General features: G+C 38.6%; 3 protein-coding genes across 5 annotated transcripts; 1 reads left to right on the top strand and 2 right to left on the bottom strand.

Annotated features, from left to right (window-relative positions):
• Positions 1-10532: 10532 nt before the first annotated feature.
• Positions 10533-17908, top strand: MTRES1 (mitochondrial transcription rescue factor 1). 3 transcript variants are annotated; one of them, XM_070932822.1, is made up of 4 exons: positions 10533-10611; positions 13351-13795; positions 15021-15093; positions 17492-17908. In XM_070932822.1, exons 2-4 carry the CDS (start codon positions 13359-13361, stop codon positions 17666-17668), a joined length of 687 nt encoding a protein of 228 aa, XP_070788923.1. In that variant the 5' UTR covers positions 10533-10611; positions 13351-13358; the 3' UTR covers positions 17669-17908. The 3 variants fall into 3 exon arrangements, with proteins under 3 accessions (XP_070788923.1, XP_070788922.1, XP_070788924.1); XM_070932821.1 differs by having other exon boundaries at positions 10546-10615; XM_070932823.1 differs by lacking the exon at positions 10533-10611 and adding an exon at positions 10648-10860.
• Positions 17909-22830: 4922 nt separating this feature from the next.
• BEND3 (BEN domain containing 3) lies at positions 22831-33298 on the bottom strand. The gene is made up of 3 exons (XM_070953624.1): positions 33254-33298; positions 30853-31064; positions 22831-25951 (listed from the first exon to the last, which is right to left on the bottom strand). The coding sequence occupies exons 1-3, from the start codon at positions 33294-33296 to the stop codon at positions 23741-23743; spliced, it is 2466 nt and encodes an 821-aa protein (XP_070809725.1). The 5' UTR covers positions 33297-33298; the 3' UTR covers positions 22831-23740.
• Positions 33299-61690: 28392 nt separating this feature from the next.
• Positions 61691-143847, bottom strand: PDSS2 (decaprenyl diphosphate synthase subunit 2). Its single transcript, XM_070953613.1, is given in 9 exon segments — positions 61691-62559; positions 72148-72183; positions 81069-81200; positions 81862-82035; positions 92514-92588; positions 114406-114604; positions 131044-131178; positions 143199-143546; positions 143548-143847. Coding segments are annotated over 9 exon segments (1311 nt in total). The 5' UTR covers positions 143601-143847; the 3' UTR covers positions 61691-62400.
• Positions 143848-144179: the final 332 nt, after the last annotated feature.

Here is a 144179-nt window from a genome sequence, read left to right as displayed (position 1 = left end):
TCTCTCTCTTTCTCTCTCTCTCTCTCTCCCTCCCTCCCTCCCTCCCAACTTCTTGGTGCCTCAGCTGCAGGAAATACTGGGGCCAGCACATGGGAGTTCTCTCTCAGCATCCTGAAGTCACCAGATGTGAGGTCCCTGCAGATAGGCTTGACAATTGGGGAGTGGGAATGACAATGCACTCTTATGCATAAGTGTTCTCAGCTTCAGTGCTTAAAATATACTTGATCAGATACACAGAACTGAGTTCACATATTGCTCTGCACAATGGCTTATTCCTTCCCCGATTGGTTTGAAAAGCCAACATGCCTTTTTGTGTGTAATGTCAGACCATAAACCATTGTGACTTATAAATCACAATGAGTGGGCTAAACCAAGTGTATCATTTTTAGATACGTCATCTTCAGTTACCACATTGTTTCTTTAATGGTGCAAAAGAAAGGAGAGATCACCTGGTGCTCTACTTTCCATCTTATTCTGCCATTGCCATGTACAGTATATAACAGTAAAAACTGGGATAACCAAAGGCCATCCTCTTTGGGACCGTCCATGCTGATTACAGTCAAGATTGAATTGCAGTGGCCCTGAAAAGGTCTCTGCCTTTTACTATATATCAGCACAGATATATAAATAATGTAAATTCTCTCTAAACATCTATCATAACAACACTCCAGACATAATGACTGTTAAAAAGAAAGCCGAAAAAGTTTGAGTAGTTGACTTAGCGGAGTGGAGACAGCAGAATAGAAGAAAAGAACTAGAGAAAATCACAAAGTATAAAGAGCTGAAAAGAGAAACATTATTAACTGTGGCAAAAGAAAACAAAGATAGCACCAATAGCGACAGGCTTCTTATGTGTATTCACAAAACAACTTGAATACCATCAGCATTAACAAAATCATCATCAGTCAGTTGCAAAAGGCAATTTTATGTGGAACATAAATCTTATGTTAACACTTCAAACATCAACATCTGCCTATCCCAGGTTCTTGGAAAGGACTCGATATGTGGATAAATGCTAAATAATTTGGTGCTTTCAAGTAACTGTTGACTCCTGGTGACTGCTTGGACAAGTCTCTCCAGTTTTCTTGGCAAGATATCAGAAGTGGTTTGCCATTGCTTTCTTCTTAGAGCTGATTAAGATTGGCTGGCCTATGGTCACTCAGATGGCTTTGTGCTAAACGGGGGGGGGGGGGGGGGGGGAAAGGACTCATGATTTCATATTTGCAGTCTGGTGTCTTAATCACTACATTAAATTGGGTCTCAAACTGGAAATTACCTACAGAAATTTTCCAACACCGTCCTCCTGTGGTGTCAATTGACTCTTCTTTCCTATTAATCATCTACTTGGTCCAGAGCTGTACTTGATGCATTCTGTACTGTGGTAAATAAATGTTGTTTTTAAATTGAAAACATGAGTGCTGCTGTTAAAATGTGTCCTAAAATTAGCATACACACACCCCTTTTTCTCAGGGACAACTCTTTCTGCATTCATATGGATATGTTGCCTGCAATCTTGGTTTTATTCTTAGAAAGCCCAGGTAAAGAAAACCTCACCCTGAAAACTTAGAAAAAAGGCTACAGAAAGAAGTACTGCTAATTAGAGGAAAGAACATCCTCTTCCAAGTCATAATGCAATTAATCAGAGGCAAAATGGGAATACAAACGTAAGCAAATTCAAACTAATTAGCATTTGCTGATGGAACGTGTAGCTGTCACGGCGACTAAGGATATTAAACATAACTAGCATTTAATTTGATTGCTGTTTCTTTTTTTCATTGCCTTCACCACCTGCTCAGTGTGAGTTGGATAAGCCCCCAGAGTAACAGCCAAAGACAAGGCATCAAATGGGACAGACTTTCTGCAACACTTACAAAACACTCACATTTACACACACCACCTCCCTCTGTTCACATACCCTTAATGCAGTACTTTAAAGACCAATAGGAAAAAGAGCACAGAGAAAAATGAGAACGTGCCAGCTGTTCTTGTAAGAATACAGTTTCTGGAAAAGATCTGAGAAAGACATGTTGCTATGCCAAGCTGAAACAGTCACCATATCCAGTCTAAGAGCTTAAGTGGTTAGGACGTTAAAAGGAGCTCAACCCACTTATAACAGAACTAACAGATCCCAAATATGACCAGGGTGATTCGGAGAACCCCTGTTGTCTCTTGTGACTTGGTTCTGGCATCAGGGCAACTGGCCAAACTGAGCTTCCAACCAGGATATTTGGTGTCAAAAATCCCAGGAGATGCTAGCTAGTGCCCAGCGTTGGACAAGGCAGATGTGACTGGCATGGTCCAGAATGTGGAGATGTGAGCCCAGCAAGGCAAAGTCACAAGAGATCCCCTGAGGCTGTGCTAAGGCCAAGATCTTGCAAGGAATTCCCAGCATTGTAGTTCAAAATATTTGAAGGCTACTATGTTAGAGAAAATTATTTTAGTAGAATGGAAGAAGAAGAAAAATTATTGTCTTTTAGGAAAGTTTTTAAATAGCTATTCATAGCTTTAAAAATACTGTTTTTTCTTTGCTTTTTCTTACTTACTGTTTAGTATTTTAATTTTGTTAAACTTGTTTTGCCCATCGACTTTTTGCTTTTAACAGGGTGTCTATATGTATGTATATACACACACATATATAACCAAGTAGCAATACAATGGAGATTTCAATATCAAATAATTTATCTTAAGACCAAAATCTGTATTATGAAAGAAAGCTCTTGATGTATGTCTCATCTTCTTTCATCTCTTCCTTTCTAATGCTATTTTTACCTTTGATTGGAAAAAACAAATAATTACAATAGTCATAACACTGATATCCTAAACCGTAATTAATATTGACTGAATATAAACTTTCTTCTTTATTTCTAATGCTTTAAGGGAGTGTTCTCAACAGAGGTGGGTTTCAGCAGGTTCTGACCAGTTCTGGAGAACCGGTAGCAGAAATTTTGAGTAGTTCAGAGAACCGGTAGTAAAAATTCTGACTGGCCCTGCCCCCATCTATTCTCTGCCTCCCAAGTCCCAGCTGATCGGGAGGAAATGGTGATTTTGCAGTATCCTTCCCCTGGATTGGGGAGGGAATGGAGATTTTACAGTATCCTTCCCCTGGAGTGGGATGGGAATGGAGATTTTAGAGTATTCTTCCCCTGCCACGCCCACCAAGCCATGCCATGCCATGCCCAGCAAGCCACACCCACAGAACTGGTAATAAAAAAATATGAAACCCACCACTGGTTCTCAACCTTAGCAATTCGAAGTCCTTCAATTCCCAGAATTCCCCAGCCAGCATGCTGTCAGCAGGATTTGCTTTCTTGCAACTTAATTTAATTAACCCATGTTCTACATTCTGAGGTGTAGGACTATGATTGGTTCTCTGAGTGACAAGACAGTCATGTTAGAAACTACTATAGGTAGTCTTTGACTTATAACAGATCACTTAGCAACCGTTTGAAATTACAATGGACCACTAAAAAGATACTTACAACCAGGTTCTGAAGTTCCAATGGCCGGGCCTTCCTCCCATGGTCACCAGAACATATTTTGGGTGCTTGGCAACTGGCCCACATTTACGGCTATTAGCAATGACCCACGGTCACATAAACTGCAATTTATTATCTTTTTGCTTTTTACTTCTGGTTTTTGGCAAATCAGCCTCGCAGCAAACAATTTGCTTAATGACTGTGGCATTCACTTTATGACTCAGTTGGTTGCTTTACAACCATTTGTTGTTGTTAGTTGCGAAGTTGTGTCCGGCCCATCGCGACTCCATGGACAACATTTCTCCAGGCCTTCCTGTCCTCTACCATCCATTTAAGCTCACACCTACTGCTTCAGTGACTCCATCCAGCCACCTCATTCTCTGTTGTCCCCTTCTTCTTTGGCCCTCAATCTTTCCCAACATTAGGTTCTTCTCCAGTGAGTCCTTCCTTCTCATTAGGTGGCCAAAGTATTTGAGTTTCATCTTCAGGATCTGGCCTTCTAAAGAGCAGTCAGAGTTGATCTCCTCTAGGACTGACCATTTTGATTGCCTTGCAGTCCAAAGGACTCTCAGGAGTCTTCTCCAGCAACATAGTTCAAAGGTCTCAATTCTTTGGCGCTCAACCTTTCTTATGATCCAACTTTCACAGCCATACATTGCAACTGGGAAAACCATAGCCTTGACTATACACACTTTTGTTGGCAGGGTGATGTCTCTGCTTTTTAGAATGCTGTCTAGATTTGCCATATCTTTCCTCCCCAGGAGCAAGCATCTTTTAATTTTTTGGCTGCAGTCCCCATCTGTAGTGATCTTGGAGCCCAGGAAAATAAAATCTGTCACTACCTCCATTTCTTCCCCATATATTTGCCAGGAATTGAGAGGGCCGGATGCCATGATCTTAGTTTTCTTTAATGTTGAGTTTCAAGCCAGCTTTTGCACTCTCCTTCTTCACCAGCATCAAGAGACTCTTCAGTTCCTCTTCGCTTTCTGCCATTAGAGTGGTATCATCTGCATATCTGAGGTTGTTGATATTTCTCCTGGCAATCTTAATTCCAACTTTTGATTCATCTAGCTCTGCCTTTCTCATTATGTGCTCTGCATATAAATTAAATAGGCAGGGTGACAGTATAGTCTTGCCGGACTCCTTTCCCAATTTTGAACCAATCAGTTGTTCCATGTCCAATTCTCACTGTTGCTTCTTGACCCACATATAGGTTTCTCAAGAGACAAATAAGATGGTCTGGTACTCCCATCTGTTTAAGAACTTGCCACAATTTGTTGTGATCTACACAAGCAAAGGCTTTAGCATAGTCAATGAAACAGAAGTAGATGTTTTTCTGGAACTCCCTAGCTTTCTCCATAATCCAGCATAAGTTGGCAATTTGATCTCTAGTTCCTCTGCCTCTTCGAAATCCTGCCTATACTTCTGGTAGTTCTTGATCCACATACTGCTGGAGCCTAGCTTGTAAGATTTTAAGCATAACTTTACTAGCATGTGAAATGAGTGCAATGGTGCAATAGTTTGAACATTCTTTGGCATTGCCTTTCTTTGGAATTGGAATGTAACCTGACCTTTTCCAATCCTGTGGCCACTGTTGTTTTCTCTAAATTTGCTGGCAAATTAAATATAGCACTTTTACTGCATCATCTTTTAAGATTTTTAATAGCTCAGCTGATGAATACTGTCACCTCCACTACTTTGTTGTTGTTCAGATTTCCTAAGGTCCATTTGACTTCACATTCTAGGTAGGATGTCTGGCTCGAGGTCAGTGACCATCCATCATGGTTATCAGCAGGGGTGAAATCTAAAATTTGTTACTACCGGTTCTGTGGGCATGGCTTGGTGGTGGGGTTAATGTGACTGGGTGGGCATGGCCAATTTTTTTTTTTTTTTTTTTTTTACTTTTAAAAGCATTTTTTCTACAACCTCTTCGGCTGAAGAGGTTGCAGAAAAAATGCTTTTAAAAGCCTCTTACGATCAGGCAATTCAGCTGGGATCGTCAGAGGCTTTTAAAGGCATTTTTTTTCCTACAGTCTCTTCGGCCAAAGAGATTGTAGAAAAAATGCTTTTAAAAGCCTCTGATGATCCCAGCTGAGCCACGCGATCATCAGAGGCTTTTTTTAAATTTTAAAAGCATTTTTTCGGTTGAAGAGGTTGTATAAAAAAATGCTTTTAAAAGTAAAAAAAACAGCCTCTGATGATCGTGCGGCTCAGCTGGGCATGGGGGTGGGTGCAGGGATTTTTGCTACCAGTTTCTCCGATCCACCCGCCGCCATCGCTACCGGATCGGGCGAGCCAGTCCGAACCGGGAGCATTTTACCCCTGGTTATCAGGGACATTAAGCTCATTCTTGTGTAGTTTTTCTGTGTAATTTTGCCACCTCTTCTTAATCTCTTCTGCCTCTGTTAGGTCCCTGCCATTTTGGTCCTTTATCATGCCCATCTTTGCATGACACATTCCCTTCATATCTCCAATTTTCTTGAAGACATCTCTGGTCCTCCCTATTCTATTGTTTTCTTCTATTTCTTTGCACTGTTCATTTAAGAAGGCATTCTTATCTCTTCTAGCTATTCTCTGGAATTCTGCATTCAACTGCGTGTATCTTTCTCTCTTGTCTTTCGCTTCCCTTCTTTCCTCAGCTATTTGCAAAGCTTCCTCAGACAGACATTTTACTTTCTTTCGTTTCTTTTTCTTTGGGATGGTTTTAGTTGCTACCTCTAGTACAATGTTGCAAACCTCCATCCATAGTTCTTCAGGCATTCTGTCTATCAGATCTAATTCCTTAAATCTATTTGTCACCTCTACTGTATCTTCATCAGGGATATGATTTAGTTCATACCTGAGTGTCCTAGTGCTTTTCCCTACTTTCTTCAATTTAAGCCTAAATTTTGCAACGAGAAGCTCATGATCTGAGCCACAGTCAGCTCCTGGTCTTGTTTTTACTGACTGTATAGAGCAATGATGGCTAACCTTTTTGCTGTCACATGCCAAAAGCATGGGGAGCATGGGGGGTTGTGCGTGTGCGTGCCCACAACTGTAATTCAATATGCCCTGCCCCCATGCACACGACCCGCCCACGGTCCCCCCGCTTTTGGCACGCGATGGCCCGGTGGTGCTTTCTTGGAGCCTCGGGAGGGCGAAAACTGCCTTCCCCACCCCCATGGAGGCCCTCCGGAGGCCGGAAACAGCCCGTTTCCTGACTTCCGGTGGGCTCAGAAGGCCCGAAAATCAGTTGGCCAGCGCATGCATGCGCGCTGGAGCTGAGCTAGGGCAACGCTCTCATGCCCACTAATATGGCTCCATGTGCCACCTGTGGCACGCATGCCATAGGTTCGCCACCACAGGTATAGAGCCTCAGCTTCCCCATCTTTGGCTACAGAGCACATAGTCAATCTGATTTCTGTGTTGACAGTCTGGTGATGTCCATGTGTAGAGTCGTCTTTTGGGTTGTTGGAAAAGAGTGTTTGCTATGACCATCGTATTCTCTTGACAGAATTCTATCAGCTTCATTGATAGAACCTTATTTCATTGTGTACTCCAAGGCCAAACTTGCCTGTTATTCTGTTTATCTTTTGGCTTCCTATTTTAGCATTCCAAGTCCCCATGATGATAAGGACATCATTTTTTGGTGTTACTTCTATAAGGTGCTGTAGGGCTTCATAGAACCGGTCAATTTCATCCTCTTCAGCACCAGTGGTTGGGGCATAGACTTGGATTACTGTGATATTGAATGGTTTGCCTTAGATTCAAACTGAGATTATTCTGTCATTTTGGCGATTGTATCCCAGTATTGCTTTTCCTACTCTTTTATTGATTATGAAGGCTACTCCATTTCTTCTGAGGGATTCTTGCCCGCAGTAGTATACCTGATAGCCATCTGAATTAAATTCACCCATTCCTGTCCATTTTAGTTCGCTGATTCCTAAAATGTCTATGTTCAATCTTGTCATCTCTTGTTTGGACACGTCCAGCTTGCCTTGATTCATGGATCTTACATTCCAGGTTCCTATGGAGAGAAAATCTTTATAGCATCGGACTTTCCTTTCACCACCAGATGCATCCACAGCTGAGCGTCCTTTTGGCTTTGGCCCAGTCGCTTCACTCTTTCTGGCGCTACTAGTACTAGCCCTCTGCTCTTCCCCAGTAGCATATTGGACACCTTCCGACCTGAGGGGCTCATCTTCCGGCATCATATCTTTTTGCCTTTTGGTACTGTCCATGGGGTTTTCATGGCAAAGATACTGGAGTGGGTTGCCATTTCCTTCTCCAGTGGATCATGTTTTGTCAGAGCTCTCTGCTATGACCTGTCCACCTTGGGTGGCCCTGCATGGCATAGCTCATTGCTTCATTGAGCTACGCAAGCCCCTTCGCCATGACAAGGCAGTAATCCATGAAGGGGTTTACAACCATGACATTCACTTAATGACCACCACAAAAACTGGTAATAAAATCGAGTCCAGTGGCACGATGACCTGTTTTATGATGATCAATGAGCAGGCTCTGTTATGATCATTAGTTGAAGATTACCAGTATTAAATATTCCCCTCAATCTTGAGGGTTACAATAACTTTATAATGCCCTTGATTTCCTTACCTGCCAGGTAACAGCACCATTTCCTTATAAAGAAGGTTCTGTAGTCTCTTTTTCCACCCTTAACTATTATAGCATAAAGGACAAATATATATTTTAATTACCACAATGCCTGTTTGTTTTAGATTTTTAAAGGTTCTTCCCCCCTCCAAATTTAATAACAAACATCCAAAAATAATCTTCACAGGTGAGTTCAAAGGAAGGGGCCATTATTCCAAAGTCAAACAAACAAATGATGGAACCAAAATTCACTCTGAAAACTATATCACCATGACAAGTATTTAAAAAATCTACTAAATCTTCAGTGCCAGATAAATGTACTAGACCATAAAAAACATTTATGAGTCACAGTGGTGGAATTACTGCTCCCTCTTTAATTTAATGTGAGCAGTTTTAATAAGTGGAACACTCAGTTAATGCAAACTGATTTTTGTCTTTGCTCTGTATTTGAGGGTAGGGGGGTTGTTAGATGGCGGTTTGAAAGCTAATATCACACACTTTAACTTGTATAATTAAATAGCAATCAAACAAGCAAACCTCTGACAGTCAGTAATAATTATGAACCTCAATGAGAACAAAAAGAGTTTCTGCTTGACAACACAGAGGATTTTTTTTTCCTTTCTTTCAGGACTTAACAGGGAGCATGTGCTGAGCAGTACGATTTTATGCCCTTGGCAAAGCAGGACATAGGCTGTAATGCTGAGGCTGACTCAACATTTCTGCATGAAGCAAGGGACAGTAAAGGTTTCCCTCTCCCACTCAGTACTTAAAAGATAGTAAGGTAGGGAGCTAGATTGTTCTTCAGCATGGTAGGCTCCTTAAAACAGCAGATTGGCCGTCAGCACTTCAAGGTAGGCTAGGTCAGGAAACAGACACCATAAGAATGACTGCAACTTATTTTACTTTTAAGAGGGCATAATAAGATAATTTTGAAATCCTGACAGTCTCTCTCCCTTCTTCTTAGGTTATAGACACTAATAGTGGGGCAATCTTGAGTTTCTTTCTCACCTGCGCAAACTGATGTTTGTCTGTTGTTGCATTCCTTCTTCAAGGTTATCTCCATACTCCTCTACGCTAGCACAGAGGTGCAGAGTAGCTCTCTCTTTCTCTTCCAGTACTTAACTACTGCATCTTAACACTTGCTACTAACAAATGGTGGGGAAACCATACAGCAGGGGTGTCAAAGTCACGTCGTCAGGTTGTTGTCACGTGACGTATTGCAACTTTCCCCCCTTCGCTAAACTGGGGGTGGGCGTGGCCAGCACATGATACATCTGGCCCGCGGGCTGTGAGTTTGACACCCCTGCCATACAGCAACAACAATAAACCAAATGAAAAATGTGTACCTGACAAATTGAAGAAGAGATATTTAGAAATTCCTAGTGGAACTGTAAGGAATTCTGTTTCCTGGGGATATTCCAATTCAGATAATGCAGATATACACTTGGAGACACGAGGCCTATGGCAAAGGAACATGGAAAAACTCTTTCCTAGAAACAATACAATGTAAGGGAAGCTGACACTCAAATGATGTATTTGGTTGCTTTCAGAATAAGAAAGGCATCTTCAAATTAAGATAGAGTGGCTGATAATTTTTGGAAGAGGACTTAAGGGATATCTCTCTTATACATTTTTCATGTGTCCAGCTGACTAGATTAAAAGTCTGTTGGCCTAGACAAGAAATTTTGGCTGTTCTCAGAGGCACCTGGTTTTTTTTATTATTATTATTAGTTGCAAAAAAGAAAATGGAAATGGCCTGCAAGGACCGATCCAGTTTTGCAGTTAAAATATTGGGACTATGATGGTGTGGTGCAGGTTCAGATCCCTGCTTTACCTACCTCACAAGATTATGGTGAGGCTAAAACGGTAATGAAAAAAACATTTATGCTAGATTGTGTCCCTGAGATTATGGATGGGATTAATTTGCAATAGTCATCTATAATTAATATAATTTTTTCTATGGTGAAAACATTTTTATCCAGCAGGGGCAGGGCCATACTGAGGGAAATGCCATCTGTCTTCTCTTAGGGATTTATTAACTGCAGTTGTTGCTTTGAGTGATTTTGCGTTGGAAATGTCTCACATCACAATTTCAAATCAGCATCTTTCTAAAGTTCCCAAACCGAGAACGGACAGTCGGTCAAAGCCCTGTACACTGGGCGTTCAATTTACGACACTGCAAAAGAGGCGCAACTGCGGTATCTTTCCGAGGTCGTTCCGACTTTCTGAAGCCCATCCGGTTGTAAAGTGAGACCAAGCTCTCCTTAGATCGGATCGCCCAGAGCCGCAGGGATGTACCCCGCACATCTGGCTTGGCTTTTTTGAGCCTCGGGAAGAACCTCCCCAGCGGAGAGAGTTGGAAGACTTCGGCCTACAGCCGCCAGGTCCTCCGAGGCCCTTCCTTCCAGCAGGGGTCGCTGTCGCCTCCGACAAAAACTGGGCTCCGCCTCCGCTGCTGCCCTTTGATCCCTGCGGGAAAGGGGAGAAGGACGGGCAACGGAACAGGGACGCGCGGCAGGGTTTGGGCTGGAAGCGCCGGCCGGAGGCAGGTAGTGTGGCTTGCTGGGTCATAGAGCGGGCAGGCAGGCAGGTAGGCGTTGCTCGGCCCCGGGCGAAGAAGCAGCGCTTTCCGCTTTCGTTCTGTCGTTTCGGCGAAGGGAGGCCGGAATCGGACGCGGGTCCGCTAGGCAACCGGGCAAGAGGGCGGGGGTTACACACGCGGCGCAAGATCTGATCTGCTGCTGCGGGAAGTTGTACAGTCGGGATTGCAGCGCGGTTTTTAACCGTATTTACGGTAGGGTTCCCTTGAATTCGACCTTGACGCTTGTCATTGCCTTCTGCGAAGTTTATTCACACACAACACACACACACACACACACACACACGCCTCTTATCCAAAACCAGGAGCTTTGACGTCCGTCGCATTTGTGCTTGGATCCTTTTGGGGATCGGGATGATCCCCAAAAGGATCAGGGGATGAGAAAAATGAGGAGTTGGGCTGTGACCTATTAAATCCGTCTGCCATCCAAGTAATAGCAACGATGCTTGGAGATGGTCTGGTCTCTTGTACATGGTTCCTTGTTGTTCATGGGTGTTCTGCAGGTCATATTGTGTGAGACTGTTAGCAGGTAAATTCAGGCGGTATAGTATTGTATTAATTTATATAATTTATACTTATATAATTTATATAATACAATATTGCACTGCCCTGAGGCATAAAAGTATGAATACTTTTATACTGCTTTTAGAGTTCTGTGTTAAGCGCTGGTGTTTAGATCCAAATAGAAACTTTCTTGCAGTCCACAGCATAAAGTTACAAGCTGAAAACTTAAATGGACTTGCTTCTAGCTAAGAGGCCTACTGGGGTACTCCTTTGATCTTTGACCATCTTGGCTTATTTGCAGTAACAAAAAGGGATTGATTAGGTAGAGTGTGGAACTTTCCGTTCCTCTGATGAATTGATACCCCTAATTTTAAAGGTGGTCCTTCTCTGTCCGTTTCTGAAGAAGCGCTCTCTGGATCCAGGGGATTACTATTACTATTAATACTATCACTACAATCATAATATTTTTGGGGCAAAGTGCTGGAGAAGATATTTGTACAGTTCAGATTTTCTTCGAAAACACTAATTTTGTTGCTTTCTGATGATTTAGGACAGAATGAGTTTTGCTCTTGGAAAATAGCATGTGTCAGTGTGCCTATACATTCTGTGGGTGCCATAGAGCAGGCGGTCTCCAACCTTGGCAACTTTAAGACTTGTAGACTTCAATTCCTCAAAGCTGGCTGAGGAATTCTGGGAGTTGAAGTCCACAAATCTTAAAGTTGGCAAGGTTGGAGACCCTAGTTCTATTGGGTATTTAACATATATATGATGATCATCAGGTGTTTGGACTTGAAATGTCATCAGATGTTAAAGACATGCAGATTACTTCTTAATAACACCTACAGTAAATTAAAAGAAAACAGGCAAATTTAGAATGAGTATCTAGATTCTGTATGGGATGGATGGGATCCAATAAACTGAAATGGAATTCTCTCATGACAGCTCATGGTTGATAGATTTCCAGGTGGGGGAATTAGTGAATCTGCCATGGAGTGTAATTTTATTCCGTTGCTTCAAAGTTTTATTGTTTTGGCCAGGGTGTGGACTCAAGAGCTTGAATAGTTTCAGATGTTCCTGGAATAATAAGTGATGCTGGAGGACCAAGTGACATTTCAAGGAACACCTACCCAAATCTCTTGTTGCGTTGACTGTAGTCTTTCCTGCATATGGAAACCTAGCTGCTATTGTTCATACTCTGGTAGCCTCATTTTTTGATAAGTGGGGGATCTGGCTATGCATACATTGCATCTTTATTGAAGCAACTGACTGGCTACCAATTAACTACCAAACCAAGTTCATGATCTTGTGTTTGACAAAGAGTGCCCTTGAAAATCCGGGAACAGGATACCTAACAGTCTGCTTTTGCCTTTATAGGGTAGGTTGGTTACTAAGGTGATCAGAGGAGATCTTGTTGTGCATCCAGTACTACAATTGACCTATTGTTATTTTGCTATTATTCATAGTTGGACATTCTTTGTGGTGAAAGCCTTGAGTTTTTTTTTCCATTGATGTCTCATCTTTTGCACTGCTTTAGTTTATTAAAATTTACCATTAAAATTATAACTGCTTTAGATTGCCTGCCCAAGAAGAAATAAAGAAATATTAAATAAATAATGTGTAGGTTTGGCTTTCTTTCCTAAGAAAATTTGAATTGTCAAAGCAGGCCTATGCTTCATTTCTAAATCTAACCCTCTTGAGAAAATAATGAAGATTTCATTGAGGTTTTCATTCCCAACCCATTTTTCAGAATATGGTTCATCACAGTAGACTCAAATCAATTTTTGTTAGTCATAGACCAGCAAAACAGTAGACTCATGGATAAATTAATAAATTTCTCCCGCTATTCTTCAGTGGCTTATTTATAAATAGTGTTTGTGTGTGTTAGTATCAGAGCATGAAAGGGGTAATTATTTGCTGGTAAGTTAATATAAACCATTGAGTTATTTTGAATGCGTAATACAGAACTTTGGTGGATGATTTTGTAAATCTGTAAATCTACATCACAGAGCCACACATTTGAATTCAGAAATAAATTGAATTAATTCAGTGCCACATATTCTTCAATGGGTTTGGAATTTTGTGAATCCCATACCTTCCTGCATCTCTTGTTGCTTTAGAATATGTAAGAAGTTGCATCGTTTATCTTGGAAAATTTCTAACGCGCAATGTCCTTTGTTCCAGGGTATGCTATGACAGGGTATAAATTGCTTCTTGGTGCTTTTAAAAATCTAAATGTCTGGCTTGGACTCCTGGTCAAATCTCCTCACAAACTCAGCTCTCCCTGGAGGACCTTTCTTTGTGCTACAAGCCAGTATCCCAGAACAGCAATTCTCCCCAAACATTTCTGTGTTTCTTCCATTCAGCATCATGCATTTTTAATACCATGGTCAAAAAGTGTGACAGGGATTTCGGTCCGACACAAAAGTAACAAAAGCTCACATAAAAATGTGAAACGAACTGTGGAAGAAGACTTGGAGGAGGAAGACACTGATGAAGAGATAACTGATTCAGAAGATGAGTTTGAAGATGATCCCAGCATAGTGAAGAATTACAAAGACCTTGAGAAAGCAGTACAGTCTTTTCGATTTGATGTAATCTTGAAATCTGGTTTAGATATTGCAAGAAAGTAAGTTTAAAATAACTTGTAAGTAAAGGGATTACAAAATATAGCTAATGATATTTTGTTTAACATTGCTAAGAGAAAGCTAGTTAATGGTTTCCCACTGTTTTTATACTTTTTTCCCACCATTTTTATACTTTTTTTATTTGCCAATACTAGTATGTTGAGATAGTATTCTTCATCAACCTTTCCCAATCCAGTGCTACTTGTAACAGCATCTGGAAAGCATTAAGTTGGGGAAGGTCGTTTAAAATGACTTTTGTAGCTTGTGATTAAAATCCCTATGAAAACAGACTGGTCAGTTAAATACTGTAAATTTGGCTATAAAGAAATAATGAGAACTATTAGCATCCGCTGATGGTTATTAAAACAAACAAAATAGCTCTTAATGAGACTATTTTTCCAACTTAATTTGTAGTCTCTTGGCTATTCCTCTAATTAAAGCTTCCAGACACCATAATACACATGCACGTTTCTTGCTTAGATTTTATCATTTGTTTCAGGATTTGGTGTATTTAATATATATAGTAAAAAGCTTTAAATGAAGAGCATGTGTTATCAGCCTTTGTTATTTTACTTGCAGAAGGTAACAAAACAGATTTAAGTAGAAATTGTTCCTGATTTCTGATTACAGACCAACAGTCTCTGAACTGTTCAGTTGATCACATAATGAGAAGATTGGCATTTTGACCTGAAAGCTGTTTAGTTTAACTTATTTGAAGTTACATTTTATAACTGGGTTCTCTGAAATGTTCCTTTCAAGAAAACCTGAATGACCTTAATAGGATTTGCTTCATCAAAAGTATGCATAGGGTTGCAGCCTTATTTAGCTATAAAAAATGCAACATTGATTTTCCTTCTGTAAAAGCTTACTGTGTCTGGAAGTCCATACAAAGTGAATCAATTGCACTAGAGCGGGAAATGCTGAAGTGAAACATTGTTATCATTTATGTTAATTGATATGATCTAACTCAGAGTTTTTCAACTTTGGAAACTTCTTAAGATGTATGCAGTTCAACTACCAGAATTCCCGAGCCAGCATTGCTATAGGGGGAATTTTGGGAGTTGAAGTCCACACTTCTTAAAGTCTCCAAGGTTGAAAAACACTGATGTAGCTATCTATATACATACGATGCAGTGGTAGAAAAGGTGGTTCTTAGTATTTATTTTTGTAAAAAAAAATATATCAAGAATATTAAATATAAAAAATAGGGTTCTTTTTGTTTTAAAGCAAAGTGGAAGATGCATTCTACAATGGTGAGCTTAGACTGAATGGAGAAAAATTGTGGAAGAAAAGCAGATCGGTAAGACTTTTTGAAATTCACGGTATAACCTAAATTAACACGAGAAGTCATGGACAGAATTTAATTCTCATAAATATTACATAGTGAAACAGGATCACCGCACTATATAAAAAACATTTGTCTTTACAGCATTGAGACCTAAGTTTATTTATTATTATTATTTTTTTGCCATCTGCTTATTTTTATTTCTAGAACTGTTTACATTTCAATAACCAGATTATTAAACAGTTGCATGTTGTATTATACAACTAATACTGCATTTCAAAAATGAGCTAGTTCAATGTATCTCTTAGACATAGTCAGATGAACAATTGGAGTAAGTTCATCTAAAATTGTGGGCATGCATTCTTCATATTTTATTTCACTTTTGAAGAATTCTGGCTTCTTAATTTGATCATTGTGTTCAACTAGAACTCTGTTTTAATTGTAAATTAGGAGGAAGGCTAATGGTTACTGCTTTGTTGGATTTTTTGAGGTGGCACCATCTCAGTGCAAATTCTGTGGAACAGCCTGCCCCTAGTACTGAGGCTGGTTCTCTCACTGGTGGCCTCCCAGAAGTTGCTTTGGAGAGTTTGTTCACCATTGGCACTTTTGGCTTCTTCTGTATATGATAATTGTTATTTTGGGAGGAGGACGATTGAAGCATATTGTTTTGTCCTTTTTATTAGGGGCTGTAGCTAATTTTTACTATAAACTTTTTATTATGCTATATGTGGCTATAAATTGTCATAGATCTGGTAGATTCAGCACATAGAAACTAAGTTAGTAATAGCAACAACCATTTAATCATAGAATAATTTGCTTCTTATGCAGAAATTATTAAGTTTAGCACATTACAGTAGAGGTATGATGTTTGATTCTTAGAGTAAGAGTTCTATATTATTTTGAAAATCGGTTAAGGAATTCAGGCAATAGGGGAAGAGAAACTATTCAGTGCCACATCCTACCAATCTTACACTGCCATCTATTCTTCCCATGATCTGGAACTGTGTTATGGAAATAGGCTGATTTGACCCATCACCATTTTACAGGCAAGGTAACAAGACACACATCATGTTGCTGTTCAGTACATAATAAGGAGTTTTGCTTGGTTCTAGGAACCCGGTTGTTGTGGCTTGTAAACTATAGAATGGAATGGAATGGGAATAGTAAAATTGAATCATAGGAGTGGAAGGGACTTCAGAGGTCTTCAAGTCCAACCCACCTCTCAAGGCAGAAGACTTTAAGATACCAAGATTGTCTTTTTCTTTAAAACCTCCAGCGATGGAGCACCCATAACTCTGGGAGGCATTTCGTTGATTAATTGTTCTTACTGTCAGGAAATTTCTCCTTCGTTCTTAGTTGGATCTCTCTTTGACAAGCTTCCAGCCATTGCTTCTTGTCCTGCCCTCAGGTGCTTTGGAGACTAAGTCAATCCCCTCTTCTCTGTGACAGCCCCTCCAATACTGGAAGACAGCTATCATGTCATCCCTAAACCTTTTCTTTGTTAGGCTAAATACACCTAGTTTCCTTAACTGTTCATTGTAGAATTTAGTCTCCACATCCCTTTTTGTTTCTCTTCTCTGTGCTCTTTCTAGACTTGCATCTTTGTTGAGGGTAACTACTTCCCTCAGCATAGTATGCAACGGACCGGACAGCAAAGAGATACATTGCTGGTTAAACTCACAGATACTCACAGACTCCGAACAGTGAAAAAAAAACAATCTTTACTCTTAGTGAGAAAACAAACTTGGTTTCTCAAAACAATGATAACACGTCTTCGAATAATCACTCTCCAACACAAAACATAGTTTGCTTACAGTTCTCTTCAGTCACACACAGTCCCTCATCAGGAGATCAACCATCAAATAGCAGGAGCAGGAGCTCCCGGGCTTCCTGTCTACTTTTATGGCTGCCTGATCATAGCACAGCCAATCATTCTTCTTATATCATTTAAAGTCACAAACATAGTTTTCTATATATTACCTACCCAACCGTAGGATAAATATCCAACAATCTTTTTTGTATCTTAGTGATCAAAATTGGATATAGCATTCCAAGTGTGGACTCACGGGTGCAGTATATGGTTTATGGTGTTGTGTCATATTACTGCTGTAGCTTCTTTATTGTGGCTCTTATGTTTCCTGGACTAGAAATGTCTGATAATGGGTTTACAGTAACTTTCCTATACATGCGTACATTCTTAAGGCACAACATCCTCGAATCATGGAATTTATGCCACAAAAAAGCACATGTATTAAACAGTCATATTGGTAACTTTCCTCCAAGCTTCAAAATGGTGGGAATGAAAGCATTCAAATCAATATCAGGCAAGTTATTCATACAGTCGCTCAAGGAAAAAAATGGACTATTTTTCTCTCTCCCCCCCCTCCCTTTTCCCCCCCTTCTTATTCTTCAGGTAAAGGTTGGTGATACGTTGGATCTCATTCTTGGAGAAGACAAAGAAACAGAAACAGCTGTAGTTATGCGAGTTGTTTTAAGGAAAGCATCTGAGAAGAATGAGAATGATAAATACAAAGTGGTGTTGAGGCGCTGGAAAAACCTAAAGGTGCCCAAGCAGGATGTATTGAAGTGAAAAAATGAATTGCATGTTGTGATTGATTTGTTGTGAGCAATCACATTTATTGTATAATATATAATTTTTTGTTAAACAAAGTTTTTTTTTAAAGGTTATTTTATGGCATGCCATTTTCCTTACTATAAACATTACTACTTCTGTTCCATGACTTTCATTTGCTGTATGCTGTTTTCATTTCAGAGGGTAGGAAAAATAAAATATTGTTTTTAATGAGAAATAAATAAAAGGAAAGCCTGATCTTAAATTGTCTTGGCTGTTGCTTAACCACATGACCCAGAAACTCAAATGCTAATCTTAAGGGGAAACATTACATTTAGAATATTTTTGTCACTTGTTTACATCAAAAAGGAAAATATCAGATAGATTAGTAGTATGTTTCCATTTCTAGGAATGAAAACTGAAATAAGTAATTTCTATTTGCTTTCCTCTTTATCCAGAGGTGGCAGTGTGGAATGTAGCTAAATCTGCTGGCCACTGTATTTTCACTTGTATAAAACAGAGTTCCTTCATGCGTAAAATGGTTATAAAAATAGAGGGGGTACTGTTACAGTTGAATCATGTATATCAGGAAAACAAGAGTGCTACTAGACTGAGTTTGCCATGTATTTTCTCACTTGAAAACCCAGTGAGAGTGTAAAGCTCTGAAACAGAAATAGATGGGAGTTACTATTTACGTCAGTGTGCAGTGCAGCTCTGCATATTCAGTCTTCTATGGACATGTGATCTATGGCAACTCAGGTGCTCATTAGAATAGACATGTGGCCCTGTACCAAAGTTCATGTCTGATTTTAATTTGGCTCACTGCTGCAAAGTACATTACTTCTGTTTAGCGAAGGCACCTTTAAAACCACCCTGCTTTTATTCAGCTGACAGAAGACTTTGGCTGGATTTCATCCTTATTATGGCCCATCTATTACAGAGATGCTGACATATTTTACATACATAAATTATGAGGGCATACCAGCTAGCTAAGGAAATGTGAGAAAATGTAAAAAGTAATGTGTGTATGTATGTATGTATGTATATATATTATATATATATGTATGTGTGTGTATGTATGTATGTATGTATGCATGCTTACATATACTCTTACATATACTCTTTCAGGGAAATTTTATATATATACATACATACATACACCAGGTAAATATATATATAGAGAGAAACAGAGTTGTTTTATAATGGTATATTTGTGAATTAAAAACCTGTTACCATATTAAAATAAAATTGTTAATTGTAGCTCAATAAATTTCATGTAAGAAATTGTATGAATGCATTTTGTGCTCTCTTCAAGGATATGCTGATCACTGGAAGCTAAAATGTTTCCAAAATGATTCTGTACGCACTAATAATTTTGTGTTGCAGTTTCACTGGTACCTATTTTAGCAATAAGATAACAAAAGCACATTTATTTTTATTTTATTGCAGTAATATGTGGAAGGGAAGGAATTACAGGATGATTGGAAGCAACCCCAGCAGGAAAATAAAATTAAGTATGGAAGTACACAATATAGAAGTGATGCTTTGTTTGAAATTCAGAAAACAATATGCATCCTGAAGGTTCTGCCACAGCTTTTCGGCACTTTCATAGTTCAGTAGAACCGAAAACCTGATACGTGATTTTGTCATGTTCGGATGAGCAACAAATGTTATTTCTAAATTGAGGGATATAACATTAATGCCTCTATATAAATGTATACGTTTTAGTTCAGATTAACATTTATTGACTTATTATAAATCAGAAAATATTTTCTTCTTTACTCTCTAAGAGTGGTACATTCAGCTAACAAATATAGCATGTTAAGAAAGCTATTTGAGAGAAAAAGCTGAAATCACCCCTGGCCCTGAGACCAGGAAAAAGTAGTGCGGTACTGCCACATCAAACTGAGCTAGGATTCTCAGGGTCCAGTACAGTACAGAAGAAACCTTCATAAGGCAGCTGAGAAACAGATGTAGATGATGCAGATTGGCATCATGATATTTGTGAAGATTATCACCTGTTTTACTTGAAGCCAGTGTGAATTTTAAAGCCAACACGTAAGACTTAAAAGCGGAGAGAAATTTGGTAGAAAATTAGGAAAGCAAATGTTCTAATCAATCCATTTCTTTCCTCACAATTCCATTTACCTCTTTATTTTTAATTCAGTAAAAATCCATTATTTTCAGAACAGAAAAAACAAAAACATTTTTCTAAAGTGACGTGGTACATATTAAGATCCAAGTAACATATGTTATAAAAATGGATAAATAGAAATGTGTCACAAACAGTAATTTTTATCAACACCTCACTGCCACAACAAACTGGGTTGTGCAGCAGTTTCAATTAGAAGGCAAAACGGTGCTTCAGAGTGTGCAGCTTCAGGTAGCTCTGCCTGCAAATGCTTCAAACAATGATGCCTTTTACTGGAATGGCACACAGCTGTCCTATCCTGTTGAATGATCCTAGGAAAAAATAATTGTGGTTTAGGGAGTTGCAGGCATGTGCTCTGGCTTGTGTTCCTGTGTGCTCTAAAGCATCTTTCTGTTTTCAGACTGAAATCCCAAAGATGCTTTTTCAAGAGGCAACTGGACTTTGTTTTTCTTTGAAGACGTTTCGTTTCTCATCCAAAAAGCTTCTTCAGCTCTGACTGGATGGTGGGAAATGGAAGGATTTATATTCCTTGCAGAAAGCTGCTTTGTTTGAAATTCAGAAAACAATACAGGTCCTGAAGGTTCTGCCACATTCTGCATTCTTTTAGAGTAGTTGAGGCCACTTGGAGCTTTATCTGTGTCCTCAGGGTCACTTGAGTAGCGCAAATGGGTGTGGAGCAGGGGTGTCAAATTGGCAGCCCACAGGCTGATGCGTCATACACAGGCCATGCCCACCTCAGCTGTGCGAATGGGAAAAACTATTACACCTGTGATGTGGAACCTTCTTGGAACTGCTGAAAGAACTGTGTTGTAGACTGATGATGCCATATCCCTCTCCCTCTGTTGAGAGGGCTCTTAAAGAGGGGTCAAAGAGGCCATCCATGTCAAAACTGAACAGCCCTCTCAACAGAGGGGCAGTCCTTTCAGCAGTTCCAAGACCACACTCATTTGCACTACTCAGGTGACCCTGAGGACACAGACAAAGCTCCAAGAGGCCTATATATATGTTTGCATATATGTTATCTACTGTATTTTTCGGAGTATAAGACGCACCAGGGTATAAGACACACCTAACCTTTTTTGGTGAAGAAAAGAAGAAAAAAAAATCTCCCTCTGCCTCAGCAATTTGCCTCGTTGCAGCAAACAGCCTGCTTTACTTTCATTTTTGTTTTCAGCATAGCTTGATTGGCACAAGGAAAAAAAAATCTGCAGCAATTTACCTCTTTGCAGCAAGCAGCAGAGCCCTCAGCAAAACAGCTGAGAGCAAATCAGCTGAGAGGCCAATCCAATCAACTTGTGGAGCTGTTTTTTCTTGCTGTTTGCTTGCAAGGAAGTAACTGCTGTGAGGCAGAGGCCAAAGGGTGGGGGTCAGTGGGTGGGCGGGGCTACATTCGGTGTATATCTGTGCCATCGCTGACTATTGGGGGTGAATCCTTGCCCCCCACAGAGAGGGCTCGCAATCTGGGTGTCCTCCTGGACGCACGGCTGTCTTTAGAAGAGCACATGACGGCCGTGGCCAGGGGGGCCTTTTATCAGGTTCGCCTGATTCGCCAGTTGCAGCCCTTTCTGGATCGGGACGCCTTGCGCACGGTCACTCACGCCCTTGTCACCTCCCGGTTGGACTATTGTAATGCTCTCTACATGGGGCTCCCCTTGAAGAGCACTCGGAGGCTCCAACTGGTCCAGAATGCGGCCGCGCAGGTGGTTATGGGTGCAACCCGTTGCGCCCACGTGACACCCCTCCTGCGCGAGCTGCACTGGCTCCCAGTGGTCTTCCGGGTGCGATTCAAGGTGTTGGTTACCACCTTTAAAGCGCTCCATGGCATAGGACCCGGGTACCTTCGAGACCGACTTCTGCCACCAATAGCCTCCCACCGACCAGTCCGCTCCCACAGAGAGGGTCTCCTCCGGGTGCCATCAGCCAAGTTATGTCGGCTGGCGACACCCAGGGGGAGGGCCTTCTCTGTGGGAGCCCCAGCCCTGTGGAATGAACTGCCCCCCGAAATACGAAAGATTTCCGACCTCCGGGTGTTTCGCTGCGCTCTGAAGACCCTGTTGTTCCGCCAGGCAGGGCTATTAACATAACGTTTTAAATTGGGGTATTTTAAATTTCTGGGATTTTAATTGGAGCCTAATTATTTAATGATTTTAAATTTTAAATTGTTGTTGTGTTTTTGTGTTTTTAAATAGGCTGTACACCGCCCTGAGTCCTTCGGGAGAAGGGCGGTATAGAAATAAAATTATTTATTTATTTATTTATTTATAAGACACACCTAAATTTTTACCTTTGGGGGGGGGGAAGGTGCGTCTTATACTCCGAAAATACGGTACATAATTTGCAAGTGGAACAAGTCTGTCATACTAGAAATATGTAATACTAGAAATAAATGACATCATCCTTAGCATTGAACAAGCATTCTACTAGAGCATTCAAGTGTACACACTGATCGTCATATATGCAATTTACAGGATTCAGGGGAACAGCAAATCCACAAGCAAGGATCAGTTTCTTTTTCTAAACCAATTTATGGGTATTTGAGGGGAAAAAATCAGTGGATTGAATCTGGAAGTCTTGTAAAAATCCATGGAACAAGTTACTGGAACTTGCTAGTCATGACTGATTTCAGTGGGACTGAAGTACTGTTACCTTTGCTTGGATCTAATCCAACCCAGCACATACAAGGAAATGTCAATCTGGGAATATGATTTTATTCTGTTATGTTAATTTCATGACTTGCAGTAAAAGAAAAAACACAATGTAACACATTGTGACACAATGTAATACTCTTCAGGAAAAAAAACAAAAATATTTTAATGTTTACTGAACATGTATTTAGTGGAACTATATAATCAATGTTTTTGATCAACTAAACAATGATTAAAGAAAAAATTATAATCATTGTTATAATGAAATTATTTGGGTGTCACTGTATTTGAAGATACTAATCAACATACGATAGAGCTTAGTATATAATTCAAATAAAAATATAGTATATTTAATATTTTCAACAGTTTAAAAGCTGCAGTAATTTAACTGATAAAAATAATATGGACTTAAGTGTTTTGCACATTCCTCAATTCAAGTATTTTTTTGAAGTAGTGAGTATAATAGGTAATAGCACCACTTTTACTGATACAGAGTAAGATTCTATATTTCACAATCTCCACGCATACCAGTAGTTCTGTTATCAAGATTATACAGAAAACAATAATTTATATGAATAAAAAATGAAATCAATACTACAATCTTAACATAAACACTCATTAAATAACCCCATGATTATAATTTTAATTTTTACACCAAATCAACTACAAAATGAAAAATTATTTTTAAAAAGTAATAACTTGATTTTGAAATTTTTCCTTTCCTAATATTCAGACTTGATATAAGGAGTATCCATAAACATAGAAATTGTTGTGATTTTCCATTCTTTGTAAAGAGGTATAACATTTTAAAATTGGAGATTTGAAATATTTAAAAATTGATTTATTTTCAAATGATAAAGGTCCCTATTGAGAACTGTCTTAAAGAAGTTAATTACTATTTAAAATTAATTAAAAAATAACATCTAATTATTTCCACTGATGAATATTATATTTAGATGATATATTATTAGAGTAACTCTTAATAATTTGTGGTTCCTTGTGATCCAGTTTAGTTAGGTGGTAACTGAAAAAAAACAGCAAGAAATCTAAGCTACATAAAGGCATACTAAAATGGAGTTATAAAATATATTTTTCCGCCATATGCATTTGTTTCAGTAGGGCTTTTAAAAGAGACTCTCACTGGATTATAACTTCCAACTTCTTACCCATTCCTGCATGTGTAAACACATATGAAAGAAAAAATGTATTGATCAGTTGTCCTAGTGCTAAACCAATTGACCTCTCAAGCTACTTCAAAATAACTGAAGTCACCATCTTTGGAAACTTAAAATATCACTTTTTTGCTTTCTTGGCTTTTTTCAATATGTCACATTTTTTTCTATTTGGACGTCTGCATCTTTCATCAATGCTTGGTATACATTCATAATGCCAAACTTCATCCATCTTTTCAACAGGATAAACAGCTTCAACATAATGGCGGATGAGTCTCAGTCTGACAGGATCAAGCTGCTTCTTGTTACAAGCCCCTGAATGGTTGTATTGCAGTCTGAGGTTATCTGAAGTAAAAAGCTCTGGAAAAAGTCTTACTAAGAGTCTGGCAGCAAAGTTACCAACTGAAAGACTTTGTTGTACTATCTCTCTTACCTCTTTATCAGACAGCAAATATAGAGAAGGCACAGAAAAGTCTGGTGGAGGAACAATAAGTTCCTCAAGTGGTATCTTGCAAAAGTCTTTGTTGCTTCTTTCGGGAGGCAATGGTGGCCCTTCAAATTCCTCTTTAAATCGTTCTGGATTTATTGCATAGGTCAGGAATTCTCTCCTGTCAGGTCCCGGTACATGGACTTTTCGCTGCAATTGGTATGTGCGCCTCTGTTCAGTATCTCTCCGACGACATCTTTCATCCAGTTTCCCAACAAATTCCAGTGTCCATACTCTATCATTCTTAGCTCTTGGATACAGCATTTGCACGTAGTGTCGAATCAATTTAATTCTAATAGGATCAAGTTGTTTTTTGCCTAGTGAGCCACTACAATTGTATTGTTTCCTTAAATTTTCAGGAGTAAACAATTCAGGAAATAAGTGAACTAGCAATCGAGAAGCAAAATTACCTATAGACAAGCTACTTTCATATATATTCTTAAGCTGCTCTTTACTTAACAGATAATCTGAGACAGGAACATCAAAATCAGGGGAAGGAATATCAAGTTTATCAAAGTCTATGGGAACAAGCCAAATCTTTTTTGATCTTCTACCCGGTCTTTCATATTCAAAATTATCTTCTACTTTTATAACTGACACATCATCAGGCAAACTTGAAGAATCGTAGCAATCATCTCTTATCTGTTCATTCTCACTGTCATCCATATACATGCTTTCAAGTTCATCATTTATTCGCTGAACACAATGCTGTAACCAAGCCTTTCTCTCCTGCATAGCAGGAAAGTATATCTCTGTATATCTGCGGATTACTTGAAGTCGCTGTGGATCAAGTTCTTGTTTTCCACACTCTCCATAACAGCTGTATCTTTCAGCCAATTTTCTATGATCAAAGAGTTCTGGAAACAATCTGTGTAGCAAAAACACACAAAATTCTCCAGGAGATGATGCTTCATCTAAAAATTCATTTATATCCTGAGCATCAAATACCCATTCTGAGGCAACAGAAGTATTTCTATCAATAGGTAGAATTTCATCATCATCATTATCATTAATATGATCAGACTCATAAAAACTGGAGGACTGTACATCTGGTTGACTATTTTCCATATCTCTCTGAGCCCAAAAACTATTGAAAAAGTCATTGACCTGAGGCAAACATTCTGCTTGCCAAACAGCAGGGTTTTTCACAGATGGATAACAGACTTCCACATAATTTCGGATAAGCTGCAGATGAAGTGATTCAAGTTTCTTTTTGTTAAGATAACCACATGTGGTGCAGGCCTTACTTAATTCATCCTCACTAAAGAGTTCTGGAAAAAGTTGTACAAGTAATCGGCAAGCCAGATCACCACCTGATGTACTTTGATCCATAATCTGTTTGAGTTCTGAGGCAGTCAGTTGATACTCAGGAGGGGGCTTGAATTCTGCAACAGCATCTATTGGGCTGACATGTTTCTTAATTCTACTGACTTCTAGTGACAGCAGATCTACTTTGCTATGCAGTTGAGTCATGTTAGAATTTAATGTATTCAGTGTATAAAACATTTTTTGTATTAAAGAATAGATATTTGAATCAGATTCGGCAGTAATATTGCTTGTTTCTCTTTTCCGCTGCTCACTCAAAGTCCTAAGATTGGAGGGACTGCTAGGATTAATCTTTTCAAATAACTCAAAGGTGGTAAACTGTTCTGTTCCTGGCAAGGTCTTCTTCTCTGTAATTTTGTGAGAGATCCCATAAAGAGGTTTCTTATATGAAGGCATAACTGTGTTATTCAAAGTTTCTTCACAAATCCATGTTAAACTGGAATTTTTGCTCTTGCTTGGCTGTTCAGCATCTTCCTGAGTATGCAATCCATCTCTGCATTTCAAGTTTGAGGTCTGATCCTTTCAATAAACAAACAGGTCATTAGTTTAAAATACTTTTGAATAAATTCTTAACATCCTTAACGAACAAGTAATACATTATCTGAATTTAAACAATGCATTGATTTAATTTAATTTGTCATAAGATCAGTTGTAGATTAGGTTAGTTGAACTTAGTTCTAAGTCAATAACATTCCATTAAATCATAAATTATTATATCTATTGACTAAGTGCAACTAAATTAATCTTAATTTAACTAGCATTAACCAGAATATTATTTTAGTAGGCATTTGTTACTGCTTACTATTTAGATCAGAAGACAATCCTGAATGTGTTGATATTCAAACAATAAAACAAAATTAATTATTTAACAGAATAACAGAAGAAACATATATTAAAATTCCATGTAATATTGCTTCTCTATCTTGTCAACTTAAGATTGCCGGCTAAAACAGATTCCCAAGAAATTTTCCTCCTATAAATGTATCTAGGTAACACTTGCATATCTGTCCATAAATGCATGCTTGTTTATGCTCAATGATCTGAGGTACTATTCCAAAAACTAGAAGGGGCAAGAAAAAAAATGATATTAGTACCACTAGTACTTATGGAATTCAAATGAAATGTCCATAAAATATTAGATTTGGCAATGAAGATATTCAAGTGGTAGATAACTTCTGCCTTTTAGAATCAAACATTTTCAACGCCACTGATAAGATCATCTAGATCACAACCCACTTGATCTCTGAAGGAAGAGCAGTGTCTCCTGGTTAGACTGCATATGGCAGGCAGAGTCTCCCTGGAGAAGATGCTAAAAGTAACAGAAGACCCAAATTGTAAAGGACTTCTTAGCAACCCTGAATTGGGCTCAAAGGTGTATTATTAACCACTGCAACTACTGCAAAGTAGGAATTAATTTGTTGGACGGGCTAGCAAACAGTTGCATTTTGTGGCACCTGAATTGTCTTCAAGGACAGCGCTACATAAAGTAAATTGCAATAATCTATTCTGGAGAGGACAAGATTATGAGTTATGGTCTTGAATGCTTCTAGGTCCAAGGTGTTCAACTGAGAAATAATCACAACTGCCCAAAGGCTTTTCTGTCCACAGCCTCTATCTGCTACTCTAGCAGTAGCTATGAAAGAACAGAACAGAATGATAAAGACCTATATTTGCTATCCATATAACAACAGAATAACAGAGTTGGAAGAGATCTTGGAGATCTTCTAGTCCAGCCCCCTGCTTAGGCAGGAAATCCTACACCCCTTCAGACAAATGGTTACCCAATCTCCTCTTAAAAACTTCCAGTGTTGGAGTATTCACAACTTCTGGACGCAAGTTGTTCCACTGATTAATTGTTCTAACTGTCAGGAAATTTCTCCTTATTTCTAAGTTGCTTCTTTCCTTGATTAATTTCCACCCATTGCTTCTTGTCCTACCCTCAGGTGCTTTCAGGGGTGGGTTCCACTTACGTTCGCTACCAGTTCTCAATGGGATTGTGTGCGTTCACTTGCTTCACTTGTGTATGCACACTTCTGCGCATGCGCAGAAGCTTCTGCACATGCGCAGATCACTTGTGATGACATCCAGGCGGGTGGGCGGAGCCTCCTGCCGCTGTTACTACCGGTTCACAAGAATCGGACTGAACCGGTAGCAACCCACCACTGGGTGCTTTGGAGAATAGTTTGACTCTGTCTTCTTTGTGACAGCGCCTGAGATATTGGAACACTGCTATCATGTCACCCCCCGTCCTTCTTTTCACCAAACTAGATATAATCCAATGGACTCTCACATTGCACACTGTTTGCTTCAGAGGAAATCCAACCCTGTTCAGAGCAAAGGATATTATCAGAATATTCATGAAACTACAACATACAATAGCAACTCCATCCTGCTGGAATTCAAGCAGAATCTGAACAAGTTGGAGAACTGAAAACAGAAAGGTTCTTAAACAGATAGAAATATAAGATTCTACAATTTCATTTCTACAATAAAAAATATAGGGCACAAATATAAAATATGTGATTTGCAGCTTGAAGCACTACATCAGAAAATGAGTGAGGTATTCACAATAAACTGAACATGAGCCAGCAGTATGAACCAGCTACTCAAACTGCAAATTAGTTACTCCCAATTTTGGGATGCATCAAAAGCACTGAATCTTATTCATCAATGTTGAGAGGGGATGGGGGAGCCCTTACCTGACCCTAAGTTATCTTCTCTTAAATTTGTCTAAATATACTGCAAGTTGCAAAACAGGATATGGTGGCTTAGTGCAGGTGCTCCAAGTTAATAATCACAGTCCATCTGCTTTTCCCTTCCAGTCTGATCCTTATAATTTTCTCCTTTCCTCTCAATCCTTCCCCATTTCTTATTAATCATAAATCCCTCTGCAGGGTAATGGTATGAATTTTGTGTCTTCTAGGCTTATCATGACCCAAGTATGAAAACCACTGTCAGATTAGTGCCAAGGTGACACATGTTTAAAGCTACCTAGGAACTCATTGAGTAATTCTGAGCTATTTGTTTTTTCTAAGCCTAACCTTCTCCACAGCATTAGAGTTCAAGGGAAAAGTGTTCTGTTAAATTTAAATGATCCTGCTAGATTTGACCTTAAATATTTTTAGAACTTTTATATTTTTAACAATAATGTTTAAGGTTATTTTAATGTTCAAAATTCTAATATTATCTTAATTGTGATTTTATTATTGGAAGCTACCCTGAGCATTGTGAGATAATATGGAAAAGTATACATCTAAATAAATTATGGTTGTATAAAACATATCACATCATAAAACATATAGACAGAAGCAAAACATTTCTTCTCGGAAGCATTAAAACAGCTTAGTCCTCTGAAAGACTTGCCACAGTTGATTCAAGCTTTTCCCCAGTACCTGTGGAAGTGTTGCTTGAATACACCTATCATTATCATCTTCATCATCCTTTTATTCTGAAGAAAAGGGATTTATATAATGCTCCCCCCTACAATTTTCCATACAACAACTACCATGTAAGGTGGTTGGGCTGAGATGGTTGGGCTGAGGCAGGGGTGTCGAACTGGTGGCACGCAGGCTGGATGCATCACATGCAGGCTACGCCCGCCCCAGCTCCGCGAATGGAAAAAATGTCACAAAACTTCACGTGATGACTACGGAGTTTGACATCGGTGGGATAAGGTGACTCAAAATCATTCAGTTGGCTTTCACATCTAAGAGAGAACTAGAACTCACAGTCTCCTGGTTTCTAGTCCAGTACCTTAACTACTACACGAAACAGTGTATTTTACATGCACAATCAATTGGCAAATCCATCGAAGCAGCGACATCAAGCTTTCTGGAGAGAACAACAAGCCACGATGGTGCAGTGGTTAGAGTGAAGTACTACAGGCTACTTCTGCTGCCTGCCAGTTGCCTGCTATTTGGCAGCTCAAATCTCACCAGGCTCAAGGTTGACTCAGCTTTCCATCTTTCCAAGGTGGGTAAAATGAGGACCCAAATTGTTAGGGGCAATATGCTGACTCTGTAAACGGTTTAGAGAGGGCTGAAAAGCACTGTAAAGTGGTATATAAGTCTAAGTGCTATTGCTATTACTATTAACTGTTAAAGGAGAAATGTTTTGTTCATGCTAACACGCTTCGTAAAGTGCTCCTTTCAAACAATCTGCATTTCAGATATTTCACATATCAGACTGATTTGCTTGGATCCTAATTAATATCACCAGCAGGAAAAAAATGTGACTTATTTTTACTCTGCTCTTTCAGAGTACCTTTGTTTCACCTATCTGTAAGGTTAGATTTCCCACTGGAACAGTGAATATATATGTAAGAATCTAGAAAATTATTTCCTTTATTTATTTCCTTTAATTATTGGCATCCCCCATTCAATATAATGATTTTCATGAACAGAAGTCCTTCAATGAACCTTTAAATCTAAGCTATCATGTATAACAACTGAATTAATATGATGTCCAAATTGGTATCCCTTTGTAAATAACTATCTTCTGGTAAAGGAAATACAGGAAATGTCAAAGAAGCTGCAGATGGCAATATTGAGTTAATGAAGACATCAAAATAATGCAAAATGCTTATATAAATTTGTATCTGATATACATTATTTTTTGAATTTCTTCATCTAGGAGGTCATAATTCATACTAATATTTTGCATTGTTTGTGTGTCTTCAGTAATTCAGTATACAACAGATTTCTATATTTTGCAAACACATTTTGTCTCACATCAATATCAAATTGTAAAATGGAAAACATAAAAACATATGTGAATATTCACACTTTAAAATCTGATGGTATTTTTTTTTACTAGCCTAATGCTTATTCAATATTGCAAAGGCAAACATGCACTGAACATTCACTCTTAAAAACACAAGGAAATAAGTTTTATTGTCCCAGAAAAAATAGCTGAAATATTCCCATTTATTTTCACTAACCCAAGATTGTATATATATCAAGGCTCAACATATAAGAGCAATGATTAATCTTTGAGGAGCAGTTGCACAAAACAATGTCAGATACTTACTTAAACTTTGTATATTGATAAAACCTGTTTATTCTAATTTCAGCCATAATTACAATAAATAATGATAAAAATATGAAGAAACAGACATATTATATAAATTACTAGTTTGAATATATAAAATCTGCTTTAATGTAGTGCACTTCATGTATTAAATAAATGTTATCTAATAAGTTTTAAAACTCTGTTTTGAATCTTGTCTTTTGAACTTTTGAATATACTATTTATACAGTAGTTTCTTCCATAATGCGACAACTGAACTTCACAGCAAAAATTATTTCAGTCTGAAGAAATACACTTCACTGTTGATATAAATGTATATCATAAATGTATATTTATCAATAATCCCAGAAGGATAAAACAATACATTTAAAATGCTACATGCAAGAAGTTACCTCTTGTGTAATGCTTCTTTTTTTCACACTTGACAGGATTTCTTTGTGGTTTCCTGAACCATCCAAAACAAATGAGGTTCGTTTTCGTTTGTTGATGTCTTGTAGGCAAGTTATTAAACCATCCAGTGAATTTTTTTCAGGTCTTGAAATCACAGAGCAGTCTAGCACCTCATCTTCTTTATCAGTTTCTCCTTTCATATTATTTTTAATACCTAATTTAAAGAAAAATAGTAACACAGACATTACAGGAAATTCATAAACTACTAATTCCAGGCACGTGTTTTGATATGATATACACTGGATATAAAAAATATAATGAATGGTGGAGGGGTAAGATCAGCTTACTTAGATTTCCACTTCTTTGCTTTTCTGCATTTCTTTTCTTTTTTGGGGGGTGGGGGTGGAGAAGGGCTTTTCTGCACTTTGTATTATGTTGCCTTACCTGAAGAGAATAGAACGAGGGTATTGTATACACTCATACATATACTGGATATAAAAAGTCTATACACCCCTGTTAAAATGCCAGATTTTTCAGATGTAATATAATCAGGCTAAGATAAATCACTTCAGAATTTTTTCCACCCTTACCGTAATATATAAGCTGTATAATTCAACTGAAAAACAAACTGAAATCTTTTTTTCTGGGGAAATAACAATAAAAATGTACAATAATATGTATAACATCCTCTTATAAGTAGGAATGTAGTTGTGTTCAGAATTAACCAATCACATTCAAACTGATGGTAAATAATAGTCAGTACACAGGGACCATCAATTCAAGTTATTCTGATCAAGCCCATATAAAGTTCAGCTGTTTTAGTAGGATTTTTCTGACATTTATTCAGTTGCCTCTTACAGCAAAAGGCCTGGTCTGCAAAGAGCTTACAAAGCATCAAATGGATCTCATTGTTGGAACGTATCAGTCAAGAGAAGGATACAAAACAATTTCCAAGTTTATGGTTTGATGAGACCAAGGTTGAACCTTTTAGCCATAATTCCCAAAAGCGTATTTGGTGCAAAAACAACACTGTGCATCACCAAAAGTTCACCATGCCCACAGTGAAACATGGTGGTGGACAGCACTCTGCTTTAGGGCTGCTTTTATTCAGCTGGAACTGGGGCTTTAGTGAAGGTGGAAGAAATTATGAACAGTTCAATAATCAGTCAATTTTGACACAAAATCTTCAGGCTGCCGCTAAAATGCTGATGATGAATTTCGCCTTTCAACACAATAATCATCCAAAGCATACCTCCAAATCAACAAACAAATGGCTTTACCAACAGATCAAAGTTTTGGAATAATGAAGCCAAAGCTTGGACCTGAACCCAGTTGAAAATTTGTGGGGTGATTTGTAGGAGGGCTGTGCACAGGAGATGTCTTCAAAATCTGGCAGATTTGGAGCGCTTTTGCAAGGAAGAGTGGGCAAAGATTCAAAAGGCAAGATGTGCCATGCTGATAGGCTTCTACTCCGAAACACTGAATGCTGTCATAAAATCAAAAGGTGCTTCAAAATATTAGTTGAAGGGTGTGCACATCTGTGCAACCACATGGTTGACTTCAACTTGTCTGAAAAACATCTAGGAGACCCATTCCTTCTTTTCAAACCCTACCCTTTCCCCTCCATAGGAAAAAACTGATTAAAAAAAATAAAGAAACCCTGAAAGGATAAAAGGGAGAATTTTACAATCTCTGCAAGGTTTTACATCAAATTCAGTTACTGGCAATATGTTATGCTAATAATAATGGAAAAGACAGGGGGCATTGAAGGAAAGAAAAAAAAAAATCTAACCTTTCAACTTCAAAAACTGCAACCTTCCTCTAAAAACCACTCCCATACCAGCTTCAATCAGGCTTTAAATCACTCTCCTATGACAACGATTACAATGAATATGCAAATACTAATCTATGAATTCAATGTCTCGCTTATGAATGTATGCTAGAGATTATATGTCTATAGTAAGATGGTGTTGCCATCTGAAATATGGTCCTATCTCTTTGGGGCTATGACCCTCCTCAAATCTTATCTGGACTCACTTTGACCTTCAGATTGAAAATATTTTTTACATTTGACTTCAGGCATATTTCATATTGCTGTTATAGTACAGTAGAATGATCAAGAACCAGTGAACCTTCCAATCATAATTTTGCTAAGACTTTCTCATAATAAAAGTGTTTGGTTATCATCTATTTTTATTTAGAACTGAACATGTATAAAATCTCCATTTTCTCACAATGTACATGTTAGAATAATTTTAAAAAAATTAATAGGAGAGTGAAAAAAATAACATTTATACATTAAACTGCCCAATTCATTGTTACAATACTTACATCATAATAAATATTGGCTTTAATTACATAAATATTATAATTTGATAAGGAAATATATTTAAAGAACAGTACCATCAGTATTATCTTCATCATCAAATAATTCAGCTGAATCCATATTCTGTTCCTCTGTATTAATAGAACAAGAAAAAAATAGAAGATAAAATGTAAGCACAATGTAAATCCATGACAAAAATGTAGCATTTCTGGTGCATAAGTAAGATGTACATCAAGTTGTAGGCCATACTTAAGTTTTAGGCAACAATGAATATACTGTAATTCTATGCAAGGACAACGTTTGCTTGTGCAGTTTGGCAGGCTAGTATAAAATATAAAATATGTTGCTTGGGTCATGAATTAATATTACTATTAAGAATGTAAAATTACAATAGTGTCAGATTTCATCAAAGCTGTTGTTGGTGTGTTGGTTCTTTCAGAGACTAGCAACACAGATACTCCTAATCTAAGCAGAAGACATTAATAGTATTCATGATAGACTTGGATCCAACTGAGTCTTCTGAGAGTGAGACTTCTTCCATTAAAGTCATTTCAGTTAAATTGATTTTCCACAATGAAAGTTAGTGGGGGATGGAGGGAAGATATTTTTTTTTCTTTTTATCCTATTTCTAATTTTATTACAGGAATATCAAGCTTTTTAGAGTAGCTTTTAAGTAAAGACAAAGGAGATTTGGAGCAATTATTTCCATAAAAAGAACTCTGCATTCAAGAAACTAACATTGGATTGGAAATCTTAGCATTTGATCTATTAAATTTCTTTGGAACAATTAGTTCTTTGTAAGAAAAAGGATCATCTTATATTCATTCTAATTACTTAGGCTGCCATGGGTCCTAGCTGTTGAGATCAATTCTTTCCAATATCTGAAACAAACAAAAGTATTCAATAGAAATAGTCGGTGGCTGTGCATCTTCCAATCCTCTGCAACTGCTTTAAGTGCATTCTTTTTCATTTATTACAACTTAAAATAACATCCCTTTATGTGTGTTTTAAATAAACAGGGAAGGAAACAATTGCAAATATCCCCTCCTTTTTTTCTAGTAAGGAAAATCATGTCTGATATCAAATCATCAGTGGGAAGCCTTTACTTGCTCAATGACTATGAGGTTATTGCATATGAAGGTATACACATTTGTCATTGCTTTGACACTAAATAAGCACTTTCTAATTTTATTTAAATAGAGTAGAACAGTTGGTTGAAATGTCACCAGAATTTGACATAACTGTTGATGGAAATAGGCTAATATGTTCTTAGACTATGGGACATAATATAGACCAGTAGTTTGTTTATCTAAATGCACGTCCATTTGGCTATTTAAAAAATAAAACTAGATTCATTCATTGATGTTTCCTTGTTTTTCTCAAGCTTTATTTAAGCGATCAGACTTCCATTCATGAGAAACAAAAGTGTATAGTGTGCACAAAAAAATCTATGCTTTCCCTCCTGGTCTACACATACACTATTTCAGTCCATTTTATTCTTCAATTTCACCTATTCTTGAAGGGAGATTTTAGGTACATTAGTTATAGCACCAATATACCAAAACAGCAAAAGGGTAATTAAAATTTTGATTTTAGAAAGTTACAAATGAACTAAGGAAGCAGATAAATTTGAAATAAGATTTGGAATTAATAAAATTATTAATACAAAATCCTTCCTACGGAAAAATTCTTTTCTTTTGAATTAAAAAATAAAACAAAATAGTAACCCTCACTTTAATGGCCATATTATGACCATTTGAAGTTATGGCAGCCATGGAATGGGTGCAAACCCCTTATAATTTCTGTCATAAATGATCATGCTGCCCTCCCTGAGATCAAATGACATGTCAGCCAACCAACTTTATGACCAGTCACAGTATTCCAATCATTCATGATATATTTTTGCAGGGCTCTGGCAAAAAATGCCCATTCAAATGAATGGGCATGCTTAACAAAAGTTGTGTTTGCTTAACATCTGCAGCATTCACTTAACAACCACAGTGTTTACTTAACGACAGCTGCAAAAAATGATGGAAAATTACTTCCAGTCATTAGAGTGTCTTGATTTATTACTGTTATTACTTATGACAGTAATTCCTGCTCAATTATGGTCATAAGTCAAGGACTACCTGTAATAAAGTAAGTCTTTAAAAATTGAAACACTAGAGGGAACTAGAAGGAACTAGAGATTACAATTAAAGGAGAGGAACAGTTAAATTCAACTTACAGGTACAGAGTAAAGCAAAATATCTTAAGATTGGATGTATTGAAGGATATTTTTAAACAATTGACCCAAAAGTTAATTTTAATAGTGTCTGCAGCTACAAATAGACTGTGTCTAAAAGATGTTATGGAAGAGGAACAAGTTCTAGTTGACAAAATCAAGACTAAGTTTAAAGTGGATTTTAATATAATAGGCTATCAGAGTGACATGGAAAAAGATATTACATTAGATACACAAAAGAAACCGGCTGATGTCTTAATAAAAAAAAAAAATACAAACAACAAAGACTGGCCTGTATAATTTTCCGATACTGGATTTACAAAAGAGGCTCGTTAAAAGTTTTGAAGAATTTTATGAGAAGGGACAAAAAAAAAAAAATGAAATCAAATTTGAATGGACTAAAGATTATGATTACTAGAAGAAATATAAAGCTGTTTTATTTGATCAAGGCTAATACAGGTAGTCCTTAATTTATGATAATTGAGCCCAAAATTTCTGTTGCTAAGTAAGACAGTTATGTGAGTTTTGTCTCATTTTGTGACCTTTGTTGCCACCGTTGTTAAGTGAATAACTGAAATTGCAAAGTAACATGGTTGTAAAGTGAATTTGGCTTCCCCATTGACTTTGTTTATCAGAAGGTTGCAAGTGGTGATAATATGACCCAGGGGCACAGCAACCATAGAGCTAGTTAGCATATTTAACTAGCTAAATATGAGCTAGTTCCCAAGCATCCAAATTTTGATGATGTGACCATGGGGATGCTGGAGCGGTCATGTGAAAAACAACCATAAATCACTTTTTCTTTTCCTTTGTAACTTCGGTCACTAAAGAAATGGTTGTAAGCTGGATTTATTTATAAAGATATTAGATATGGGAATAAGAAATCATTTGCTATATTTTAAGAGATGATAAGTTCCTAAAATTATTTATACTTGCGATGAATATGGGAAGTCATTTCGTTATTATATATTTTTTCTTTTCTTTTTCTTTGCTATATTCTTTTTTTTTTTTCCTTTTCTGGTTCTCAATTTTTCATTTTCTTCTTTCTTTTCTACACTTTTTTTATTCTTTTAGTTTTTTTAGTTTGTTTCAGGTTGTTTGCTATTGTAATTATAATTCTTAATAAAATTACCACTAAAAAGGAAAGTAAAATGATGCCAACTGTGGGGTTTACAAAGAATTTTAAAGGGCATTAACAGTAAACCATTTCTTTTTGAGAATAATGTCTTATGACTAAGTATTATAATGCAATTCCTTAGATTATGGACTTGTGCACATGTGATAGTGAAAGGATCCATCCATGGTTCCATATTATCCAATATAATATTATGAATTGCTACAAAACACTTTCATAAATGTGTGCAGCAAGCAATTATGACTGTAATCCTATTCATGCTTACATTATTATAAATGCTGTGAAGGTATTAACATCTGTAATATGTAAAGAGGCCTATCATTAGCCAGTTTCCATTATCCAAAATCTCTTCTATATTCTTATGGTGTCACTGCTGCTACAATATACTATCATAAATTTACAGAATAATAAAGATAAGTATAAATAATAAAGTATAAGAGGACAAGGGGGGAAAAGCCAGCTGTCTGAGGCATTACTTCCCTTGCCATTCCAGTTTACCCTACCACTGGCATTTACCTGAATAAGGGATGCTTATGAACATTAGCTGTCACAACAAAGTAATTCCCAAGTAGCTTTAGTCTCTTAGGTGTGTACCCCACAAATTAAAAACAACAACATTGTTCTCTCCAGTAGTGATGATGATAGCTACTGGGTGACTATCTGATCACCAAACGAAATGACAGTTGCAAGAAGTAGCCACATTCACTTGCTTAGTCGAAATAACAGCTATCTCTACGCACCAAAAACAAGCAAGTGAAGATGCTTTTTTGCCACATGAAATTTTCATGGCTTCCTAAGGAATTAAATTGTGTCCTACTCTTTGGAAAAGCTAATGCAGATCCCTATTGGGGAGCCTCAAGCAACAACTCTTATGACGTCCTCTTTTCTTCACCTTCTCATGAAAATCTAATCTCAGCCACAGCTAAAAAGCTTGCACCTGTTGAGCTAATAGTAAAAAGAATTCAGGACAGAAAGACCGATCAGGGGCAATGAACTAAAGGGGCAAATTGTTTGCCTATGTGTCATATGAAGTGTGGCATCTGAAAGCAGGTTCAGGACACTAAACCTTCACTGCTCTGTTCTGCCCTCTCAAGACAACGCACAGATGGTTCAACAACCGGGGGCAGTGGAGCACCAACTATGCTTGTTCATCCCCTCTCCTATTCTCTGGAGTCAGCAACATCTCAAATTTACCCCACTGCTTCCAATCCTCCCTACCAAGTCCCTATTTCTGCCAGCACCATCTTGCAGTATTCTTTCAGCAGGTTCTCTCTTACGTCAGGTTCCATCTATGGATAGAACAGGCTCATTTGTCATAAAAGTTGGCCTCGAAGTCATGCCTCTGTGCTTGCTCCTCTGAGCTTCCTATCTACCTTGCTCTGCTCTTAAGAATGCTATTTCTTAAGTCTCTGGCCAATTCGACCATGAGGACTAAAAAGCCCAGCGCTTATCCCGAAAGAACTATTTAGACAGTGGCGGGATTCAGCCACTTCGCACCACTTCGGGCGAACCGGTTGTTAACCTTCTGAGCAGTTTGGTGAACTGGTTGTTGGAAGAAATCATTAGGGCAGAGAACCGGCTGTTAAATTATTTGAATCCCACCACTGTATTTAGGTCAGGAAAACTGGTCCAGGAAAGGAAAGTAACCTAAAAGTCTGTAGATTCTCAGTCATCCAGGTCAGGGGTCTCCAACCTTGGCAACTTTAAGCCTGGAGGACTTCAACTCCCAGAATTCTGGGAGTTGAAGTCCTCCAGGCTTAAAGTTGCCAAGGTTGGAGACCCCAGATCCAGGTCAGGGTTGTCGCAAAACCTTTGTCTAAAGTAAACTGGGGTGCGAAGATATTCAGCACCCCCCTCCCCCTTTACACGGCTTGCGAGACAGCGCTTCGGGTCACGTGGCTATTCTTTTTTTTTTTTCTTCCCCCACACACCTCCCCCACCAAATGGCCGACGCGAGGGACACCATTCCTCGCAAACTTGTCTGGCAAGGGGAGAAACTTTAAAGAACTTAATCGGCAACAGTGGCGCGGTCGGCAGGCGCAGCAACGTTGCCAGCCTCCCCAGTAGTCGCAAAAGAGGATCCCGTTGCCATCCGGGGAGCAGTTTCTAGGCAACGGGAACGGCGGAGGTGGGACTTGGAAGAAGCAAACTGGAGAGAAGGCGGACTGGGGCCACGGCCGGGCTCGCTGGCTACCCGCTGAAGCGCGTTTTCCAACCGGCCCTTCCTAGCAGCGCGTCTCCCTTCCCCTTTGCTTGCGGCAGCTGCCACAAGGCTTTCCTTTCCTGGCCCCCGCCCCCACAATCCCGCGGTAGCCCCCCTCAGTGGGGAAGCTGGAAGCCCGGCAGGAGGAGGGGAAATAGCCTTTCCTTTCCTTCCTTCCTTCCTCCCGCTGACCGAAGGCGGTAGGGGGGGTGGCGGCGGCCGGGCTGCTCGGCCGCCAAAGCACAGCCATGGCTCCCACAGTCGCTCTGCGCCAGCAGGGGAGACCGCCCGACGCGCCCGCGGAGCGAGTCAGTCATCCCGGCACAGCGCACACCGCAATGAGATAACGCGCAGGGGGGCCGGCCTGGGGGCCCCCAAGCTGAGAAAGTTGGGGAGAGGGAAGGGGGCTTACCTGGCTCCGTCTTAGGCACTGTGGAAAAAAGGAGGGTGGGGACTCTTGGTCTCGGGTGGGTTTGTGGGTGTTTTTTTTAAAAAAATAAATAAATATATATATATATTAAAAAAAAAAAAAAAGAACGGCCGTGTCTGGCTTCCCCCAGCTTTCCCACCCCCTTGGCGCTTTGTGTGTGTGTGTGTGCGCGAGTGTGCGCGCGTGTATCTGTGTGCGAGAGGGTCCGCGCGCTCCGCTCTCGCGTGACGTGACGGGACCGTGTGTCATTTCCGCACAAGGACACTGGGCCCCGAGGAACTGCTGCGGCCACCCGGGACATAGAATGTGCAGGGGAGGGGAGGAGGAGGAGGAGAAGGGGGGGGCGCCAGGCGGGCTGACGAAGTCCAGCCATTGCCGCCGCGCGCGCCCGCCCGCCCGCGCGCTCGAGAAAAAAAAAAAGAGAGACTCCAGTGCCCTCTTCGGTTCCACACGCATGCACGGAACGCACCCCCCCCCCACCAGTCCTCCTCCTCCCGCGTGCACTTCTGAGCCCCGCCCACGTCCCCGTGGTTATGGGCTGGTGGATAAAGCCGTTAGGGGACACTTTGCCACTCTCGTGCTCTTTCTCTCCGCTTCCGCCCCACGTTTCTCCCACCTTCCCCCCCCCCCTTTTCTTCCCACGGTGGACGCCGCCAAATCGTCGGCTTGCCGCCTCTCCCTTCCCTTTCGGGATCGGAGGCCGCGTGGTAGAGGCAGGGACGGGGTTTTCCCCGGGTGGAAAAAAAAAAGAAAGGGTTGTGGCGCCCGCAAGTGCTACTTCTTTGGGCGGGCTGAACCTCTTACAGGGCACGCAGGTCGGGAGAATCCGCCATGGGCTAACTGTAAGCGTAGAGCTTACTTAGAAAAGCTTTCCCCGATCACTTTTGTAACCCACTCGGTGTGGGGCGGAAGGCAAGAGGTTGTTCTTGGTGGGTTTTTTTGGGGGGGGGAGTCCTGCTGTTGTTGCCTTTCGTGCTTGCGATGCGCCGATTTGTGAGCGGAAAATTGGAAGAATTCGCCCTCGAGTTGCTTAAGGCGCATCTTGGGAAAGCAGAAACACGTGAAAGACGCCTCTGGCTCGGTAGCCCTTGCAAGGCCATAAACAGGGTGCCTTGCATGGAGGCAATTTCCTGACACTTGCCACATAATGGATGTTAGGAAATATTAGGAAAATATCCTAATGATGACGGTTGAAAAGTATTTCTATGGACCTTACCACTTTTGTAATAACTATATGCTATCACAGTTGTGTGGTAAGGTTTCTTCAGTACTATGGTTTTCTGCAGGTTTTCTTCTTTTTTTATCCCACCTTTATAATTTTTATCAACAACTCAAGGAAACAAACATACCTAACTCTCCTTCCTTTTCCTCTTTTCCCCACAACAGCAGCCCTGTGAGGTGGGTTGGGCTGAGAGAGTGACTGGCTCGAAGTCACCCAACTGGCTTTCAGGACTAAAGGGGGACTAGAGCTTACAGTCTTCGGTTTGTAGCCTGATGATTTAACCACTAGACCAAATTGGCTCTTGTCTACAATATTATTTTAATAATTTTTTAATTAAATAATAAAATACGATCAACAATATTTATTGGAGTTATATACCTTCAAATCCTTATGGATTAAATTTGTAGCACTGCAGTATGTCATGGTGTAGGAAAAAAGTTACAGTGCAAAATAGTCAATAAAAGTTCAGTTATATACAATAAATCACTATATAGCAAACTGTAACGCTAAATTAATGAAATGTTCCTTGACAAGTCATCCAAATGCTGTTGTTTCATACCTGTAGCTGAACGTGTGATAATTTTGTGCGTGCCATCATTTGCTTCCCCCCAATAAACTTCACAATAGACCTTTACAAACTTAGAAATATATAAATACATATGACTGTGTTACTGTTATAACATGTATCTGTAAATTGTAAAATAGCTTCATGGAAGGTGAATCCTGTTGGAAGAAATATCCTTCTGGGTTCAGTTCCAAGTGGGGAAAAAGACTGGATTCATGGAAGTTTGGAAGTTGCTTGGAAAGGTGGTTTATTGATGAACAGGATCACATGGCTTGAGTTCCTGAGCAGAAAAAGGGAGAGATGCTGAAAGTGCCTTGGTTTTATGCCCTCTGTTGGGCTTTTGACTTTGAGCTTGTATTCTGGTTGGTTGTCAAACTCCCATGGGGCCATGCAGGGGCAACTCTGTAGGCTGTGTTTTGAGTTCCAGGCTTGGTTCAGCCTTGCTGTAGGTGATGTAATCTTCCCAGGTGCCATGTGGTGAGTTCTGTTGCTAGATGAGTAGAGGGCTAATCCTACCTTTGTTATGTAGAATGGACTGGCTCAGGTCTTAATGGTCCATTTAAAAAGGTGGGGAGCTGAGCTTCTGCCTCCCTTTTAAGGAAAAATATTCTGCCCATTTAATATTTCCTAAAATATTTCATTTTTCTAGGAGAGGGGTGGGTGGTAACTTCCTACACTCCCTTTGAATTGGATCTTAAAATACCAGTTTTTCATGGGGTATTTGTTTTAACTTCTTAGGCCCCATTAAGTATTTAAATTAAAACCAAACAACTGTGCTATATACACCTAGCTGCCATAATCCCATTGAGTGCATGGGGCCTTAACTAATATTTATATATTTGCCCTGAATGGCATATAATTAAACAATTTTACACAATACTAATATCCTTGCCACATTGCTTTCTATAAAAGTTTTGATTGCAACTTGCTGAGGGACTCCAAATTTATGGAGCTCTTATTGCTCTCTGAGTTGGCTCCTTGTCTGCAGACGTTTCATTACCCAACTAGGTGTTAACCCACAATTGAATATACATTCCTTTTATATTAGCGTAAGAAGAAATATCCTCCTGGGTTCAGCTCCAAGTGGGGAAAAGGCACTGGAAACATGGAGACTGCTTGGAAAGATGGTTTAATGGTGGACAGGATCACATGGCTTGAGTTCCTGAACAGAAAAGGGCAGAGATGCTGAGCGTGCCTTGGTTTTATGCACTCTCTGTGCTTTGAACTTCCTGGGGCCCAGAAAGGGTATCCTGATTGGTTGTCAGACTCCCAGAGGGTGGGGGTTTTACCTAGCCTTGCTGGCTGATGTAATCTTCCCAGGTGCCATGTGGTGAGTTTCTGTTGCTAGATGGGTTCTATTGTGTTGCAGATGATGGTCCTTTGACAAAGGATTAGGTTTCTGCCTCTGGCCCATTAACAAAAAGGGGGGAGGCAGGAAGGTGGGAGCTGCTTTGTCTTTAAAAGATGTTTTTCCATTTCTCATACAGGGAAACATAATATTCTGCCTTTTTAATATTTCCTAAAATAGTTCATTCTTCTAGGGAAGGGGTGGGTGCTGACTTCCTACATTAGTTATACTACTCTTAAGCATAAAATACAATAGTTATTTCATTTAAATTGCCAAGAAAAGTGGGCATTGCTCTTGGATGCTCTTTGTATTCTAGTTGTTATAATTATGCTGATTACATTTCTCTGCAATATTCGGAGTGAATCAAATGTGAAGTATCCTTTTTAAATATTCCACAGTCCCATTATTTTTCAGAAAGTAGACATTTTTAAGATTTATGACTTTGTTTACATTGTCACATCAATATTATTTATATAAAGTTTCATGTAGATGCTGTTTATTTAATCTATTATTGTTATATGTATTCAATGCATACAAAATGTAGAAATACGTACAATCTACTATAATATATATATATATATATATATATTATAAACTCCAAATATTATTATGAATTTATTTTAGCATGTTATAAACCAAATCAGGATAATTTTGCTTGAAAATATCGACAACTTAATATACTGAAATCCAGTCTCCTAGGCAATGGATTTTAGTTATGATTAGTTTTCTTTACCCCATGTGATAAACTGAACTTGTTAGGATATATTTTTCACCTTCACATGTGAATAGAAACCATCAATAGTTTTTAAAATTTGAAGTGTAACTAGTGTAAAATAAATTTTGCTTAGTTCTGTAGTTTTTGTTAACCTGAAAATGTTTTACGTCATGATTTTTAGCAAACCATGGACACATAAAATAGAAAAAAAAGCAGATTTCTGTAAACCCACTATATTTCTGAAATAAAAAAAAAATCTAATTTGCACTACATCTAATTTCTACAATGTAGTATTGGCCTCAGGCATCACTGCTATTAGGGGACTTAGGCCCAGAAGGGACCCTACAGGATCTTAGTTATCCATCCAGAATGTTATTTAATTTTTTTCTCTTAAGATTGAAAAGAAATAATATGCAAGCCTACTTCAGGTATACTGCCCAGTATTTGTAAGCTTGTTTTCCACATATTTTCATATCTATAAAATAAATATTTAGATATTTGTAACCAAAGCATTTATTCAGAAGTGCTTTCTTCTTCCTTTTCAATGTCCTTAAATTACTCTTAGAGGCTAACGGAAAAAACCTTGTAACTGATCTGTAATTGAAATATATTTTTTAAAGGAATCATGGTTAAATAAAAATTAGTACTAATGTTGGAAGAAATATCCTTCTGGGTTCTGCTCCAAGTGGGGAAAAAGACACTGGAAACTGCTTGGAAAGATGGTTTAATGGTGGACAGAATCACATGGCTTGAGTTCCTGAACAGAAAAAGGGACGAATAAAGCAAGTCCACGGGTTTTTATGCTCTCACTGGCTTTGAACTTCCTGGGGCCCAGAAAGAGTATCCTGATTGGTTGTCAGACTCCCAGGGGGTGGGGGTCTTAGCTAGCCTGATGTAATCTTCTCAGGTGCCACGTGGTGAGTTTCTGCTGCTAGATGGACACTATTGTGTTAGTTTCTGTGCTAGATGGGCCCTATTGTGTTGCAGATGAATTTCAAAGATTGAAAGATTGAGTTTCTGCCTCTTGCCCATTGACAAGAGTGTGGGGGGGAGGAGGCAAGAAGCTGCTTTGTCTTTAAAACATGTTTCTCCATTTCTCATCCAGGGAAATATAATATTCTGCCTTTTTAATATTTCCTAAAATATTTCATTCTTCCAGGAGAGGGGTGGGTGCTAACTTCCTACACTAAAATAATCACGTTCTAAAATTTTCATAGTAAAGGTCTGTAGCATTTCTGCCTTGTAATTAATTTATTTGGAAGTGTAGGGGCAACTTCGCTTTCTGAGAAACTCCGCAGAGAAAGATTTTGGGTGCCTAAAAAATAAAGTTGCACACTTTTTGGTTACAGCCAGCTATTGAAAATTGATTTATAACATTATTTATTCATTGACTGCCTTATTTTTATTTACTTTCTACTTTGAAGAGATCTGAGAATTCCATTTGGAGGTACTGAACTGTTACATATTTCCAGAGGAAGATCTATTTCCATTTTTGCCATTTTTTCCCATAGAATTTAAATCTCTTTTACATTGTACAAGATAACAATTTTAAATTTGCTGATCTAATCTATGTTCTAATCTATGGAAAATTGCTGTTCTAATCTATGCTACAAATCTCAAACTACTTATTAAGAATAACCATTTTAAACTCTGCTTCATAAGAAAGTGGATAGTTTTATGCTCTAATCTCACATCTAAGTAGCTTGGAGTAAACGCCATTCAGTTCAGTGGCTTGGAGTACATGTGAATATATATATTCCAAAAGACTGCAAGATTGGTTTAAGTTAAGTAATTTGCATAACTAGAGCTTGAAAAGTTACCATTGAATGGGGTTGTAAAGTACAAAGAAACCTGCAATTATACTATAAATCTGTTCTCTATTCCTAATTTAGTATGGACACAAGTAATAATGCCTGCTGAAAGAACATTAAAAGTGGACAATATACAGTATCTTCAACTGTTGTTCTGTGATCTTGCCACATTTTTCTTCTAACCTGATTTCTATTTTATGTATCTGCTACAGTGCTTGCCTTCAAATATTAATGTTCTAGGGCAATGCAGATCTTTGGATTTGAAGGTAATATATTTCAGAGTGAGGGAGGTGACACCTTCCTGCAATTCCTTAAATCAAGGAAGGCAGTTGCACACTTGTAGAAAAGATACATATTTTTTTTACCTTTAAATCTTGTTTATAGTTATGTCAGTGAATTCCACATCGGAAGAAGGGAAGCCTAATATTATATTCCAGATGTGCTCTATATGGTCTCTGTGGAAGTACTAGTTTATTTTGATTGAACATTTGAAGCTATTTACAAAATAAAATTTAAAAAGGCAATCTTATTTAAGTAAACCAGCTAAAACTACCAATGTGTAGCTTTGTATTTATAATAAACATTTAAATATGAAATGAAACCTTATGGTGCATTTTTAATACTACCGTTGTCAAAATTGTGGTTTTATGCTTTGCTATATACCCCACATCCATTATTTTGACCAAATGATGTTTTGAGTATTCAAATCATACATATTCTCAACTGGCTTTGGACTTGTCAATTGCAAAGATAAAATCATTACAACTTTTGAACTATATGAACTTCTGAGATGTCCTCTTTGCTCTTTACTGTTGTTCTTGCCGTCTTCTTAACACTGTAGATTAATTATAGGTGAGAGCTACCTCTCCCCTCCCCATCTTCCTCCAATATTCTGTCTTCTTCCAGATACCTGATTTCCTCATCTGGTTTTTCATCTCAGCTACTTATATTGCTGCTAAGCATGCTCTGTGCTCTGTTTTTTAATCTTTGAAAGACACGGCCCTCCTTGTTTTTGTATTTTACCTAACACAAAGTGTTAGGATAATGGCAAGCTTGGTTACATAAATATCCATATTGAAACAGCCAAGTTCACTATTACTATAAATAATTGTGTTACTTTTTATTCATTTATTTGTGCTTTATGTGAAATCCAGACTCAATAAATTATACATAATTGTGATACATTCATTGCTGTTCATCTATTACTGCAAAGTGATGTGCTGCAGTTTAATAAAAATAAGGACTAGGAGAGACATGATAGCAGTGTTCCGATATCTCAGGGGTTGCCACAAAGAAGAGGGAGTCAAGCTATTCTCCAAAGCACCTGAGGGCAGGACAAGAAGCAATGGATGGAAACTAATCAAGGAGAGAAGCAACCTAGAACTAAGGAGAATTTTCCTCACAGAACAATTAACCAATGGAACAACTTGTCTCCAGAAGTTGTAAATTCTCCAACGCTGGAAATTTTTAAGAAGAGATTGTACAGCCATTTGTCTAAAATGGTATAGAGCAGTGATGGCAAACTTTTTCAGCACCGACTGCCTAAACTGGAATGTGCGTGTGTGCGCCAGAGTGCCAGAAATCCGAAAGCCAGTTGGCCGGTGCACATGGATATAGGCGTGCATGTGCACCTGCCAGCTGGTTTTCAGGTTTTCGGCGCACAAAGATATGCGCCCTGGAAACCAGAATTGCAGCTGGCGATGGTGCGCGTGCCCTCAGAGGGCTTCGCATGCCATGCATGCCATAGGTTCACCATCACAGGTATAGAGTTTCCTGCCTGAGCAGGGGATTGGACTAGACCTCCAAGGTCCCTTCCAATTCTATTCTATTCTATTCTATTCTATTCTATTCTATTCTATTCTATTCTATTCTATTCTAAATACAAGTTAATGTAATAGTTAAAACTGTATTCTTAGATACATTTATTAATATGAACACAGCCAATATATTTCCATCTTATTTGTTATCAATGACTATACTACAATATTAACTATAGTAAAATGTGAAGAGGAGGACAGTCTTTTTCAGAAAAAAGCACATTTTGGCAACATTCTTTGCGGCATCCACTTTGTTCTGCTTCTGTTAACATAATGATGGAAGCAAGTTGTAATTGTGTAAAATTATTGCCACTGATTTGCATATGAAATGCATACCTTTTTACTGTTGCATGTTGTCATTGTTTAGAAGGTTATAAATACTAGAACAGAGAAGAGTCTGTATGGATATGAATAGAAAATAGGCTGAGATAAGAACCACGTGAAACAGAATGAAATTGGACAGGTTTTTCTGAAATCTCAATCATTTATTTTATAAAAAGGGAAGATGAAAGGTCTCATATATGTATTTTCCTTTCTCATTGAAACAACTTTTGTAGACTGTTTTGTATTATAAACAGGAGAATTAATGTATTTCCCCGATCTTCAAATAGTGAGAGGACATAGCCCAATCATCCAAATACAGGTTAAATTAAGAATAGCTATATTATATTGAGCCAAAGCCCATCATAGGCCACCATTTTATTTCACACACTGGCTAACCAAGTCTTTCAAGGTTCTCAAAATACCAAGAGAGAGAAACACTTGTTCCCTATCATAGTTCCCTTGCAGCTTTTAAATGCATCAATTCTGTGGACGGATACATTAAGTGTATCTCACTTAGGAAGATGTTAAGGAAAACAGTCTGGCTTTCCTGGCCTAAGCAGTGCACATTAAGGAGGACAGAAACCTTAACAGTCGACTTCCGGTTGGTGAGCTGCGGCGATATGGTGCTGAGTGAGTGATCGCTACTCCTCAACACCGCCTGTCACCACGTTTTGGGGATCCCTTCGGGGGCGCGGGACCTGGAGAGCCCCGCGGACAATAGAGGGAGTCCGGCGAGCGAGAAAGTGAAGCGCAAGCACTTCTCGCAAATCTGGGCGGCTCTGTCAAACCAGCGTGAGTGTGTCAGCCTTTTAATGGCTGACTTGAAGCTGTGGGGAGCTGACAACTAGAAGGAAGCAAAGAAGATCGGAGGTGGCAGTGGCGTGATTGAAACCTACTTTCCCTGCCTATGTGGATTTAAACATCAAAAAGGGGTCGGCGTAGACGAGATCGAGGGGCTCAGAGTGGAACCGAGCGGCGCTGGAGATCAAAGAGCAGTTTGCCAAGGCACAGAGCTCGTCTAGCCGGCGCAGAAAAGGAAAGTCTGAGGGCGCTGAAACTGTCTGCGTCAAAAGAGGTTTGGTGGAGCAAGGAACACATAAGAACTCAGAAAATTTTGTTCCTCATTTGCTGGCCATAGCGGGAAGGTGAATTAAGCTGAAGATCGGATTTTACTTGCCTGTATCGGAGAACAGGAAGTGCAGCCATTAAAGAAGTCTGACAGAGCAAAAGCTGAAAAGGACAGGCATAGAGACAATCTAGCTGCGAGATTTACCATAGAGCTTCGGCTGTGGCTAAGGAAGAATTGGAGGAGATTGGAGGAGATTGCTGACTGAGTGAAAAAAAAAAATCAAAATCAAAAAACTTCCTCTTTGTGGAAAATACCATTTGTCCCTTATTGTATCTTTTATTTATTTATTTATTTATTAAATTTTTGATAGCTTTCTTCTTTATTCTTTTTACTCTTATAACGCTGTCCTTAACCCCCTGACCCTCTACATAGTAATAGTGTTATTAATAAGAACTGTTAATTTTTAGGCTGTTTAAGTCTTGTTTTTATTTGCCTATAAGAAATACTATTATACAGTGTTATTTGATCTGCACGCATTTAATTAATTATTTAAGGATACTCACTTCTATCTATAGTAATTCTGCATATTCTATATATCAACTCATTAATATTTAGTAATATAAGAATTACAGTATTTTCTTGGTTTAGATATACATAATATACTCTCAAGCTATGATATTTTAAATCTTCTATATATATTCCGCTGCTTAGCATTTATAGTATTTATTTATTTATATAGTATTTATTAGTATTTTTATAATATTTAAAACTGTAATTGTATTTAAAATCAAGTATTCAAAAATTCCCATTTACAGCATTTATAGTACTTTAAGCATTTAAAAGTACAATATTTAGCCAAATTAATTGCTATAGTGATATATTGATTGTGACTTGTTGATTAATTGATATATTGATTGTATAGTATTGAATTGTCTAATCCATATCTATATATATAGATATATATTTAAAAAAAAAAAAGATAATAGAGGCACCAACTGGCGAATGAGAATTTGGAGTAACATTGATAGGATAATTAGAGAGCAAAAGAAAATTTTGAAAGAAATGACAAGCATGTCATTCACAGCGGGGAAAACAGGAAAAAAGACTCCCTCTAATCCCACTATAACGACAACCTCTCCGGCGACACAAAAATCAGCAGAAAGCCTGGCAATGCAAACTCTGCAAGCATCATTAACCCTGATCCAAGAAACAATGATGGCAATGCAGGAAAAACTGTTAAATAACCATGTCGAATTAAAATCAGACATACATGCATTGGACCAGAAAATGAATGAAATCCAAACATCAATAGTTAATAATGAACAACGAATTCAAAAAGCTGAAACTAGAATTGACCAAACTGAAAAGAAATTGGATATTGTGGATCAAACATTAACAAGTCAAAATAAAGAGTTAGAAGACTCAATAATCCAATTGGAGATGGACCAGGCTTCCTTCTACTTGCGATTTCAGAATGTTGTCGAGGACAAAGAGGAAGACCTAGGTGAAAAGATGGCGGAACTGATAGCTGATGCACTTCATCAAGACAAACAGGCGATAATTAGGGAGCTGGACGACGTATACAGGGTCCAGACTAACTACGCAAGAAGGAACAAGCTTCCTAGAGAAGTACATATCCGCTTCGCACGGAAAAAAGTTAAAGATATTCTATATAACATGGCAAGAGACGAACAGATAACATATCGAGGAAAAGAAATAATAATCCTAAAACAGATACCAAGAAGAGTCCGGGAGATGAGGAAGGGATACAGATTTTTGGCCATACAGTTGAACAAAAGAAAGATACTATTCAGGTGGCTTCTCCCAGAAGGGATGTTAATAACCTGGCAAGGAAGAAAAATCAAAATAGAAAGCCTGAGTACAGCACAAGATTTCCTTGACCAGTTGAGAGGTGTGGAAGAAGAGCAGGGTAGCAAGGAAGAACTAGAAACAGCAGTAGTGGAGGAGGAAGCCCTACACCAACAGAATACGAACGAAGCAACTGCAGAGGGGAAGACAGAAGAAGAAGAAGAAGCCAAAGAGAAGAAAACAAGACCAGTAAGGGCCGTAAGAAACAAACAAGAACCAATAATCAGATAGAGGTATAGAGATGAATGACTTGAAGCTAATATCTGTAAATGTCAATGGACTAAATGATTACAAAAAGAGGAAAAGAATTTTAACAAAATTAGGTAAACAAAATGTCGATATAATGTGTTTACAGGAGGTACACATAAAAAAAGAAGAGAGTAAATGTTTAGAATATAAAAAATTCGGTCAAACATTCGATTCGCTGGCAGAGAAAAAGAAAAGGGGGGTGGTAATTTACGTAAAAAAAGGAATTGAAGCAGAATTGAAATTCAAAGATACAAAAGGTAGAATCCTCATGATTGAAATTAAGAAAGGGAATTCCAAGGTATTAATAGTGGGCATTTATGCCCCAAATAAAAAACAGGGAGAATTTTTTAAGAAACTCCATGAACAATTAGTGAAAATGGCATATAACGAAATCTGTATGATAGGGGATTTCAATGGTATTGTGGACCCGGAGAAGGATCACAAGAGCAATAAAGAAAAAAAAAATAAAAGGACAAATCTACCGAGAGCTTTTTTCGAGTTAGTCGATGAATTAGATTTAATTGACATTTGGCGTACCTTGCATCCAAACGATAGGCAATATACCTTCTTTTCAAATGCACAAAAGTCGTGGTCCAGGATTGACATGGCATGGGTTAGTAGGAATTTGGGGTTAGAAATCGGAACAGCAGTAATTAACCCAAATGATTGGGCAGATCATAATCCGCTAGAAATTAGATGGAAGCTTGCTCAGAGGAAATACCAACGGAGGTGGAGGTTAAATGCTAAATTATTGGGCGATAAAGACTGTATACAAAAATTCAAAGAAGAAATAAACTTCTTTTTTAAGGAAAATGAAAACAAAGGCACATCTCGCGCAATAGTATGGGATACAATGAAGGCCTATCTGAGATGAGTTGCGATTTCATATACTGCACATAAAAATAAAGAAGAAAGGAAGATTCTGGAAGACTATTTAAATCACATAGGAGAATCAGAAAGAAAACTCCAAGATAACCCAGAAGATGAAGCTGCCAAAGAAAATTGGATGATGTGGAAGCATAAAGTAAATATTATGGAGCAAGAAGAGCTGGCACAAAGAATGAAAAGAACGAAACAATATCTTTTTGAGAATACTAACAAATCGGGCAGGTGGCTGGCTTATAAATTAAAAAAGGAAAATGAAAGGGGAATAATTCATACCTTAGAAGACTCTAAGGGCGAACTATTGTCTAACGAGGAAGGAAAACGGGATAGGGTGAGAGAATACTACGAATCCCTATACAAAGAAGAGGAGATACCGGATGACAAAATAGAACAATATTTGATAAAAGCAGAGCTCCCACAAATAACTGAAGATGAGAAAGAAATGCTCAACAGAAAGATTACAATTGAAGAATTAAAAACAGCCCTCTCCAAATTGAAAAATAATAAAGCTCCAGGACCTGACGGATTCCCAGGGGAAATATATAAAAAATTAGAAGAAATACTCCAACCGAAATTAGTAGAAATTTTTAATGATGTATTGTTAGATCAAAAAATCCCAGAGTCATGGAAAGAGGCGCATGTTACACTTGTGCCGAAAGAAGGTGCCGACCTAAAACAAATTCAAAATTACAGACCAATTTCGCTCCTAAATACTGACTACAAATTATTCATGGGTATAATGGCAGAAAGAATGAAAAAGATTTTAAATAATTGGATATACAAAGACCAGAACGGATTTTTACCGGGGAGACAAATTAGGGATAATTTGAGAATCGTGCTAGACACACTAGAGTATTATGAAGAGCACCCCGGAAAACAGATGGCTCTGATCTTTGTTGATGCTCAAAAAGCATTCGACAATCTAAATTGGAAATTCATGATTAAACAAATTGAGATTATGAAATTCGGAACAAATTTTGAAATGATGATTAAATCTATATATAATAACCAAAAGGCGAGCATCCTGGTGAATGGGGATAGGACCAAAACATTCCAAATTAGTAAGGGAGTAAGGCAAGGTTGTCCCCTATCCCCCTTATTGTTTATTTTGGCCCTAGAAGTTCTTCTCCGGAAAATTAGATCTAACGAGGAAATAAAAGGTTTGAAGATCAGGAAGGAGACCTACAAGACGCAAGCATTTGCGGACGACGTAGCTTTAATCCTTGAAGACCCCATAGAATCGGGACCTAAAGTATTAGAGGAATTAAGTAAATATGGAGAGGTGGCAGGCTTTAGACTGAACAAAACTAAAACCAAAGTATTGATCAAGAATACAACTGAGAGTCAGAAGAACGAGATAGAAGAAGCATTAGGATTACAGGTTGCCAAAAAAATTAAATACTTAGGAATTTGGATTACATCTAGATGTTCGACCTTGAAAGACGATAATTATATTCCCCTAATTAGAAAAATGAAACAAGACCTAGATAGCTGGAAAAAAATAAAACTATCACTTTTGGGCAAGATAGCCACAATTAAGATGAACATCCTCCCCAGAATATTATTCTTATTCCAAAATATACCGATAAATCTAAACAAAAAATTTTTTTTAGAATTAGACCAAATCATTAGAAAATTTATATGGGAGGGAAAAAAACCGAGATTTTCCATTAAAATTTTAAGGGGCAAAAGAGATATAGGCGGATTTGGACTCCCGGACTGGGAAACATACTACAGGGCAGCTAAGCTAGTTTGGTTAAGAGACTGGATCACCCTGGAAAACGAGAGGATTCTCACTTTAGAAGGCCATGACTTGCAAAAAGGCTGGCACGCCCACATTTGGGACACGGAGAAGAAAAGGAAGACACATTTCCACAGACATAAAATTAGAGACTCCTTGGTTCAAACATGGACTCAGATTAGGCAGAAATATTACAAAAAAATTCCAAATTGGCTCTCAACGATGGAGGCCCTGACCCACCCAAATAGGTGGGAGAGGGAGAAAATGGGCAGATACAAAGATATTTTGGACGAAGGAGGGAGGCTTAAACCAAATGACATCCTACGAGAGCAAGGAATAATCCTAGATTGGTGGACCTATTCACAAATAAAATCCAGATATCAGAGAGATAAAGAACAATACGGTTTAGAACTTGGACCAAATGGATTGGATAAAGTCCTGATGGGAACAAATAAAAAGATTCTGGCAAAACTATACAATTATTTATTAGGCGAGGGTAAGTTCGAAGATGTCACAAAGAACCAAATAATTGCATGGGAGAAAAATATAGGGCGTGATATAAATTTTGGGGAATGGGAGGAGGCATGGAACAGAAATCTTAAACTTACTAGAGCGGTGGCATATAAGGAAAACCATTACAAAATGTTGCATAGATGGTACCTAGCCCCGGCCAGACTAGCAAAGATATATTCCAATATACATCCCAACTGTTGGAAATGTGGCCATGGTCAAGGCACCTTCTTTCACATGTGGTGGACATGCCCGGAAGCGAAAGGATATTGGAATAAAATTAGGAGGTGGTTACAAGAAATAATTGACAAAGATATTGAACTAACACCAGAGATTTTCCTCCTGGGAATAATAAAGAAACCATATAGAAAGGAAATGATACATTTAATGATCCACATAATTACAGCCGCTAGATTGGCATATGCACAGTACTGGAAAGAGAAAACTCAACCACCAGAAGAGCTTACAATTAAGAAAATACTCGAGTGCGCAGAGATGACTAAATTAACTTATGAATTAAATGATGAGAAGTCAGTTTACTATATGGTATGGGAAAGGTGGTACAAGTGGTTGCATGACAAAATGAAAGAAAGATCTAAAGGTGTGTTAAATACTGGTTAAAAGTGAGTTGAAATGTCACCAAATACTATTTATGTAAATAGTTAAAACACTGCACATCCGATACTAATTGAAAATGTTATCATATTTATGTATTTTATGTTTTATGTTTCTGTTTGAATGTTTGTTTTTCCTCTTTTCTTTTTTCTATTTTTTATATTTTTTTTTGTTTTTTGTTCTGTAAAAAACCTCAATAAAGTTTATTTAAAAAAAAAAAAGAAACCTTAACAGTCTACAGAAATTTACAACCCCCCCCATGAGTACAGAATTTAAATTTTGATTATCATCACCCATTGGAGTACAAAATGGGAGAAATCAAAACCCTACACCACCGGGCTGAAAGTTTGCCTACCAGTAAAGAGGAAAAAGAAAAATAACAACACATCAAGGAAACCCTCAGAGTTCTAAACTGGGCCTTTATGAAATCCAGCAAAAGACCCAGCAGGAGCTCCTCCATAACAGACAAAGAAGAGACCAACAACTAAAGCAACATCATTCCATACTTTGCAGGAATATCTGAAAAGCTCAAGAGGATTTTTCAACCAACACCACATACATGCATACTTTAAACCCAAGAATACATTAAGAAAGACAGTCTTTCAGTGAATGGTATCCTTTTATACTTGCCATACAGGACTGCCGATGGAAGCACATGGCACGGTGCAAATGCAAATGCTTTCCGGTAGTTCGCTGACTCCAACTGACTAAGATAGCTGACAGGAGCAACAACACATTTAATGGCCTCTGGAGCCAGAAACAGCAGAGCTTTCCCTAAGTCCGCCTGCCTCTCGATGTCCTTTATCGCAAGGTTTGTCTTGCTAGATCATGGTGTCCTCAAACTACGGCCTGCGGGTTGCATGCGGCCCGCTGAACCAATTAATCCGGCCCGCAGAGCACCACAAGGTTGCCGCGCTCACATCACTCCACCAACCCTTCAGCACAGTGCAGGACTTGCCTTCGGGAGACCTGCGGGCTGGAACCAAAAGGTAAGCTCAACAATTTTAGCCTGCAGAATGCTTGTGGAGATAGTGGGGGTGGGGTTTTAGAAAAGGCAAACAAAGAGGCAAAAACTGCCCGTTTTTGGCCAAAAAACGAGCCATTTTTGCCTGGTTTTAGCCTGCAGAATGCTTGTGGAGGGGTGTGTGTGTGTGTATGAAAAGGCAAAAAAACCAGGCAAAAATGGCCCATTTTTCACCTTCACCACCTCCACAAGATAGAGAGAGAGAGAGAAAGAGAGAAACAGAGGAAGAGAGGCAGAGAGACAGAGAGAGAGAAAGGAGGAGAGAAAAAAGAAAAAGAGGGAGAGAGGAGAGAGAGACAAAGAGAGACAGAGAGATTTCTCAAGGTCCTTGGGGCTGAGAAGAATTGCAGCAAAACTGAGTTTCCTGAAGTGGACCACTAGACTCCTAAACAACTGAAAAAACGATCTAGTAAAAAAAAAAGGCAACCAAAAGAGCAACATGCAAACAAAAGCAAATAAAACACCCCCAGGAGCAAAACAAATTAAAGTTTAATTTGTGTGCATTGTTCAATGGACTATTAAATTGGCCACGCCCACCCAGTCACATGACCTAGCCACGCCCACCCAGTCACATGACCACCTAGCCATGCCCTCCCAGCCAATCTGGGCCCCCAACAATTTGAGGGACCATGAATTGGCCTCGTTTAAAAAGTTTGAGGACCCCTGTTCTAGATCATAGTCCATCTTGAGTATTAAAGCTGGGGAGAAGCCTAGTTTGGCAAGGTTGGACTTGACAGCTTTGATCCACGATGAAGAGAATTTGTCTTGGAGCAAGACCTTGTGGAAAGAAGTTAAGCATTAGCCAGAGATTTAAGGACGCTATACAGATTCTTGCTTCGACTTTTGTCAATCCTGTCTCCAGGCACAGGGCATATGAGACACAACACGGTATCTGGAGAATTGATCTGATGAATTTGGATTGAACTATTTCTAATGATGAAATAGTGAAGTTGATGGTCCGAGCAAGTCTCATAAAGAAGCTGTGCTAGCGACTTGGCCAGAAAAAGTTTAATTGCAGCAGGGACATCATATCCTCCCTTTGTGCGGAAAAAATTAAGAATGGTGCTCGCTGATCTTTAGCCCAAGGCAGCTGCATATTCTCCATGTGCTTTTCTTGAACCATTGGCCTGAATGACCACCCCTAGGTATTTGAAGGTGGTTACCTGCTCTATTTTGTGGCCATTTAGATACCATGAATAAAGTTTTGGCCTTTTTACAAAGGCCATGATCTTTGTTTTCTCATAATTTTATGTCCAGTTTATTGTAATTACAATACTGGAGAAGGGTTCGCAAGGCTCTTTTAAGGCCTACTGGTGTCCTGGAGAGGATCACAGAGCAATGTGATAAATGCAATACAATGCAGTGAGATGTGCAGATCTATACATTGGATAAACAAAACAACCACGTCACATATACATGGCACAACATAGGAGAACAAACCCATCAGGACAAGATTCGGTGGTGTACCTGGATTTAAAAGACAAAGGTTATTCTTTTGAAGACACCAAATTCCACATTGTGGATTGAGAGAGCAATTGGTTTGAAAGAGGGGTAAAGGAGGCCATCTATGTTAGAATTGAACTGCCGTTCCTCAACAGAGGAGGAATACACCACCACCTATCTCCTGTCTACAATGTAGTCCCAAGAAAATTCGAACTCCATTTGCACCGATTCAGGTGCCCCTGAGGTGCAGATTAAACCCCCAAATGGACTCAACCTCTCTGAGAGAGTGCTAACAACCAGATGACTGCAAAGAAATATGATCCTTCCATCCGTCCCCCATCCTGTTAGAACAGGGTTCAAACTCATCTATCAATTGGCAGGCTTAAATCCAGGAAGTCCTCTCTGACACTCGCTTAACAGCTGTCTAACAATTTTGATGTCAACACACAGTGGAAAGCCAAATGGGCTGCTGAATGTCCAGATACAGGCAGTTACGTAGATGACCTTACACAAAAGGTGCCAAGTTTTGATCTTCCTCACCAGTATTGGTCAACTCTGAAGAGGTCCGTACCCAACATGGTGTCTTCCAGGACTCATTGTTTAAGTGGGGTCTTGTCTCTACCCCTCAGTGTGCCTGTGGTGCTCCTTGACAAAATATCCACCACATTGGGTCCGAATGTCCATCAAGAGCTTACACCGGCCCAATGTCTGATTTTTTCAACATCGACCACCCTGTCCTTGAATAGCTGGGTGGACTGGACATTAACATTTGAACTACTTTTAAGTCCATGTATTTGCCATACGCTAAATAAATAAAGGCGTTCAAACTGGCAGCCCATGGGCCGGATGCGTCACATGCAGGCTAGGCCCACCTCAGCTCCCTGAAGGGAAAAAACATCACGATACATGACATGACTGCAACGTAACGCAGCGAGTTTGATACCCGTGTGTTAGAACTAATCCATTCTCCCCATCACCCAGTCAGAACTGATGAAGTTTCTTGGATGAGAAGTGAAATGTCTTCTTGTTCAAGGAAAAAACATTGTCCAGTTGCCTTTTGAAAAAGCATGAGACTTGCAGCTTTTGCTTGAAATTGAAATGGCTTCAAATCCGGAAATAAGTCTCAAGTCTAATAACCAGTTATAGAATATCCTTCAAGAATTTATCCAAACCCCTTTTAAAACCATTAAAATTAGCAGCACTAATTATCACATCTTCTACTGTTTTATTTTACAGGTTTATTACATGCTGTAATTATACATATAGTTTCCCATCCATTTCATTGGTTGATTTGAGGGGATATCAAATTCTGTCTATCCCCACCTTCAGTTTTTCAAAACTATCAAATCTCTTATATTGCAACAAGTAAAATATTTTAAATGTGTGGTGTTCACAAAATGATGTACTTTATCAAGCAGCACAGGTTATACAATTAAATAATGTATTATTGACAAGTATCATCAAAAATGTTTTAAAAAAACAACACTCAATTTTGTATTATGGAAGAATTATTCAAGCACCAGCATTAAAAATGCAATGACATAATTTATTCAGAAATTTTGTGGATGTGAGAGAATCTGTTACACATGGGGGAGCCAAAGTATTCTTTTGACTAATGCAGAGAGTGACTTTATATAGCACATCACCAAATCAAATCGTTATCATGTCAAAGACACACATAAGGAGGATGGGGTATGAACAATTAAGAAGCATAAAAGATACATCAGAATAAAACATACATTTATTTAATAACAAATATTAAAAAGCTAAAAAAAAATCTAAAAGCAATCAAAGAGGAGGGGTAGGAACAGGAAATGGGTATGAGGAGCATGTCAAAGAAGATCTATCACAATACATATATAACATAATACACACATACACAAATATATATTTTCAGGTTGTAATTTTTTTTCTGATGTATTTTTATGCTTTTTAATTCTTTGTACCCCACTTTTCTTATATGGATCTTTGAACCATAATACAGCATGTCAGTAATCTTAGAAGAATATGAAAAACAATTACAGAAACAACGTATTTTCTTTGAATGTGTACTCATCCCCACTTCTGTAGGTTTATTTTCTTTTAGATTTAAGCCATGTGAATTTACTGATCAAGGCCACAGAGTTGTGTACTGCATTCAAACACTATAGAATAGAGGATGAATTGTTACAGGCAGTTGCTTGAAGATTTCATTTCTTAATAATCCTTCAGTAAACAAAAAAGATATTGATGTCCTGTAGGGCATAGAGGATAGGTTGACCTAATACAGAAGTATTTATGAGTCCCTTGTTAATAACTATACTGTGTATGAAAACACTAGGTTTCACCCCCAGGTCTTTCAAAATAAGACACCAACCCTAATGGATGACACAAGTAACCCAAGACACTTTCATTATGAAGTGTTTTAATAGAAACATTGAATAAAAATTCTGGATGTACCATAAAAATAGTGTGACTTTCTTAGGGGAAAAAATTCTGCCATTGAAAGCAAACATAAGGAAAAAAGTCAGTAGGATTTAGAGATGTGATGTTAGCAAAGAATATGCTCCATTTTCCAGCAATACACTGCTGATTGTTTTTGTTGGGTTTCAGCTATCTCAAAAAGATTTACAGAATGGATCAGATTCTGCATTCTGCCTGTACTAATTACAGTGTTACAGACTGAAAACCTTAATTCAGGAAATGAAGTGATTTCTAACACAATCCCAACAAAACTGAGCCATTTGATCATGTTTCCTAAAATAGTTTGTTTGTTGAAAGAAACCTTCATAGATCTAGGAGATTATGATTTGCCCTTAGTTAGAGATTAGGATTCCAATGCCTGAAATATAAAATAAAACCAGATATAAAAATCCTATGAATCTACGAATAAGTAGAAATACTATGATACACAGCAAACTTTGAATGGAAGATTATGTTATCTCTTGCAGATGTATTGTACCATTTTTTTATTTATACTTATTTACATAATTGATTTGCTTGCCCTATTTAATCTTCAATTATATATTGAACCAAGTATTGGTTTACATATCAGAGCAAGAAAACTTGATTAGAAATGAGCTTGTATAGAAATTGGTAACTTGTGATTTTGCAGTGTAAGGCATTACAGAAAATCTATTCAAATATATCTTCAACTTCCTATAGTTCAACTGACAGATGTTTTTCACTGAACTCGCCAATAAAACTTGATTTTGCCCACCAGTGCATTATTTTTTCAGTCTGTTCCAAGATATCTGACATATCTCTAAAATGAAATTATTTCCACAAGAAAATGATTGTTTTCTTTAAAACAGTCTTACTGCTACTAGGTGCTAAGATTGGCAGTTTCCCTTAATCTAGCATGTGTTCTATGCCTAAAAGTATGGTATATACTCCTAAACAAATATCAAGGGGAGCTTTTCTCTTCTTTGGTTTTATTGTATTATTATAAAACACAATTAATACATTATATTGAGTACAGTATACAATATTGACTAGACTCAATATTATTAACACTAATACTTAGAAAACAGTTTTAAAGACGAATAAGAAGTTTATATCAAAATTAATCATGGTTTCTAAAATGTCAATGTCGAGGAACAACTATTGATCAATGTCATCACAACCGTGAAAAGCCACATATCTCCCCTATGAAGTAGGCATATATACAAAGCACCCACCTAATTTAGTTGTGAGAATAGAATAGAATAGAATAGAATAGAATAGAATAGAATAGAATAGTAGAATAGAATAGTAGAATAGAATAGAATAGAATAGAATAGAATAGAATAGAATAGAATAGAATAGAATAGAATAGAATAGAACTCTTTTATTGGCCAAGTGTGATTAGTCACACAAGGAATTTGCTTCCGGTGTGTATCTTATTTATCTGGCTGTCTTTCTAATTTATTAGCCGCCCAATTTGCCACATGGTAACTCTGGTGTATTTAAACTTGGTATATTTAAATTATTCTCAAAATTCAGAATTCAATCAGTTACAATTCTATTTTTTTTAAAAAAAATTGTAGTGGAAGCTAAATACTACACAATAATACCAAATGCTCCTATTTTCAGATTCCTGAAAGTATAGAAAAATTAAGATTGCATGAGAAGATTTCTGTTCACATGACATAACTTTCTCCTAAGGTCCCTTGTGTATCTTATCAGATGATAAATATGCAAGTGTCTATAACCAGAAAGTCCTCCACAGATCAAGCAATTGTTAAGCTAAGAAGATAATATTGTTAAATAAAAATTGAAGTTGTTAAACATTCCAACAATTTTGCAGCCATTGTAGTTTCCCATCTACTTTTATCAAAATCTGGATATCTTAATAATTCAGTTGTATTATTTCTGTGTCCTTTTTGTGGGTACTTTTACGTATTTATTATAAGGACTGCTATAAGATTAGATTGGTGGCATATGTAGTCTAATGTTGATAATAATTTTGTAAATTTCAAATTATTATGTTACATGTGCTAATTTTTAAAAGTAACCTTTAATGATAAAATATATTTGAAACAAAAAAAAAATGCTGTCCATCCATCCATCCTCCAAAACTGAATGTTCCTTAGGACTGAAATAATTTGACTTATTCATGTAATTACTAAATACTAAAAGTGTGACAATATTTTTGGAAACAAGAGAAGTACTAAAAGTCCAGTCTAGTCAAGGTTTGAAAATGCATTACTTCCTCATGTGTACCTGATGAGTGAAACTAAATATTCAATTCTAAAAAATGATGTTTCTGTTGGTGAAATATTTGCCATTATGCAGAAGGTGTATGACACATCACTGGAGAGACACAGAGAAAAAAAAAAATAACTAAAATAACTCCACTTAGTGTTTGAAAGAGGAATGTAATGAAATCTGTTTGCTGTGCTAGCTGTCTCCAGATTGGGCTGTAATTACACCACACAAGGAAGAAAGGTAGCTGAGTCTCAATCTGGATCATTTATGTAAACTCAGCCTTCTTGTCAACGATGTTCTCAGATTGCAAGCATGCAAACCACAAAAATCATCTCCTATGAACAAAATAGAGACAGTGTCTGATTGCAGGCTTCTGATATACCATGTATTCTCTCTGTAATTGGACTTTAACATTTGACACAGTAAGGTTAAAACACTTCTTATACATCCATTCAGGGAATGAAATCCTGTACGGAGGGAAGAGAGGAAGAACTATCACTTAATCCTTTATGATAGGGAATTGAAGCAGAAATTGATTTAACATTTGTCAAAAATGAAAACCGAGAAAAATTTCTGGGTAAATGTAAGGAAATACGGTATTTGTTTTTGACCGATATAGAAAAAACAAACACAGTTTAAAGCTCCATTTTTTTAATCAGAATTATACACAAACAGAACAGAATTTCACAAAACAATTCAACATCGCAGTAAATGCTTTCCATACTTACACCGCTCTTTCAGCAACCTGTTTAAACGTGAATAAGTTACAAGGTTATTTTACATTTCAGGGCGCACAGAAAGTGTTACAGAAATATTTCAAGTAGTTAGATTTTAAAAAAAAACAGCTCGTTCCTTTCTGCCAATTCATCAAGCCGCTTTTGGTGTTGATAAATTGCTACATTAATTCTACTTTTAAGCACCCCGCTTAAAAACGTGCTTAAAAACCACTGCTGCCAACACCTGCAGCTTCATGGCCCCCTCTGTCTTCTCTTCTGCAGGAAAACCACAGGCCACCATGCTGGCGCCATCCCTGACTATGTCCAATCAATAAGGACTTATTTCCTGTCCATTTACTGAGGTCACAGAAGCTTGTGTCATTAATTATTTCTACCAGTGCAGCCTCAAGTGTGCTTCTGGCATGACAACTGAAAACTGTTTGACCTTTTTTTCCCTAATTTTGTTTGCAGCAGTTCCGAAGGAGACGTGTTCATTTGGGAATGTAGTGAATGGTACAGAAACACTTTTTAAAAAAAGCCACAAAAGCTGCATTTGGACTAGTAGTGACAGATCTGACTTTTGCAATCACCTGTTCGGCTTGTTTCCGCAAATGAACAGCAGTTTCCCCCCCAATTCTACATTATGAAAATCTTGTCACAGCATAAACAATGTTTTCTAAGGCAGATCTGGCCTCAGAGGGAGGGAAACATTCTAGAGCTTCCAGTGCGCTGTTTCCATGGCAACGACATAGGTCAATAGCTGAAGTCACACCTTTGCTAGCCTTGATTGCATCTTGCAACTGTGAGAAAACACATGCAGAGTATTATCAGCTTGGACAGAAATAACTCTATGCAGAATGTTTAAGAAGACATGATGGATTTTGTAGTTTCATGAACTGGGTTTCAAAGGCGTATTTAACTATATTACTTAAATTATATTGGTATCTTCGAATCAATGAAACAGTTTAATTGATTTAAATTAGTCCATCATTTACAGATAAGTACAGATATTAAGCCATTTTATTACAGTTACAACATAACTGCCATAAAAAACTTGCAAAGATTCATCTGTGTGATGTGTAATTAACTAGAAAGAATAAAACAAAGTACCCTGTATTTAATGAATACATGAATATACATTTTGAATTAAATTTCACTACCAGCAAGTACATTACTATACTATAATTTTCATGCTGCACATTCCAATACAATGTGTATTGTACTATTTACACATTTTTTTCAATTTAAAGTGGATACAGATTTCAGAATACATTTTCCAGGATGGTAACAATGATCAAACCTCTTTTCTCTGGAGTACATTTTTTTTTCTACACTGAGACCTCAATAAGATTAATCAAGAACCAGAAATAATGTACATACACTTCAGTTCTTGGGAATATTCCACCAAATAATTTTTATTTTATTTTAAGGGCAATCATGGAGGTCTTTGGGTTGATCTTGCACACTGTGCAATTTTTTTTGAAACTTTGATTGGTAAAAGTATTTCATTATGAACAATTAAACAATCCTGCAGGCACCTTAGAGGTTAAATATAACTTCTATCTTATGGCACAAGGCTTCTGAATCCTAAATTGTAATCAATGAAAACTTTTTCCATAATAAGTAACTTAATATTTACAATGCCAAAACACTGGCATTTTCACAGCAAAAGTTTAATACATCTATTTCTCTGAAAAAAATTCTAAAAACTAAAGAAATGATATTAAAAAGTCACAACAATAAATGAGTAACAGTTTTTTCTTGGATTTAAGGATACATCCAGATGTTTCAGACTATAACTGTCACTTTAGTCAATACTCAAAATATTTGAGAGCTGTAGTTTGAAACATAAGATGGTACCAGCTTGCCTACCCTAAGTTAATACTCTTGGATCATAAATTCAACTAGAAAATATGAAGCATATGTTTAATAATGTAGCTGGATTAAACGGTATTTGAAGTGTTGGAATCTGCAACACTTATATGAGCTTCTGTTTCTGCAAAAGAGAAAAGGGAACCTTCATCCTGAATGGAAAAAAAACATTGCTTTCCTACTAACATTTCAACTTCATGAGAAACACAAACAACAAGCCTTTTCTATCATTGATTTTTTTTTAAAAAAAATATAATATTATTAAAGAAATGTTAAAGAATAAAAACAATATGAATTTTGAAAGGGAAAAGTAAGGAAAGTAATGAATAAAAAAGTGAAAAGAAATACAGCAAAGAGGGAAGGGAAGGGAAGGGAAGGGAAGGGAAGGGAAGGGAAGGGAAGGAAAGGAAAGGAAAGGAAAGGAAAGGAAAGGAAAGGAAAGGAAAGGAAAGGAAAGGAAAGGAAAGGAAAGGAAAGGAAAGGAAAGGAAAGGAAAGGAAAGGAAAGGAAAGGAAAGGAACAAGGAAAGGGGGAAAGGGGGAAAGGTTCCGGTCTTCTCAGCAGCAGTTGTAACTACATTTATGTTTTATTCTCTCTCCATAAAGTTACAAAATAGCCTCCTTGTTTCCATTGTTTACCCTTTCTAATTATTAAACCCATAAATCACAAGTTCATTTTTTCTTCCTTCAGCAAAAAAGTCCAATTGCTAATAAATGTTAATTATTGCTTTTCTTTAGTCAAGTCAATTTTGCCATCTCTGCTAATTTGGTTATCTTTACCAGCCATTCCTCCATTGTGGGTATTTCAGAGCATTTCCATTTTTGTGTCTACAATAATTTCCCCAAAGTTATCATACACAAGAACAATCTTCCACTCTTTTCTTATTGACTATCCATTAGTACCAACAAGAACAGTTCTGGTTTCAACTGAATATTGATCTTCAAAATTCTTTATATCATTCTATGTATCTGAACCCCACATTTTATGACTTTTTTACAAATCCACTAAGCATGATAAAATGATCCTTCATGTTCTCTACATTCCAACATAAATTTGAAGTACCGTTACACATTCTATTTGTTCTAATACATCATTTTATAAAAGTTCTCTTTTATAACACAATGTACGTTTCAGCCTTTTCAGCAACATATTAGCCCATTTTATTAGACTCTTTCACTTGTTCTTCTTCTGTTTCAAAGTTCAACAGATATATAAATTTTAGCAGTTACACGTTCATTTGCACATGGTTCAGTTTCAAATTCTGTTTTGTGCTGTTCAATTCCAAATGTTATCTACCGAAAATCTTTCTCTTAACTGTGCATAGCAAAACCACTGAAAACTAAATCCCTCTGCAGTCAATTGATCTCTTGATTTCATTTTACATCCTCCATCCTTTAGGAACATCTGATTGTGAAGCAGACCGAACAGAGGTACGAATAGCACTTGATCAAAGCTTTTTATTTTTGCCTTCTATTTTAAGCTGTTCCACTGAATTTTTATTACCTTTCAATTTTATTGTCATTATTTGTGTGCTTAACTTTGTAACATTTTTCACTGCTCTAATTCTCTGAGAAAAAGCGCCTTAAAATACCAACATAACTTCAAATAAATAAAGATGGAATAGAGAGAATATTTATATTGTACTTTATTCCAACAATCTTAAATCAATGTCCATGATTCTATCATTCAGCTAGCCGGCTCTTTCTCATTCAGAAACCACCCATCTCCCACACAAAGTGACTCTATTTTATATATTCCCAACAATCCTATGATGATGTTTATAGCTGAGATACTGTGACTTTCCAGTACCTCTGCTAGTCACTGTGTTTCTTTCTTATTTGTTGAAGCTTTTGCATGAGTATTCCTTTTAAGTTTGTTTATACATGGTTATCATAAAGGGACAATTAGTATAAGCCACAAAGAAAAGATGCCTTATCCCTTTTTTAAAAAACCATGCCCTATTTGACATCCATTTCAAAACTTACAATACAAAACAAAACAAAAACCTATCATCCTGCCATGTGGGCATTTAACTATTGGACATATATATAGCCTTATTTCTTTTAAAGTGAGTAAAGCCAACCCTATTGTTGTACAATAAACATTGTACAAGTAAGAAATGGATAGTTAATACCACAAATGTGTTTTGTACTTTCAGCTATGAGCAGGCACTTGTACTTTAAAAGCAGTTGATCTTCTGTTGAAATAGGAGGGCATTTATCTCAAATGGAGCGAACAACAGGATTGAAATATCAATTTTAGGGAGGTGGTCATGTTCAGATAGAAAGGTTAGGGCCAGCCACAGATCCTGTAATTTAATGTATCTTAGAAACCTGAGATGTTCCATAATTGCTTTCTCCAAGTGTCCTTGAATTGAGATACAATGTACTTTTATCTATTTATTTATATCATGCCTAATTTTTAAATAAACCAAAATTGCTGACCTAAGTCAATAGAGTACAATAAAAATTACCTCTACAATCAACTAAAAGAGGCAGTACACATAAGTAAAACAATTACTGTATTGCTTTCTAACAGCAAATGTCTAAAGTCACATTCCTCAGAATTTTTACCTACACAGGAATGAATTACTTATATACTTTTAAGCCTTAGCAGAAGTGAAGTTTTTGCAGAAAATGGAATGTAGCACACATTGATTTGAACTTGAGATAGTTCATCATAACATAACTCTATTTTCTCTAAGGCCCTGATTCTCCAGTTTAAGGAGCCTTTCTCCCAGACTGTATGGCCTTTTTGAAGGATTTTGTACAGTCCTTCAAGATCTAACTTACATAAAAAAAAAAAAAAAGCAGTGGTGTTTCATATACTTCCATGAAATCTATTAACTAATCAACAAGAATATCCTGTGCTTTAGGTAATGTGAAACAATAATTAGTTTTTCCCCTAATACCATTTCTAGTTCTAGATATTTAGCCTATTCCAGAAGTTCTTCAGTTCCAGCTAGATTGAACAAAATTATTCAAAAATTTCACACCCAACATTGAGAAAAATCTGTTGATTCTGATTAGTTTCCTATATAGAAGAGACACTGACAGAATGTTACAAGAGTCTGCCCAAACTGATAAAGCAGGAAAAAGGAATAGTTCAAACCCAGCTACCCTTGCTTTTGCAAACTCATACTGCAAAAGTGCATTCTTTATTTGGAACTTCAACCTTCTCACTGTCCCCACATCTGAATAAACTCTGCATCTACCATGTCCAGGAAAGCAAATGTATACAGCTACTGAACAGTCTCTCAAATATAAATAGAATCCCAGCCTATCCATCTTTAGAACAGAACAAAAATCACAAAATAGTGCTCCAGAAGCAAGGGTTTCCTGCTCTAATTGGTGATCTGATTCTCACTCAGACCAACCATTCCCTGCTCTCTCTCGCTCTCATTTAGCTCTCAGCCTTCTTTATTGGCCACTTACATGGCATCCTATATCAAACCTTGTAACTTGCTAAAGAGAAAAGGGGGGAAAAAAGCAAACCTAAAATTGATTTGTGGTCAAGCAACTAACTAATCTATTAAGAGTTTGCCATGCTTTTCTAATTTTGTTTTTCTCTTGTGGAGAACCTTCTGCCTCACTAAGTGCTGATATTTCGTCTACCAAGCTGTTAGCCTGAAACAAGGCCAATACAATTTGTAGCTAATAGATTTACTTTTCCTTGTTACAGTTGGAAGGTTTCCGTATTTCTTACTACATATCTGATTGGTGTTTGTGGCTTCTCTCCTTAACCTCTTCCTCCTTTTTTAAATGGCAGCTGGACAAACATTTATTTAAAGTGCTTCATTTTATATAACTTTTTGGCTGTGCTATAATACAGCTCTTCCTGTCAAAACACAAAATTGAAAAGATACTGCCAAATATTTAACAGTTTAGCTCTTTTATTATATATAGGGAGTATAACTTTACTACAAAACTATGCCTACTGGGCTGGATCCAGATTTTACCATTAAAAAAAAATAAAGTCTCTTTTGGGCTATAGAAAACTTTTGAGTCAATAAAGATATTCTCTCACTAAGTATAGGATATGATTTTGTTAATTTCCTTTTTTCTAGTGTGGTCTGCTGCAACACTTCCTCATGTTTCAAAGGAATTTCCACCTCCAATGAGAATGTTTCAAGGGCTCCAACAGGGAAATTAGGAAACAATCTACAGGTGATTTGTGCTGCCAAATCTGGATTCTTAATCTTTATTTGGATCACAAGGTGTGAATCTATGAAGTCTAAATGGCAAAGAAGGAAGATTCAGTAAGATTGATTTTAAAAAAAATAGCCAGCTGAAGCAATTCCATAAATTACTTACAGAAATATGTTATCAAAGAAATGTATAAATATAGGAAAAGCATTGCTCCAAATCTGCTTATAGAATCAAAGCAAAGTTAGAAAATTACTTCCAAACAATTCAATTTACTTATTTGTGAAACTGAATACCGTAAAGTTTTTAATATTACTTTTAATTATGGCCTGACAGTGTAATCATATAAAAGCAAAAAAATAAAATACATGCCATTTTATCCAAGGGCCTTTCTCCATGTGCACCCAAACATGGCACAAACAGTCATCAGCAATCTTTTTATTTCTAAATCCCCATGATGCTGCCTTCATCTCATCTCCAACCGTACCTTAGGTGGTCTTAGTGTACTTACTTTAAGTAGTGCTTAAGCAGGCAACAAGTCATAGCGGTTTTACATAGCTGTAGATACAATCTGACATGCTTTCTGTGATCTGTTTTATCAGTGATGCTGTTAAGGTGACTGTAGGCCAATCAGACCAGCCTGGCATCTATTAGCCATTTTGGGCTGTTGCTGAGGACACAACCCTTCCCTTCGGCTCTCTGGGCACAGTCTTCCAAAACCATTTCAAAATAAATCCTCCCTCTTTACCTTTGGTTCTTAAGTCAATCTCAGCTTGGAGACCTGGACCCAAATACTTATCTGGTAGCTATGGTGGTGGTGGTGATAGGGTGGCTGTGTCATGGAACAGGAAAAACTTGTCCTTCTTCCTGTTGTGATCCCATTGCCCCTCTTTGTTCGTTGTTGTTTAGGCTGCTTGGAAAGTGGGTTTACTGCTTTTCCGGAAGAATACTAAACATGTATTTAAACATTGATGCAAACAAAGCACCTTTTGAATCAGTATATTTTTCAAAAAAATAGCCATAATTTTTGCACGGCCAACACAGCTGGTTTGAAAAATGTCCCTGGTTGTCTTTCTCTATGAATGCAAAGGCTACACTTACATTGGGCTTTTCAAAAAGTGACTGCTTTGCACACAGGAAATAACTAACGTGGAAATGGAGGTACTAACAGATCACTATTTTGAGTAATAATCAGTAATCAGTACAGATTAAGAGACTAGCGGTGCTGAAACTTTCTATTTAATCATGCAAATAAAATTTCTCCCATGAATTAAAACGCTTGCAATTCAAGCTATTGTGTAAGCCTAACCAATATTTGTTATATTTATTTACATTTAATTCCACCAGGCCATTTTCAGGAAGCCTTTGTCATTTCCTTACTTATAGCTATTACTAGTATTGTTCTTTTTCTTAATTTCTGATCAGAAGAATAGACTACATCTGAAAAGACTACATCTGCACAAGCAGTATGCAAATTTTGAGGACCTACACTTCAGCAGAGCAATTTCAAACACTGCTTCTAATGTTTTTACATTTAACCTATATCTTTTATTCCTTTTTGTTCATGGGAGTTCAAAGAATCCTCCCCTCCTAGAATAGGATATTAATCGAGGATAATTGATTTTCATATGGTCACAATTCTCTCGAATATTTGACTAGTTTTAACAGATTTAAGTATCAATAAATGGTTTCTCATAGTAGTAACTAAAGTGGGCTTTTGAAGTTGGCCAAAATCATCTACAGAAAAAGGATCCTGCAGAATACAAAGGACATATTGGCATGAAAGATCAATGGGACTTTGGAGTGCAGAAACCAAGTCAGAACTTGTTAAGTTAAACAATTCTATATTATGGAAGAGGAACTTCAGCATGAGCCAAACAAGCTCTTGGGTCTCTCCTTGAACTAGCTCTGATTCAACAGAAATTACCTGGACATTTGACACGGCAGATCTAATTAAGAATCTTTATTGCACACTAGACTGAAGCCAGTTAAATTAGGTTTTTTTTGTTGTTGTTTTTTTGCTTTAATTTATATGCCGCCCTTCTCCGGAGACTCAGGGCAGCTTACAATGCATTAAGCAATAGCCTTCATACTTTTGTATATTTATACAAAGTCAGCTTATTGCCCCCACAATCTGGGTTCTCATTTTACCTACCTTTGAAAGGATGGAAGGCTGAGTCAACCTTGAGCCTAGTGAGATTTGAACTTGCAGTAATTGCAAGCAGCAGATGTTAATAACAGTGCTTTAGTCCACTGTAGTACAGGCTCTGTTCAAGTTGACTGCCTTCTATAAAATGTAGACAACATTTATTGCACCCTCCCAATTTAAGCCAGTACCTCTTTCTCCTGCCTTTTTCACACCTTAATGGATACCTTGCTTTGAGTTCCTCATGTTTATTGTGAGGTAGCAGTTGGTTATTGACATATCTGGCATTCCTGCCAAGAGAAACTCTAGCTCCCAATGTATCTCCCACAATAGCATCATGTGTATCAAACTGAAAATAGATGATAGGATAGATTACAGTCTCAAGTAATCTTTACTGTGATTAACTGTGCAGAGTTAACACTTTCCCTTTCCTTTGTTTTTGTTGTGAGAACAATAGCAGGGTATTTTATAGAATAGTACAGTGTTACCATTATTAATCATAACACAGAATTTCCATCCCTTCCCCATGTGTATTTTAAATGGTAAACATGCTTCCTTCCTGCCCCACAATAAGAATTGTAAAATTGCTTCAACTTCCATCAACAAGGTTCAAACCAGACAATTAAACATTAGTATGAGATACTAATCTCATACAATATTATTAATCCTACAGTATTAGACAGGGTTTAGATACATAAAACTGAAGCAAAGTGACAAAAGCAATAATCCTAACTAAATGTCCTTGTTAAAAGTATTATATTTCATACATTCCTATAAATGCTATCTTTGGGATGGTATATCTAACTACTATATGAAACACATTTTGTATGTAGAACAGGAAATATTCACTCAAGGCATTCACATTACAGTTCACTTTCGGTGGCCTTCTCAAAGAGTTATTTGTACTTTTCAGTGTGTGCTTACAGGAGGATATAGTTCGGATGCTGATAAGCACAGGATCAAAATTTATACAGGTAGTCCTTGACTTATGACCACATCAGAGGACAAATTTTCTGTTGCTAAGTGAAACAATTTTGAAGTGAGTTTTGCCTCAATTTTACAACCTTTCTTTCCCATTGTTTAGTTAGTAACAAGGGTTGTTAAATGAATCTGGCTTCCCCATTTGACTTCGCTTGTCAGAAGAGTGCAAAAGGTGATCACATGACTTTGGGACACTGCAACCATCATAAATATGAGTCAGTGGCCAAGCATCTGAATTTTGATTTCATGACCATAGGGATGATGCAACGGTTGTAAGTGTGAAAAATGGCCATAAGTCACTTTTTTCAGTGCCATTTTTACTTTGAACAATCACAAAAAGAATTGTAAGTCAAGGACTACCTGTGTATCATGTGGCTATACTAGCAAATTCAACAAGCCAAGGCCCTTATAGAATCCATAGTTCTATTGATCCTTAAGCTTTGATAATTAGAGCTCGAACCCTTGCCTTCTGTCTGTCTCCCAGGTGCCCTTAAGTTTAGCACTCAAAGGCAAAAGCTACAATGAGAAAATAGCAGCAGGTTGATTCTACAACAACCAGATATTCATACAAATCATCCCTTTTCCCTGGGGAATCTGGAAAATGAGACTTTCAAATGAGACTCAGCAACATTGTTCAATCACCAAATTTTGTGAAGCAGCAGATATTTTAATACATATGTCCATTCAGGCAATTCCAGTCTAGTGGAAGCTCTTCCTATAACTACTCTTTTGTTACAGTTAAATTCTGGGATAAGGGACTGGCAAATATAATTGGCAGAGAATAGCGATGCATATAAGCTGAAGTTACAAGGGTTCCCCAAAACCCTTATTAGAATATAATTAGCCTAAAGGCTCTCAAATCTGATCCTAATCAGCCTTCTAAAAACAAGAACAACAATAATTGCAGCAGCAATACACAGGAGCAATAAGAAACACACTTGGATACAGGAATATTTGCTGGCTGTACACTTGATTGCTGTGCTACTTTGTAAGTGCATCCAGTTCTGAGTCTATCATGCCTGAAATCAGATTCAGCTGAAAATCCGATCCTGCCCCATTATTGCAGTTTATATACCTGTATCACACACACTGTACTGTAATTGTTATAAGCTGCTTTACGAGGCAATTTGTGATTGAAACCTGAAATGAAATACTATAATAGTAATAGCAAGGCTCATTCATATATTCCTTCAAACATAAAAGTTAACAAGTCTTTAGAATGAAGACGTATTTTAGCTGCTCACCTTGCTATAGTCTATTAAGTCTTCTTTGCCTTGAGTCTTAAATCATGTAAGAAAAACAAATAAAATTATATTATTACAAGCCTGTAAATCATAAGCTGCACAAAACTCTAAGAAAAATCTAACATGTTGTGCTAAATAGGTAAAGGTTTTCCTGTCAGTCATGTCCAACTCTAGGCCCGGTGCTCATCTCTGTTTCTTGGCCGAGGGACCAGCGTTGTCTGAAAACAATTTCCATGGTCATGTGAGCAGCACAGCAAGGCTATATGCCAAAGGCAAACAGAACGCTGTTACCTTCCCACCGGGGTGAAATCTAAAATTCGTTACCACCGGTTCTGTGGGCATGGCTTGGTGCTGGGGGTAATGTGACTGGGTGGACGTGGCCAACTTTTTTTTTTTTTACTTTTAAAAGCATTTTTTTTCTACAACCTTAAGAGGTTGCAGAAAAAAAATGCTGTAGAAGCCTCTGACGATCAGGCAACTCAGCTGGGATCGCCAGAGGCTTTTAAAGGCATTTTTTTTTCTACAACCTCTTCGGCCAAAGAGGTTGCAGAAAAAAATGCTTTTAGAAGCCTCTGACAATCAGGCAACTCCGCTGGGATCGCCAGAAGCTTTTAAAGGCATTTTTTTGTAGAAAAAAATGCTTTTAAAAGCCTCTGACGATCCCAGCTGAGCCGCACAATCATCAGAGGGTTTTTTTTTTACTTTTAAAAGTATTTTTTCAGCTGAAGAGGTTGTAGAAAAAATGCTTTTAAAAGCAAAAAAAAAAAAAAAAGCCTCTGATGATTGCGCGGCTCAGCTGGGCATGGGGGGGGCACAGGGATTTTTGCTATCAGTTCTCCAAACCATCCGCCGCCATCACTACCGGATTGGGCGATCCGGTCCGAACCGAGAACATTTCACCCCTGCTTCCCACCAAAGTGGTACCTATTAATCTACTCTCATTTGCATGCTTTCGAACTACTATGTGGGCAGGAGCAGAGGCAAGTTATGGAAGCTCACCCCATTGCGTGAAGCTTGGTTCTCAAATCCAGGCTATCAGTTCTCCAGGCGAGAAGCTCAGCTTCTTTAACCACTGAGTCCTCGTACCCCTGTGCTAAATAGAAAACCCATATATTTTTTCATCAGGTTTAAGAACTCATATTTGGCTTTTCAGGTGTCTACTAGTTTCTGTTCTACTGACATCTTTCAGAGAGTGGACATGATACATGCTGCGCAAAATAACTAGTTCTTTCAACTACCCCTCAAGTGGAATTCTTTCTTTTGTTTCTGAGAAAGACTGTGATGAATTTATGGATCAATGAAGCATGGCCCTTAGCCATATTCCGCATTACTTTCCTCTATGCAATTACAGTCTCATGAGAAAGAATAGGAGCAAACAAATTACATCCACCTCTGCATGTAACCCACAGTAGCAAATACAGCTCTGAAGGATCAGCCTTACATAAAGACAGAGCTTGTAATGTAGAAAATACACACTGTCAAACTTTTTGAAGGGTTCCCCAGGAAGAAAAGAAGCAAGAGAAGGGGCGTTGGTCCTACCTGATACGCTCCTTCTCGTTGAGTGGAGACAGCAGCCAGGATGGGTAGCAGCAGCCAATCAGCATGAAGGACTGAGTCTATCAATCACATCAAGTCCCGCCCTTGTTGCCGGGTAGACCCGCTTTAGGCGAAGAACTGAAGAGATAGACTCGGCGTGTGGGAAAAGAAGAACAGAGTCCAGAAGAAAAAACAAGGTTGAAAGCACCAGACTGAAGAAAAACACTTAAAGGGAGGGTCTGGCTGCTGTCTCCACTCAACGAGAAGGAGCGTATCAGGTAGGACCAACGCCCCTTCTCCATTGAGAGTGGAGACAGCAGCCAGGATGGGACATACCCCAGTTCACTGTCCCGAAGCCGGGGTGGGACCAGACTGGTGCGAAACATCCTCCCCAGAAACGACCTGTTGTAACACCTGTCTACCAAATGCAGCCTCCGCCGAAGCAAAGGAGTCAATTTTATAGTGCCGAATAAAGGGAACAGGCGAAACCCATGTCGCCGCACGACAAATCTCGAGCAATGAAGCCTGAGTAGACCAGGCAGCCGACGTAGAAGCACTGCGGGTGGAGTGCGCTGTTATACGTGCCGGTCGCGGAAGAGAACGGAGGTCGTATGCCGAAGCAATGGTTTGCCGGATCCAGCGGCCGATTGTAGATGAAGTCACGCGAAGGCCCAGGGAAACAGGCAAGAAGGATACGAACATCGATTCCGAACGGCGAACCCCAGCTGTTCTCTTCAGGTAAATCCGGAGAGCTCTTCTAACGTCCAAAGTGCGCCAACGGCGTTCTCGAGGATGAGTCGGTCCGGGACAGAAATTAGGTAAGATCAACTCCTGGGAGCGATGAAACACCGAATTGACCTTCGGGATGAAGGTGGGGTCCAGGCGGAGAACCACACGGTCAGCATGAAACACACATAGATCAGAGCGAATTGACAAGGCGGCAATCTCTGAAATACGGCGGGCCGAAGTTATGGCCACCAAGAAGGCGACCTTGCAGGATAACAATCGGAGGCTCGTTGTCCGCAACGGTTCATAAGGAGGACCCATAAGCGAGTTCAACACCAACGGCAAATCCCAGGTTGGATAGCGGTGTAACACCGGGGGAGACATGTTCGAAGCACCCCGGAGGAAGCGGCGAATGAGAGGATGTTGGGCCAAGGATGAGAGGGAACCACAGCGAAGGACTGATGAGATAGCCGCAACCTGGCGCCTCAAAGTGTTAGGAGAAAGGCCTTTCGAGAAACCCTTCTGAAGGAACACCAACACGTCCACAATAGAAGCCTGAAGGGGCGACACACCATGACTGGCACAATACGAGCAGAAGGCCCGCCAAGTAGCCGAGTAAACTCGCTCTGTGGAAGGGCGGCGAGAGGCTTGAATAATCTGAATCACGTCGCCTGGAATGTTCGCGTCACTCAGACAGCGCCGCTCAACCGCCAGGCGGTCAGATTGAGCCAAGACGGATCCGGATGGTACAAGGCACCTTGAATGAGAACGTCCTGATCGTGTGGAAGGCGCCAAGGAGGGGCGACTGAAAAAGACACCAGGTCCGCAAACCAAGGCCTCCGAGGCCAGTGGGGAGCCAACAATATCACCTCCGCCCGCTCTGTCAGGATTTTGCGAATGACCCTGGGAATCAGCCCGGTTGGAGGAAAGGCATACAATAGGCCCCGCGGCCAAGGGGATCGCAGAGCATCCGTGGCAACAGCCTGAGACTCCGGGTATCGGGCGAAGAAGAGAGGTAGCTGAGCATTCAGATGCGTGGCAAAGAGATCGATCACAGGAACGCCGAATCGCTGAATCAGACCTTGAAACATGCGAGGATGAAGCTGCCACTCCGCATTGTCCACATGTTGTCGACTCAGCCAATCCGCCTGAGTGTTGCTGGTTCCAGAGATGTGTTCTGCGCGAAGGGAGCTGAGATGGCGCTCCGCCCAGAGACCTAACTTCAGCGCCACAGAAAGCAGGGACTTCGACCTGGTGCCCCCCAATTTGTTGAGGTGTGCCTTGGCAGTGACATTGTCCGTTAGTACCAGAACGTGAGCACCGGACACCAGGTGAAGGAAGGCTCGGAGGGCAAGGAAAACAGCCTGCAATTCCAGCCAGTTGATTGGACGGGCGGCTTCTCGGACAGTCCAAGTTCCTTGAGCTATCTGCCCCTGGCAATGAGCTCCCCAGCCGAGAAGACTGGCATCTGAGGTGACCACCACTCGTTGAGGCTCGAGGAAGAGGGAGCCGGCCGACAGAGCTGGCGATGTCCACCATCTGAGGGACCTGCGAACAGCTGAGGGAACAGGAATCGGCCTGCTTGATGTGGCTCTGCCCGCCTTCTGAAAAGGTAAAAGGAACCATTGAAGCTCCCGGGAGTGGAGCTGAGCCCAGGGAACAATGGTTATGGCCGAAATCATCTTCCCCAGGAGTTGGGAAAGAACGTAAGGTGAAACAGCCCGACACCTTTCAATCCTAGATATCAACCCTCGCAGACTGTCCTGTCTTTCTGTAGAAAGAAAAACCGTCCCCTGGACAGAGTCAATGAGGGCCCCCAAATGGACCAGGGAAGTACAAGGGATTAAGTGGCTTTTCTCAAGATTAATCGAAAAGCCATGAGAGGCCAAGGTCTCTAGAGTAAGCCGAAGATCTCGAGTAGCCTGTTGTAGGGATGAGGACAGAACAAGAATATCGTCCAGATAGCAGAGAAGCCGAACTGAACGAACCCTGAGGGAAGCAGCTAAGGCTGCTAGCACCTTAGTAAAGGTGCGGGGAGCAGAGGAGAGGCCAAAGGGAAGGGCCCTGTATTGATAGTGGACCCCCCCGTAACAAAATCGCAAATAACGCCTATGGGAATGACAAATCGGAATATGCAGATAGGCCTCAGTGAGATCTATCGAAGAAAGGAGATCGCCCCTCCTAACGCCGTCAAGGATGGACTTTAAGGACTGCATCTTAAACTTTCGGTATACTACATACCGATTCAACCGTTTAAGGTCCAGAATGGGTCTCCACCCCCCCGAGGACTTAGGCACCAGAAAAACCCGGGAATAGAAACCCGTACCCCGTTGATCAGGAGGGACAGGTTGGATAGCCCTGATGGAAAGGAGATGCTGTACCGCAGCGTCCATAAGGACACGTTTTTCCGGATTACGAGAAATCGGACAGCAAACAAAGACACTCGGAGGAGGGGAAAGGAATTCAATGGCCAACCCAGATTTTAACGTGGCCAGGACCCATTGATCGGAAATAGATCTCTCCCAAGAGGCGGTAAAGAGGGCCAACCTGCCGCCTATGGGAGGACCGGAGATGCACTTAGCGACGGCGTCGGTAGGAACGACCTCCTCCCCCCCGAAAGGGCCGTTTAGATACGAAGGGCCTACCACGAACAGACCTATCCTGAGAGCCACGGAATCTAGTAAAGTTAGTAGGGGGCCTAGAAAAACCAAAGGAGGAAGACCCACCCACATCGTTACCTCTAAACTGAGAACGAGGGGTGTAAGGGGAAAAACGGGACTCCCCCCTGCGGAAAATAGGAGCTAAGATCTTCTTTTTGTCTCTCGTTTCAGTGAGAAACGGCTCCAAGGCATCTCCAAACAACCTGGTACCCCCAAAGGGAACCGAGGCTAAGCGCCATTTGTGTCTAGTGTCCGCTTGCCAATGACGCAACCATACTAAGCGGCGGGCAGCCACGGAGGAAGCAAGAGCTTTAGAAGCGAAGCGGGCGGCAATCAAGGAAGAGTCAGCTGAGAACTGCAGAGCTGCAACAATTTTGTTAAGGTCCTGTTTGATACGTAAATCATCAGGTGACAATTTTTCCTGCAGCTGTCGCAACCAGAGCAGGGTAGTCCGGTTAAAGAATGAAGCTGAGGTCGCAGCTCTAATAGCCCAGGCGGATCCTTGGTGAGCCCGTTGAAGGACTAAGTCCGATCTACGTTCGTCTGGGCGAAGTGCTTCGTCCGGATCCCCTGGAACGTTGACATTAGGCAGTAAGGCGACGATGGGCGCGTCGACAGAAGGGATTTGAAGGATGGAGTCCAATTCTGAAGCCACCTGGAAGTTCCTTCGGTCATTGGCCGAGGGCAGGACAGCTGAAGTAGGAGAAGACCACTGCCGCTTCACTGTGTCCAAAAAGAGCGGAGGGGTTGGCACAGATGTAGTTGGTCTGGCAGGTTCGACAAACATGGGATCCAATGAGTCAGCTGGAGAAGCGGGCACAGGATCAACGACTGGAGAGGACAAACGAGCCGTAGAAACAGCTTTAAACAGAAGCGACTTGAACAATGATTGCGGAAACAACCCCGTAAAGGAGGGCTGGTCCGGAGGAAGATTCTCATCATCTGAGAGACCGGAGTCGCTATACTCAGCATCCGCCAAGGTTGAGGGCTGAGTAGAATGAGAGCAGGATGGAGAATCAGGAGCCCTGCATTGCCTCTTTTCAGGAGTTGGCCGTTCCGGAGAAACGGGCGATGCTGACCTTATGGAACCCGCACGGCTGGAAAGGCAGGAATGGGCGGCTAGAGACCTCTGCACCGCCGCATCAATCATGCGTTGTATCTGCTCCGGAGAAAGCTGGCCGGTGGGATGAACAGGCCCAGGATCAGGATCAGAGGCAGTCGGAGGAGGAGACAGAGAAGAGACCTGCGCAGGATCCGGATCCGAGGATGCAGGCTGACCAGAGGACTCAGCGCCCCAGAGATTTATGGTAGAGATGGTCACTGGACAATCCTGGAGTGACATCTGATCCGGAGTGTCCGGGCGAGAAGGCATTGAGGGTGCTGAGGCCACCCTTACTGCAGGAGGCTGAGAGACAATGCAGGTAAGATCAGCGCTGGCCTTGTCACATAATTTTTTCAACACTTTGTCCCTCCTTTTTTCAGCTCTGGACATCAAGACCTGTTTATCAGGTCTGTGATGGGCATGAGGCTCGTGTAAAACTGGGGATGGCTCCTGAGAGGCCTCCCGAGTTAAAGGTTGATCAGCAGACTGAGGGCCTGAACGCTCACTTCCATTAGCCCCGGCCCTACGGCCGTGTTTTGATTTTGACAGCGCCTTAGGCATAATGGCTGGCAAGGGGCTCACGTGCAATAGCAAGGGGAGCGTAGGAAACTTCACAAGGTCACAAAGTCAATGTGAGCAGGCCAAGACAATAAGGGGGGGGGGCGTGGACAAACCCCTCTAATAAACGTCTGCAAGGTCACAGTGTAAAAGAGCCAGGGGGCGCGAGAGCTCCACAAAGGCTAGTAGTAATGGGCAAATTTTAGTCCAAAGTGGCACTTGATGAGGTAATAACAGCTAGGTAGAAAGTACAAAGGAAGTCCAAACAGTAAGGCCACTAAGTGGAATCAGCAGGTGCACTATAGTTGAGATCCAACAAGTCCAGTAACTTTAATAGTCAAACAGAGGCAGAGCAGAATAAAGGGAGATTCTTTTCAAATTGAGGCCAGAAACGACGAAATTAGCAGTCAAAATGGCCGCCGCCCTCACTTCGAAGCCAAACTTCCTGCTGGCAAGCAGCTTTCAATGTGGAGAGAAGCAAACAAAATGGCCGCCGCCCTGACTCCGAAGCTAAACCTTCTGCTGGCAAGGAGACGTCAGGAGGGAAAGGAGCAAACAAAAATGGCCGCCGCCCTGACTCAGAAGCCAAGACCTACTGAGGGCAATCAAAATGGCCGCCGAAGGCTCCGACGATGTAAAATTGCAGAGGGCGAGCAAGGGAAAATAAAATGGCCGGCGTGACCTGCCGATACAAGCAATTTGCCGCCCAAATTGCAACGGAGGCTAAAACGGCCGTCGAGTAGAGCCAGTCCCTCTGGGAAGCCTCCCAGCCCAGGCAATCCAACCAGGAAGACAAGCGCCCCCCCCCAGGGGTGCTACAGTTAGAAATAGCGTCCTATCTAGAAGGGCAGTAAAGGGCTGAACGATACCACAAAGTTGTTAGAAGTCCAAGAGTCGATCCAACCGTTAAGGGGAAAAAGCGGAAAACCGTAGTCTAGAAGTCCGAAGTCAAAAAGCCAGAGAAAAACATCCAAATAAGCTAAATAGCCAGAAATGAGGTAGAGCTAAAGACCCACACGCCAGATCAAGCTGAAGGACTGAGTCTAAAGCGGGTCTACCCGGCAACAAGGGCGGGACTTGATGTGATTGATAGACTCAGTCCTTCATGCTGATTGGCTGCTGCTACCCATCCTGGCTGCTGTCTCCACTCTCAATGGAGAACAAGGTGGGGTGCTTTACTCTATTTTTCATTTAAACTACCCATTGAAGAAAGAGCCATGTATTAAACGACTTATATCAAGGCTTGCATTAAAATGCTTCTATTGAGATCGCTTTTGGGAAGGAACCACAATCATAAGATAAGCAATAATATCAAAGCCAGTAGGCTAACATGTGCCCAACCAGCTGTGTTTTGAATTATAATCATATATGCATGAGCAGCTCATTCCCTCTGCTTTATGCTAGAAATATTCAATTATTGTAAAACTAAAACTGTAGGGAAGGCAGGCATATTTTAAATTACATTTATTTTTGTATTTTAATAAAATTGAGTCTAACCGGATGAATTTTAAAAAGAAATTACCATAAGAATCATAGACTTTATGCACATAAACACACTCAACGGTAACACATTTAATTTCTAGTTCTACTAAATAATAAACATGCAGAAATAGGAAAACTATTTCTTTTTATAAATGCTTATAACATTGATACCTTTTATGGAACTGAGTAGTTGGATTCAGACTCTATAACTGTGGTTAATGTTAACTATGGTTTTTTTAAAAACAAATTAATATGAGGGGATGATTATGATTTTGTAAGATGTACAAACATGGCAGTGGTGAAATCTAAAATTTGTTACCACCGGTTCTGTGAGCGTGGCTTGGTGGGTGGGTGGTAATGTGACTGGGTGGGCAAGGCCAATTTTTTTTTTTACTTTTAAAATCATTTTTTACATGTAAAACCATGTAAAAAATTGCTTTCAAAAGGTTCTGACAATCCCAGCTGAGTTGCCTGATCGTTTTTAAAAAACCCTCTGACGATCAGTCAACTCAGCTGGGATCGTCAGACCTTGGATCGTCAGAGCCATTTAAAAGAAAAAACTTTTTTTCTTTTAAATGGCTCTGACGATCCCAGCTGAGTTGCCTGATTAGCAGGCAACTCAGCTGGGATCGTCAGAGCTTGGCTCATCAGAGCTTGGCTCATTAGAGGCATTTAAAAGAAAAAAAAGGTTCTGATGATCGCGCGGCTCAGCTGGGCATGGGGGGCAGGGGCAGGGATTTTTGCTACCGGTTCTCCGAACTGCCCGCCGCCATCGCTACCTACTCGCCCGAGCCAGTCCGAACCGGGAGCATTTCACCCTTGAAACATAGCCACTATAGATGTATTTATTTATTTACCTCTTTAATTTGCTTAATCCAGACTTCTCTTCCAACAGACTCTTGATGGAATACTACAGGAGCAGAATTTAAGTTAAATGGCTGGGAATCATTCGAATTTCCATCAATAAATGGCTGAATATCAGCATTTAGCTGAAAGAAGGGGATTAAAATCATGAAGTTAAGAGTAGTTAACCACAGGAAATGCATTTAACAACAACTAATATTACCTGAGAATTGCAAAAAACAGCTGATCTTTACACAGCTATTGAGATTTGATTATTCTAATATTTTAACTGAATCTTTATGTTGATGGTTTCATTTATTTGTTGTTAACATTACAGCAACTACTTGCCATACATACCATGAATAAGATGGGATGCAATTTTCTAGATAAATACATTGACAATTTCCAGGGCAGCCAAGTACCCTCTTTTGTCCCCTTTCACAGATGCTCAGGCAGCTATCATAACTCCCCAAATCTCTCTAATTCCATACTGAGCTCCCTGTAAACCTTCTGCTCACTCCTCCTATTCGCTCACATTAGTTTCCTGGGATTAGTTGGCTACTTTGACAGCTGTCTCAGTTTTAAAGGCTGTAAGTGTATCGAATCAACTTAGCACAGGGAAATGAATTCTGTGATATGCTAAATACTTCATATAAGTATTTTTTCATGCAGTTTAGTCACAAATGAACTAAATGTGTGTGTGTGTGTTTTTAAGAAACATATTATCTACAGAAAGACATGCTTCTTGGATAAGGATGCTGGCTGCTTGGCCATTCGGGAAGCTTTTAAAGAAGAGAGAAGTCATACCTTGTGACACATAGACATGTGCTTCCCATACTTAAACGCCATCTTCTGAATCCCTACAGCATGCTTTGCCAGCTCCATTGCAGCCTGGCAGCTTTTTGCCAGCAAAACACAATGAGATTGGAAAACCTGCTCTTTCCAATCTGATATTCTGATGTCGTCTGTGACAATGTTTTCCTAGAAACACAAAGAAAGATGTTACACATTCTAAAAATAATCAACAATGATAGAACAATGTAATTGTTTAATACGTGCCATTTGAAGCAATTCATTCTGCTAGTTTAACAGACAGAAATTATAGAAATAAATGGTTTTTAAAAATGTTAAGCTTCTGCGGAATATTCTCAATATCTTTCTCCCCTTATAAGTTTATAAGTTAACTTATAAACCAAACTATAAATTCCTATGATCTAGATCTCTATGCTGGGAATGTAAAGTGACTGAATTATAGCTAAATACTAATTATCACACTACTAAGGTAAGTATAATTACAAAGCAAAGCAAAGCAAAACAAAACAAAAATATAAATATTAGCCTGGAAGAAAATATGAGTCTATAAAAAATAGGTGGTTACAGGAAAAGCTTTGTGATGGACAGAGGAAAGCTGAACAGTTCCTTGCTTTCTTTCTAGAATCATCCCCTTCTGTCGCTTTAAAGGAGTAGCGACAAAAGGGGTTTCAGGACATAAGACATAAATGTACATTTAGAGAGCCAGTTCGGTCTAGTGGTTAAGACACCAGGCTAGAAAGCAAGAAACCATAAGTTCAAATCCTACTTAGCTATGAATTTATAATTATTGTACAATTTTAAAGGCGGGATGTATACAAACAAACATGAAGCTACTTTCATACTAAGTCCTGTTATAAAAGCATTTAATAGTTCAACAACTGGGATAATTCAACAACTATGGATACTCAACGTCTTAGGAGAAATCTTCAGAACCCCAGATACTGCTGATTTAACCTGAGATCACCCGATAAACAAAAATCCCATAATGTACAGACAAAACCTGCATTCATTTTTATGGGAAATGTAATATCCATACACTGTAGGTTGATACGATATATATTATTCAAAATGGTTCACCAACATTTTGATTACATCTAGGACTTTTTATTATTGCAGTGACTTATCTTTCTTTTCTATTATCTACCACAAAGCGATTTAATGGTCTCTATCAAGAGTAAATAGCTGCAAAAAAGCACAGAATTTATTTGGCCACTGCCTTCAGGATGGACTGGAAGGCAGCTAAAGATCCAGGCAAAAAGTGATTATGCCATCTACACAATTCTGGCTCTATGAGTTACTTCAATTAAGTTGCTCAGAAAAGAAAAATAAATCTGCATGACACTATAATTTTCTAGTAAGGTATTATCTGACATAAAATTGGTAAGAAATGAAATAAAATCCCTGCATTCAGTTGTAATCTTCCTCCTTTGTGGCTACTGCCAAAGAGTGCTGTGTTGCAAGGAGATAATATGAGACTGATGGGAAAAGTAGTACAATTCCTCAAAGCCAGCTTGCTGAACGTTGTATCATTTCATTTTATTGTTTTCAACTTCCATGAAGGAGGTGATAATGAGAAAAGAGAAGGCAACAAGGAAAACCACACATTTGCTCTTCTATTTGTGACAGTTCAGTAAGTGGCAATCATGTTTAGTTTAGAACATTTCCTGGATTTCAAGCACAGATAAGAATGGACACCTAAATAAAATGTTAATGATCTCCCATTTTATGCAATGTTATAATGAGCCTTGAAGAAGAAATGTTTTGGAATTGGTGAATGAGGACAACAGAGCAATAGGTATCAGGGTACATACGCTAAAAGCTCAATGGTCAATTGCATGTTCACCTAAAATCTGAATTACTATTTACTTATTAAATTTATATGCTGACCATCTCACTCTGAAAAGTGATTTTATTCATTTTTATTTACATGAGTATGATTTCATTTAAACACTGTTAAATCTTCATCTTTATTTATGCAGAAGAATCGTACAGCTGGCAAAAAGTAACAGATTTTGAAAGGAGTTAAGTTTGTTGTCAAGTAAGGCACATGTTCATTTTCAGTTTTTATATTTTACCTAAAATGAATAATCTCATTAGGTTCGGTATAAATGCCTGGCTATTATCATTTGCAGAAATGTAGCAACTGCATCAGGCAGCTTCCTCCAGAACTGGAGATTTTATGTGACACTGAATGAATGTAAGAACAGAAGTGGAAGATGCAGAAGAACGGGCTGCCACAAGGAAGTGTATTGTTTCCAACATTGTATAACATATATACAATTGATTAACCAGTTCCCAACAACACATGTCTATTCATTTATTCTATGCGGATGATACAGCAGTGGCCGCACAAGGATCAATTATTGATGAGATAGCTGGGAAGCCTATGGTAGCACTTGTAGAATTAAGACCATATTAACCGTCAAGGGAGCTCAGCCATCTATGTTGCGCACATCAGTTTTGGCCTTGAGTGTTTCTGCAGCAGAGCATGCTGCTCCAGTGTGGGGCACATCTACACATGCAAAACAAGTTGATATCGCCATAAATGAAGAAGGGACAGGATGTCTCAAACCTACATCAATTGAGAAATCTCGCTGGCATTGCTCCACCTAAAGATCAAGAGAAAGTTACCAGCAGACGCTGAGAAAACTAAGCAAGAGAATGATTTTTGACATCCTCTGAATGGCCCCAAGCACACCGACTCAGATCTAGGAACAACTTTTTGGCATGAACAAACATTCTTGAGGGTACACAAAAACAAAATCAAATTAAAAGATGGAGGAAGAAGACGACCATCAAGCAAGGAATAACATCTGGCTGAAGGACCTCCCTTATAGTACCTGGAGGACACTGAATAGATTGAGAGTTGGCGTGCCTAAGTATAAAATCAATATGTCAAGTGAAGGCTCAGATAATAACATGCTGTGTGAATGTGGAGAGAAACAGAACCCAGCCCATCTGCCAGTATGTTGGCTACTATCAGAAACATGTACCAAGAATGACTTTTTTTTTTTTGGCCAATGACAAAACCAATGAATGAAATGTTCATTCTGACAGTTTAAAGTTTGATCTAGACATGGAAGAAGCAGCAACGGCATCCAAAGAAGGTATTCAGTCTGAGTACCTATTAATAATGGATGCAAATCAACTGCTTCATTTATTTTAATTAACATTCCGCAAGGCTTGTCTGCCCACATGTGTAATAGATAGCTTCCTATAATGCCAAATGTATTTAAAAGTAAGTAACTAGTATACGTGCATAATATATAATGGGTTGGTCCTATCCTGAAAATAACTTGCAGACCCAGACATTTTTGTATCAGTCCATAGTAACTGCTATTATAAATATTTAACAGATTAACAGAGTTGGAAGGGACCATATAGGTCATCTAGTCCAACCCCCCGCTCAAGCAGGAGACTCTAGACCATTTCTGGCAAATGGCAGTCCAATCTTTTCTTGAAAGTCTCAAGTGATGAAGTTCCCACAACTTCCGAAGGCAAGCTGTTCCATTGGTTGATTATTCTCACTGTCAGAAAGTTCCTCCTCATTTCTAGGTTGAATCTCTTTGTGGTCAGTTTCCATCCATTATTCCTTGTCTGACCTTCAAGTGCTTTGGAAAACAGCTTGACCCCCTCCTCTCTGTGGCAGCCGCTCAAATATTGGGACACTGCTATCATGTCTTCTCTGTTCCTTCTCTTCACTAGACTAGCCATGCCCAGCTCATGTAACCGTTCTCATATGTTTTAGTCTCCAGTCCCCTAATCATCCTGGTTGCTCTCCTCTGCACTTTTTCTAGAGTCTCAACATTTTTTTTTATAGTGTGGTGACTAAAACTGGATGCAATACTCTAGGCCTGGTCTTACTAGGGCTTTATAGAGTGGTATTAGTACCTCACTTGATCTTGATTGTATCCCTCTGTTAATGCAATTTAGGATTGCATTGGCTTTTTAAGCTGCTGCTGGCTCATATTTAGCTGATTGTCCACTAAGACTCCAAGATCCCTCTCACAGTCACTGCTATTAAGCCTGGTTTCCCCCAGTTTATATGTGTGCTTTTGGTTTATATATATTTGTCTTCCCCCTTAAAGAATAATTACTGAATAAAATGGTACAGTATTATGAAATGATCATTTTTAAACATGGAAACCCATACACTCCAATGAAGAAGGTCCTGAGAAGATTTTCGCATAAGGATTACCTATCAATAAAGATGTGCGCATATACACACAAAACAGGGAAGCTGCTTTCTCTTAGGATATTTCTAAGGAATAGCAAGATCGCATCAGCATACACAATAGTGCCTCTGATATTACAATGTTGAAAAAAAATTAAGATGGGTAAAATTTCCTGAAGATATAGCCAAGTATTATGAAATCTCTGTATTTTCATATATCCCATGAGATTTTAGCCATTTATATTTAAACTTCACACTTTATAAGAACTAATTTTCTCTTATAAGAATTATGGCAGTGCAATCCCTCACTTTTGATTTCAAAAAAAAAAATGTTTTGTAATGCTCAGAAGCATGAACACAGAATTTGCTTGCAATAGTCTAGCTGGAGAAGTCTGGGAGTTGAAGTCCACACATCTTAAATTTGCCATGTTGGAAAAACACTGACCTAAACCACAGTGTCCAGTTCCTGGAGGACATCTTTCTCCCAAGAACATCTGCCCATCCAACAAGCTCCCAGGTTGAACCTGCCTCAGGTTCCTCTTTTAAACTTTGCCATCTCATGGGACCTAGGAAGTGTGCTTTTTCACACTGTCCCTATGCTCTGGAATAGTCTCCCATCCAATATAGGACAGGCCTTAACTCTGTTTTCCTTTCTACCTTCATATACGCCAAAGGACCTTTTATAAATAAAGCTGAAACTTTCTGCAGTACTAATAGAAACACCATATAGTATAATAAGTTATGACACATACACAATTCAGAAGTAAACTCTAATTTAGAGTTCCATAAATATATTTAGGATGCGAATACAAAGATAACATTTCTGTCAAAGTTTATATAAATGCAATCACATGTTAAAAAGAAAGCTAGAGTATGACAGTTGCTGCAATCTGGTGAAACTATTTGATATTATTAAACACAGAAGACATATATTATGTGCTAAAGTGGACTCAGTACTGGGAGAAAAATTTAGAATTTGGATATATGATATTCTGATTCCATCTTTCATTTTTGTTGTAAATTCTATCTAGTCCTCTCTATGGTTAAGCACTTGCCCCCATTCTCATCCAGATAGGTCTCACATATGCAGGCCAAGCAGGTACACTTGTTCCTCAATTAACAAGTTGTGGAAGATTACGGTCTTATTACAAACAAACCTGGCGTTAACTAACAGAAGCCCGAAGCAAAGAAACCAAGCAACACCACAGCGAACATAGAGAAGAGGCAATTAATTCTGAAGAGGACAGCATCTCCTTCTCCTAGAACTCCATCCATCTTACCTCCTTCTGTGGTAATTTGTCTTCTGTCCTCAAGCCCTGAAACATCCTTCCAATCAAAGTTTCTCTTTCACTATCAAATATCATTCGAGTCCGACTATCAAGCTAAATGGAATTTTTTGCCAGCACTATTACAGTATACTGTATAGCCTGCTCCCAATTTACTTCAAATTACTTGCAAAAATATGTTTGACTGTGTATAAGAATATGCAAGGGACATGGTGGCTCAGGGGCTAAGACGCTGAGCTTGTCAATTGAAAAGTCAACAGTTCAGTGGTTCGAATCCCTAGTGCTGCGTAACGGGGTGAGTTCCCATTACTTGTCCCAGCTTCTACCAACCTAGCAGTTTGAAAGCACATAAAAAATGCAAATAGAAAAATAGGGACATCTTTGGTGGGAAAGTAACAGTGTTGGCATTTAGTCATGACCATGGAGTTACATGACCACGGAGACGTCTTCGGACAGCGCTGGCTCTTCATTTTTGAAACAGAGATGAGCACTGCCCCCTAGAGTTAGGAACGACTAGCACATATGTGCGAGGGGAACCTTTACCTTTAAGAATATGCAATACACATGCTCTCCCCTCAAATATTTTCAGGAGGTCAGTGGGATCCTCCAGGCAGATCTGGGATACTAGGAGGTAGAGGGGGAAAGCACAAAGAGACCCTGGGTGTAGTCCAGAGTACAGGTAGTCCTCGACTTATGACAATTGAGCCCAAATTTCTGTTGCTAAGTGGGAAAGTTGTGAGTTTTGCCCCATTTTACGACCTTTCTTGCCACAGTTGCTAAGTGAACCACTGCAGTTGTTAAGTTAGTCATACTTTGTTAAATGAATCTGGCTTCCCCATTGATTCCACTTGTCAGAGGATCACAAAAGTTGATCACATGACCCTGAGACACTGCAACTGTCATAAATATGAGTCCGTTGCCAAGTGTTTGAATTTTGATCACCTGACCATGGGGATGCTGCAATGGTTGTAAGTATGAAAAACGGCGACAAGTCACTTTTTTCAGTGCTTTTCTAACTTTGAATGGTCACTAAATGAACTGTTGCAAGTCGAGGACTACCTGTACTTAATCAAGTTTAGCTTGAAATAATTTTAAATACAGAGGTTCATGTAGTCCTCACTAACAATAGAAACCAGCAATTCCCATTGCTAAGTGGTGCAATCATTAAACGAAACATCACGTGACCATGCTGACTTACAACATCAGTTCTGTTCTGCCCCAGCTACAGACCCCAAAGAACGCAGCACACACAAAGTCTATACAAACCTTAGTTTACTAAATTAAACAGGTTTTTTTTCAACAAAGGCTGTTAATTAACTTTCTTAACAGCCTACAAGAATCCAAAGAATAAAAAATCTTAATCTTACTATGGTTGGCAGAAAGCCCAGAATTTGCAGAGAACTAAGATCAAGCCACGAAGGAGAGTGAACGAAGTTGTTCCCTGCAAATTGCTTCAGTCGGCATTCCTCCTTAAATAGGCTAAGGGAGTGGCCAATTAGCCCCAAGCCTTACTCTCAAGACCTCCTCCTGAGGAGCCACTCCTGCCTTTTGGCAGCTCTGCACGCCCATGCATCGAGAAGAGGCTCCTCCTCTTCGTCCTCTTCACTTAAGGGAGCTTCTGGAGATTCTGAAAGCCCTGGCTGAATCCCCACCTCCGGCACCACATCTTCTCCAGCCTCATTGTCCGACTCGAGTGCCAGCTGCACAGGCTGCTGGCGCAGCACCACACCAGCCTCCTCGCTATCCGAATCAGCCACCAGCCGCACAGGCCGCATACGGGCCACAACAAGTTCCGGCTACAGTTGTTAAGCAAATTACTGTGGATCATTAAGTACAATGTCATGTGAACACAACAGGTGACTCCTGCTGGGGTTCCCCACTGACTTTGCTTCTTGAAAGCCAGTTATGAGAGTCGCAAATAGTGTTCACAAGACCATGGGGAAGCTGCAGCCATAATAAATGTTCACTGATTGCCAAGCGCCTGAATTGCGGTCACATGACTATGTGGATGCATCTGCAAGAACCAGTTGTAAATTTTTCAGTGCTGTCATAACTTTGGTTCCTCAACAAGTGGTCGGTAAGCAAGGACTACCCATATGACAACATGTGCCTTCTTTATTCCATCTCAGTTCTCTTCATCTAGTCCACTTTAGCACATAATATGTCTTGTGTATTTAATGCAGCCAATGGAACTCGAATGAATTCTCCAAGCCATCAGGCTATAGAGAAAAGAATAGAAAATAATTATAAAAATATTTCAAAATGAAATGCACAAACTGCAATAAACTAAAGTTTCTAAAAAAAAATTCTGATTCTAAATGATTTGAAGTACATCTTAATTTGTGACACTGCTGTTCGTCACACCCTGTCACACAGACAATATGGCATTGCAAACTTCAGTTAAATCTAAGTCAGAACAATGCACAGGCTGGGAAAAAAAAAAACCATTGCAATTTGGATCATTCAGTGCTTCAGCTACAAAGTGAGATGATTCAACAATCTTTATTTTCCCATCTGTGAAGGAAAAAAGCCAATAAAATTGTGAGTCTTCAGCAGCAACACAGTAACCCTGCAAACATCTTGCATGTGATTGATGTCTCACTTAGCAGATGTCTTACTTCTTGTTGGACATGACAGGACATATTTTATTGGTCTATTAATATATGCCTTTGATGTTTGTGATAAAAAGGGTTAGAATAAATGGACCCGTAAAATGCATTATATTTTATTCAAATTCCACAGTTTAAATGAGGAAAAAAAGAGAGCCCCATCCTTATATCATGAAATATACCTTAAAGGGAAAATTAAATGTGAAAGGAGAAAGAAAAATGAAATCAAGATAGATAATAAGAGCACAACTTTCTCTAATTACACTATTATTTAGAAGTAAACTCCAGCTGCAAGCCGACCTTCGTTCTGTTCTGTCTTTTACCACACAATCTTTTCTCTATTCTTTTTCAGACAATTACAGAAACACATCAAGAAATCTAGCTTTGTCTGAAAGGGCTTTGACACGTACTACAAAGATAAAAGTATACCATATAAAACTGTGATGGCGAACCTATGGCACATGTACCCAAAGTGGCACATGGAGCCATGTCGCCTGGTAAGTGTGGCGTCGCCCGTTCCTTTTCCGGGTTTCTGGCGTGCATGCATGCGCGATGATCAGATGGCCTTTTTGCATGCAGCAGCAGTGCCGGAAACTAGAAGAGCTGGTCTTCCGTTTTCCTGTGTGAGCATGCACGCCGGCCAGTTGATCGTCGCATGCGCATGCGCGCCAGAAACACAGAAGAGTAGCTGGCTGAAACCGGAAGTTCATTTTCGGGTGCGTGCATGCACCCTGGGCAGCTCCTCTTCTGAGTTGCGGCCTAGGCGCACTCGGTGCCGAAAGGGTTCACCATCACTGATATAGAATTTTGGTTGTAAGTTGTTACGGTTGTTAAGCGAGTCACCACATAATAGACTGGATGTCATGATGACTTCTATGATGGTCATTAAGCAAATCACCACAGTCTAATGACTAATGATTAAACTAATCCAGCATTCTGAATGGCTGGTTTTTGCAATTTTCTGTTGGAAAATGTGGAAAAAATATTGCAAACCCTGGTTACATGACCACAAGACACCGCAAACGGTCTTTAAGGTGAGCCAGTTGCCAAGCACCTGAAATGCAATCACACAAGTGTGCCCAGATGTGAATCTGGAAGTTGTAACTTCGAGGTTGTGTCGTATGTAGCTTTTAAAAAATCCAGTTTGGTTTTGAAGAGTCGTTAAATAGCACTAGCACTTAGACTTATATACCGCTTCACAGTGTTTTACAACTCTCTCTAAGCGGTTTACAGAGTCAGCATATTGCCCCCAAGCTGAGTTTGTATAAATATACAAAAGTATGAAGACTATTGCTTAACGCATTGTAAGCTGCCCTGAGTCTCCGGAGAAGGGCGGCATATAAATCAAATTTTTTTAAAAAAAAAACTGTCTGTCTGAGCCCTAAGAAAAAGACAATAGCAAAGCACTTCTGAAATTTTGTAAGAAAAGTGCAGAGACTAATCCAAGCAATCACTAGGAGCTAACATTGACTTGAAGGCACAAAATGTTATCTATTGACTACATCTGATCACTATTCAGTGGCAGTATAGAATTTAAAAAAATAAAATCACAATAATCTGGGTCCTCATTTTACTCACCTCAGAACATGGAAGTCTGAGTCAACCTTGAACCTGCCGAAACTGCTGAAAGCTGGCAGTCAGCAGAAGTAGCCTGCAATACTGCATTCTAACCGCTTTTAAGTCATGTGAATGCTATTTTCAACCTTCCCAAGGGCCTTCCAACAAGACAGCCTTTTACAAATAGTTCTCAATTTACAATCATTTGTTTAGTGGCCAAAGTTACAACAGCAGTGAAAAAAGTGAGTTATGACTACTTTTCACACTTATAACAGCATCTACATGGTCATATGATCAGAATTTATTGTTTATTATTTTATTCATTAGTCATATTTCTATGCCGCCCACTCTCCAAGGACTCTGGGCGGCTTACACCAAAGACAGTATACTAAATAGCATATTGCCCCCTAACAATCTGGGTCCTCATTTTACCCACCTCGGAAGGATGGCAGGTTGAGTCAATCTTGAGCCGGTGAGATTTGATCCACTGATCTGCTGAACTAGCAGTCAGCTGCAGTAGCTGCAGTACTGCACTCTAACCACTGTGCCACCTCGGCTCAGAATTCGGATGCTTTGGCAACTGGCATGTATTTATGACAGTTACACTGTCCCAGGATGATGATGTGATTACCATTTACAAACTTCTGACAAGCAAAGTCAATGGGGGAAGCCAGATTCACTTAAGAACTGCAGTGATTTACTTAAGAACCATGTCACAAATGTCATAAAATGGCGTGTGACTTGCTTAACAACTTCCTTAGCAACAGAAACTACATTGGGCTAAATTGTGGTCATAAGTGGAGGACTACATGTATTTACAAATACAAAACATACCAAGAAAAAGAGATATTTTATACAATTAGAACATCTGAACTGATGGAGCAGGGCTCTGAAAAAGGTATGCACTAATAATTGTAACATGAAAGGAAGTTTTGATTCAGATTAACCCAAGCTTTATTTTTTAACATAAGAGGAAGAAAGTGATTTAAACACAAGTACATTTGTGAACTATCGAGTTACCTTTCCCAAGCTTGAATTTTCATAATATATTCCTTGTATTAAGTCGCCAATGGCACTTGACATTATCTCTACCACCTGAAAGAAAAAGAACAAGTTTCCAGCAAGATAATTACACAGTTACTAAAGGATGCTAAACTAAGAATACAGGATGGCTTAAATAAAAAAATATCTGTATCTTGAAGGCACATATTTTATTTATTTTAATATATATATATATATATATATATATATATACACACACACACACACACACACACACACACACACACCATTTCAAGTTAATTTTAAAAAAACAAAGCACTGATTTTTTTTAATTGATTAAAGTGAAGAGTTCTCAAATTGTAAGTTGAAACACCTCCCCCCCCCCCCGGGACTATAAGCAATTTAGAGGTTAAAAAAAAAACAAAATCAGGCTTTGTGCAGACAAAATGGGAATACTGTCAAAACCCACCCTATGTTGGTTCCTTATTTTGTCTGAACAAGCTCAAAGTGGGCAGCTGCTATATTACAAGGCTGTATGATGTACAGATTAAAATTTAATTATTAAAAACAGTATACTTATTTCTTGCCCAAACCAATAAAGCATTAGTTTTATTCATGGGGGAGTTTTGCACAAATTCATCTTTCACATTAGTGGGTTGTGGTACTACAAAGTTAGAAACCCACTATATTAAAATATAAATTAAATAAGCTACCAGGCATACAGAGATCAGAGCAACCTTCTGGGAACTATTAAAAATTCAGCCTTTTATACCTAATACGTTTGTTTTTAAACGCAAAGCAGTTTATCTTTATAACTCATTTCATATACTGGACACACTGTATTTGCATTTAGCAGCCTATCCCAGAAATGACAGTGACTTGTGCATAAAAAACTTTTGCCAACATGGAATTGTTATTCAGCAAACTATTATCTTTAAGGTTCTCAGATGTTCCCATTAAAAACTGAATAGAATCCAAAATAAAAAACCAAACATAGTTTCAGCTAGATTATGGTCTCACTGGAAATAGTATAAGAAATTGGAGCTCTGATTACGAACCCCTTTTGCTAGAATAGTATTGGAGGATTCAGAGTAATATATTTAATATATATCTACCTTACGGCTATCCTGCCTGCTATAGGTTTATTCTTCCATGATTAATTTCCTAGGTATATGGATCTATATCAAATTCTCCCTCCCTCTTGCCTAAAATGGTGTCCATTTATTATTGAATTAAGAGTATTCTGTTTCAGGTTTTTATCATTCTTGTAACTGAAGCCAGTATGGAAAATAAAGGCCCAAATGTTACTTCTATAAACCTCTTAACATTCTTGATGACCATTATAGCTTCATATATACGCCTTCCCCCACTCTATTATGTTTAGATTAAAATCCTATATTCCTTTAGGTATGAAAGAAAGCCACATTGAGCTTTATATGGTTTACTCCTGAGTAAACATGGACAGCAGTATGCTTTTGATCTCTTAAACAAACATGCTTAGCAAGACACCTTTGCAAATGGAAACAATTAATCTTTTTTTTAAATGATGTACGGGAATTAATTTCTAAGTCTCTTTAAGAACAGCCTCCTTTTCAGAGAGAAAATTTGTCTTGCCCTTTCAGTAATCAGATACTTAAGGAAATATTGTAGCAATCTGAGCTGCAGGAGAACTGAAAGGACAATGATCCTACAGTGTTAACCCAGATGTGTTGAGTTATTTAAGTGGGGAACGGAGAAAATGAGGGACTTTTTGGGAAGGTATCAGATAAGCCTTATGCCCAAATCCAGGAGGATTGTGTATCGCCAATGGGTCTATGAAAGCCTGTAACCAAACACTCAGTGTCAGATTGTATTACGTTTTATACAAGCAACATCTCAAGATTCCTCTGATGGCCGAGACACATAATACAGATCAATCACTCACTAAAAAATATTATGGTTTGTGAAACGGTTGGAGCCCAGAGACATGGCAGTAATATGAAGAAGAAGAATTTACAAAGACACTGAGTCCTACCTCTAAATGTCAAAGTGATAGTATGAGCTTTAACAATGCACCTAGCTGTGAATAGCCAGAGCTCCCCCTTCTCTGAAACTCTAGACAGAACTTGACCCAGAGAATGATCCTTTACTTTAATCAACACACATGGAAGCAAATTCCATGCTATAGTGATTTGGAAAGAATAAATTTGTAGAAGAACCTAAGAATATATATATATATTGTACAATATATATATTGTACAATTATAGTATGGCTTTCCTACGAATGAGTAATAGAGGTCCTATCAAATGCCTACTGCCTTATTAACTTACTGGCAAGTTAAATTCTAAATGATACAACTATGCCTTCACCCATAAGAGCCCTTATTTTGATTGGCAAGTGCTTTCATTTTCAAAGGTTAACTTTGTCCTCCCCAAATTTAACTCCCTTATAAAGCACTCTCTAAAGCGAAGTCAGGTGATTTTTGTTTGTGTTGTTTGACAAGAAATTATACATTATTTAAAGGCCTGGTGCTTAAGATGTAACACAAGAACTACCCAGGCTTTGGTTCAATTTCTGGACAAATAATCTTCGGAAATGGGTAGTAACTCAGTGGTAGAACATATCATTCAGATGCAGAAGAGTACAAATTCAATCCCAGGCTTGTCCAGTGCCTGAGAAGACCTCCTCTGGGAATTATTAAAAAGCTGTTGCTGGTCAGCATGGATGATGCTAAATTTTGGTTGGTTTTAGTATACAGGATTATCTGAGATTGCAGCAACAATTTTCAAGTTTTTACTCTCAGGACAAAAACGTTGACGAATATACAAATGTCAGGAAAAAAAATATCTTAGAAGCATTTTAGGGTTATATAAATTTGTCCTTGGCTCAAGATAAATTAACCTGTGTTAAGTTGAATCTCACTGTTGTGTGATTCCATAATTATGCGGGAACACACATAAAACTTCTTTTGAAGCTACACATTTAAATGGTGATAGATAATTCTGGATAAACTGTTTTTAGGGAATCATTACTTATCCTTTTACAGAGAAATCCTCAGTGAGTCTATTAGGTTTCTGATTCTTCTTCCTTGGTAACCTCCTTTTGGACTTTAAACGATGTCAGTTGGCATGTTAATCCCTGTTCTGTCATGAACAGAGGGCAAGCATCTGCAATAAAGAGCCTCTATGGACTTATTATTACAGTCCATTAGATATTCCTAATAGTGTATAATCAAGAATTATGATATTTTATAGCAAAACTGTAAATGACACTGTAGGGATTAATACTTTATCACTACTTATGATTTGTTGTTTTAATTATTTTAATATCCTATCATATTTTTAAAAAAACTTTGGCATACATCTCTAGGCTGTCTTTTCAAAAGGGAATGATCTCTTTAAGTTTAGTTTACTCATTCACAAAAGGTAGACATAAATCAGTTGGTGGATATTCAAAGCTGCAAACTGTTCCCTGGCCCAGAAAGGGTTAATTTATGGATTGTGCACAAAATACCTTAAAATCAGTGATCTATGGCTCAAAATTTCTGAAAATATTTCTTGAAAACAAAACTCTTCCTCATTTACTATCTGTTTTGCCTAGATCCAAGTTCCCTGGTCATAAGTAAATGGAAGAAAAAGACCTTCACAATGACATCTGTCTGGGACAATACTTTTCAGCCTTCTTGGAAATAGAGAATTTGATATGGCCCATATACATATTGGTAATGCAGCTCAAGGCAGTAATGTATCAGATATTCAGTAAGTATGTGAATTATAAGATTAGTATTAAACTGCTGAAATAAATACTGCCTTATGTCTAACGATTTTACAGGAAGTTTCATCTACCTAAAGACATTTTTTTTCCCTACCATTACTTCCTATCATGGCAATATAAGTTCTACTCTAGGGGCCAATGAACTAAATCAAGACTAATGTTTTCCATTAGCAGATAGAAAGTATGTTATGTAAATAAACTCACTAGGTAAAACCAAAGCTGGTTTAATACAGATCAGTTTCATCAGAACACACTTTTCTGTATAGTAGCAGCATTTAAGGAGTTATATCTCCTTAAATATCTCCCCATCAATGCATGTTTTGAATCATTAAAATCTGCATGGGATGTTGATCATGGCACAGTAGTTGTTGTTACTCAACACAAATTTTACAAAGCTCACTACAGTTATGGTTCTGATCTACAAGACATACTAAACATCTGTTCCATTTCTTTCTCTCCCATTTCTATTCATTGAAAATAGAAACAAATAGACTCAAATTCTTGCCAGCATGACATGTGTATCTGCAGTTTCCCGAGTGTCATTTACACATTGGTTTATTTTTCTGCAGAAGACTTTGTTTGAAATTGAAGTTTGAAATAATTTTTAAAATTATTGGGTGTTTTAAATTTGTCTCGGCCAAATTGTTTAATTCGGTTTTATTCTGTTTTAAAATTTTGTATTTATGTGTTTTATTCTGTAGCTGTTCACCGCCCTGAGTCCTTCGGGAGTAGGGCGGTATACAAATCCAATAAATGAAATGAAATGAAATGAAATGAAATTTTGTAGAGTTTGCAGAACTCTTATTTCCCTATGCAAACCACATGAATTAGCATGAGTTCTGCTGACCTCTTCAATGGTAAGGTCAATGAGACCAAGCAGCGTAGGAAGACAATTGTGTGAATTCACAGATGATCACTTAAACTCCTTCAGCTATGGGTAAGTACCCAGTTTTTTTCTTAAATGTGCTGTGATTCAGATACATGGATGCATAGCAATTTTCTTACCTGGAATAGGTCTGGTTCTCATGAGTTAATGAAAGAGAGAACAGTTCTTCTAAAGGCAGCATCAAACTGGGAGCAAATATACAAGTTACAGTATGGAAGATTTATAGCCAAGCCCCTGGGACCCACCCAAACTCTGGTAGAGGAATACCTCAGAGATAGGCTGCTGCTGTTACTCTTGTTCATGTGGAACCTAGTTATTTGACCAGCTCACGAGATTGGGGTAGTGGGAGTAGGGAAAGAAACAGATCATAAACTTCAGATAGACTCTGGAAGGCCATAAATAAATAAATAATAAATGAGTAAGTAAGTAAATAAATAAATAAATGTCCTAAGGAAAACAAATGCTGTATGTCCTGATTTAAAAAAAATGTCCTGAATGTGATAAGACCTCCAAAAAATGGAGCAGGGCTTCCAATGATCGAGAAAAATAGATAATATAATGTCTTGATCTAAGAATTAGGCAGTGCATGAACAGCCAATAATGGCAACGTTAAAGTCAAAGATGCCACCTGATGAGGCACTGATGAGGAAGTGCTGGTGATACAGACAAGCAGTGAAAAGGCCCTGGGTGTAGGCCATGGTATATTCTTTCTATCTGAAAGACTGGTGATCCTCAGTTATGGTGTGAGAGAGTCATAACAACCAACAGCAGGAGGGGGCGAAGCACAATTTCTTCAACTTCAAATTTGTATGCTGCTGTACAAAGTTTTTGCAGTTGCTGGCTGTCCAGTATATTCTCAGTTATATTGTTTAGTAATTCTGTTCTCATTCCAGCCCTGATTTCCAGTATTATTCCAGGAACAGAGCCAAACATGTCAAAGTAGAAAAATGAAAGTTTCCATAACTTTGGCTACTGACTCAGTTGCATGATGAGTCACATCTGATTCCTACTTAGCAAAACATACTGGTTTTATCTGAAAAATAGCATTTCGGCTAAAAATGCTGAACCAGGACAGGGAGATGCAGATACAGAACCATCATTAGCAACTGATTGACTATGGGCCTGTTGCTGCTCTCTCCCAGCCAAACTTACCTCACAAGATTATTATAATGAAAACATTGAAAAACAGTACGTTAGCTCCAGGAAGAAAGGTAGGATATAGTTCTTTTAAATAAAAACAAACAAAATAAATAACTTGCCAAACAACAAAATTTGTTTAATTCAAATGAAATCCAATTTGACTAGTTTAACTTTGAATCTCTTAGAGCTATAGTCCATTTTTCTTCCATATCAGGTGGGCTACAGACATTTGCCCATCATTTAGATCAATAATTGCAGTTTCCCCACCATATAGGTAGTCCTCGGCTTACGACAGCAATTAGGCCCAAAATTTATATTAAGTGAGAAATTTGTTAAGTGAGTTTTGCCCCATTTTACGACTTTTCTCAACACATTTGTTAAGTGAATCACTGCAGTTCTTAAATTAGTAACATGGGTGTTAAATGAATCTAGTTTCCTCATTGACTTGTCAGAAGATTGCAAAAGGGGATCACATGTCTCTGGGACACTGCAACTATCATAAATGTGAGTCAATTGTCAAGCATCTGAATGTAAATCATGTGACCATGGAGATGCTGCAATGATCGTAAGTGTGAAAAATGGTCGTAAGTCACTGTTTTCAGTGTTGTTGTAACTTCAAAAGGTCACTAAATGAACTGGTGGAAGTCAAGGACTACCTGTACTTGGGTATCCATCTAGAAACGTTAGTATGCAATTAACTGTGGCTGTTCACAGAATATGTATTAGTTAGGGGTGTCCATTTTGTGTGTGTGATACCTATTTTTGCTATTCTGGAATATAAAATTAATTGCACTTAGTTTAGAAGATAAGTTCAATTACTATTTCTTCATTATAGCTACGAAGAGAAATTAAGAGAGTCATATCAGCAAGATGCAGAAGAACAGAATTCTTCAGTGCCATTTATTTAGAACAGAACAAACAAGTAGACACACTAGCTTAAAATCAAAGCCTGCCAGTGCTGGGTTGTCAGAAGTAATAACTTGAGGTAATTCCAGGGGTGCAATGATCCCCGTTCAGACCGGATCGCCCGATCCGGTAGCGATGGCAGCGGGTGGTTCGGAGAACCGGTAGCAAATATCCTTGCCCCTCCCCCCCCATGCCCAGCTGATCAACAGAGGCTGTTTTTTTTTATTTTTAAAAGCATTTTTTCGGCCGAAGAAGTTGTAGAAAAAATGCTTTTAAAAATTAAAAAAAAAAGCCTCTGATGATCCCGTGGCTCAGCTGGGATCATCAAAAGCTTTTAAAAGCATTTTTTTTACACAACCTCTTTGGCCGAAGTAGTTGTAGAAAATATGGTTTTAAAAGAAAAAAAAAGTTAGCCATGCCCACTCAGTCACATTACCCCGACCACCAAGCCACGCCCACAGAACCGGTAGTAACAAATTTTACATTTCACCACTGGGTAATTCTAACTATTTTGGGTTCAAATCTGCAATAGACCAGCTGTGGTTATCTTGAAAGCAAACCATAGGATGCAAGCCATATATGGAAATTATTGGACATGAGAACCTGTCTGGTATCATGAACAATCGTATTACTCATAGCATCAAGATATAATTATTAGTTATCACTGAACATATAGCAATTATGAACGATTAGCTAAGGAAGTACCATTTCCCAGTGGTGGAACACGTTTTGCATTCAAACGATTCCAGAATTACTTCCTGTTATCTCAAAGTACAATTTACAAAGATCACTGATTGAACTCTTAGAATTTCAATATCTAGGTACTGAGAGCAGGCAGCCATCAATTTTAAAGAAGATATATTTAGTCAGCTTTCCGCTACCTAACACTCTGAAGGTCTGCTAAATTTCAGCTGCCATTATCCCCAAGTCTATATAATACCGGCTGAAGAGTCTGAGAGTTTTGAGTTTTGTATTCACTCGATTGGAGAAGTGATAATTATTTAACGCTGGCTGGATCTTGCCCCAAAAAGATCGTAATATGTAGCATTCAACTATTAGAAGATTGGACAATTTTATTCTATGGAGTCCTTGGTTTATCGTATTATTTAAATTTATATACAAGCTAAGTTTATTTAGTCAGCTTTGGTTCACACTGAACAGTTAGTCAAGGAATGTGTTATATTTCTTTTTTCCTTAAAAACTGACTACAAAAAAAATGAAGATAAGTTATATCACAGAGCATGAACTATATTACTGATTTCTGTCATTTCAAACTGAGAGTGATCAAAGATATTTCAATCGTTTCTATTAGCTGCTTCTGAGAGAGATTGCTGACTGGCACTCAAGCATTTATTGCAGGCGTAGAAGCAATCATGTTCAAATTTATTACTTTTCTCTTAATAAAAACAGCATTAAAAACTATAATGTAGAAAGCTGAATGCTCTCAAGGGGAGATTTAGCTTCTGCTTATATGCTGAATGGGTGGGAAATATATTCAAGTAAGGAGTTTAGTATTCAGAGTAAGATTGGATGAAGGAATACACACACACACACACTGGTGTTTGACAATGCTAACTCAAGTCAACTCTTGTAGCTCTTTAGAAAAAGTTATGTGAATTATCGGAAGATACATATTGATTTTCCCTTTTAGCAGAAATATAATTATATATTCATTTTCTAATAATGTTCATATTATTATCATTTTATTTGAGCCTGAAATACAGGGTTTTAAAGTAATATATAAAAGGGTACCTTCTACCTTACTTGAAGCAGTTCCTTTTACCTCAGATTCACCAGATGCAGCTATTTTCATTGTTGTGGCTTAGTATGAATGAACATTGCAAATAACAGATCCAGGACTCACTCTCCATGAAAAATTCCCTTACTGCTGGCAGGACAAGGCCAGAGATTAATTTCCTTTTCTCTATTCTCCCACTTACGTTTCTTATTCATTATGAAACAAATGTCCAAAAAAAAAAATCTTTGGAGTTCAATTTTACCAGTTGAATCACAGAGTCAGAAGTAGGTATTCCCAATCTCAAACCAAAGGTTCCTATTAGCTAAAAGTCAGTGAACAAGCAACTTCTGAAAGTGATTACAAAAGAAAGGTTGCAAACTCTGTATTCTTAAACTCTTCTTCCAGAGTTTTAAACCGCAGCCTCTTTGTGAGGAGCAACTGTATGGAGCACTTGTGGATGATCTCAAGTCATCTCTTTGTCCAGAGAGGAATTATGAAGCCAATTTACTCACTGGCTCTTCATTCTGCTATGGTCGCTGGCTACGCTTTTAATGCAGTTTAATTTAGTTTAGTTTCAGTTTTAGCTTTCAGTTCACCATTATTTCCCAGAAGTCCTTTTGTGTGTGTTCTCTGTGGATTAGTATCTGTTCTAGTTTAGAACCAGCAGCAATGATGGAGGCGAGGCAGGTTAACAATTAACAGCTCTTTATTAACAACAATAATTAACCGCGACTCTCTCTCAGTATGCTAATGACTGAGGGAGTGAGTCGATTTCTCCGAACTGACAGCTCTTTTATACTCGAGCTGTCAGCGGTTTATCCAATCAGGGGGCTCCAAATTCCCACCTGCAGAATGCCGGCAGGCGGACCAATGAACTGCGCGCTTGCTTCACGTGATCGTCGGCCGGATGCAACACTCCTTCCCTCCTGGATTGCGCATGCGTAATGAGCTAGGCAAATTGGGCATCTCCGACTACTCCCCGACCTGTGCAGTTAAGTAGTATCAGATGATTTAGGTGGACTTAGTAGCGCAACCTCCGGAACTCCAGGAGACTGCTTGGCAATGTCGATGGGGAAACTGTTTGTCCCACTTGGCAGCATATTAGAAGGTAAATACGCGGTTTGATTGGTGCCGGTTTGACTGTACAGGTGTGGCTCACTAAAGTCTTGCTCATTATCGATGGGTCCCATTATTTTAAGTGTGGGAAGAGGCATGCGTGTGATTGGATCTAGTGGAGGCAGGTGGCATCTTCTCAGTTGATCCACGTGTCACCGCCATAGACAGCCATCTTCCAACTGAACCCGGTACGAACGGGGTCCGGTCACTTCAATTATGCAACTGGGAAGCCACCTATGGTCTCCCCCATAATTCTGAGTGTACACCCAATTGTTTTCCTGGAAGTAATGTGCCCCAGCCGAAGAATCGACGGGTTTTTCAGGCGAGTACTCTGGGTGCAAGCGGTCTAACACAGTTCTGAGTCTACAGCCCATCAGAAGTTCTGCGGGGCTACGGTTTGTCGTAGGGCACGGCGTGGTGTGCTGTGCCAACAAGTAGGTAGCCAGTTTAGCCTGCCAGTCCCCCATGCCTAATTTGATCAGCACTTCCTTAGCCAAGCAGATGGTCCATTTGGCAAAGGCCGTTAGTGGCTGGATGAAATGGCACAATTGTGGCATGGCAAAAGCCCTGCCTTGCCAAGTAGTATTGGAAGGTAGCTGATATCATCTGCGGGCTGTTATCTGACACCAAAACATCTGGCAGTCCATGGGTAGCGAAGATTTTCCGTAATGCCTTAACAACAGTTTCTGAAATAGTTGAGGTCATTGAGACGGCGTCGACCCACTTCGAGTAGGTGTTTACTACAACCATAAATGAGTGTCCCTGGAAGGGCCCAGCAAAATCTATATGGACTCAGGACCAGGGGGCCTTAGGGGTCTCCCATTCCCTGTTGGCTGCTGTCGGCAGGGTGCCTATGGTCTCCTGGCATCGCTGGCAACTGGCAACCCAATCTCCAATTTCCCCGTCTATTTTCGGCCACCATAAATAGCTGCATGCCAGGGCCTTCATACGGGCAATGTCCGGATGGCCCTCATGCAAGGTAAATAGGACCTGGAACTGCAGCTCAGCTGGAACAATGACACGTGAGCATCAAAGTAGGCAGCCTCTCAAAACTGATATCTCATGCTGCCTGACTTTGTAGGGTTGAAATTCGGGAGCCACTTGTCCCAAAGGCCACCCTCTCTTCACCCAGTCCGCCACCTGGCGAAGGACACAATCTTTACCAGTGTACCTTGCGACATCGGAAGCCGACAACAGAGAGACCTGGTCGTCGATGAGAAGAACAGACAATGCAGGCGCAGAGTCTTCCACAGGTGAAGGGAGGGGGCAACAGCTTAGTGCATTGGCATGGCCCATGGCCTTACCGGGCCTATAGACCAGTTCGTAATTATAGGCCGCCAGGAACACCACCCATCTCATCATTCTTGGCAACAGGATAAAAGGGGTTTGGCGATTTCCAGCCAGAATGCCCAAGAGAGGCTTGTGATCGGTGATTAGTGTAAATGAACGGCCATACAGGTAGTCATGAAATCATTTGACCCTGGCCACGGCTGCTAAAGCCTCTTTATCGATTTGCCCGTAGTTCTGCTCGGCCGACAATAAAGTTCTGGAAAATAGTCGATGGGGGCTTCTGTTCCGTTAGATAGCTAACGGATAGTGACTTAGGACAGCCCCTACCCTGTAGGGCGATGCGTTGCAAACTAGAGTCAATGGGAGATTGTTGTGATATTGCATTAAGACGCTATCAGATGTGAGCAGTGCCTTGACAGCCTGGAAGGTGGTTGCTTCCTTCCTACCCCAGTGCCAAGGCGTTCGGTTGTCAAGGAGGCAGTGGAGTGGCTCCACAACTGTGGCTTTGTGAGGCAGGAACATATTATAAAAGTTCAGGATACCAACAAAGGCTTGCAGCTCCGTCCTATTTGCCGGTGCTGGAACTCCTTGTATGGCCAGCACCTTCGAAGGTGTAGGGTGGAGACCGTCAGCATCGGCAAGGTATCCGAGAAATTCAACCTGACGCGCCCCTAGCAAGCATTTATTCCTTTTCAATCGCAGTCCATTTTGCCTAAAACGGAGAAATATGGTCCGGAGCTGGCTGACAACTTCAGATTCATTGGTGGCAGAGACAAATATGTCATCAAAATAGGGGATTACCTCCAACAAGCCGTGCAATAATCTCTCCATGAGACTCTGAAATATGCCGGGGGCGACGCAAACTCCAAATTGTAGGCGGTGGCATTTGAAGGCACCGCAGTGGGTCACAATTGTCTGCGCCTCCGGGGTTGTGTCGTCCACTTCGAGTTGCTGGTAGGCTTGCACCATATCAAGCTTTGCGAAGATGCTGCCATGGCCCAGTGAATGAAGGAGGTGCTGGACAACTGGAACAGGATAGGGATTTGCCTGTAGCGCACGATTTATCGTTGCCTTATAATCAGCGCATATTCGTATAGAGCCATCAGCCTTAATTGGAATAACAATAGGCATCTCCCAGAGCACATGGTCCACCGGTTTCAACACTCCTTGCGCCAGCAGCCTATCAATTTCTTGGTCCACTTTCGGACGGAGGGCGAAAGGAACCCTTCGTGGTTTGAGCCGCAAAGGAGTCACAGTGGGGTCCAGGTTAAAGGAGATAGGGTTACCCGTATATTTCCAGAGTTCACTACTGAATACTACTGAATACATCGGAGAACTCCTGTAAGAGATCCAAGTAGTGGTCAGATGCAGTGGCATGGATGCCTGTCACCACTAGCCCTAAAGCATCAAACCAATCTAACCCAAGCAGTCTGGGCAGCAAACCTTTCACAATGACAAGCTTAAGGCGACTGCTGAAATTTTTGTAATTTATCCTGAATCTACCATAGCCTAGAATAGGTATGTAATTACCCTGGTAATCCCAAAGCCTTAGCCGAGAGGAAGTCAACCTAATCTTAACTATTGAAGGCACCAGTTTATTCAGTGTGCTCCAAAGATGATTGACACAGAGGACCCGGTGTCAATTTCCATCTTACATGATCTATCCTTGATCAAAACTGAGAGGAAAATTTTTTTCTTCAAGTTATCACTGGCCTGCCCTATTATGGCTTCAGGCTGACCAGCCTCCCTATAAATGATAAAACAATCCTCCTCTTTCTTGTCTGCCCTATTCCACTGTTTGTATTCTCTGGTGGGTCTCATAGGGTTGCCAGTTGCTGGTTGAGCGACTCGACAAACCCGTGCCAGGTACCCCTTTTCCCTACAACGTCTACATTCGGCATTTTTAAACCTGCAATCGGAACGGTGATGATTTCCCCCGCAGCCTATACACGGAATCTGAGGCTTTCTTTCCCTCAAAATTCCAGCTTTTATGAATATTTGTCTTAAGATGGCTTATGTCTTCCTCGTCTCCTGACAATGGGTCAGAGTCGACCTCATCTTGGTGAATAGCAGCAGCTTTATCGGCTACTGCGGGGTTAAATTCTTTCCTTATCTCTGTCACCGACTTAGTGGATAATTCTGAGCCTGTAGCCTCGTCTAGGGCAGTTTGCAGGGTGACATCCGTCTTTGCTAGCAAACGGCACTGCAAACGGATATCAGTGACCCCACAAATCAATTGATCCAACAGAATATCCTCTAGATATTCTCTAAAATCACAGTACAAGGCAGCCGCCCATAAGGCAGCCATGTGCTGGCTTATATTTTCTCCCTCTCTCTGATATTTGTGTCTAAACGCATGGCATCTGGCTACTCTCGATGGCAAAGGAGCATAATGGACTCTTAATTTAGCTACTAAGGTCTCCCAAGGCACGTCTTGCACCTTTTGTGGCGCCAATAGTGTCCGGGCTGTTTCAAACATATCATGCCCACAGATGCTGACAAACACAGCTAATCTCCTCTCACCTGGAAGCCCCTTGTAATCATTTGCGCTAGGAAACAATTGAAATGGTCCAGGAAAGAGTCCCAGTTCTCCGTTGTCTGATTGAAGGGCGCAAATGTAGATAGGGTGGCCATTACTGGGGGGGGGGACGTCTGAGATAACTTCAGCAGGGCGATGTCTCATTGCTGTGGCTTAGCTCCATTGATAATTCTATGTGAGTGACTTTGTTAGACCTGCCGCCTCATACAACACATCCCATCCTTCGTTGCCAGTGTTCTAGTTTAGAGCCAGAGGCAATGACGGAGGCGACACAGGTTAACAAGTTCACAGTTCTTTATTAACAACAACTATTAACCACGATTCTCTCTCAGTATGCTAACGAGTGAGGGAGCGAGCCGATTTCTCCGAACTGACAGCTCTTTTATACTTGAGCTGTCAGTGGCTTATCCAATCAGGGGGCTCCAAGTTCCCGCCTGCAGAATGCTGGCAGGCGGACCAATGAACTGTGCGCTTGCTTCATATGATCATCGGTCAGATGCAACAGTATCATATTACAGAAAAACAGTGAAGTAGAGTTTTTTTTTCAAAGCTGTCTTTTTCATAAATTTGATAGCTTCCCAGGAGTTGTCATAAAATGGATCAAATGTTTTAGAACAGGAACCTATATCAAGTTAGCATACCTTGTACTGAACCAGACCCCCGGACCATTTAGCACAATACTGTCTACATCTGTTGCCAGCAGCTATCCAGATTCCAGACTGGAGTTTTTTCCTAGTCATCCCTAGAATGACCAATGTGGAGGATAATATTGCTGAGTCTTGCCCTTCTCTTCATTGTGGAAATTTTGATCTCTATTCAGTGGAATGTCACAGCCGATCCAGTGTGGAATACCTTCTACAATAAAATGAAATAGCTAGACATATCTACATTTTGGAGCTTGCTAGACATTCATATTCTCAACAGTGAGCTTTCCCTTCAGATAGCATGATATATGTTTGCATTATTTACATATGTAACTGCATGTTTGCTTTAAGGGAACTATGTATTTTGTGCTGGACACACATTTCTTTTGTTAAAAACCAGGACCACCAGATCTGGGCTGCAAAATCTTGTAAATGGTTTCCTGTATCTCTTTGCTGGCATCTCATGGTAATCGAGATTTGTATAGTCTGGATCTCTAAAATATTCTCACATTCATATTGGCCAAGGTTCTCATCACAAAGCAATCTGGGCACTAGGATTGCCAAAATAGGTAATTTAGTATACTGGGTTTTTCCCTCTTTTCCTTGTCACTTCTCTTCCAGCTGGCACTCTATGTTTAATAATACTGTATGTGAATGTACTCATTTAAAAATTAGGGTGTCATTTTGTTATCGTATTACAAATGTACAGAAACCAATACTACAACTTTTAAGGGGTTTTGTTCTTTATGAGTTTAATGAGCGGGGGGGGGAGAAAAAATGCATTAGAAATCCCTCTGAGCAATCAGAGATGTTGAAACATACTAGTTTGGATCCAACAAGGTCCCAGCAGTAGCAGCAGTCATCTGCTGATATAGCGGTAGTTCAATTCTCCCCCACTGATGATACATCTGTAGCTGATTCACACAGAATCTAACACTATTCCATATGGTACCAAGGTCTATCAGGAACACTTCTTCAAAGGATGCAGAGACAGTAACAAGAAGGTGTTGAAAAAGCTTTTTTTTTTTTTTTCCAAAAAAATACCATTAAATTGCCAAATGAGTCTCTCTCTCTCTCTTATGATCTGAAGCTCAATGGTATTACTAACTGATGAAAAATTATTTCTGGCATAAGCTTCAACTGCATCAATATACTTCTTTTCAAGCGTTAATTCTATTTTCGGTGTACATTGCATTTGGCTTCTTGTTCACCTTAGTATCTTATAAGTGATTTTAGATCATGATTTCATTCTTCACAGTACGCCCCAAATACTTTTTTCCCCGGGATCAAAGGGTTTGGTTGTACTAACAATTAAAAATGGTTACGACTTACATATCTAAATAATGGAATTTGAGATAAAATGTATTATTGACCCAAGATGTGCCAGTATGGTATGGTAATTATAATTATATCTGTATATTGATTGTATTATGTCTTCAGCATACTTTCATCCCTAAGACATGGAACAACTAAATTCATCAGTGAATTTGTGAAACATAAGATTATTCATTTCAAAATAGAAGTAAACATCAAGTAAAATTTGGCCTGAATTTATTATGAAGTTTATAATATTGCAGTAGAAATTAAAATGTGTTTTCAATATGATACATAACAAACAACAGAAATATATTGCTAACGCTATGGTGAAAACTGCAGTGCAATTTAGCTAAATGGAGCACTTAAAATCTAATGTTTATTTCATGGGATTAATTTTGGAAGAAACCACAATTCAATCTTAAGAGATAATTATTAATCAAAATTAGTTAGAATTAAAATACAATAAACTGCTAATATAGATGTAGTCATTCTCTCAGGAACTCTAAGATCAGTAAAGCAACATTTGGATATCAGAATGGTATCAGAATTACAAACATAATATAAACCCTCCAGAAGATGAGATCTATTCTTCTTTGTTGAGATCTTCAATAACATAAGAAGCTTTTATTTTAAAAAATTGACATAAGATGTTCTACTGAGCCTCCAAAGCTCACAAAATATGGTTTATCTCCATGCTGGCAGAAGAATATGAGAAGTAGTCAATATTGATGGGCTTCCTGAAATTTCACCCAAAATGGCCTGAAATAGCTATGAATAGCTATGCTTTGTCCATAGAAGAGGGCATTGAAATTATGTTATTTGAAAAAAAATCTATTAAAAGCCTCTGTAAATTCAGCCTCTGTTTGAATTTTAAATTACAAATCTTATTTCTCTGCTGAGCCTATGCAGCATCCCTATTGCTAGCATTCACTGCTCAGGATACAGTGGTGTAGCAGTTAAGGCAGCATACTAGAGACTGGAAAACTGTGAGTTCGCATTCTACCCTAGACATAAAGCCAGCTGGGTGATCCTTGGGCCAGTCTCTTTCTCCTTCTCTCAGCTCTAGGAATAAGACAAGAGGAAAATTCTTCTGAAAATCTTGCCAAGAAAATTGCATAAACTTCTCCAAGCAGGAGTCAAGACAAACTCAAAAGTGTCCCTCTCCAGCTCATAGGAAATTCCTAACAAAAAAAATATAATTTGGATTTATGGTTTTGTTCCTTTTCTACAATAAATGATAAAAAGAGACCCTAGAGATTTAGAATATCCCTCATGAAAAATACATCCGATTAATTGGATTGTGTTATGCATTTGTACATGAGTGAGAATAATTGGTTTAATTAAAAATAATATTTGTTTCTTTTCTTTTGCTTCCAGTCACTGATACCATATTTAGTTTTAAAATTAATGGCAAAATACAGCAAGATGCTAAAGATGCAATTATTGCTTTTTTATTTCTGAACATTTAACTTCACAATCAAATTTACTTATTATTAAACCGAGTTGGCCATATATTACAGATTTTTAAATTGACATGGCCATTTATGATACATCAGTATTTTCTACTAGCTTCACTCATAATGGAATTTTTGGCTAGACCTGCCACATGAACATTACATTCAAGCATCATGGCAAGCCAAAATTCCCCTCCTACCAATCAGCATTGCCAGAAAACCACAGATGGCCGTATGTAAGATTTGCTAGCTTATCATACAAACCAGAGTGCTCCATTTGGAACAAGCCAGAGGAAAAAAAGCTATGCAAGAGATCAGAACAATGTCTTTCAAACACAACCATGTCTATATCCAAAGTATCTTCACAAACAGAATACCCTTTCTGTGGATACAGCTGATACTGTTGTCTTTAAAATCAGAAACTTCTCAACGCTGCCAGTTTGCTTTACAAATGAAATGGTTTATTGGATTCTGTGCAGAAGGAAGCGCTGTTTGCATAAATCAATGCTATTTATGTAAACAAACAGTTTATTTGTAAGCAACATATTTATGCCTTTAGAAATATGTAAAGTTAGCATATGGAAATTCATCCACTCTATAAGTAGTACATCTGTGTAATTGGTTATTTTTAAACAACTAATGCCTAACAAAACAATACTGCCTCATATTGATCAGTTGAAGCTATTCCATATATATGAAATGCTATGTTCCATACAACATTTTTATTTTATTATCCAGTTTTAAAGTGTTCAACTCACTTTGAATGCAAGTCACCTGAGTGGAAAGCACTCCATTTGAGTTTGAAACAGTTCTGTCAAGTTTATAACAACTATTCCGATCATTTTGCAAATGATTCAGATTTTGAATGCAATGTAATTTCAAAATTTTGTATATATCCCTACACAACAAACTACCACGTTGGTAAATAGTTGTATTTGTTATATATTGATCTCTCGACTCAGAATTTATATCTAATCTACACCTATTTAAGAATGACCAAGCTTAACTAATAAACAGAGATACTAAGATAGTGAAATAAACATGCAATAAAAACTAAAATCCATCAGACATGGGTTTTCTTCTGAAACATCCCACTGTTCTGCTTCAGAGTACTCCCAACTATCAGATACCTTATCATTGAGTAAACTATATATTTTCTCAAGAGATAATGAATTTGACAGCCCTGTTTACATTCTGAAATTGCACGTTAATTTAGCTGTTAACCAGTGCACAATGAAAAGACAAGAAAATAGAATTCCAGAACTGAAAACAGTAATTTTAGTTAGACCAAAAAAGTTTGAAATTGTCACTTTCTAAACATGATCTTCATATGTTACTATGAAAAGGGTATGTGCATGGCAAGAGTTGAGAAAAGTCATAACATGACTTAAAATTGCAGATACAATCTGTTTGCGTGGAACAACGGCATGCAATTTATAACTGACATTTCAATAGATTCACTCAACAGTGATATATTTATATAGTATTATTGCAAAAAGGTACATTGTGACAAGATTAGCAACATTCTTAAAGTAATGATTATTTAAGAATCAAAGTGTTACCTAAGGCAATTACGATGCACTCTTTTAAGATCTACTGGGAAAGATCTGAAGGGAAAATAATTGACTTCGCTAATTTTACCCTTGATAATTATAAAATAGCTCTACATTTCATTATAAGCCAAATTTTTCACATGTAATTGTCAGCCTTGATAGAAACAAGATAAATGCTTTGCAGAAAAGCTCTGACAATTAGCTATAAGATCATGATACAATTAATTTTGGACTTATAGTGCAAAGTAACACTAGGAATCTTAGATACATATATTATACTATTTGCTTCAATAATCAATAAACAAATCTGTGCCTATTTGTTCTCTGTAGATTCTCATGGCTAGCATTACTACTGTAATGAATTCATAACTCATTTAAATTTATTTGTTATCCTAGTTAACAGATTGCAAAATATAGGGATCGCAAGTGGTACAGTAAGAATTAAAAGTTGAGAAAACTGCACAAAGCAGAACTTTCATGAATTTATCCTGCAAGTTTTCTCCAAGTATTGTAAACAAAGCAGCCTATAGTCTTTAAGATACACATATTTTATTAAAATGACAGCAGTCAGACACTGATTAACAGCCATTTTAAAGGTAAATTACAATGTGAGCAATTCATAATGAACAAAAAATGATAAGATGTATTCTTTGCCCCCATGTGCAGATTCTGTTTTTCTATTATCTGTTTATACAGGTAGTCCTAACTTACGACCACAATTGAGCCCAAAATTTATATTGCTAAGTAAGAAATTTGTTAAGTGAGTTTTGCCCTATTTTATGATTTTTCTTGCCACATTTCTTAAGTGAATCACTGGAATTGTTAAATTAGTAACATGGTTGTTAAGTGAATCTGGTTTCCCCATTGACTTTGCTTGTCAGTTGATCACATGATCCCTGGACTCTGCAACCGTCATAAAATTGAGTCAGTTGCCAAGCATACGAATGTAAATCGTATAACCATGAAGATGCTGCAACAGTCATAAGTGTGAAAAATGGTCTAAGTCAGCAGTCACCAACTGGTGGTCCGTGGACTACTGGTGGTCCATGAGAAAATTTTGGTGGTCCGCAGAAAAATTATTTGCATTTTTTATATTACACTAAATCAGGGGTCCTCAAACTACAGCCCCTGGGCCAGATGCATGCAATGAACGTTTGTGTTGCTGCAGAGTCTTGCCCTTCAGGGTCTTTCTGTATGTGTCAGAGGGGGACAGAAATTCCGACTTGGGGTCTACTTCAGCCCTCTGGTACAGGGCTTTGGGCGAAGGCTGGAGGGACGTGCCACTGATGGCGAAGAGCCGGAGGACCTTGTTCCAGTGGGACTGCATCATGGCATGGAACTGGCTGACTATCTCAGCCAGCTGAGCCTCCAGGCGCCAGTACCTGGCCTTGCACTCCCGCAGTTCTTCCCTCTGCTTGGAAAGCCTATGCTCGTAGTCCTCAGTGAGGTGTTTCTGCTGAGCCTCCTTCTTGGTCAGATCCAACTTGAAATGAGCTGTTTTGCCAACTCTTTCTTGTGGTGGCTGCTTAGCTCCAATAACTGCTTCCTGTTGGGGCCCTAAAGAGCTCAGGTGGGGAGGCGAGGAGTGGCTGGGAGGGGAGGGGCAAGTGAGGCACCCCTCGATGTGAGTGACATCGAGTTAACCAAGCCTACTGAGTCACATGACCACCTAGTAACGCCCACCCAGCCGGTCATTAGGCAGATCATATTCGTGGTCCGCGGGATTTAAAATTATGAATTTAGTGGTCCCTGAGGTCCGAAAGGTTGATGACCCCTGGTCTAAGTCACGTTTTTCAGTAATGTTGTAACTTTGAACGGTCACTAAGTGAACTGTTGTAAGTCGAGGACTACCTGTAATATGTCTATAAAATTTTCTTAACTGGGGACAGCATGGTCAGCATATGGACAGCATGGTCAGCATATGGACAGCATATCAGTTGTTATTTCTAACAGGTCCCCAAATTAATACTGAAGTTCTGAAGGGATTATAAATAACAAATGGAAAGGCAAGCAGAATGCAGAAAAGATGTTAGAGGAGCATTAAAAGGTAACAAGCGTAACTTGCAGATTCATGACTATCTGACATGATATATAGCTAAACACTTAAAAATTTGTGACTAGCTTCACAATTTGTTAATCCTTGGGAGAATATAATTTGAATTGTGTCACTTTATTATTACTTTATACTATCTATCTATCTATCTATCTATCTATCTATCTATCTATCTATCTATGCAAAAAATTAAAATCTTGGGTGTTTTCCCGTGTCATGTTAAATAAGTTAGTTAAAATGTTTAAAATTCTGGTTAAAATCCTAGCTTAAAATCTTCCAAATCTATCTATCTATCTATCTATCTATCTATCTATCTATCTATCTATCTATCTATCTATCTACACACACACACACACACACACACTAGTTTATTATTGTATTAATCTATTTTCTGAACTAGCATGTAGTTTAAAATAGCTTGAGAGTTGGTAGCAACTGAGGTATAATAAACCTAAGTAATTAAGAAAGTAAATAAATAAAATTAAGTTAATATACTAGCTGCACGTATACCTTACATAGCAGAAAAATAACAGAGGAAGAACTTTTGGCTTTTAAAAACATAATTTTACAATAAATGCAAAAAATAAAAAGGTATCTTTTACAATATCATATCAATCTATCAAGCATTTATACTATTTTTAAGACAGGAGAGAATGAACTGATATAAATACTGAGTGGATTCCATTTAGGTAATATACCATAAAAGTTCGTTAAGTTTTCATTTGTCTAAAATAGGAACAAAATGATAATATGTTTTGGCATAACTTTCAGAACAAGAAGCTTAATTAGTTGAGAAGTCACATAATTCTGTAGGTCACTGTGTTTTAAATCTGAACTGTGGCAAGCTAAAAATAATTACATCTATTTGCTTAGAAATAGTATGTGATACAGAATAACATAAAGCATTTCTGCTTCATTGAAATCCATGGCTATTCTTCTGTCTAATTTTAAAAACAGATTTAGTAAAAGAGCCAATTCACAAAATACATGTTTGACAGACATGCAAAGAATATGTTTATAGATTATAACTTGGCTATATTGAATGAAACAGATAGCATGGCCTGTGATTCCTGTGATCATTCTTGTTATAAAAATCTTATTCTACTAATGAATATTTGCTGCCAGCCTAGCAGTGTTCACTTGTTCCCCATGTTTACACTTTTTCATGTTTTGAAAAGATGCTCAATGAATCAAAACTGCTATAATTCATTTACTTTAATTCACTCTTTCTGCAAGGATAGATCTTCCTGCTAATCTCACTAGTGATTCTTTCGGAATCAATATGAGAAATAATTTCATAGTACACATTTATATATTTAGTTCATCTGACATAGTTGACAGTTCATCTCTAGTAAAATTTCAGATGGAGAGGATGTATGTACAATGTAAAGTGACACCAAATGCCTCAAAGCACTAAGATTTCTAACAAGGTAAGCTCACAAAAAGCAGCAATTGAGCAGTTTTTCAAAATAAAACACATACATAAATGCTCTCATTTAAAACAACAGAAATCACATTACCTTAGTATTTTGCAGCTGAGCAAGACTTGTGCAGGCATTCGCTAGAAGAAAATCACCACTCAGGACAGCCATTTTATTTCCAAATTGCATATCTTTCAATGCTCCATCAGAGGATGTCAGTTCACTAATGTTTACTATTCCACGATGCACAAGGAAAGCTGTGTGGATCAACTCTGTGATCTCTGCAAGAGTTCGTTGGCTTTAAAGTAAAGATCAGACGTACTACAATTAGTTGCAGAACCATTGCATGAGTCACAGATATTAAAAAAAAAAAACATTGAGCATAACTGGATATTTTTTTCAGCACAAATGTAACATTCACTCTATTTGGACCTATTTGGCCAATGATCACTTTTGATTACAATTTCTATCTGAAGCAGAATATTTATTTCTTGGAAAACTTGTAAATGTAAATCCTTCCTCTATTCTTCAAATGTGGATTGACAATTTTAATGCATCAATAATTATTAAGAAAAAAAAAGTTAATGATGTAAATTGACCAAAATAGTCTTATGGGTATATCATCATTTTGTATCCTATTTCAGCAGCAGTCGTTCTGATTCAATAGCTAAACTAGTATTGCCATATATCACATTATGGAGGTACACATGGTGGCATGGGACAGAAACATTCTAATCATTGTTAAACTTTGCTGTCTTCCAGAATGAAATAGAAATACAAGCCATTTATATTCTAGAACAGAAAACTGCATTCTGCTATAATCCAAGGTCTAAGGAAGGGTTAATATATTCTACTGTTGATGTGGGTGAGAGGGAGAAGACAGAGACTAATAAGGCATCCTGATGCTCCTGCTGTCATTGTCAGGGCAGTCCTCCCAGGAAAATGTCCATATCAATTCAACTTATCAGATGGACAGCTGATCAACATTAAACAGATTTGCTCTGGGCAGATTGAGCTGAATACCTGCCATGAATCACAAATGAGAGCCCTCTGGTCTCAGCAACTGAAATCTGCCATTTCTGACTTCGGAAGATCCAAGGGCATATGATGATCTCTAGTGATGAGGACATAAAGCTGCAGCTTCCTCAACAGATAGCTTGTTTTTCCCAAAGGTACATATTAATATCCTGAGGAGAAAAGACTTTTTTTTGACCTGAAACACAACCCTTCATTATCCAACCCAAATTACTACTGTTCTTTTTCTTCCCCTATTAAGCTTTTAATGAAGAAAATAAAATTTTCATTGTTCAGCTCATCATACAAAATTTCAACAATATATAAATGTAGTATTTTCCAACTCTCCCTTTCTATTTTACCCTTCCTTTCTGTTTACTTTCCAAATAGCATCTATAACATTTAGCTAACTATATCCTCTTCAGGTTCCTTTATTTTTAATTGAAATAGCATAGAATTCTGGTACTGTGAGAAATTATTAAATAGCTGTAGGCAATTTTCAAGGATTTGAACATCTCCTAGAGAACATCAGCTTTTTTTGTTTTCAGCAGTTCAATTCAGATTAATGTTTAAAGGGAAACATTTCCATATAAATCCTGGAGCATTCAAAGAATTAATAATTACTGCATCCACCTCCAAATTAATTATAAAACAATGACTTTTAAAATCACAAATATTAAAGTTATTGAAGTATGGCACAAAACATGTAGACTGAGAGGGAATGTTATTTATTTAATCAATGAAAGCTAAGAGTACAGTATTTATAGAGCTTTTAAATGCATAATTTGCAAGCCAATTCTACAGAACATGTATAGAAAAATAATTGTAAGCAACTCCTCTTTTTCAATCATACTGTCTAGTAATTGGATAGCTTACAAGTCACAATTATTTCACAAGTGTCGTGACATCATTGCACAAATGATGTAAATTAGATAATATCATATGCATTGGGTCATGATAGACATGATGGCTCTTTTCCCCTTATCCTATCCACAAATACTTATGGTTGAAGTGAATATGTTTTAAGCTACCTTCAGGGGTAGAAATCCAAAGATGCTCTGTGTGTGTGTGTGAGAGAGGGAGGGAGGGAGGGAGGGAGGGAGGGGGAGAGAGAATGCTCTGCCTCTTTGGAAAGGCATAATAGCAAAGGGAAGTCCAAGGAAAGCTGTAGGATGCTATATGTAATTGATCTTTTCTTCTCACTTCTATATCTCTACTATTTATTAAACAAATTTATATAGCTGCTCAACTCACACATACGTAACTCTGGGCAGAGTTTCTACAATTCTACAATATCTTTAGGTTTTACAATGCTGGACGTTGGTTGTAAAAGAGAAGAAAAAGTAGGTTATAAAAAAACAGGAATAAAATGTTTAATCCAAGACAAGCTTTGCTGAGTTCATTAAGGCATTCATAATTAATACACAAACATAACATTGCAATCTTATCAAATTATCTCTTCACGAATAAATCAGTGAAGATAATTACAGAGAAAATATTGTAGATGGAAGTTAACGTATGGCACAAGAAGTAACATTAAGAAAAAAAAATATTGCCTAAACCAAGAGTCTTACATAATGGCCATCTAATTGACAAAGTGGGGACTATCACCTTATCTTTCAGTATCAGTATTTAATCCTAGAACTAGAACATATTTAAAGGAAGAAAAGTGTGAGAGAGCAGCAGTTTCTTTCTTCGCCACTAAACAGTCAAGCTACCGTTCATACATTTTTAGAACAAAGCTACTAATTCAATGACCCTTATGTAGTCTTTTGCCTCTTGCACTTACTTCATTTCAAAATTAATAACTGTATCAAATATTTTCACCCTATTCCAATGTAGAATAAACAGTTCCATACTGATCTCCATCAAATCATTCCTAAACATTAATTCTACAGGCAACAGCATTTGCCTGGTATCCTGCTATACAGTAAGGGTGATATTTGTAAACAGAGTGTGCCAAGAATTGTATATTGAAGACATATCCTAGTTAAAATGCAAAAGTAACTATGGTTCATTGTCACTTTCTTGCCTGTTTCCTCACTTGCACTGTGTAAAATGGAAAATGAGAAATTAATGGATTAATAAATTCTGCTACACATGAATATCATTTTAAGAAAAAAGATTTTTTTTTTTTACTATACATTCAGCTTCAATTAAAAATATGTTTTATTTTTATTAAGAGCCGTGCTGGTGCAATGGTTAGAATGTAGTATTGCAAGCTAATTTGACTGTACTATTCGATCCTGACTGTATAGTTCGATCCTGACCGGCTCAAGGTTGAATCATCCTTCCATCCTTCCGAGGTCAGTAAAATAAGAACCCAGATTGTTGGGGGCAATAAGCTGATTCTATAAACTGCTTAGAGAGGACTGTAAAGCATTGTGAAGCGGTATATAAGTCTAAGCGCTATTGCTAGTGCTATTAATTGTTGCATTAATCTGAACAATAAAGGATTAGTGACTTATACTTCTACCATTAAGTAAGGAAACACACAGTTATGCATGAAAACTATGATTACAAATACATATTTGAGATACAAAAAGGAAAGGGTTAACCTTGCAAATGCAAATTGTAATAATGTATTACTGATTAATATTTGAATTCTCTTAATATTTATTTTCTCTTCCATTTGAAAAGCCCCATTTTATGTCAGTACCAGGTTACATAGTAATCAATGGCATTAACAGCAATGATCAAACCTTATGTATACATCAGCATGCATTCTAGAAACCTCATTAGAGTATAACAAAATGCATAACAACCACTGTAATGCAGCAATATGAATAAAACAATAAATTAAAATAAGTTGTATCAACCATGTGATTCATTGAACTAGTGCACTGATTTCCTTAACAACCATGGCAAAAAATAGTTGTAAAATCAAGTGTGACTCACTTAACAACCACTTTTTGCTTAGCAATGGAAATTCTGCTCTCGACTGGGATTTTAAGTGGAGGACTACCGTGTTTCCCCGAAAATAAGACAGGGTCTTATTTTCTTTTGAATCCTGAAATAAGGGCTTGGCCTTATTATTGGGGAGTCTTATTAGTTCAGGGGTACAGGAGGCTTGGGTGGCCTGTGCACTCACGGCCGGGAGACTGGCAGAGAGAGGCTCCCTTCGCAAGCCGCCATCAAGCCCCTCCTGTCCTGCGGGGTGTGTGTGTGTAGAAAGCGAGTGGCCCGAAGGCGCCAAGCAGCACGAGTGCCTGTCCCCCACCCCCCGCTTGCGCGCCTCCCAGGCCTCACCATGTCGGTGTGGGTGAAGCCGGTGAGCACCAGGTCCTTGAGCTCATAGCCAATGCCGCCGGCACCCATCACCAGCACCCACGCGGATGCCACGGCCTGGGCCAGCTCTCCCTGCAGGGTCCAGCTCCAGCCCTCACCATAGAGTAGGAAGCACACTCCCAGAGCGGCTGCTGCCCTGGTTGGGGTTTGGAAGCCGCAGAGGCAGAGTTTGGGGGAGAAAAAGAAAGACTTCTGCTGCTTCTGCTTTTGGCTGCATGCAAGGAAAGCAGCAGAAGTCTTTCTTTCTCTCTCCCAAACTCTGCCTCTGCGGCTTCCAAACCTCAGCCAGGGCAGCGGCCGCTCTGGGAGTGTGCTTCCCACTCTATGGTGACGGTGGCCTGAGGCCTCCCCTTTCTCCCCTGCTCCTCTCCACTCCAATTGCCTGAGCATTGACTGACTGGAGTGCCCGCCGGCAAGCTCGCAGGTCCAGTTTACTCTCTCCAGGCGCCCGGCAGTGAGGCATCGGGCAGCCGCGCCGAGGGCAGCACCGACAGACACAGCTCAGCCAGTCCAGCCATGGCCATGCTCTTCACCCATGGCTGAGCTTGGCCGCCAGTGGCCGCCTTGCAAAGGAAGCCCCGGGGCAGCGATGCTTGCGCTGAGGCTGCTACGGCGGGCGCTTGGTAGCGAAAGGGATGGGGAACGCAGGAGTTTGCAGGGATGTGGCTGCCTTGGGAGGGTTGGGGGGGTGAGGGACGTGTGTGTGTGTGTGTGTATGTGTGTGTGTGTGTGTGATAGAGAGGGGGGGCTTATTTTTGGGGGAGGGCGTATATTTAAGCCCACCCCAAAAATCAGGCTTGGCCTTATTTTCAGGAGATGTCCTATTTTCGGGGAAACATGGTACCTATATATAAAATCAAATAATCTAATTCTTAGTAGAAGTAACGTATCATGATAAAAAGGAGAGCAATAGCTCATTTAGGCAAAATGTTTAAGATTCCTTTGCTTATTAAAAAGGTTTCAAATTAAAGCCAAATCTTATTGGAAATTACATGAAAATAATTCATACTTATTAAAATTTATTTCCATTTAATCATTGCTATGACCTAGCTGCATTCGTGTGTTTGGAGAGCAGAAGCCAGTGATGGACCTGGCCGGAGATGAAGCGAGACCGGTGGAGGAGCCTGGAAGATCCAGCAACCCGAATACTGCTAGCTAATTGGTGTAAAGCTAGTTCCCGCGCCCCCCGCAGTGCACCAAGGATAGATGCACAGGCACCAAACAGAATAAACTAGCAACCCAGGCTGTCAGCACTGCATTGTGTCTAACATGTGTAGATTTCCCTGCCATGTATGCCATATGCTAAATAAATAAAAAAAATTGTAAGGACCAGAGGCATACATAGTAATCCAAGTGCAGTCTCTCTACTCATTGCAAACATGGATGTTTTCTGTCCTTTGCTTTCTATGACATGCTTAGTGAAGATTACTTCCCATCTATATTCAGGTGCAATTAGTTATTTAATAAACTTCTCAAAAGGGAAACAGCTGAAGTGGGGTATTTGTATCAAAGTCAGGGGCTTTTATAATTAATACTGTAAAGGAAACTGCTAGATATTTTATTATATTTAATGTATGCCTGCTATGAGATAATGTAACTTAACAAAGAAAGTTAGTAATAGAAAAGTCGGACTAAGTTAACCAGAAACTCTTCAACCTTTTTGGAAACAAAATTCTACTGAGTGGATTTTCATTTTGTGCAAAAGACTACCGATTCCTTCTTTCTGCCGGCAAACTTCTACACCTGGTTCAAGAAATACTACAAAGGATGGACAGAGTTGCTGTCTTAATGATGTCTGCTGCACTGGCAGATAGCCACACTTATATATCCTTCTGAAAAATAACGTATGAGAATGAAATAAATGTATGAAAAAAACTAGAGATTGTGGGCTTGGGATAATGATAGACATGAGAATATGCAGGTCTGATGTAGAAAACAAGGTTCTAGTATCAATGCAGCCACTTGCAAACAGATGGCTACAAGGAAAGCAGGGAAAGCCCCAATCCAGCATGGCCAAGGTAATGCAGCAGATGGTTGGCAGAGATGCCTCTAAATACTATCAGCATCACCTGTTCGGGCTAGATTTATTCCAAGCATACACTCCCAAAATACACTCACTTTCAGAACTGACAGATCAGACCATCTGTTTTGAAGAAAGATGGTGAGGAACTGCACGGGTGGATCCCTATAGGTGGTTCTTAGTTGTGTAGCTGGCCTTTATCTGCATACATGGATACTGGATTGGAACCTGATGTAGAAGACCTTCATTCTACTTCTCATGATGTGTAGCAAGACTGACCGTCTGTAATTCTCTTGTTACGTTTCCCTATACACAAGTCCTAACCAGGCAAGTCACATTTGTTAAAAACAGCATGTCAAATAGTTCACAATTATGGACTATATCAATACATATTATGCCAGATGGTAATGAGCCGTATACAGGGACTTATCCATCCAAAATAATCATACAGATTTCTACAGCATTATTCAAGAGGTTATGGTTTATTACACAGTACTCATTAGACATACACTGCCACCATTAGCAATTTTTTCTTCATTTGTATCTCATTTAAGATTCTACTTTCACAAGCAAATTCAAATTAGTACACAAGGTTAAAACCATTATGGTTAGGAATAAAATTATCCTGTCTTTTTATGATATAGCAACAGTGGATCAAAGCTCTCTAGTCTAGCACATTTTAAAGAACTAGTCAGCTGAGTTTTAAGTAAGAAAATAGGAATATAGTGGTCACATATTGTGTTGGATACCTTAAAAATGAGTTAATAGTCCGATTGTTCTAAATAAATATATTTTAAACTAGCAAAAACTCAAAAAAGTCATATTTCTTTTTAGCTTAGTGTTAGTGTTTGAATACATTCACAGAAAACTAAACAGAAATTTAATGCAGGTAAGAAGTATCCTATCTTATCTATTCTTCGTTGGTGGAAGGAGATGACTGAATAGTATACACCTGTTCTGGATGGAAGCATATTTTTCTATTAAAGAATTGTAGCTTCAGGGACTGTTGAATTTGGCACTCCTGCTTTTATATAGGTATTTCACTATTATGGATAGCAATAGTGGTAAGATTATCTTTTACTACTAAACAAATAATCAAGACAGAGTACAAGTAAGGAAATGCTAAACACAATAAGGAAACTCTGGTACCAATAAAAATGAATTGATGTTTATGGCACATGCTTTCAGAGACTGTCTTTAATCTTTCAAATAATATAATACTAAGTTTTGCTGAAATTGTCCACTACTCCGGGGGTGGGCAATTTCAATTGAATGAAATTGCAACTTTCATTCAAGTCACCATACATTTAGGTACTGTATGGTTATTAATGTTTTCTTTTTTTATCTATTTGGAAATTTCTTTTATCCATAATGTGTAATTCATGAAAATTGCTAACTACCAAAAAAAGTCAGTATGACATATGTGTTGCAGTGTGATACTGTGTATCTTGGATCAGCTTTGATAATGAAATACTTGAAAGGAAAGGAAATGCTCATATTTAAGGAATCAAGAGCTTCCTTTGTATCCAAAAAAGCTTTCAGTAGAACATTGTCTTTAAAGAACAACTTACTATTATCAGTCTTATGTATTTTCACAGCTGGAGTCTTAAAAGGCTCTCAAGTTTTTATTTATTTTATTATGAATGCTTTTATGACGCTTTAGTGATCTAATTCTAAATGGCCTATAGAACAACATACCATACAATATGATAGAATAATTCAAAAATATCAACATTATCAAATAATAATACTATTAATTTTGAGGAGAGCTACCATATCTAAACTGCAATATCCTTTATGATGGCCTAAATAGTAGAAAAGAAATATGAACAGCTGATGCAACAGTTTGCCATTCTACAAACTGCTGAAGTTTGCAAACTGGTGAAAAAGATGAATCTGGGAATCCATAACTTAGTGCCAGAAGATACCTAGCTTTTAACGGTGTTTTTTTTAAAAAAAATATTATTATTTTAGAAGAAAGTTAAAAAGCATGCTAGCATGTCCCAAAACAAAGAATGTTCCTCATTTTATTTTCAAAAATATCCTTGGATTCTACTGAGGTGTATTGGCATAGTTAGAAAGTAAAACCTGTGAGTGGCTGAAATCCAACACTTTGTTGCAGATGGGGCAACCTGCACAGGAAAAAAGGAGTTGACAGTGAGTTCCAGGCAAGGCCATTTTAGAAGATGGTATCAAGAAATTGTGCAGGTCTGCATTCTGATATATTGAGAGTTCTACAATGGGCACACCCCAGGGGTGTGCCCAATGCTTAACGCATTGTAAGCCGCCCTGAGTCTCCGGAGAAGGGCGGCTTATAAATTAAAGCAAAAAAATAAAAAAATCCAGCAGGTTCTGACAGGTTCTGGAGAACCAGTAGCGGAAATTTTGAGCAATTCGGAGAACTGGCAAATACCACCTCTGGCTGGTCCCAGAGTGGGGTGGGAAGGGAGATTTTGCAATATCCTTCCCCCAGGAGTGGGAGGGAATGGGGATTTTGCAGTATCCATCCCCTGCCACGCCCACCAAGCCACACCACGCCCACAGAACCGGTAGTAAAAAAATCTGGATTTCACCACTGACACACCCACTGTGGCAACCATTTTCTGAATGGACAAGCTCCCCCCCTCCTTTCCATAGCAGCCATTTTCTTTGACTACCTGGGATAAACTATCAGCATGTCAAATGTGCCCATTGACCCCAAAAGTCAGGGACTCCTGTGCTAATCAGGAACCAACTTTTCCAAAGAGCAAGTTCAACAAATTTAACAAAGCTGACACAAACTAAATTCACAACAAAGGTTGTGCTTTACGGTGCTTAAAACAAAGTGAATGCCATCATCACATGAACAGGCACCAGACCTTGTCTATGGTGAACTCCTTAACTGTGGTAGTCCCAACATGTTCGTTCTCTGCACTGCTGCTCCTCATTATGAAAAAAAAATAAAAATTAAACAACTAGCAACTACATTTGTAAGTATTTGGAAATCAGGTTGTAACCTCCAGCGTTTTTTGTGTGTGTGATAATTGTTTATATCATTTCTTTGGAGGGAGGGCATTTTGCTTTAGGCTCAAACTTAAGCAATTCAGTTAAGTTTGTATGCAATGACTGCATTAGACTAACTGAATGAAAGTAAACAGATTCCCATTAATATGCATTGCCAATTATGTGCAGACACTACTAAGCCTGTGAACAGATGCTCATCTGTCCAAGTGTTTCCCCGAAATATTTCCACACAGCTTTTTAAAATACATAACTACATCAATGTAACTGAAAAGTGGCAATACCAATGGATTCAGTCCTAACAATGCATGAGCAGAAATACATTTCTGGATTTAAAGTGGCAGTTGTTTCAAAATATTTGTTTCATTCTTCAAAGCAAAATGAAATAGCTAAGCATCCCATGAGTCAAGCACATAATAAAAACAGCGTAATAAAAAATTTCTCTTATTCACATAAGGGAAGAATGCATTATTGGAACATGCTAGCACAAGTTCAGCCAATCTTGCTGCTCGGTTTCCAAATTATGAAACAAATGGACAGAGGGAGAAAATACTGAATCACAAATGATCATGTTCTAGTTACCGGGGTATTAACACATTTCTTTCTTAAATGTGCATGTACATGTAAATCCTGTGCTGCAGGGTAAACTTAAAAAAAAAAACCATGTTTCCTGAGTGAATTGTGCAATTACACTGGTCACTTTCTAACAAGTGTCAAACAACCTCTTTTATTTCAATTGTTTATAGAGACCTTTCACTCCATTGCTAAGAGATAAATGTAGCAGTACAAATGTTTAAAATGTTAATTGACTCCATTGTTCAAACCAGAAAAAGAAAAAGAAAACACTTAGCTCAGGTGATTATTTTTCAAGAGTTAAAGCTTATCCACAATGTTAATTTCCTTCTAAACCTGTAAATTTTAACATCTCAGACAGACTTGATGGATCTTCACCAGTTCTGAGCACCAACAGGAGTGTTTTATCAGACAAAAATACTTTGGTGGTTATAGCTTTGAGAACAAGCATTCATTAAAAGGCAAATCCTGGAAGCACGTCGTAAATTATGAACTGCAAAAATATGAAGATTACCTCACATTTTCTTCACAACATTTAACGTTGTTATTTTCTAGCCCCTGTGATGGCGAACCTATGGCATGGATGCCAGTGATGTAACACAGAGCCCTCTCTGCTGGCACGTACACCGTCACCCCAGGTCAGATCTCCGTGGCGTTTCTTTTGTGAGCTTCTGTTTCTCTGCAAACAAAGAAACAGAAGCTCAGGAAAGAAAAAGATCTTACCTCTTGCTGCGCTGCCGGTGTTGGGATGCCCCGCCTCCTGCCAGCTAGCTGGTGTTCAGGTCTCTGCAACGCATGTCTGCGCATGCCTGTGCATGCGCGCTCACATGCCTGCGCATTTGCATGTTCACACCTTTCAGTTTGGGCATGCCCACGTGCGCTGTTTGGGCACTCGGTGTCGGAAAGGTTCACCATCACTGTTCTAGCCCCTTCCCTTAAGTAGGGGGTTCTACCTTACCAGAAGATAGCTCTCTGTGGCTCTTGGGAACATATACTCCTGAAATGGATGGATCTTAAAATATAAATGCTCTGATAATAAATAGTTAAGGGAGCTAGTAAGTAGCCTTTGATCTCCTTCCCCCATCAACTGGGCACACTTTAAGGACGGATAGAACCCTTCCTGAGCAACAAAACTGCTGCTGCCTTCAGGACAAGGTCACATTAACCAGACGCATCTTGGAATATTCTAAGCAACTATCTTCTATCAAGATCCATTTTGGTCTAGTGATTAAGGATCAGGCTATAAACTACATGACCATGAATTCTAGTTCCATCTTGGACAAAGCCAAAAAGGTTGCCTTGGGTTAGTCACATTCTCTCTGTCCTTTGAGAATTTTTTTCAATCTATGTTTAATTCTGCAATACTGTGATCTGCAGTGTAACCTGACCTTTATCTAAAAATTGACATTTCCGTTGAGTCCTGCTCAAGATCACAACAATTGAACATGCCAAAGGGACTCAATCCTTATCACTTTTGCAATTCTGGAAAGAATAGCCCTTTACCTATGACAGCAAGAAAAAAATTGTTCTAAAACTATTCCCATCTTATCTCAATAATTTTCTAGCAGGTACACACTGTACCAATAACATTTTCACTTAAGTCTTTCCAATTAATCTATTCTGTGAGGGATGGTTAGCCCCACGAAGTGCTGGACAGTTTAGAGTTAAAATATGTCTGCGCTTAGTAATTAATTGTGTCTCAAGATACTTGTCACTGACAAGATATATCTTAGTTAAAAGGCAACATTGCTGAGGAGATATATTAGGCCAGGGGTCTGCAACCTTAAACCATTTGGACCCGTTTTCCATAGAAAACACCGGGAGCCACAAAACCTGGGTGGGTGTGGCCAATTCGATGTCACTCACGCCCACCCAGTCACATGACTGTCTCTCTCTTTCTCTCTCTCTACCTCTGTCTCTATCTTTGTGTCTCTTGTCTCTCTCTCTCCCCCTCTCTCTGTGTGTCTGTGTCTGTCTCTCTCTGTTTATCTTTCTCTTTCTCTCTCTTTCCCTCCCTCCCTCCCTCTGTTTATCTATATGTCTTTCTCTCTCTCTCTTTCCCTCCCTCTCTTCCCTCTGTCTTTCTCTCTCTCTCTCTCTCTCTCTGTCTTTCTCTCTCTCTGTCTTTCCCTCTCTCTTTCTTCCCCATCTCTCTTGCTCTCTGTCTCTTCCCCACTTTCTCTTTCTCTCTCTGTCTCTTTCACTTTTCCCTCCCCCTCTTTCTTTCCCACCTTCTTTCTTTCTTTCTCTCTTTCTCTCTGTCCCCTGGGGGATGGGAAGGAACCCCTGAACTGGTGCTGGGTGATGGAAATCTGATGTCCGGAGGTCAACAAGCCCAGGAGCAGCTCATTGATGATCAGCTGGTTGGCTGAGAGCTGAAGACCAGCTGGCCAGCGGGAAGGCAGGGCATCACAACACCAGTGGCTCTGCAGGAAAAGTAACTGACACCTGGGAGGCGAGCGTGAGCCGCCACTGACGCTCTGCGTCGCAATGGGCTCCAGAAGGAGGGGACCCCATCTCCCCCATTGTGAAGCCTGCTAAATGTCACTTTGTTGTGCAAGGCACTGTGAGAGCAGCAGGCAGGCCATAGTGGCAGCAACAGCAAATACACCGCAACAAAGGCGGAATGCTGTTTCGGCAAGTGCAGGGTCACTTCGCTCTCGCACTAAGGCCCCGGCCACCGCCATCGCCGTGACAGGGCGACAGCTCTTTTATCATCATCATCATCATTATTATTATTATTATTATTATTATTATTATTATTATTATTATTATTATTATTAAAAAAGTTTTTCAAATACAGATTTTTCCCCCTTCCCCCCCTCCTCCCTAGCCCCCTCTAACCCTAACCCTCCCCCCATGGCTTCTTCAAAATAAAATCATTGATATCAAATTAAATAATACTTTACACCACCCCCCACATGCTAACCATTTCTTTCTAACATTGTTATTATATCCCCCTTATACTATACATTTCAAAGCAACCTTCAGCTATAAAACTATATAATAAATCCTAATTTGGCATTTATTCAACTCAAAATCTACCCATTTCCTCCACCCCCATACATATATCTCTTAATTTGAATTTTTTATGTATATTAATATCTGAACCTAACATCCCTTTTCCTAAACTAAACAATCAGTAACCTAACCTATCTCCACCCCTTTTCCTACAGGTCTACCATACATAGTATTTTAATATCTTTGATCTTCTGCCCACACCACACCACTAAGAAATATTTCCATATATAAACAAAATCCTCAAATGACTTTAAGTAATCCATATAATATCTTCTGTAATGTCTTTCAACTAGATTATTAATTCCATCGCCCATGTAAGGGTAACATCAAGTTCTAGTTCCAACAGTATGTTCAGTATCTTCAATTACAATCTGCCCCCATCAGTAATGAATATTTTCGTGTATAAAAAAACCACCCGAGTGACTTTGTATTTATATTCCATATAGTATCTTCTGTAGTGTCTTTCATCTAGATTATTAATTCCAACCACCGTGTTAGGGTAACAACCAGATCTTCTGCATGCCCCAATCCCATAGTTCTCATGCCTTAGGGCGACAGCTCTTTTATCCCTCTGCCGCGACAGGGGAACAGGGAGCCACAGCAGAGGGATGAAAAGATCCATATGCGGCTTTGGAGCCGTGGGTTGCCAACACCCGGATTAGGCCAACAAAACTGCACAAAACAATGTGTGAGTGAGTCCTAATATAGAGCAGCAGAGGCTAGAATCCATTGTTATAGCCTGTCATTAACAAATTTAAAAGTCAAAGACCAATTAATAACCCTATAAATATGATATATTACTATAACATATGCAGCTGAGTCTTACAATTCAACTTCCTCTAAAATCTTGGTCTGCAGAATTATAGTTACTTCAGTTCTACTGAAAATCATGTGTACTTTCACAAACTACATAGAGCCCTCATTTTCCAAACCCCAGAACTATTAAATGAGCCAAAAATATGAATTCCTAACGTACGAAATAAATGAATGTCAACTTATGGCAAATACATAACCAAAAATTATACAAAATTCTATTAAAAGCTGATGATAGAAACACTGTTCTTCATCCAAATTGAATCCTAGCTACAGAGCATTTCAGTGAACATTTCTGGGGAGTCTCAAGTTTAATTTCAGAGGAAATGGGAGTAATAATAGCTCATGACAGAAAGCAAAGTAAAAATAAAAGAGTATATGCAGCAGGATATTTAAGTTTAAAAAACTAAATTTTTCAAGTTTTGTATTCTCCTATGTACAGTTGCAAGTTACATCTCTTATCTCTTTCATACAATCCTGGTTCTTAGTCAAGTCTACAAATTTACTAAACACGGAATCAAGCAATTTTTTGTAAATTTGTCAAAGAGTGCATACAGGTAGTTCTTGACTTACAACTATAGTTTAGTGACTGTTTGAAGTTACAATGGCACTGAAAAAAGTGACTTATGACTCTCTTTCATACTTACAACCGCTGTTGCATCCCCATGGTCACAAGATCAAAATTAAGATTTGCTTGGCAACTGTCTTGTATTTATGACAGTGACAGTGTCCCAGGGTCATGTGATCATCTTTTGCAACCTTTTGACAAGCAAAGTCAATGGGAAAACCAGATTCATTTGACAACTGTGTTACTAACTTAAAAACTGAAGTGATTCACTTAACAACGATGGCAAGAAAGGTTGTAAATGGAACAAAATTCAATTAACTGTCTTGCTTAGCAACAGAAATTTTGAGCTCCGTTGTGGTCATAAATCGAGGACTACCTGTATAAACTCAGAACTGAAATTTCCTTGGCTTTCATTTTAAAGTTAACTTATCGTGGAATTTTAACCACTTATTCCTACCCCTCTACCAAAATGCTGAATCTCAGTTGACTAATTTAGTGTTCCTAATACTGTAGCATCTAATAAATGAGAAGATTGTAATACCCACTGATAAAAATACAGAAATTACTCTTCATTATTAGAACTATGATATGAATGAGGAAGAAAGAATTAGACTTTTACGAGAAGAGGTGCTATTAATTCAGAAGTTCGTAGTTAAATGTTAATTTACTACTTTGGTCCAGGTTTCATAAAATTATTAAATTGAACCATGTAAAAAGTTATTTGGCCATGGCAGAATTTTGTATATTATTTATACATTAAATGCTCCCTAAGAAATATGCACTGATCTGTGGTTGAGAAGATTTCATGACACCATGACAGATATTTATTTCTGAAATTAATTTCACCCTGAAAAAGCCTTTGTTAGATAGAGTTAGAAATTTGGAACAAGTACCGGTAGTCCTTGACTTACAACCACAATTGAGCCCAAAATTTATGTTGTTAAGTGAAAATTTATTAAGTGAGTTTTGCCCCCATTTTATGACCTTTCTGGCCACAGTTGTTAAGTGAATCACTGCAGTTGATAAGTTACTAACCTGGTTGCTAAGTGAAACTGGCTTCCCCATTGACTGAAGGTTGCAAAAGAGGATCACATGACCTCAGGATGCTGCAACAGTCATAAGTATGAACTAGTTGCCAAGAATCTGAATTTTGATCACGTGTTCATGGGGATCCTGCAAAGGTTGTAACTGTGAAAAATGGTCATGTCACTTTTTTCAGTGCCACTGAAATTTGAATGAACTTTGTAACTGTACTCACAATAAGGAACAGTACTCACGTTTCCTTCCGTGCTGAGGTAAATGAGATTCAAGCATGAAATATCAAGTCAGATCATCTAGGCCGGGGTGTCAGACTCATGACGGCACATTGTCGTCATGTGACATATTGCAACTTTTTCCCCCTTTGCTTTCAAAACGAGGGTGGGTGTGGCCAGCGCGTGATGCATCTGGCCCGAGGGCTACAAGTTTGACATCTCTGATCTAGGCTTATGAAGATCTTTTGGATAGCAATAGCCTAAAATTTCCGCTTACTTTTAAACTGAAAATATCATGAATGTTTAAAGTAAAGCAAAAAAAATAAAGCTAATACCTTTCTACAACTTTATTTCTAAAAGAAAAGCAATGAGCAATACATTTGGAATAGAAAAATTAGTCAAGTAAAAGAGTCTCTGTCCATTCCCCATGCTCTTTTTTTTATTTAAACAGCATCATCCTATGGCTGCTTTCATTAACAAAAATCAGGGAAAGTAATGTGTGACTGCCCTGAATCATGACCCCTAGCTTACTAATCACTGAAACAACCACATGAGATTTCACACTCATTACTTTGGTAAATAGCAATAAAGGGTATTAGAGACAGTTCACAGGTTTTGAAAAAGTAGTCAACTTCAAACATCCAACAACTGACCAATAATTCACCTAACATTTCTCCTGGAATGTTCATGAATTAAGTATTTAGAACAAAAGTAACATGATAAAAATATAGCATATTTTTAGACAAGCAAACACGATGTTCTTCAAAATATGGGGAACTTCGGTCCTTTTCCTGACGTACTTCTCCCCTCTTTTATGAGAGAAATAAGAAAAATGAAAAGCAAAATCTATTGTTGCTTGAATTTAACTTCTATTTCAAAAAAATGATGGGCATTTTTGACAGCTAAGCTTTTTGTTGCTATCCAGCATTTATAATAAAACAATTTTCAGGCTAATCAGAACGTTAAAAAATAGTTTCATGATAAACATGATATATAACAGGTTTGCCTGGTTTCAGGAAGGAAGGCACTTAGTTTCCATGCTGTATAAATCTTTAAGAAAGAACACTACTGATTCTTATTCACCACTCCATCCATCCATCCATCCATCCATCCATCCATCTAAAGTAAATATATATTGACATAAAGATGACAATTTATATGTACCTTTGGATTATCCAAATACTTGCCTGGAATATATCCCACTGACAATGTCATTCTGAATGGAATCTTCTGTTGACAAATTGGGGCCAGCAGCCTTAGAAACAAGTAAAACCACCAGACCTCTCATCTGCAAATTGTTCCTGGTGTCAGACACAAAGCCCCTAGAAAAAGAGGAAAAAAGAATCAAATAATCGAATAAGTCCAAATAAGTCTATAGAATTATCATAAATTTATTTTTTGTCCATTGTGTTAGCTTTACAGAACATCAAGCCCTCATTGTTTATATAATATTCCCAAATGGGTGCTTCAATGAGTTACACAGGTAGTCGTCGACTTATATCCATTCATTTAGTGACCATTCAAAGTTACAAAAGCACTGAAAAAAGTGACGTCTGACCTTTTTTCACACTTACAACTGTTGCAACATCCCCATGGTCACATGATCAAAATTCGGGCACTTGACAACTGGCACTGTCCCGGGGTCATGTGATCAACATTTGTAACCTTCCCAGCTGGCTCCCGACAAGCAAAGGTAATCGAGGAAGCCAAATTCACTTAACAGTCACAAGATTCACTTAACAACTGCAGTGATTCACTTAATAACTATGGCAAACATGTTGTAAAATGGTACAAGTCACTTAACAACTGTCTTGCTTAGCAATGAACATTTTGGGTTCCATTGTCATTGTAAATTGAGGACTACCTGTAGATCCAATTTGAATAACCATTTAAATACTGAGCAGATTATTTTGAATTTGCTGAATAATCGTCATTTCTGATCATGTAAAGATACTTTAAACCATGATTCAGGCCACTTTTCTCAATGTTTCCCATTCTGAGACCTCTATAGATTGTCAAAACCACTACTATAGAATTCCCAATTACTTTATCTATTGGTTATTCTAGCTGAGCATTCTGGAATTCAGAGCTTTAAAGCTTGGCCAACAACGTGTCAACAGAAACCTCCCTTTATTCCAAGTTATACTTTAATTTTTAAAGATTCTTTCAATTAAAAAATAACTAAATTGAAAATTGGTGTGCCAAAGCTAAATGCCAGCCTCAAGCTGAATTGTTACTTCCACTAATGTTTCTTGTCCCTCCATATACACCAGAGGCCTTTGTAGAAAGTCAAAATGACACAAGATTGAATCTCAGGGCTTTATTGGAAGTATACCTAAATTCAGAGAGTACTAAAAATGTGGGGTTGAGTTCTTAAGGAGCTATGCAAAATCAACTTCTTTCTGAGAGCTTCAGAAAATATTAATGTTCATTGTGATTCTTGAATACTATAATAAATTAGCATAACCTAGATAGCTAGTTGATCTCAAAAAAGCTAACCAGGATCAGTCATGGACCCACAGGGAGTCTCAGGGCTATGAGCTGGCTTGAAAAACCAAACAAAAATTCAAAAAGGGAATGACAAATTATTTTAATTGTTGCCAAGAACACTATATGAACATCTTTTATTTTTTGAAATAACAATTTTAAACTAGCCAGATGCAGCAGACTTAGTTGTCTTTAAACCAAAAAAAGAAAACTGAATAAAATGTGGTTCTGGAAAAACCAATATGTATTTCCCACATTTGATTCTGTTTATTAGAACTTCTTGATATATATTTGATCTTTGACTCATTGTATTTGTATTTAGTATTTTTTACTGTTACAAAACTACTAAAGCAACAGTTCGTGTATTGGGGGCATTGTGTTCAAGAGGAAGGTTCATTTTATGTAGCATATACAGAAGGGTGTAAAAATGCAAATAAAATTAATATACTATAGCATTAGAGATTGTATAGTTAAGCAGTTAACCCTGAAGGTATTTTGCAAGGTGTACAACTGATTTAAATGAAATCAGTATTCAAACGAGGTGCTCAAAATTCTAAAGTTAGAAGAAAAGTTCTGTCTACACATCCATCTTCATTGAGATTGAATGAAAATGTAAATGAAGTCAATTATCATATGACAGAAAAAATGAGAAAATACATAAAAATAGAATATAGAGACAGTGAAGCACCAATCTCTGAAATACTTCATTTTTGTGAGAAAATAGCTAATTCATAGCAACTCATGCAGAGAAATAGTGGCCACTATAGTATTAAGCAAGAACATCCAGTAGGTAGAAATTCATATAATATCCATGTATATGATCTAAACCAGGGGTGAAATGCTCCCGGTTCGGACCGGATCCCCCGATCCGGTAGTGATGGCGGCGGGTGGTTCGGAAAACCGGTAGCAAAAATTCCTGTCCCCACCATGCCCAGCTGAACCACACGATCATTTCTACAACCTCTTCTGATGAAAAAATGCTTTTAAAAGTAAAAAAAAGCCTCTGATGATTGCGTGGCTCAACTGGGCTCATCAGAGGCTTTTCAAAACATTTTTTCCTGCAACCTCTTGGCCGAAGAGATGGGGAAAAAAATGCTTTGAAAAGTCTCTGGCAACTCCCAGCTGAGTTTCCTGATCGGCAGAGAAGCATTTTTTAAAAAGCCTCTCTGAAGATCCCAGCTGAGTTCCTGATCGACAGAGAGGCTTTTCAAAGCATTAGAAAAAATGCTTTGAAAAGTTAAAAAAAAAAAAAGCTGGCCATGCCCACCCAGTCACATTACCCCCCCCCAAGCCATGCCCACAGAACCGGTAGTAACAGATTTTACATTTCACCCCTGATCTAAACCATCTAGTGTTTTCTAAGATTATTTATGTTTCCTTTCCAAATTGTGATCTAAAAAACTTCTTTTCTAGCCATCCAAAGTTATAAACCGACTTATATTAAAGACATGGAATCAGTCTTCACTAAAGTTAATTGCAAGAGATTTGAAACAAATAAACCCTACGGTAATCCTCCTTTAGTAATCAGAAGCTATGGCATTCACTTGAAATGGCTTCAGGGGTCATATTCACATTCTACCTGAATCCATGTCCCTAGAGATATTCAACCCATGTCACAGGTACATAAAAGTCTTCCACATGGTGCAATTATTCTTGATGGGTATGTAGCAGAAGACAGGTTCCTCTAGGGGAAATAGCGGCAGCGCACATGGAACTGGGCGTGCACGTACACACACACACAACTTAACATCAGAGTCAGATTCCTTCCTAAAACCTTGGGCAAAATATTACCACAAGTGTAAATATAAACTCACAAGATTATAAAGTAGCTTATTCTAGTTTGTCCATCCGATTACTATTAAACACTATGCCTTCAAGCTAAGATTGAATTAGACCTCTCCACTGCAAATCCAGGTTTACAGAGCAATTAAACAATAGGAGGGAAAACACAATTATTCTCCGTGGTATTCTTGTGAGAAAAATAAGTTTTAAAATTAAGAAATTGCTATGTAAATGCAGAACTCTTTTTAATGTTCTTGACTTGCTATAAAGAGGGGAAGCCTAGCTCAGAAACAAGCATGCTATTGAAATGTGCTGATAAAAAGACTCGCACCACCCACACAAACTGTAACACTGGATATTATTTTTTATGCTAAAAGAATTACACCTCCTACTACTGTCCATCTGTTTAAGAGAATAAATCAACCAAACATAAGCATTATGAAAGCTCTGTATACAGTACTTAAATTTCTAATGTTTAGCTAGTTCTCTTCTCAGTAGAGATAAGACATAAACCTATAATTCCAGTGGTTTCTATTCATTGAAACATTTTTGGCAAAAAGAGGGACAAACTTTGGAGGATAATTTATGCAAAGGCCATTCAACAATTACATTTTAGCAATCATATCAATAGATCATCAAACAAATCAGTGTATACTGCAGAAGCTAAACACATACTTTTAAAAAATTTTTAGAAGAATTCAAGGAAGAAATTGAAACATGATTAACAATTCACCTCCACACTTTAAAATACAATGTAATTTTAATGGCAGCATTTACAGAATACTTTAAATCTGTGTTGCATGTGACAAGGAAAATAAAGTGAATAATTGCAAATTATCTACAACATATATCTAAAAATATAGAGAGTATAAATGAATTTCTGTGCCTTAGTGGAATATTCATTAAAGATTAAGAAATTTTAAGACACACAACTACTGGTAGAATAATACTCGGTAAATACATGGTCTGTTATAAAGAATGAATATTGAAAAAATGTGAAATAAGCTCTGTATAGATTGTCCCATATCTAACAAAGAGGGTAGTACAGAGTCAAGAGTCAGCGGTAACATAAAAATAAGTTGAACATGGAAACAAAGTAGGTACTTAGGTGCATTGAAAAACATGAAAAGAAAGGATCAACAATTAATGGATGCTGAATGACTGTGGACTGAAAAGAACAGTGAATGAGCAGTATGAAAGAAATGCCCTGATATAAATTGATTAGAAAGAATAAACTAGAAACTGCAAAACAAATATATGATGGAAGAGCAAGTGGATTAAAGAGAAAGGGAAGACTGAGAAACCATGGTTGGATTGAGATTATTTGTACCAGATATAAATGCAGACACAAGAACTGTCAGGAACCTCTTATCCAAAACAAGATTTCACGATGACTGTACATTACCTGTGGAGGGAAGCTGTATAAGCCTAGTAAACGATGCAGCTACTTGAACATGTTTCCTACAGTTACCTTCTGAACTTAGATTTCTGAACAGCTCTAGTAGGTATCAGAGCTGTGCAAAGCATTTGAAAGAGTGCTCTACAATTTCTATTTGCACATTTAAAAAGCATATCTTTTTTGCACTGTTAAAGCAGTTATGTCTTTCAGAAATTTTAAGGGGTGGCTTAGAAATTAATATATCTGTCATACATGATGTTTATTGAAGAAGATCAAAGAAAAGAAAAAAAGTAAACAGGTCCAAAAAAAGCACCTATACAGAAATTCCAGTTTGTAAGATCTATGTTATGATACTTTCAGTCTCTTGCACAATCCCATCATCCATATGATTGTGTACAAAAGCAGATGACAGTTAGTTTAGTAATTAAAGTATCATTGTTTCCACAATATCAAGCAATCTATTAACTGTGAACAAAGATTACATTTTTTCACACAACATAGATATTGAACTCTTTACAGTTAATAATTTGTGGGAAAGTAACTTGAAAATTCTGATATATTTCCCATAGATGTGTTCATCCCTGAGAGAGCTCAAGATTTCAAAAGGTGAGACATTTAAGCAACTTGTGGTTTTGGAAATGTTCGTTTCCACAGCAACCAGCATCATTTTCTTTATATAGCATTATAAACAGATGGCAAAAAGAATGCCTGTGTTTCTTTGCCAGCATGTCAATAAAAACTTTAGTATTATAGTACTGTATATTTGAATTATTTAACAATTCAGGTATACTACCACAGAATTTACTATTGCAGTCAAATGTTGGTAAATTTTCATTCTCTCACTATACATTTTGTTTCTTAGGTAATCTTTTGTTAATTAGCTATCTTTTGTTAAATTCCTTCTGACACCCACATTTTCACAATACAGTGTTTTAAGACAAAAGAATGAATCTTTTTCAGGAGACCTATAAAAATCTGAATGGAACACTTAATGAAATGAGAACTGATAAATTGGTTCCCTTTCAGACTTAATACCAAATCAGGATTTCAGTTATATGAACAATGCAATGGCCCTCGAAATTGCACTACCACTTCTTTTTCTCTACTCTTCCTTTGCAGGCTGCATTCTCTAAAGAAAATCATAAAAGAAAACATTTTCATGTGAACATGAAACTAAACTGTGCACAATCACACTCTGCTCATCTACCATCTACATACTCAAACCATTTTGATGTTCTAGATATGACATGAAATCACAAGTAGTGGATTTACAATCACAATTGGGATTGGGAAGACTGACATAATTCAGTGAGGTAAGATGTCATGTGACTGCAGTGATTTACAATGGCAGTCCTGGCATAAACACATCCCACCCCAGTTGCAGTCAGGAACCAGGAATTGTTAAGCAATTCTCACACACATCCAAGCCAGTCTGGGCTCGGTCCCTTCCAGCTAGGAGCCTCAATAAAAGAAGGAATGCCTGCCTCAAAGTCTGGTTTTTGAGTGTCCTACACTCTGCCTTCTGGAGCTGCAAACAGCCCCAAAATCATGCAGCTTTGGGACCAGAAAATGCCCCAGAAAATCTCAGCCAATCCAGTCCACCCCAGCAAGTTATGTTGTCTTCATAAAGCTGAGCTGTCACACATCCTTCCTCCATGTTCGGCTGATAGTCACATTTACAGCCTATGCAGATCTTCTATGCCCCACCTTACTTTCTACCTGGACTTTCCAGATAGCTTAGAGTACATTAAACACACAGCTTTGAACAACAGTCGGGAAAATAATTAAGGACACATTCAAATCATTTTCATCCAAACACTGAGGCACGACAGATTCTTTGGAATACATGGAGACCCTGTGAATTTAAAGTAACAGCACAACTCTACTGGTTATAATGTACATTTCCTCTTTCTTACGTGCACACACATTCATCTACGCTTATCTACATCCTGCTCAACTAGTTGCCAAGCCCTAGATAGAGCAGGGGTGGACAACAACAGCCCCTTTATGATCTGTGTTCTACACTTTCCAGAATCTCTGAGCCACCATGGGTGGCTCAGAAAATTTGGCAATTGAAATCCACTGGCCAAAAAATAGCTGTACACCCCAAACTAGAGGGATGGAAGCCGCCAAGTCTGGATTCAGAAATGACTCAAAGAGTGAGCAGGATTCAGGAGCCATTTACCTCCAAAATTCTTGCTTATTGATTCACAGGACTGGCTGCTACTCTTGCTTGATACAAGCTTGGTAGCTGTTGATGGGACTTTTGGGGAGGGAGTATTCCATGTACACAAGCCCAATTGTTTTGGCCTGGTTCAGGTGATATTTTTTCTTTTGTTTCCTTAACAACTTGGTTCCTTCTTAACAACCTTCCCAAAGGGATTTTTTAGACAAGATTCCTGGCTTTTGTCCAGCCTGCTTACGTGTTGATTTCATCGTTCAGTATGGCTGCTTCAGACTAGTCTCCCACTGCTATCTTTCCGAAAGCTTTCTGAAGGAAATGCAGCTTCATAAAGACATTGCAATTCTATTGTTTATTTTAGTTCTGGAAATATTGAAAAGAGAAAAGACAATACGAGAGGATCATGGGAGCAAAGATTAAAAAAGAAACTTATGAATTAAAGATTTTTGTGGGTGATTTGGTGCTGGTTCTGGAAGATCCTTTAAAGAGGATTGAAATATTGAGAATTTTTTAAAATCGTACATTAGGTTTTAAAAATCAATAAACAGAAGATGAAGGTGTTAACAAAAATATGAAAACAGAACATCAAACAGAACCGATAAGTAAAAGGTTTTAAGATTGAGAAGGTAAAATATTTGGGCATCATTATGACAAACATGAACTGTATGATATTTCAAAATAATTGGATTAAGTTATGGAATGAAGTTAAAGATATGTTAAGATGGGAGTAATTACAATTGTCATTGTTTGGGAGAATTCCTGTGATAAAAATGTCTTCTTGAATGATGTTTTCATTTCAGACAATAACTGTTTTGACAACTGATGAACCATTTAAATGGTAGCAGAAGAATATATCTAAATGTGTGTGGTAGAGGAAAAAACTATGAGTTAAATATAAGGTGCTACAAGATGCAAAGGAAAGAGAAGGACTGGGTTTTTTTGCAGCTAGCTTTTGGGTTTCAGTGAAAGAGTGAAATGCTGCTGAAAAACAAAGCTTTGAAGTTAAAAGGACATGACCTGAGATTTGGGTAGCATGGTTATATCTGTGATTAAGGTTAATAGGGATTTTAAAGACCATTATGTTAGATTTGCCATGTTGAGAATATAAAATAGATACAAACTACAGGGGTATTTTGGGTGCCCCAAAATATCCCTGTAGTTCTCAGCATAAAGGCAAATAATAAGAAAACACAAATGGTTAACTTATCATGACTTATCAGAATTTTGTCAAGGGGTATGTAAAATAAAATCATGAAAACTGGTGGTAGAGGGATATAATTATCAATGGTTCTCTTATATACAATTATTAGAAAGATGTAAAACAGACAAAAGAATTTATGGTTTTAAATATTCTGTGAAACAGAATTGTGCCACAAATGGTGAACATGTAATTGCTAAAATGCATACACTTTTACTGAAAGGCTGTATGATAAAATGGGCTAAAATTTTTTGGTTATAATACAGAGATGCCACAATGGGCAAATATGTGGTTGAAAGGATTGAAATTTACATTGTTATAATCTTAAAAATAATGTTTATAAGATGTAAGTTGGTATTTGTCACCAAAGAAATTGTCTAGAATGTATAAAGGCACTTCAAATTTATACTGGGAATGTGAACAAGGGTCTTATTGATTACCTTTGATGCACGTGTAAAAAACTAGAAAATTCAGGATTCAAGTACATACACTGATTCAAAGGATCTTAAAAGATTAATATACAATTGAAACCAGAGATTTTCTTTGTGGGATTGGTACACAAACAGTTGGAAAAAAGTCATAGAACTTTGGGTATGGAACTGAAGGGAGATTATTCTATCCATAAAAATGGAGAGATTTGGCATTACTTCCAATGGAAAATGGTTGAGAAAATGATGCATCTTGCTGAGAGCGCCATATTGACTTCTTTGAGGAAATACAGTATCTACATTTATTATTGACTGGAAATCCCTTATAGACTTTTTGTATGAAACAGAAAAAATGAACATGATTTATGGTTTTGATGATTAAACCAAATAGATTATAGAAAGAAGAGAGTTAAGTTGTAACCTTAGAGTAAGAGGTAAATTTACACTTCTACTTATAACTACTATACAGAAAATTGGAAACTGGAAACTAATATAAAATACATATTAGTTTTTATATTTAAAAAATATTTAATAAATGTATGTATCTGCAATACACATACACACCTTTTTATGACCCTTTAATTCCTTTATTCATGTAGAGTTGGGGTGATTGAATGAAGCTGAGTGTCTACTGGCCAGAAGCCCTTCCTGATGCCTACTTGGAGTTCACAGCAGATATTTTCTCTTGGCACCCTGAGAAACATCTGCTGCTGCCTAGGATTGAATTCTCAACCTTTCCAGTGGAAGGTGAGTATCTTCACCTCTAGGCCACAGTGCTACTCTAAGTATGGATGTATATTTTCTAATAATTTGAAAATATTACTGGTTCAAATACAGTGCATATATCCTTAGTTTTATTGCGTGGATGTAACTGTATTAATCTGATTCCACTACAAGATGTAGTGTTCATTTTATACCAGAATTAAAGGGGGTGAGAAGCAAGGACATGAGCATTTAATGCTAGAAGGAATAAATGATTTCTCTACCTTTTCTTTTTATCACAGAAGTGAGTATACCCCCTCACATATACAGTATATCACAGAAGTGAGTATACCCCCTCACATTTTGTAAATATTTAAGTGTATCTTTTCTTGTGACAACACTGAAGAAATGACACTTGGTTACAATGTAAAATAGTATACAGCTCGTATAACAGTGAGTACACCCCCTCACATTTTGTAAATATTTAAGTATATCTTTTCATGTGACAACACTGAAGAAATGACACTCGGCTACAATGTAAAGTAGTATACAGCTTGTATAACAGTGTAAATGTGCTGTCCCCTCAAAATAACGCAGCACACAACCATTAATCTCTAAACTGCTGGCAACAAAAGTGAGTACATCCCTAAGTGATAATGTCCAAATGGTGCCCAAGTAGCCCTTTTCCCTCCCTGGTGTCATGTGACACGTTAGTGTTACAAGGTCTCAGATGTGAAGGGGAAGTAGGTGTGTTAAATTTGGTGTTATCGCTCTCGCTCTCTCATACTGGTCACTGGAAGTTCAACATGGCACCTCATGGCAATGAACTCTCTGAGGATCTGAAAAAACGAATTATTGCTCTACATAAAGATGGCCTAGGCTATAAGAAGATTGCCAAGACCCTGAAAGTGAGCTGCAGCACGGTGGCCAAAACCATACAGCAGTTTAACAAGACAGATTCCACTCAGAACAGGCCTCGCCAAGGTTGAACAAAGAAGTTGAGTGCCCATGCTTAGCATCATATCCAGAAATTGGCTTTTGGAAATAAATGTATGAGTGCTGCCAGCATTGCTGCAGAGGTTGAAGGGGTGGGGGGGGGTCAGCCTGTCAGTGTTCAGACCATACGCTGCACGCTGTATCAAATTGGTCTGCAGGGCTGTTGTCCCAGAAGGAAGCTTCTTCTAAAGATGATGCCCAAGAAAGCCTGCAAACGGTTTGCTGCAGACAATCAGGCTTAGGACATGGATTCCTGGAGGAGGTTAGTAGACATAATCGCATTCTTCCTGTTGGTCAAGGTCAGGGCATCCAGCATCTGGAGAAGGAATGGTCAGGGGGCTGGGTCGAGATGGAATGGACGTTGATTGGAGCATGTGATCAATTGGGGAGAAAGGGGATGGTTTGGGGAGCTTTGACTTACTGAAGGAAAACCCGGGCTTTTCAGATTCGGGATTTCCCAGATGTTCCAGTTTGCCTATTCTAGTAAAGAGAACTTTGGAAAATGCTTGCTTCTGCATCTTTACTTGGACTTGGGGTTTTTCTGGAATGCTGACATATACCCATTTTAACTGACAAAAGGAAATATATGTTAAGGAACAGAAGGACAAATTCATTGGATCATCAGCTATCTTTTAATCAATTATACTGAATCAAATAAAACATTTTTTTTCAAAATTGTTATATTAACAAATTACTGAGCATCATCAAATAGTTTTAATTTTTAGCGGTATATCTTTAAATCAAGTTCCTTAGAATATACTAAGATATCAAACTTAATACCAAGACATTCAATTCCCTGAAGCAAAGTACTCTCAATATTATGTTTCATAGTTCTTCCTGAGAAGTTAATCCAAGTGTGTAGAAGTGCCACTGAAGCCTATAAAAAGTCAAAATATATCTGGCACACTAATAATTTTTTAAAAGCCTCATAAAATGATTTTACCTGTGTCAGCTAGAAAAATAGTATTTTTATTTTTATTTTGAAATCACTGTACATAGTTCCTATAATTTTACTGATTCTTATTTTATAAAGGTACTTTTGATAAATTCCTTTATGATGCAATAATACTAACATCATACCTATTTTTGGAAAATACAGGTAGTTCTTGAGTTACAACCATTCATTTAGTGACCATTCAAATTACAGCAGCACTGAAAAAAGTGACTTATCACTATTTATCACACTAACGACACTTGCAGTATCTCTATGGCCATGTGATCAAAATCTGGGCACTTGGCATCTCGCTCATATTTAAGACGAGTGCAGTGTCCCAAAGTCATGTGATCACTTTTTGTGATCACATGAGTGACAACCAAAGTCAATGGGGAATCCAGTTTCACTTAACCATCACGTGACTAACTTAACTGTGGCAAAAAAGGTTAGAAAATAGGGCAATTTAATAGCTGTCTCACTTAGCAACAGCAATTTTTAGCTCAACTGTAGTCCTAGAGTTGAGGACTACCTGTAGTTGCCCCAAACTATTTATCTCGGCATTATTAGGAATCCATTGTAAGTAATCCATTTCATTCCTTTATGAAATAGATCCCATCTATTTCATAAAGGAATAAACAAAGGTAGAAAAGATGAGTCAGTGCAAATAATATACTGCATGCAAACTAACTAACATAATGCAGTTCCAATGGTAACAAAAAAACACATGGAGCCAACTCTGAACAATTCAGAGTGAACAATTTTCTTGACTTTTTTTTCAAAAAGAGAGGCCACAAAAGTATAAATCTCCAGCAGAAAAATCTTGATGAAACTAATTTCCTATGAACCTCTACACCAGACTGTAATCTTCTCAAGAACTTAGCATATCTTAATGCTCTTTGCTCTATGACATTCAGAAGCAACATACCGGTAGCATCTGCTCTAGAGTTAATTCCAAGCAACTCTAATTTAAAACTTCAGACAGCCAGTGTTTACTCAGTCAACACAGGTAGACCAATACTCAGATTCCAAACAAGGAAGTATCATATATTCAGTCAAAGAAATACAAGAAGTTTTGGGCAGCAGAAGAGTTCTAATTATGGAAGAGCAAGATCAGAATGTTAATAGAAGTCAGAGGGAGGGGAATAAGAGCATTTGGATGTAATAAGAACTCCTGGCAAGACTTCAAAGGCTTCCTAGAAATGTATTGGCCAACAAAGACCAGTTGAACGCTCACCTGGCGGTGTTAAGCAACGGGTGGTTGGTTCCCACCAATTTGCGCATCTGCATGGCGATGTTGCTCAGCTCGTCGCTCAAGAGGCACCGGAGGCTCATGAAAGAGGTCGGGTAGCCCACAATTTTCTCGGCCTCCGAAACCACTTTGCTCCAATAGGAAGCCGAAGAAAGCGAGGGAGAACTGGAGAAGAGGCATCGCCGCTGCCTGGGCTTTCCACATCCTTCAGCCCAGAACTGGACAAGTATCCGGGAGCAACTTTTAACATAAGGTGACAGCAACACCGGGCGCATCATCCTACTTCCAAAAAGCCGAACTCGCCCACGTGGCTCTTGCTGCCACTTATCCGCCCCCGGAATTGTATCTGTAGAACAAACAAGCAGGACCCGCTACAGGCTTGATCATCGGTATCAAGTTCTACTCCAAAGTCCTCCAACCTCTTACTACCGGTAGTTTTGCTTCTCTCCGCTCGTATTTATGCGCGCCTTTCCGCTTCTGCCCCGCCCCTTTTTGGAATCTTCTTCGTCCTGCCACGGAGGAGAATTAGCACTACTCCCGCTTTATAAACTCCTTAAAGTCGGTGGGTGGGGTCGGAGTGTAAACTCTGCTCTAAGTAGCCTTGCCGGTAACCGAAACAGCACGCTAATCTCATGGAGGCAGCCATTTTAAGTGTCGCAAAATGACAGACAGGGAATCGGGGAAGTTACACTTTTGCACCGCTTCTTTACCTTACGGTATTGCCTGGGAGTACAATCCTCTCTGGAGGAGGACGAATAGTTAGTACGGGTTGTAAGTACCGAGGTCTGAGTTCCAAATCGCCATCGGTCTGGTCCTCCAGGCTCACCATAAAGCGGAGCGTAAAGTTCGTGATTCCTGAAATGCAATCTCCAATCCGGTTGCATAGTAAATACTCTTGAAAGTTATTCCTTGAGTTCTACTAACTATGAATCGCCGCCTCTTCTTCTGTAGAAGAGAAGAGAAGAG

Source organism: Pituophis catenifer, unplaced genomic scaffold (genome assembly GCF_029215685.1).
Source record: "Pituophis catenifer annectens isolate HBS135680 unplaced genomic scaffold, rPitCat1.0.hap2 SCAF_1, whole genome shotgun sequence".
Lineage (NCBI taxonomy): Eukaryota > Metazoa > Chordata > Lepidosauria > Squamata > Colubridae > Pituophis > Pituophis catenifer.
Note: the sequence above shows the minus strand (reverse complement) of the source record. Positions and strands in the feature narration are given on the sequence as shown.

Bases quoted from the DNA above. Each gene is read 5' to 3' on its own strand.
- MTRES1 (XM_070932822.1), top strand. From the start codon at position 13,359: ATGACAGGGTATAAATTGCTTCTTGGTGCTTTTAAAAATCTAAATGTC. The intron at 13,796-15,020 runs GTAAGTTTAAAA...TTTGTTTTAAAG, and splicing joins GGTTTAGATATTGCAAGAAA to CAAAGTGGAAGATGCATTCT. The intron at 15,094-17,491 runs GTAAGACTTTTT...CTTATTCTTCAG, and splicing joins TGTGGAAGAAAAGCAGATCG to GTAAAGGTTGGTGATACGTT.
- BEND3 (XM_070953624.1), bottom strand. From the start codon at position 33,296: ATGGATTCAGCTGAATTATTTGATGATGAAGATAATACTGATG. The intron at 31,065-33,253 runs GTACTGTTCTTT...TCTTTAAATTAG, and splicing joins TGATGAAGATAATACTGATG to GTATTAAAAATAATATGAAA. The intron at 25,952-30,852 runs GTAACTTCTTGC...GTTTATTGAAAG, and splicing joins AAAGAAGCATTACACAAGAG to GATCAGACCTCAAACTTGAA.